The sequence below is a fragment of the Macaca mulatta genome, chromosome 1 (genome assembly GCF_049350105.2).
Source record: "Macaca mulatta isolate MMU2019108-1 chromosome 1, T2T-MMU8v2.0, whole genome shotgun sequence".
In the NCBI taxonomy this organism is placed as follows: domain Eukaryota; kingdom Metazoa; phylum Chordata; class Mammalia; order Primates; family Cercopithecidae; genus Macaca; species Macaca mulatta.
This window is the reverse complement of record NC_133406.1, coordinates 224,250,874-224,385,755: the sequence shown is the minus strand read 5'-3', so window position 1 is coordinate 224,385,755 and position 134,882 is coordinate 224,250,874. Positions and strand designations below refer to the sequence as shown.

Genomic DNA, 134,882 nt, shown 5'->3' with positions numbered 1-134,882 from the left:
TCCCCTGTGGCTGCAGGAGCCACAGCCTGAGCCCCACCTGAGCTCCAAGAAAATGTCGCGAGCCCTGGAATGTAGACCACAGAGGCCATTTGTTTCTTTTTCAGGAAGCAGGAAAAGCAAATGAAAATGAAGAACAAACACTACAAAGTAAGAACGTGGCCTGCGAGCAAAAAGAGCACCAGGTCAGTGTTGATGCTGATTGACTTTAGTGTCAGGAGAAGGGTCAGACATGAAACCCGTGAGGTTCTGCATGACACTGACCCTGGTCCAGGCTCTCTATTGGCTGTGATCAAACTTCCTAAAGACTGTTCTGTTCAGGAAATCTCACTGAGGTTTCTGTCCTGGGAGTGACTGGAGAAGACTCACCAGGCATCCCTGAGCTTCCTCAGGACTCTGATCCTGGTGCCCATGGTTGAGCACGCTTCCTCTATCTGCATTTTGTGCATATGAGATTATGAAAATGATTTTTAATAATATGCAGAAATGACATTAGTAAGCATAGAGGCTAAACTTAGAGAGGTTACCTAGAGAAATTGTCAGAAGAAGATGAAGTCCCACATCCTGACAGGAAATCAGCCTGGGTTCTGCACCTGTCTCCTGGGCTGACTCTGTTCAGTGGGTCCTGAGAGCCCCCTGCCGCTGATTTCCCCTGAGTGTTCCTGCAGGGAGGTTTGTGTCTGGGCTCACACTGCCTTCCTCTCACTGTGTCTCTTGCACAGTAATTCACAGCCATGTCCTCAGCTCTCAGGCTGTTCATTTGCACATACAGCATGGTCTCGGTATTGTCTCTGGAGATGGTGAATTGGCCCTTGATAGAATCTGGGTAGTCTGTGCTAACACCACTACTAATATGTGAGACACACTCCAGCCCCTTTCCTGGAGCCTGGAAGTCCCAGTTCATCCAGGAGCTACTGATGGTGAATCCAGATGCTGCACAGGAGAGTCTCAGGGACCCCCCAGGTTGCACCAAGCCTCCCCCAGACTCCACCCGCTGCACCTCACACCGGACACCTGCAAAAACAAACAAACAAACAAAACAAACAAACAAAAAACCTGGTCAGAGACTGCCACACATATCCACTGTTTATCTCACCCTTATCCACTCACACTCAATTTTTCTATTTCTCTGGGAATTACCTTTCAAAATAGCAACAAGGAAAACCCAGCTCAGCCACGACTCCATGGTGAGTCCTCTGTTCCGTCCTGATCACCAAATGAAAACACCTGAAAATCCCAGGGCTGGTGCTCCCCTCCCAGAGCTACAGGGATAGGGCTGGGCTGGTTTTCATCAGCAGAGGGAGGCCTCTATTTGCATGTCTCCTACTACACAGCAAGCTCTGGGGTGAGACGCCTGAGGAGAGAGTGGGGCTCAGAGCATGTGGCAGTGTCCTGGGGGAGATTTGTGATATTGATAGCATTTTGGAAATTGTGGTTTCTTATCGTAAGTTTGTTCTGTAGTAAACACTTAAAGCCTATAAAACTTATAATTTTATAATGCTTATTGAAAAGTTTTATTGAGGTACAATAGATCAACATAAACTGCAAATATTTAAAGTTAGCATCAAACATGTTTTATTTTTACAGATGCAGAGAAAGCAGGGTATGTAGTATCAATGTCATTTCCATGTTACAGATGAGATATTACCAGCAAAATCACAGACGGGTTGCACAATGTCCCCAGAGCTCACATTTGGTCAGAGTGAGCCTGGGTATCTGGGCCTGTGATTCTCACCCCTGGACCTGACTGCTCCCTGACCCGAGCCTGGCACACAGGTGGTTGCACCTAGTGAGGTTTGCAGAACTTTTTCTTGGTAATGAGAACATGGTGTGATGTGTATGCACTGTTGTGATTACCTAACAAATGTAAAGAAAAGCTTGTTTCCTACAGTTTCATTTTCTTAGGTGTCATACATTTCTCACGTTAGTGTCCATCTTTCCATTAACCTTTATAGAGCAAATTATCTATCCACTTATTTGCAACACCCTTTTTGAAGCATTATTGCTATGTATTAAATATTGCATAATTTAAGTGCGCAGTGTAATGCACACTGAAGCTGAGCATGATGCTGCGTACACGTAGTCCCAGCTACACGTGGCAGAGGGAGGAGGATTACTGGAGACCCAGGGTCTGAGGCTGCAGAGAGTTATGATCTCACCACTGAGCTCCAGCCTGGATGACAAAGCAAGACCACGTCTCTAGAGGAAAACACATGTAATTTCACATGTGCTCACCTGTGCATCCAATATAACAATCCAGATAACGATGAATTACGCTTAAAAGCTTCCCTGTCTTCCTGTGATTCCTGTGTCCCAGTCATTTTCCTCTCTCCATACTGAGTCAATCTCTCATCTTTGTTACCTCAGATCTATTTTTCAAGATTTTGTTGAAGTGAAATCTTACAGTTTCCATTTCATTTGTGTGGCTTCTCGGTCAGTATAATTACCTATGAGTCAGTAATTTGGTTGTGAACAAAGAATGTGTTGATTCTCATGAGGAACAGTATTCCAGTTAATGAGTGCCTCCCTACAATTTATTTATAAATCTCCTAGATATTTGTGTTCTTTGCAGTTTCTGAGTGTGAAAAATATAGCTTCTACTTGGCCTGGAGATGTAGGCATCCCATAAAAATTATATGATTTTTACAACAACTAACCTTACTGAGCTGCAAATCAGCACATTTTCTTCATTTTCTTTAATACATGAGTTTATTGATGTTATAGGACAAAAAGGAGACTTTACATCTTGAGAAAGTCAGTGACTTTCAGGGATAAACAGGAAGAGAATATGACCTTATCTGGGGCAGTGTCCAGCAAATTCAGATAAGTTAATGCAAGACTAAATAAGACATATTTACTCGATTGTTTACAATTGAGTATAATAAAGAAGCTGTTGTTTAAATGATCAGAAGACATACGACTGAGGGACTCCTACTGCTATTGAAACCTTTCTCCCAGGACTGAGGACACATCACAAAAATCTCCACGCTCTCCCTCCTGAGATGGTTCTGCCTGGGCAAGGGGAACAGGAGCTGTGGCCGAAATGCATCCAGACACACCTCCCCTGCCACCACTACATTACCAAAGAATTAACATGCAGGGGCAAAGCCACTAACATCTCTGTGTCACTGGCACTGGAGCAACTCATAGAAACTGTGTTAGCAGAAAGAAAAGCTCCAAAGCTCTGTCCATTCTCTCAGGAATGAGACTCATGTCCCACCTCCTCTCTTTATCCTCAGGAAAAACAGCCTCATCCTGCTGGGAAGGGCAGAAAAGAGGAAGCTGAAGACAGCAGTGGTAAGACATAGTGGCTGCTGGAAGAAGATCTGGGGAAAAACAAGGAGACACTCTACCTAGGAATGGGAGGAAGATGCGTGGATCAGCATCACACCTGCAGGAGGGGCAGGGATACTTGGAAGGACACACCCTGAGCCAGGACTGCGATGTCTGCCTGGAGTATGGCTCCCTCAGGAGGACAGAGAGTGCTTGTTTGCTGCAGTCCTTCCCGCCACATTGACAACTGTCAGGTCCTTGTGGCTCTGGCATGAACTGAGGGAGATGAAAGTCAGAGTCTCCCTGGATAGCACAATTTAAGGGCCAAAGCCAAGAGGGAAACAAAATTAAGGTGTCACTGGAGGAATCTGAGTGTCCGGTGACTGCAGGGGAGAGGCACTTCAATTCCGGCAGCCACCGCAGTCATGACTTTCAAATGTAGCCCTGAGGAGTTTCACATAATTTTCTACAATAAAGGCCTAGAAAAGATAGGGTGTGAGCATTTATGAAAAAATCCAAAAATTATAAAACAAATAATTAGCTGTCATCCGGAATCTGATAGGAGTATCTGTGGAACATAAATTTTGAAATAACTGCATAAATATTTGAAACATTTACACTGGATCCCATAGTTAGTCCACATATAACTTCATAAGAAATTGCCAACATGCGGTTATTTTAATAACTAATACTTTATGAATACCATGCTGATGAATGGAACAAAGACCACAGAGTAGGGTCTATTGGAACTATTGGTAAAAAGCCAACATTGTAAAATATTTAGAGAGATTTATTCTGAGTCAAATGTGAGGCCCGTGCCCTGTGACGCAGCCCCAGAAGATCTTGAGGACATGTGCCCAAGTGGTTTGATGGCAGCGTAAATTTAATAACATCAATCGATACATGTGAGATATATGTTGACTGGGTCCATAAAGACAAAACTGCTGTAAGTGAGGCAATGTGGGGAGGGGATCACAGTTTACAGGTGGATTCAAAGATTTTCTGGTTGACAATTGATTGAAAGACTTAAGTTTTTTATCTAAAGACCTGAAATCAGCATAACAAAGTGTCTGAGTTAAGATAATGGGTTTTGGAGAACAAGATTCAAACTACTGAAGAAGTCTCTTTTTGTTTTTTTTTTCTTTTGAGACTGAGTCTCGCTCTGTCGCCCAGGCTGGAGTGCAGTGGTGCGATCTCGGCTCACTGAAAACTCCGCCTCCTGTGTTCATGTCATTCTCCTGCCTCAGCCTCCCGAATAGCTGGGACTATAGGCGCCCGCCACCACACCCGACTAATTTTGTGTATTTTAGTAGAGACTGGGTTTCACCATGTTAGCCAGGATGGTCTGGATCTCCTGACCTCGTGATCGGCCTGCCTCGGCCTCCCAAAGTGCTAGGACTACAGGCGTGAACCACCGTGCCCGGCCCCTGAAGAAGTTGCTTATGTGGCCACCCTTAGAGAAAACAGATGGCAAATATTTTCTGTTAAGACCTTTAAAAGATGCTAGACTCTCAGCTAATCCCCTCAGTATAACAAAAGGCCTGGAAAGGGAAGGAGACTCTCTGCAAAATGTAAATTTCTCTCACAAAAGATAACTGTGCAGGGCAATTTGAAAATATGTCAAAGAAATATATTTTAGGGTAAAAGCCTTTGATTCATTTCAAGGCCGGCTCTCTGTCATGTGATGCTATTCTTGAGTCAGGTTGGAATTTGGTATCTTACTTCTACGAAGAATCTGTTTCCTGAGGCTTGAATTCTCTGTTTTCACGAAAATGCTGGCTAGTTGTGCTTGAATTCCAAAGGGAGGAGAGTATAATGAGGCATTTCTGATCCTCTATTTCTAACATGACCTGAGCTAGTTTTTCAAGTGTCTCTGGAGCCACTTAGTGAAGAGAAAGGGTCCATCCAGTCAGTTGGGGCGCTTAGAATTCTGCCTTCGCTTCGTAGGACATATACGAGACTTCTCCTAGCCAGGGGTATCAGAAAACTATTTACTGAGGCAATCACATTGAAGTTGAGACTTGAAAGATGGTCTCAGATTCCTCCCTGCAAACCTTTTATCCTGACAGGAGAAGAAGAAAACTTACCAGAAAAGCAAAGCAATGATCTCTCTGAAATTGCCCATCTGGGAAACACCAGGACACTGGCCTCTCCTTCCTTCTCCCATCCTGGGATTTAAGGAGTTACAGCCCCCCACCTCTGCCCAGGAAGCCAAGGCAGCAGCTTGGAGCTGGAGCCAGAGCCAGAGCCACCCATCCATGGGGAGCTGGGCCTCCTCTGCGCCCCCCGCCATGCTGAGTCAGGCTTTGAAACACGGTCATCATTGGGAAGTGGTTCTTGTTGTGGCCCCATCCCCCTGTGTTATTTTCCTACCTCGGCTCACTTATAATTTCAATCTGGCTCTGAGAGGAGACTCAGCATTTCCTTTATCCCCATTTACTGTGGATGCTCGGAAAGGAGTGGGAGAAGCTGGGCGCCGCAGTGTGTGTGCCTCACTGTTTCCTTACCCCTGAGGGAGGGGCTGGCCAGGAGAACCTGGGACCTCCTCCCCTGTTCCTGCACCTGCTCCTCCCTGGTCCCTCACTGATGAGCACCCCAGATGCAGAGGCTCCTTCTCTCCCTGACACTGCAGCCAGGTAGAGGCAGCTGCAGCCACAGCCCTGGAAGGGGTGGGAGACGCTGAGGCAGGTGCAGGGGCAGGGTCTGGCTCCCCTCAGTTCAGTGTGGCCTGCAGGAGCTGCCTGGAACTGTCTGGTTTGACATGGCTCCCCCCAAGGGAGCTGATGAGTGTGGGGGCCAGGAGCACTGCCTCATCAGGCATCCCCTCACCTGCACCAATGAGGAGGAGATCCTGGAGCTGGGGCATTAAGATCCACAGATTGTTTTCTCCATGTTGCGAAGGGCAGGGCTTGGATTTCACGAGGCAGGTGGCGAGCCAAGTCGGGTTCCACTGCGCTGTGTCCTCCATGGCAGAAAGGACCTGCCCCCCATCACCCCGACAGTGGCTTGCCTGCCCCGAGAGCAGCCAGCTCCCAGGACAGGCTTCCCGTGTTCCTTTGTTCATCCTCTTTAAGAATCACTCAGAGCCAAACACCGTGGCTCACACCTGTAATCCCAGCACTTTGGGAGGCCGAGGCGGATGGATCACCTGAGGTCAGGAGTTCGAGACCCGCCTGGCCAAGGCAGGGAAACCCCGTCTCTACTGAAAATACAAAAATTACCCAGGCATGATGGTGTGTGCCTGTAATCCCAGCTAGTTGGGAAGCTGAGGCAGGAGGATTGCTTGAACTCAGGTGGCATGGTGGAAGTTGAAATGAGCTGAGATTGCACCACTGCACTCCTACATGGAGACAGAGCAAGATTCCATCACAAAAAAAAAAAAAAAAAATCACTCCGGACACCAACATGGGCTGAGAAATGCTCCTGGTATCAACAGACCTGCAGCAGTTGATGAAAACAAAGCTGCAATCAGGGAAGTGGCTCGGAGGGAGTGAGACCCCTGAATCGCCGCCCCAGAGCTCTGTCCCAGGTCCCGGGGGTCTCAAGTTTGACCCCCTGTGCCACATGGAGAGGGGTCACCTGGGGGACTTGTTTCCGTGGGAATCTCAGGTCTTGGGCCTGAGTGGAGAGATGTCCGAAGCCTCTGGCCTGGGCCCACAGTGAGGCCGCAGAGCAGCCCTGCCATTCCTCTGGGAGCAGCCGCAGGGAAAGCTGTAAAGCAGGGAAATTGGGCACATCCAGGCCGGAAAGAGCAAAGCAAAAGTGTTCCTGGGTGCACTGCACCCCACAGTCCAACCCCTCTCCCCCAGGAGCTGCGGGCCACACTCTGAGCCTCTGTTTGAAGTGGGCCCTGACTGGACATCCTCATCTGGTGACATGAGCCAGGGTCATGCAGCACCACTATGCAGCTCTCCAAGTCCCCCTGGCCACCCCGTCCTCTGTAGGGGTGCTGGGCCTTGCTCTGCATCTATCCCTTGGAGTATTTGATTTCCAGAGCAGCAGGAGGCCGGCCTTGCATGGGGCGGGGCATCCACTCGTGCAGAGTGCAGCTTTTCCCCAGCAGCTCGCTGGGTACATGAGCGGGCAGCAGACCGTAAGCAGTCTCCCTAACAGGTTGAGTGGGTCCGGCGGTGTCCATGTGTGTGTGTCTGTGCACATGTGTGCGTGTGTGTGTTCATGTGTGCATATGTGTGTTCACGCACCTGCACACACATCTTCAGATGCACGTCCCCTGTCTAGACCCCATCAAATCCTCTTGCCAGGACTGGCCTGGAACACACTGTCCAGCCTGGTTCTGTTCTCTCCCTGGCTTCTCTTGATCAACTTCCTGTAATGGGAGGAGCTCTGACACACTTCACAAAAGGGTGTAAAATTAGTTTTAAAGGGAAAAAGAACTACAGCATGACCTGGAATTGACTTTCTGCCCCGCGGTTCCACTGTGAAGCCCACAGGCCTTCAAGGAGTTGCGCAGATGAGGCAGTGAGGCCCTGTGATTTCTATCAGGGAGCGTTCTCTAGTCCCAGGTGTTCCCTCTCTGTCTCTCTACGTCTTTGGCAGGTATTTCCCACACATTAGTCATTGGCTTTTCATCTCATGATTTGGGTCATCTGTGCTATTTCTTTTTCCTTTTCTTTTCTTTTCTTTCTTTCTTTCTTTTTTTTTTTTTTTTTTTTTTTTTGAAACAAGGTCTCACTCTGCCACCCAGGCTGGAGTGCAGTGGTGCAATTTCATCTCACTTCAACCTCCAACTCCCAGGCTCAGGCCATTCTCCTGCCTCAGCCTCCAGAGTAGCTGAGATTACAGGCACATGTCACCACACTCAGCTAAGACTCTGTCTGTACAAAAAAAATCTCAAAATTAGCCAGGGGTGGTGGCACACACATAAATTTCCAGCTACTTGGGAGGCTGAGGCAGACAGACCACTTGAGCCCACGAGTTCAAGACTGCAGTGAGCTGTCATCATGCCACCGCATTCCAGCCTGGGCAACAGAGCAAGTTCGTTTTTCCAAAAAAGATTAAATGAATTAAATAAAACTGGAAAAACGATTCTTAGCTCGAGGGCTGCACAAACACAGGTGACAGGCTGGTCCACCAGTTTGCCAACCCCTGTCCCAGAGCAAGGAGGGAAGCTGTCGTGCTGCACTCTGCTGGCCAGCCAGCGTGCAATGCTGCTCAGGTTCTGGGTGCCTCTGTCATTTTAGGAAGGATGTGGCAAACAGAAACACCATTCAAAGAGGGTGGCAGGGTGCTGATGTTCCAGAAAGAAACTGTGCCCAATGATGGTTAACTAAGCCTCTGGAGTGAGGCACTGGAGCACCGGACTTCCTGCTCTCCAAAGCCCAGCTTGGTGACCTCGACCTGAGCATCTTCCATGGTACAGCACTGCCCCAAGGCTGGCCTGTAAGGTTTGGCGAGGGTCTGATGTCACAGCCCATGTGCGGCACGTGTTGCACAGCGTCGGCCAAAATTACATTCATGGGCTTAAATCAGGAGCCTTGTGTGGAAGGAGGGAAAGAAGCAAGGATTGCTCTCAAGAACAAAGGGCCCACTTGTAGATGGGATGAGCTATGGCGGGTGTCCTCAGATGCTCCAGGGATTGTCCTAAACAGAGGGACTCACTTCATTGTCAATCTCCAGTGGGCAGAGCAGGCCCAGCAGGTGAAAGTGATGAGGAAGTTGGTTTCCAATCAACATGCAAAGGACCATGTTGTCATTTCAGTTGTCCCCAGTGGGACGATCTGCTTAGAGTTTCCCACAGATGGAGGCAGGGAGACCTACAATGTGGGGGTCTTGCGGAGGGGGTCCTGCATCCCCCGCAGCCCTGCACCTGGGGTCCCGTCTCTGCATGCTCGGACGTGTCACGATGTGTGAACCTAGTTATCTTTGGTAACGCTTGGGGGATGTGCCCCCTCCCCACAGTCCTGGTCCAGAGGAATGAAGTTGCATCAAAGCAGATTGATTCAGTAGTTGATCCTTATGTTGTAGAAATAACTAGAAGCTAGAAGGAGAACCACTGTGAGGTCCCCATTAGGCTGGAGGAGAGTTTTGGTGGTCCCCAGACAGGGCTGGCTCGGGATCTCGTTCTGTGGTTAGGATCACCTGCTGCAGTACAGCCTCCCACCTCAGCCTCTCAGACTGGATCTCCTGCCCCCGATCCGGCCTGAGATGCCCCCAGCACCACCCCTGCTCAAAACAGAAGCAGAACTGGATACTCAGCTTCTTCCATGACAAGAACGCACCAGGATTGCTGCCCTTTCCAAGCAGTACTTTCCCGAAGCCCCACCCTCCAGGACCCGGGTTACAGACCGCCACAGGCCACCCCAGCTGGAAGAAAATTCAGGAAAATAGGGGTCGTGGGTGATAGCTGGGCCAGCCAGCAACTGTATCTACCACATTTTAAAAATTTCTCTTTTTATTATTTATTTATTTTTGAGACGGAGTCTCGCTCTGTCACCCGGGCTGGAGTGCAATGGTGCGATCTCGGCTCACTGCAACCTCTGCCTCCTGGGTTCAAGTGATTCTCTTGCCTCAGCCTCCTGAGTAGCTGGGATTACAGGCTCCCAGCAACACGTCCGGCCAATTTTTGTGTAGAGATGGGGTTTCACCATGTTGACCAGGCTGGTCTCGAATTCCTGACCTCAGGTGATCTGCCTGCCTCAGCCTCCCAAAGTGTTGGGATTACAGGTGTGTAATCACACCTGTAAACCTGTAAGGCCACCACACCCAGCCTAAAATTTGTATTTGCATATATATTTTTTGAGGCAGGGTCTCGTTCTGTTACCCAGATGAAGTACAGTGGCACAGTCACAGCTCACTGCAGCCTTGACCTTCCAGGCTCAAGCCATCTTCCTGCCCCAGCCTCCCGAGTAGCCTGGACTACAGGTGCACACCACCATGCCCAGCTAATTGTTTTATTGTCTTTTGTGTAGAGACAGGGTTTCTCCATGTTGCCCAGGCTGGTCTTAAATTCCTGGGCTCAAGCAATCCACCCACCACGGGCTCCCAAAGTGCTGAGATTACAGGTGTGAGCCACCATGTGTCATGTTTATTGATCCAGCTTCAATATTTGGCTTAAACACATACACCCAAATGTGGAGCTGCTGTTGACTCCATGATACAGAAGTTTATTTTTCTTTTTTCCCAGTTTTTTTTTTACTGTGGTAAAAGTACATGTAAAATGTGCCATCTTACCCACTTTTAAGTGTACAGTTTAGTGGTATTAAGTATACAATTCAATGGTATTAAATGTATAGTTCAGTGGTATTGAGTATAGAGTTCAGTGGTAATGAGGGCAAAGTGCAGTAGTATTGAGTGTATGGTTCAGTGGTATTGAGTGTACAGTTCAGTGGTATTGAGTGTGTAGCTCAGTGGTATTGAGGGTATGGTTCAGTGGCATTGAGTATACAGTTCAGTGGTATTGAGTGTGTAGCTCGGTGGTATTGAGTGTGTAGTTCGGTGGTATTGAGTGTACATTTCAGTGATATTGAGTGTGTAGTTCGGTGGTATTGAGTGTACACTTCAGTGATATTGAGTGTGTAGTTCGGTGGTATTGAGTGTACACTTCAGTGGTATTGAGTGTGTAGTTCGGTGGTATTGAGTGTACTGTTCAGTGGTATTGAGTGTACACTTCAGTGGTATTGAGTGTGTAGTTCGGTGGTATTGAGTGTACAGTTCAGGGGTATTGAATATATAGTTCGGTGGTATTGAGTGTACAGTTCAGTGGTATTGAATGTATAGTTCGGTGGTATTGAGTGTACAGTTCAGTGGTATTGAATGTATAGTTCAGTGGTACTGAGTGTACAGTTCAGTGGTATTGAATGTATAGTTCAGTGGTATTGAGTGTACAGTTCAGTGGTATTGAATGTATAGTTCAGTGGTATTGAGTGGACAGTTCAGTGGTATTGAGTGTTTAGTTCAGTGGTATTGTGTGTACAGTTCAGTGGCATTGAGTGTACAGTTCAGTGGTATTGAGTGTATAGTTCAGTGGTATTAAGTACATTCATAATATATGTACTACCATCACCACCATCCATCTCCAGAACCTTTTTATTCTCCCAAACTGCAATCCTAAATAGTTGGGACCACTGGCATACACCACCGTGCCTAATTTTTTTTTTAAATGGTAAGTTTCACTCTTGTCGCACAGGCTGGAGTGCAATGACACAATCTAAGCTCACTGCAACCTCTGCCTCCTGGGTTCAAGTGATTCTCCTGCCTCAGCCTCTTGAGTAGTTGGGATTAAAGGTGCCCACCACCATGCCCAGCTAACTTTTGTATTTTTAGTAGAGACAGCGTTTCACCATGTTGGTCAGGCTGCTCTCAAACTCCTGACCTCAGGTGATCCACCCGCCTCGGTGTCCCAAAGTTCTGGGATTACAGGCATGAGACACCACGCCCAGCTGCCTGGCTAATTTTCAAATTTTATGTTAGAGATTGCGTCTCACTATGTTTCCCAGACTGGTCTCTAACTCCTGGCCTCAAGCAATCCTCTCACTTTGACCTCCCAACGTGCTGAGTTACAGGTGTGAGCCACTGCACCTAGTCAATAGTGTCTTTTAAATGAAGTGTCTTTAACTTTGCCACTCAGCATTTACCAGTCACCTGCCTTCCTGGTCCAAAGAAACTTTAAAAAAAAAAAAAAAAAAAAAAAAAAGGTTGACAAATATCTGAACATACAATTTGTTTTTAAGAGCCAGGAATGAAGCTGAGGTTTGAGGGCTGGTTCAGTGTGTCTGAAACTGCAAAGCAGCCAGTGAGGTTACTTCCGCAGCCTCCAGCTTTTACCTCTGCTTGTGAGGTTCAGCATCCGCAGCTGTGGTCTGTGAGAGTCGTGAATACAGCCTGTGTTTGGAGACCCACAGAGTCAGGGCAACCTCTCCGTGCTCAGGGCCAGGAGGATAATGGCTGTGCTCTGGCTCTGGGAGGCAGTAGAGGTCACCTGTCCAGAGCCAGAGGTCCATGGGGGGCTCCAGGGTGGGAGGTCAAGGTATGTGTGAGGAAAGAACCCCGATTTGGAGCTGGATACACCCAGGTTCTGGTTCCAGCTTTGCCACTAATTTCACCAAGCGACCTTGGATGTTATTTAACATTCTTGGACCTCGACTTCCCCATCTGTAAAAAGCATGTCACTGCCAGGGCTGGGGGCAAGGCCCAGAGCTGGCTCAACATGCGTGGCTGTCCCCCAGCTCTCCCTCATGGCGCCTCTCTCTTTCTTTTTCATTTTCCCATTTGTTTGCCTTCCTCCTTCTCCTTTCTCCCTCCTGTTTGTCTCTCGACACCTCTGCTTTCTTACTGAGCACCCAAACTATTTTATTTTCCCTTCTTTTTCTTCTTTCTACCTCCCCTAACCACAGTCTTTATCTTTATCCTGCCGGGAACACACAGCAGCACCCCTGGTGTAGGCTTCAGAGCTGTGTGCCCACGCCAGGAGAGGGGGTGCCAGCCTCCCTCCTGGAATCACACGGGGGTGGCCTGGGACCAGGGACTCAACACAGTGCAGGTGGCTGGCACCACGGGAGATGGAATGTTCCACCCAAGTCCTCCCTTTGCCTGGCACCCCGAAGAGCTTGGGCTGTCTCCAGAGTGAGTCACCAGAGAGCCTGGCCCCAGGCTCAGCAGCTGGCGTGAAAGGGAGGAGGGGCCTCCCCAAGAAGGAATAGCAGAGCAGGGAGAGACCACAGAGAGGGAGAAAACCCCCCCACAGACGGTGCTCTTACCTCTGGCCTGTCCTCCCCAGGGCCACCTGTCCCCTCAAGGCGGTTTCCCCCTCTGTGTCCTGGCAGACAGATGATGTGATGGGGTGGCAGAGCCTGCCCTGGGCTTCTCAGCAGTGCACAGCTCAGAGCGCACTTTGGAGTCAGCCAGCCCTGAATACAGGGCTCATGGACCCTCCGTGTTGTCACCTGTGGCATGGGAGGCAGCAGTACCCCTTCCCAGGGCGGCAGGGAAGATCAGATGAAGGAGCTCAGGTAAAAAGGTGGGCAGCCCACCTCTGCACACAGCGGATCCCGGCACCCAGCGGATCCCGGCACACAGCGGATCCCGGCACACAGCCAATCTCAGCACACAGCCGGCAGCAGTGAGGGGAACTCTTCAACATCACCAGAACCCCCTGCCCTGAGAAAGGGGCTCCTGGGCCGACAGGGAAGGTCTGCCTCCTACTCTGGAGGGGCCGCTTGGGGACAGGCCCGGACTGTCTCCTCACAGCCACCTGCTCCCTGTCCTCCCTGCGCCTTCCCTATCTGGCCGCTGCTCATCCAGGAAGGTCGGGGGTGTCGGGACCTCCCTCCTGGGTCACGCGCTAGGCCTGCCTCAGAGCAAAGGCCACGCACCGGCACCCCGCGGGGCCCTGGTCCCGGCGCACCAGGCTTCTCAGCCCTGCAGCAGCAGTGCCTGGCTCTGGCACACGCTGCACCAGCTTCCTATTGCGTGCTGTGGTCCCAAGGCGCGTGCTTTGCAGCAAATGTGTGACTTGGCGTTCCCCGGAGTGCTCGGAAAATGGCCTTGTCTCTGGTCGTTCCCGTTCAAGAGCAGGTACCCGGGGTGCTACAGGGATCACGTTTTCCAGGATCGGTTTTCTGACTGATGGGTGGGCAGCCCCCGCTCCCTGAGCAGGGTTAGGTGCCCCCCTAATGTCCAGTGTTAACTGTGCCAGCCTGAGTCCCTGAGCCCCTGAGCCCCGCGTGCCCCCTAGGGATTGGCCTCAGCCTGGGGTGAGCTGACCCCAAAGACACTCTGCCCAATGCAGCCCTGCCCTTCACTGCTTCCTGTTGCTGCTGCTGGGCAGAGTGGGCCTGGCACCCAGCAGAGATGTCTGACTGCCGCACATTCTCCACTGGCTTCTGCTTCCATCCCTGGGGTGATGTTGAGGGAGATGCCAAGAGATGGAGAGCCCTGTGGGGCCACCTCTGTTCCTCTGCAGGGGGCAGGGCTGGGAGCTCCTGGGGAGAGCCCTGTCCATCTTGTCTGCTCTCTTCAGGAAGCCCTGGCCTGGGGATTCCCATCTCTGAGTGGAAGGCACGAAGGCCCCTACCTTGAACATGGACGGCGTGGGTCCCCAGTCCCTCTTTCCCCTCATCCTTGGGGCTGAGCACAGGGCAGTCGTGGGCGATAAAGACCCCTCAGATCCCTTCCCCACCCTGCAACCCCTTGCACAACCCTGAGGTCACTGTCCCGGAGGGGAGGGCAAGGGGCTCCCTGGTGATGGCTTCTTGCATCCCCTCTCACTTGCCTCCTCCACTTCCCCTAGGCAGGATGTGGGTGCAGCGTGTGTTCATGGAGGGAGGAGGTCGTAAGCCTCCTGGGGGACAGATTAGTGTATGTATGTGTGTGTGCTTGTGTGTGTGTGTGCGCGCGCGTGCGTGCGTGGGCTCCTGCTGCCTCTGCAGGGGACAGGCCCAGCCAGCTACTGAGTGAGCAGCCGGTGGCAGCCCTGACTCCCTGGGGGGACCTCCAGGGTTCCAGAAGCAACATGCAAAATAACATCAGTTCAACAAGCAGGTGCTGGAGTCCTCGCCCTGAGGCTTTCCGGAAGACACCCAGGACGTCACACCCAGCCCAAAACAGCCCCACTCTCTTCATTCCTTCCACGATGTTCACTAGGCATTACCACGTGCTGGTGGCCGCTCTGGGTGCGGGAGCACATCCGTGAAGGAAAGAGATGAAGCTCCCTGCCGGGAGGATCTGACCTCTCAGCAGTCTTATGGGATATGGGTACAGAGGTGAATCTGGGGGAGAGTCCATTGTTGGTATTGCGCCACTGACGTCCAGGATGGCCTCCAGGGACCCCGCCTCCTGGTATCCACGGTCCCCAGCGTATTAGGGTTGGCCTTTTGAAAGCTGTGAGTCCTAGTCGCCTGCCAAATAGATAAGGAATACAAGGTGATCATTCTTAAGACCTCAGGGATCTGCAGACCAGCCTTCTAGAACCTTAGAGCTTCCAGGGTGATTCAGAACTTGGATGCAGCCACAGAAAGCCTAAGCGCCACAGGTCCTGCCGTGACACCCTGAGGCATGGGTTCACACTTGGGCGTGGCTAGTCACATCTCTAAAAGATAAGCCTTCATTTTGGGATGTCAAGGCGAGCGGATCATGAGGTCAGGAGATCAAGACTATCCTTGCCAACATGGTGAAACCCCGTCTCTACGAAAAATACAAAAAAATTGGCTGGGTGTGGCAGTGTGCACCTGTAGTCCCAGCTACTTGGGAGGCTGAGGCAGGAGAATTGCTTGAACCCAGGAGTCAGAGGCTGCAGTGAGCGAGATCACACCATTGCACTCCAGCCTGGGTGACTGAAGAGACTCCATCTCAAAAATAAAAGAAAAAGATGAGCCTTTTCTGGGAAAGTGGAAAAGACAGAGAAGCCTCCTGACAGCCAAGGAGACCAGCAGCCAGAAGAGCAGGTGTAGCAAGGCTGACCCTCAAACCCTGGTTTTCCTGGTAAGACCGCTGCCCGGGGCGCACCACACAAGAGCAGCTTCACCTGCCGTCATGCAGATGGCACAGATGTCCAGGAAGCAGCTGTGGTCAGTGACTCCCCAGGAGGCACGCCTGGACCTGGGGCCAGAGCCTGCCCTGCACCTGTGCCTCATGTGACACCAGGGTGGGGCAGAAGCTATTCTCAGCTCCTGCGGCCCCCGTGGCACACCCCTACCTGTTAGCACACTGAGTCCTCCCTCGTCATCATCCCATTTGACAGATGGAGAAACTAACACAGGGAAGACTGAGAGAATTGCCCTAGGCCATAGACCAGCACACGGCAGAGTTAGGATTCCCGCCAACGCCAAACCCAAAGCCCAGATCCGAACCACTGACTGGGCCTGACCTCCTTCCTAGGACCCAGAATGATCACCTCAGGTCACCCAAAGAGGAAGGAATAATGTCATCAACCAGCTCCCGAAGAAGATAGGAGCATGTGCAGTCGGCACTGGCAAAATTTAAGCTTAAAGAGAGATCCTCTCCAGCCTCAAAGAACTGACTTTGGATCAAGACTTCTCACTGAAGGCAGGTTCTGGCCAGCTCAAATGTTTTGTACTCCAGAATCTACAATAAAGAGACAGTTAATGCCTTTTGCAGGAACTGGAAGTAGGTTTCCAGGTACCTACTGGACTTATAATTCAGTGTTGATAAATACGACCCTGGAGATTAAATCAAGGCAGAACTTGCTCCCTGGAGCCCTGGGGTTAAGCGCTAGGGCGAATTCTGTATAATGATGCTGTTGGCGGCTACAGCGAGCATTTATTGATCACACACTCATGGGGCAGCTGGTTCCACATCACAGAGAAGCTGGGGTTGCCTGGTCTAGGTGGGGTGGCTCTTTCATATGTAGCAGGGTGGACTGGGGCATACGTGTCCCATGATGATGGCAGAGGCCCAGGGGCAAGTCTCCTGTGACTGAGGCCAAAGCAAGTCACATGGCTGCACAGGAGGGCAAGGCCAGGAGTTCACCCCTCTGACGTGTGTGTGCCTGTGTGTGTATGTGCGTCTGTATGTGTGTCTTTTTGAGTGTGTATATGTGTGTACGTATGTGTGTATATGTATGTGTGTCTATATGTGTGTGCGTATATAGGTATCTGTGTATGTGTATGTATGTCTGTGTGTACGTGTCTAGGTGTATGTGTGTGTGTGTGTGTGTGTGTGTGTGTAGGTATGTGTGTATGTGCGTATAGGTATGTGTGTATATATGTATGTGTATAGGTGTGTGTCTATGTGTGTATGCAAGTGTGTTTGTGTGTATGTGTGTATATGTATGTATGTGTATAGCTGTGTTTGCTTCTGTATGTGTGCATATATGTGTGGATGTGTGTAGGTGTGTATGTTTGTGTATGTGTGTATATGTGTGTAGGGGTGTGTGTTCATGTGTGTATATGTGTGTCTGTGTAGGCATGTGTGTGTAGGTATGTGTGTGTATGTATGTGTACGTGTGTGTATGTATGTGAATAGATATGTTTGTATGTGTGTGTAGGGGTGTGTGTGTGTGCGTGTGTGTGTGTTGGGAGAGGCAGCAAAGTCACACAGCAAAGGACATGGATGCTGGGAGAAGTGAGGCATTGGGGGTCAGTAACTCCACCTCCCATACCCTCATGCCCTCCCTATGCAAATGAGGTGCCAGCTCCATCAACCAGAACATGTGGGTAGCCATAACAGGTTGTCCCCACACCAGGTCAAATCAGAAAGTGTCTTCTATTATTTTTGTGTCTCTGTCCTTGACTCCTAGGCTCAGTCCTGACCTTCCCTAGCGGTTTCTTGGCTTAAGCCATTCATTTATTTCCTGCTCTCAGCTGGGTGCACTGACTTCTTCCCAGCTCATGCGAGCAGCGCAGGCAGCTCCGACAGGGTCCAGATTCCATCTTTGATGCTGAGGTTGAAGGAATCAGAGACAGTGTCCTCAAAGCTCCTACTCAGACCCCCCAGGGCACATTTGCCCCCAAAATAACAGTCATTTACCATTAGCTCCAGCAGAGAAATTTTGGTCCTGGGCCCCCCATTCAGCAGATGAGGAAACTGAGGCTCCAAGAGAGGCCCTCGCCTTGGTTGGCTGTGCCCCAGGGAGTTTTGCTCCATTTCTCCATTTACTCTGGGGCAGCTCTTCCTTGTGTGTCCTGGCCTAGAATCATGTATGGGTCCACCTTTTCGAAAATATGGCCAGCCCTGGCCGAGTTCAGTGGCTCAAGCCTGTAATCCCAACCCTGTGGGAGACTGAGGCAGGAGGATGGCTTCAGCCCAGGAGTTTGAGACCAGCCTGGGCTGCAGAGTAAGGCCTCATCTCTATAAAAAGAAAAAAAAATTAGCCAGGCTCGGTGGTGCACATCTGTGATCACGCCACTGCGCTCCAGCCTGGGGAACAAAGCAAGACCCTGTCTCAAAAAAGAAAGAAAGAAAGAGAGAGGGGCCTGGGGCAGCATGGGGAGGAAACTGCCGGCCCTAAATCTCATGACCCAGGCTTGCCCCAGGAGCCAGAGTCCCATAAAGGGGCGCTGTGGACCTTCTATCAGTCCCTGAAAGAGTCTCACCAGCGATGCCTTCCTGGGGCTGTGGCTTTGATGACAGTTCAAGACCCCCAGGATTCCTTCCTGTGTTTAAATAAACTCGGCTTCCTGACCTCTCACCAACTCTGCATTCAGAACCCAAACTGGCAACATATTTGGCCTTTCTAGAAAAACTGCAGTTGAGAAAAAACCTGCACTGGGGAGTCATAGGGGAACCGAGTATTCACACAGCCTTCAAGAACCCTCCCTGGGATTCTTGGTTAATCATGAAGAAAAGAAAGAGCAGAAGCCGGGTGCGCGGTGGCTCACGCCTGTAATCCCAGCACTTTGGGAGGCCGAGGCAGGCAGATCACGAGGTCAAGAGATCGAGACCATCCTGGCCAACATGGTGAAACCCCATCTCTACTAAAATTACAAGAATTAGCTGGGCATGGTGGCACACACCTTTAGTGCCAGCTACTTGGGAGGCGAGGCAGGAGAATCATTTGAACCCGGGAGGCAGAGGTGGCAGTGAGCTGAGATCATGCCACTGCAGTCCAGCCTGGTGACAGAGTGAGACTCTCAAAAAAAAAAAAAAAAAAAAAAAAAAAAAAAAAAAGGAAAAGGAAAAGGAAAGAGAAGAAAAGAAAGAAAGAGCTGTGCCCTGGCAGACACCACCTTAACCAAATGGCCAGACCTGGTCTTGCCCTTGATGGCCAAAGTTGCTTCTTTGGCCCTGCCTGGATGCATGGGAAGGACAAGACCTCCCCAATAAGGTTCAGCTAAATTGAATCCCAAAGCTACAGTCAGACAAATCCAAACCGAGGGACTGTCTGCAGGACAGATGACCTGAACTTTTCAAAAAAGGTCAGCGTCATAAAACACAAAAATGAAAAATATGAGGGGTTGCTTCTAGATTGAGACAGAGGAGAGAGAAATAACCAATGCCATTTGAGAGCCTTGAATGGATCCCAGATTTTTGTAAAGCTGTAGGAGTTATTTTGGAATGATTGGGAACACCGAATAGAGGATCCAGTGATACTGAGCTAAGTATCTTAGGTACAATGCTGGTGGTGCGGTTAAGACATAACTCTCAGGTAAGTGCTGAGGTATTGAGGGGTGGAGCTCAGGGGATTGCAACGCACTTTCAAACAGTTCAGGGAAAAGTGTGTGTGTGCATGTGGGTGTGTGCGCATGTGTGTGTGCCTGTGTGTGCATGTGCATGTGTGCCTATGTGTGCGCGTGTGTGCACTGCATGTGTGTCTGTACGTGTGCATGTGTGTGCATGTGGTGGTGTGTGCATGTGTGTGCCTGTGCGTATGTAGGTGTGTGCCTGTGCATGTATGCATGGCATGTGTGTGCGTGTGTGCATGGAGAGAGAGGAAAGAGGGAGGAGAGGAGCGGGAATGCATACGAGTGAGATAAGAGGGAAACAATTGGTGAGTGATTGGGATGAAGAGTATATGGGGATTTATTGCCATTCCAATTATTTCCATTTTTATGAGGTTTGAAAGTTTTCAAAGTAGTAAGTTGGTAGGAAGAAAGTAAATGCTCATAGAGGGAGCCTCCCGACCTTCCTGGGTCCCCTGTCCTTGTCAGCCAACCACGTCAAGGGGAAGAGCTAGGATTTAATGACCGGATTCCTTCCTGGGCTCCAAGCATTTTCACATCTCGCTTCTCTTTGCTCCGTGACAAGTTGGGCAGGCCTTTCTAAATGCCCCATGCTTCCGTTTCTCCAAATCTAAATCGGAAGATTTGCTCCAGGTCATTGGCAGACCAAGTGGAAGTGGAGCTGATGGGAGGGACCTAGCCTGTGGGCTCCCTGCTTGGACCCTGGGCCCTGCAACCCCTCAGCTGCTAGGCTCCCCTCTTGGGTCCGGTGGGTTGGCAAACGGTTTCTGAAGCCTGTTCTCCCCAGTCCCGGAGGTATCAGGGACCCCGGGGCCACCCAGCTTAGCCGTGCCTGCTTCCCTCTGCACTGAAGGAGCCACTGCGCCCATCCTGGAACTCACACTATCTCCCTAAGGATGTCGGCTCCACAGGGATTGGCTGCCTGGCAGATGCAGTCGCTCCTGATTGGACAGTGGCATCTGCAGCTCGAGAAGGTGGACTCCGGGCCAGTTGGCTCTGCCTGTGTGTCTTGCATCCTGAAATGCAAAGCAGGGGCTGTGGGGAAACCTCACCAACCCCTCCTCCCCTGGGAGGTGGCAAAGGTGGTGGGATGTGCTGCTGGGCCCCTGGGGAGGAAAGACACAGAGGCTGTGTTGGTGGCCCGCAGTTCCTTGTAAGGTGGTCAGCAAACGGTGTACACTTTCCGCCTGTGGCTGCAGGTTGGAGAGCTGGCGGCTAGCACAGACACAGCTTGACCTCAGGTCAACACTTCTCGGAGTCCAGAGGGGTGGGCAGTGGGACAGGTGGCCTCCCAGGGACGCCTCCCTGAGTGGCCAGCGGTGCCGCTTGCCCCTGCACCGGTAGCTGCCCTGAGCACCCCCACTGGACACAGCGGGGATTGCACCCTCCGGAGAAGGCTGCCTTGTTCCACATGCGAGCCGCATCCCCAGCGCCCTGGGCCGTGCTACCTGCAGTAAAGCAGACCACCAGCCCCGGCTGCCTCTCCAGTGCTCTCTCTCCTCCCGCCTTCAGCAGGCTGGGTCGCAGAGGCATCCACCCACTCATTCATTCACTCGACAAATACCTGTTCCGTGTCTACTAGGTGCCAGGCACAGCTGGGAACCAGCAGACAAATCTCCCTGCTTTCCCGGAGCCGGCATCTTGGTGGGCAGACAGCACAAGCCAGACGAGTAGGTGGAGGAGAAGGCATGTGAGCAGGTGACAGGCGCTGGGGAGAAACAGCCCAGGGGCGGGAACAGGGAGCGTGGGGGAGACAGGGATTGCGATGTAAGGGAGGTGTCCAGGGAAGATCTCCACAAGAAGGTGACCTTGGCATAAAAAGGCAAACATGGAAGGGGGCTCAGGCAGACCATGGTGGTCAGAAGTTGAATTCGGGCAGGCGGAGGGGAGTGCATGAAGCCCTGAGGTGGGAGTGACTCTGTTTGCTGGGTTCACAGACCCCCAGGGAGATAGTGTGGCAGGGGCCAGTGTGTGAGGGGATCAGCCGGGGGCTGTGGCTAGAAAGGTTGTGGACCCACTGTTAAGATCGGACTTTGGCTCTGAATGGAATGGAAGCCGTAGGAAGGTTTGGAGCAAAGCAATGACATAATGGAACTTATGTTCTGCGAGGATCACCCTGGCCACGTAGAGTCTGCCGGCAGGGTTCGAGGTGGGCACAGGGAACGCTGTGAGGAGCAGCACAAGAGCCTGGGCCCGGGAGGAGACAGGGACAGGCATGGGGCCCCTGGCCCAGTAATGGACTGGATGTGGGAGGCGGGACGTGGAGGAAGGGAGAAGTTGGGGTGACTCCTGGGAGTGGGACTGACACCTGTGAGGGTGGGGGGCCACTCTGGGAAGAGCTGGGCTGGGGTGAGGGCAGTCGGAAGCTCAGTGTCTGACCCAGGAATCTGAGGCACACGTTCCCCACCCTGGTAGCGGAGCTCCACAGGCAGGAAATAAACAGCTCTGGGGTTCAGGGGAGAGGTAGAGGGGGTGGGGCCTGCAGCATAGTGACGGGGTTCAGAGCCAGGAGATGGGCAGAAATCTGAGGGGTGTGGTGGGGAGGGAAAAGAAGAGGTTCAAGGCCTGAGCAAGGGCAGCCACTGGAAGACAGAGATGAGCAGGAAGAGCCCAGGAGACGGAAAAGGAGTGGCTGGAGGGATGGGAGGGGGCATGGAGTCCTGGCAGCTGGGGAAACCGCAGGCAGAGCCTCTGTCGCCCTGTTAAAACGGGCACCGCTGGACCTAGCAACAAAGAGGTGACCGCGACCTTGGCAAGTGCAGCCCCCATGGAGTGGTGAGGGCAGAGGCTCATTGGAGTCGGTTTATGAGCCGGAAGAAGGAGACGAATCGCAGACAAGTGAAGGAAAAATTTGAGGAATTTTCTTGTGAATGGAAGGTGAGAAACAGGGGAGAAGAAAGTGGGTCAAAGAAATTGTGCTTTTTAGGCCGAGTGAGGTGGCTCACACCTGTAATCCCAGCATTTAGGGGGGCCGAGGCGGGCGGGTCACTTGAGGTCAGGAGTTCTAGACCAGCCTGGCCAACATGGTGAAACCCTGTCTCTACTAAAAATAAAAAAATTAGCCAGGTGTGGTGGTACACTTCTGTAATCTCAGGTACTCAGGAGGCTGAGGCATGAGAATCACTTGAAGCCAGGAGGCGGAGGTTGCAGTGAGCTGAGATTGAGCCACTGTACTCCAGCCTAGGCGACAGAGTGAGACTCTGTCTCACACAAAAAAAGCAACTGTGCTTTTTGTTTTATTTGGAGATGAGAGAAATAATAACTCATTGGGTGCAGCTGGCAGTGCCTCCTGAAGAAGGAGGAATGGGCTTGGGATGCCCTTGAGTGGGCGTGGGGCTGGGAGCGGCCACGTGGCCACGGACACTGTGGGGCTGGTTCACTGGGTAGCCACAGGAAGGAAGGTGCCTTTGAACATAGATCGTGTCCCTGTGTGGGGAAGGTGACTTTTGGTTGCTTGTGTTTTCTCAGGGATCTGGGAAGCAGCAGTGGCAGCTGAGGGTGAGGTGGAAGGGAGGAGTGGCCAGGTGTCCCCTGAACCTGGGAGAGAGGATGGCGTAGAGCAGGTGCCCAGACTCTTTCTGTAAAGGACCAGATAGTAAATAATTTAGGCTTTGCCAGCCAGCCAGTCTCTGTTGCAGCTCCTCAGCCCTGGCCTTGGAGCTCAGAAGCAGCCTGAGAGGATTTGTAAACAAACGGGCATGGAGGTGTTCCAACAAAACTTGATTTACAAAAATAGGCAGCAGGCTGGCTCTGGCCTGCTTAGACTCCTGGCCCTCGACCTCGCCTCCAGGCCAGGGGTCTTCAAAGCATGGTCCCTGGGATTCCAGCATCAGCGTTACCTGGGACTTGTGAGAAATGCAGATTCTCGGACCCCACCCCAAGTTCATGGAACCAGTGACTGAGTCGCTGCAGTGTTTCCAACCCGAGTTGAGTTTGTGATTCTGGAATTCTGGAAGTTAGCTCAGCAGCTAGACCCAAGAGAGTGAGGTGTGGGGTGGGCTACACGCCCTGTTAAAGGCACAGGCATCCCAGCCCCCAGCCCCTTCTTCAAGCCTGTGTGAGGACATCCTGCCTGCCATGGGCCATGTTTGCTTATGCAGCCTCCATGGGGGGCTCCCTGGGGACAGGCTGTGGTGATGACTCTGCTCTCAGCAGAACCCTCCACTCTGCAGGCCTGGTTTCCTGTCCTCGTCCCTCAGCTACTCAGGGGAACCTGGGGGCAGGAGCTCCGTTTCTTGTAGGGGCAGCCTCCCACAGCAGGAGGGCTCAGCCAGGGTTCAGTGAATGAAGAAACGCACTGTCCTCTGATCGAAAGCACAGCATCTTTACTAGTTTAACGACAGTTTTTTGGTGACTTTAATGAGATGATTTGATTTCCTGCCTCTGAGTCATCTAAGAGCAAAATGCATGAGCTGCTAATGGGCTGAAAGAGAGGCTGCCCTTGAGGACGCTCCAGCCCCCCAGTGCTGCAGGGATTCGATCACCCCAAAGCCAGGTAACCAGCCTCGGCCTCTCAAAGCTCTGGGATTATAGGCGTGATCCACCGTGCCTGGACTGAATGAGGGTCTTTAAGAAAAAACTCCAGGGGATGGTCACCAACCCGTGCCGCCTCCTCTGAGGTTAGCATGGTGCTGGATCTTCTCTGCATCTTCTGTCCTTCTTTTTGGTTTTCATTTTGGTTTACTTGAAAGAGGATCTTGCTCCATCACCCAGGTCGGAGTGCAGTGGCACGATCATGGCTCACTGCAGCCTCGACCTCCCAGGCTCAACCAAGTCCAGCTAATTTTTTTTTTATTTTTTAATTTTTTTGTAGAGAATAGGTCTCTACAAAAAAAGTCTCTATGTTGCCCAGGCTGGTCTCAAATTCCTGTGCCCAAGCGATCCTCCTGCCTCGGCCTAACAAAGTGCTGGTATTCCAGGCTGGTCCCCTTTTGCCAGCAGGTCTGCTCATGTGCTCACATCGCTCACTCAGAGGAGACCTCCGTTATTAGGGGGACCTAGACCTAGGCTGCCTGGACCCCAGGGAGGGAGGTTGTTTGGGAATCCCCTCCCTTACTTTGCTTTTCTTCCCAGGAAGCCGGCTTCCTGGTGACGGAAGGTCACCAGGAAAAAGAAGAGTGAGAAAAAAAGCCAATCCGCCACTTGGCTGTCAGGTTTCCTACCAATTTCATGGGTTGGTGTGGACGGGCGGGGCTGCGTTTTGAGCCCAGACCATCACTTTGCCCATGGGTGCAGGACCACGTGACCTCGAGCAATGTTCAGGAGTTGTCTGTGTACAATTACTGCAGCTTCTTAAACAAATTTATTCCCAGGTGTATTATTCTTATAGATGCTAATATAAATGAAATCATTGTGTCAATTTTCTTCTCAGATTGTTCATTGCTAACACAATGGATTGTTTGCTGAATGTTTGCTAAATTCACTTATTAACTCTGTGTGTGTGTGTGTGTGTGTGTGTGTGTGTGTGTGGTGTCTGTGAGCATGTATGTGTGTTTGCCTTTGTAATTATTATTTGGGATTTTCTATCCATAGGATCACACCATCTGCAAATTGAGATCGTTTTGTTTTCTGTTCAAAAATATTTTATCTCATGTTTATATTTGAAAGATCATTTGACCAGGTGTAGAATTGTAGGCCACAGTTTCTCTAAGTGCTTTATTGCAAACTTCTTGTTTGTCAAGTTTCCTATGAGAAATCTTATGCCATCCTTCTAGGCAGTGCTCTGTATGGAACATGTTCTTTCACCTTTGATTACTTTTAGGATTTCCTTTTGATCACTGGTTTTGATGGATTTGATTCAGGTGTTCCTTGGTGAACTTTTCTTCATGTTTCTTGTTCTTAGAATATTTGTATTTCTGTAATATTGGAAGTTTATGCTTTCCATGGAGCTTCTAAATCTTCCATCCAATGTTTTAAATATCTTTGTCTCTCTTCTCCACTACACGCCCTTCAGGGATTCCATTTAGCCCTCTAGAGGGTGTTTAAAGTTTTTATACTGATGGTCTTTTTATGTTTTCAAGTCATTTGTGACTGTGTGTTTCATTTATGTTAGTTTCAACTTCTATTCCTTCTAGTTCAATAATCTTCCCTTCCGCAATGTTTAATCCAGTGCCTTCCTCCATTTCAGACTGTAAATCATAGTTTTTATCTAGAGAATTTGATATTTAAAAAATCTTCAACCTCTCCACTTAATTAAAATAAAATTATACTGTTTTTAATGTCCTTTTCTTCTATTTCCAACATGTGTCTCACTTTCAATTAGATCATTAGATTCTTCATTATGTGTCATGTTTTCCTGCTTCTTTGGCTGCTTGATATTCTTTTATTTTTATTTCTTTATTTTTTGGGGGATGGAGTTTTGCTCTCCTGCCCAGGCTGGAGTGCAATTGTGTGATCTCAGCTCATTGCAACCTCCGCCTCCCAGGTACACAAGCGATTCTCCTGTCTCAGCCTCCCCAGTAGCTCACATTACAGGCATGCGCCGCCATGCCCGGCTAATTTGTTTTGGATTTAGTAGAGACGGGGTTTCACCATGCTAGTCAGGCTGGTCGTGAACCCCTAACCTCAGGCGATCCACCCGGCTGCTTGATATTCTAAGATTTGATGCTGGAGCTTCGCTGTCAATGCTCAAAAGTGCCCAAAGACACCACTCAACCCCAGTGTCTATGCACACCCAAGCTTTTGCAACAGGAGAGGTGGAGAGAGCAGAGATGAGTGTGCTGCAACATGCTGGTAGAGGGTACCCCAGTTGTGCTTGGGGCTTTCCTATGCCTCATACAACAATGGGCCTTCCTTAATATTTCCCTTAAGAACCACCCGACTTCATGCCCTGTCTCTCTGTCCAAACACCAGGACAGTCCTCTCACCAGTCTCAACCAGCCAATGGATTGACAAACCTCCAGATATGATTCAGTGGAGAAGGCGCTCCCTTGTCAACAAATTTTGTAGAAACAACTGGACATGCATATCCCCAAAGGAAAAAAAATTCACCTGAACCTCAATACTCACTCAAAAACTAACTCAAGGCCGGGTGCGGTGGCTCAAGCCTGTAATCCCAGCACTTTGGGAGGCCGAGACGGGCGGATCACGAGGTCAGGAGATCGAGACGATCCTGGCTAACACGGTGAAACCCCGTCTCTACTAAAAAATACAAAAAACTAGCCGGGCGAGGTGGCGGGCGCCTGTAGTCCCAGCTACTCGGGAGGCTGAGGCAGGAGAATGGCGTGAACCCAGGAGGCGGAGCTTGCAGTGAGCCGAGATCGCGCCACTGCACTCCAGCCTGGGTGACAGAGCCAGACTCCGTCTCAAAAAAAAAAAAAAAAAAAAAAAAAAAAAAAACTAACTCAAAATGGATTATGCTACTAAATATAAACTATAATACTAGAAAAGCATAGCAGAAGTAGGAGGATAGGAGAGAGCAAGTCCACCTAGGATGATGACCGCTGAATTTCTCAACGGACACTTCAAAGCCCTAGGGGTTAGAGAGTCAAAACTCCCACCCGTAACCCTGGCCCTAAACACCTGGGCTAGGGAACACTGTGGCCCTCAGGAGATTGTCTTTAGCTGGGTCTGAGAGCCACACAACTGCACAGGGAGCAGGAGACACTATGCAAATCAAGGCCAGAACATCAGGGCGGGCCTGTTCATGACAGAACACAGGTAAAACTACCCTCAGAAAGAGCGTGTGGAGAAACAGATCATGCCTGAGACCTGGTGGATTAGAGCACTGGCTACTGGGGAATTGAAAGGAAGGGGCTTCACCGTGCAGAGGACCAGAGGTGCCAATCTTGGAAACGCAGAATTGCTGGGAGATGGGGAGGCAGGAACAGAGGAAGCATCCTCTGGAGACTCGTGGTGAAGAGAACACATGAACGAAGTAACTGGCAGAAATTAGAGGTCCTGGTAAAACAAAATTGAATCCCACAATGAGAACATACACCGTGTATGTCCCCCAGGGAAGACAGTATCTCCTAAAAACTCAGGAAAAATCATTTTGGGCGAGTACCTTATATCCGGTCATGCGATCCATGCAAGACCATGAGAAAAGATTATTAAACATGCTAAGCTCAGCGAGACCTCATTCCCTCAGGAGGACTCTGGTAAGGATGAGTACCACTCAGCAAGTGATGACTGTGACATTCACTGTTGAATAGCTCATGAGCATTAATATATTTAATTGTGGATCTAACCAAAAACCACGGTGGGGCCAAGATGACAATCACAGAATGTCACTGGTGTATGTTTAGGTTCAAATACTATTATGAGAAGTGGCAGGCCGGGCGCGGTGGCTCACACCTGTAATCCCAGCACTTTGGGTGGCTGAGTCGGGCGGATTACAACGTCAGGAGATCGAGACCATCCTGGCTAACACGGTGAAACCCTGTCTCTACTAAAAAATACAAAGAAAAAAAAAAGAGAAGTGGCAGGTAAGGGAGGTAGAAAAAAGATAATGCATATGTAATTTGCTGTTTTATGGAAATCTTTGACGTTGAAAGTCATAATTTAAAACATATAAAACAAATATTAGAAGTGTGTCTAGTTCAAAGGGGGGAAAAACTATCAAAAACATTTTTAGTGCAATATTAAACAGGAGCTATGCAACCCTTCCTAAATGTCAAAGGCACACACAGACACACAGACACACACACACACACTCACTCACAAAGAATAAAATAATTAGAATCAAGAAATGTAGTAAATATATTCTGCTACATATGATAAACATAGTCTACAGTGTGGAAGAGATTAGAAAATAAACAGGGAAATGAAAATCTTTTTATTAATTTGTATCAGTACCCACCAAAACCAATCAGCATAATAAAAGATTCTAACACTGAATGTAAAAAATAATCCAACAGTCCAGAGTGATAGGCAAAAGTTTTTAATTGTATAGATTAAAATAACTTTGGACAAAAATTAAAACTCAGGCAGAGAATGTTTTTTTTTTCAACAGCAGACACTAGCCAAAACAGAGGCAGAGTAAAAATTGAGACAGAAAATTTCCAGTGTAGAGATATGAATATAATAATAGACACAGGCAGGGATGATCAATAAATGATAATGTGTTTAGAGGATGATGATTGGAATACATGACGTTCATACCTTTACAAACCACTTTCCCAAATACTTCATTATAAGTAAGGTGTCTCTAAAAGCAACAGATCTCCTAGACCCCTCCTTAACCAAGTAACCAGTCCTGATATCATGATAATGGTGATGGACAAACTAGACCTTCTATGCCCGCAGATAGATAGGCTGAGGTTGGAAAGTCACAGTATTGACTCTGCAATGTTCCTGGCAAAACGTTTAGGCTGAATTGAATCATGAAGACATTTTCAGACAACTTCAGAATGTAGATCATTGAGCCAGACAGCTGACCTGTCCTCTACAAACGAGTCCATGTCACCACAATCAATGACAACAACAAAAAGATGAGGAAATATTTGGGGTTCAAAATAAAGAAATGTAGCTACAGTACCTTTTTACTTTCTTTGAACCCAAAATATCTCTTCTCCTTTTTGTTGTGTGATTCATGGTGACATGGACTGTGTGAAGGAGACAGGCCAGTCGTCCTGCTCAGTGTTCTACATTCTGCAGTTGTCCGGTGATTACCTCCTATGAAACTCAGGCTAAGCGTTTTCTGCAAGAACTTGGCATTGTTCATATTCTGCACTGGCAGAGTCCCGGGTGACATGCTGTCTCCTGCCAGCGGCTCCTGGCTCCTGTTCTTTACAGAATGGAATTGAGAGGAGCAGGGCTAAGGGCTCTCCACGCTGTTTGTCCATCTAGCTGTGGTCTTCCTAAGTATTGATAGCAATTGGAGGCTGAAGGACTGTGGCTTCTCTAACCAAAGGAGCCTAGTGGGTTAACAATTGTCAAGAGCGGTCAGTGGTTCTGAAATACAATCCTCAGCCAAGGATCCCTCCTGTGTTACAGATGGATCAGCTAAAACAAACCAACACTGAAGATACAAAGAATGGGGGGAGGTTCATTGAAACCAGGGTAACACCTTTGGATGACTTAAACACAAAGATGACACTGACCTTGAGCAGGCATAGAAGCTCAGAGACATGCCCGTAAAATGAAATCCCTGAGGAACTTTGTAGCTACCCAGAGATACCTGGTTCAAATCAGAATATCTCTCAGATCACTCCCGGCATGTGCTGCAGAGTTATGTGAACGTGTCACACCTAACTTGGGTCCAGTGTCTTCAGACTGAGCACAGGTTGCCAATGCATGGTCTGAGAATGGAATAGAGTTCTGCCCACTTTCCTATCCTATATCTGGGATTCCAAATGGAACTACAGTTTCATTCAAACCTACATGTGCCTCTAAGTCCTGCCTGAGGCAATGACATCTCTCAGCTTAGGAAGGGCTGCTTAGTGTGGGAATAGGACTCCCATCTGGAAGCCCAGGTGGAACCTTATCATCGTCAAAGTAAAAAACCCATTGTCCACGTCAAGGGCCAAGCTGACGTGCTGTTCCTCAAGTGAGTAAAAGCCACTTGTGTAGTGCTGGAATGAGTCAGGTAGTTGAAAGTAACTTGAAGGAGTCCAATAACATCCATTCGGTGAGTCCTGCAAGACTTCAGGCTCTCCTGCTTCCATCAGCACCCCGTTGAGCCTGGAAAAGGAGACGAAACTAAAGAAGCAGCCAGGGGAAATCAGACACCACACAGCCCCAACTAGATTTCAAGGGTAACATAGGGAAGTAGTTAAAAAAGGAAAAGGATAGATCCTTTTAATGAGGTAAACCATTGTTGTCTTTATGTTGGGATAGAACAGGGCCAGGTAGAAAACAATGAAAGAGAAAGACAGAGAGAGAGACAGAGAGAGAGAGCACGTACTGAGTGAATTGGCCAGATGACATACTGATAAGGGAGTTAAAGGACACTCTGAGTTAGTGCCCGGATGACACACAGCAAACAGTGATTATGAAGAGTGAGTTTAATAGTTTTCCATAAAATGTGATTAAAATTCGATGCAGTCACCATGAGAGTACAGCTTATGGGGTATGGTCAACCTATGGTACGTTAGTCAATGATAAGGGGAGGAAGAAATGGAAACCTAAACCTCTACTGCAATGAAAACCAACAGCAATGTCAGTAGGAGTAATTCAGCTTTCGTTGAAAACATGAAACCAAACACACTGCTTTCCCCTGGATCTGTCGTCTCCAGGTATTAAGAAAGAATTAAGCGTCCACAATTGCTGAAAGTTACCTGGGGCATGGTGGGTTTTGATCTTCCTCCCCTTCTTGGTACTTTTCAATTTCTGCAATAAATTCAGACACATGAAGCTGATTCTCCTACGCACATAACAATCCACTGTCTAATCCTTACACAGGGACCTAAGGCTCCTCAGCATAAGAATAAGACACTGTGGAGATATATTTCAGAAGGCCTGAAGGCTGGACATGATAGAGAGTCCTTGGTTTTTGTCCCAGAAACTAAGGGTAAAATGTCCCTTTTCTGGTAGATCGTTATCCCAATATCATTTGTCCCAAGTTTGTGCAAATTGTTATGCCATATTTTTCCAATCAATTTGAAGCAAATGCCCTCAAGTGATTTCTAGGAGAGAAACTGCAATATTCAAACCTGTCTCATCAAATACTCAGATTGTTCATGGTTGTGAGGAATTTACACACTGAAATTAGAGTGAGAAAGGAAATCTGGAAACCCTTGAGTCAAAATCATAGTTCCTTGAATTTGCCACATCTGCCCAGGTCCAGTGTCTTGAGAGTAGAATCAGAGTGCCACAGGCATGGCCTGAGACTAGGGAGAGAGCCATGCTCACTGACCCATCCCATGTCTGGGCTTCCAGGTGGAACTAGAGTTTCATTGAACCTACATGTGCCTATAAGTCCTCACTGCAGCAGTGACATCTCTCAGCTCAGTAACGGCCACTTGGAACAGGAATATGATCTCTATATGGAAGACTCAGTGGATCCTTATCAGCTTCAGAGAAAGGTACTCACCATCCACGCCAAGAGAAAAGCCAACGTGTTGTTCCTCCAATGAGTAAAAGGAGCTTCCCTGGGAATGGCATGAATCGGGAAGCTCAAGATAACTGTAAGGAGTCGAATAATATCTATCCAGTGAGTCCTGCAAGATTTCAGGCTCTACTACCTCCAGCAGCTCTCTGCTGAGCCTGGAAAAGTAGAAAAAGTAAAGAATAAGTCAGGAGACATCAGACACAACAGAGCCCCAACTAGATTTCATGGGTAGCACAAGGAAGTGGTCAAGAAAGAAAAATGATAGATCCATGAATGAGGTAACAAATTATTGCCTTCATGTTGGGACAGAACAGGGCCAAATGGAAAAGGATGAAAGAGAAAGACAGACAGAGAACAGAGGCAGAGAGAGAGACAGAAACAGAGAGTGCTTGGTGAATTGTCCAGGTGACACACTGATGAGGGAGTAACAGGACACTCTGAGTTAGTGCCCTCAGGACACACAGCATACAGTGATCATGAAAAGGCTGTCATCAATAATTTTCCATCAAATGTGCTCAAGTTTCCATGTAGTCACCATGAGAATAGAGCTTTTGAAGTATGGTCCACCTACAGTAGGTTAGTAAATGATAAGGGGAGGAAGAAATGGGAACCTAAATATGTAATGCAATGAAAACCAACAGCAATGTTAGTAGGAATAATTCAGGCTTGGTTGAAAAGATGTAATCAATAATGTCGGCCCGCTCTGTTTTCCCCGAACCAGGAGTCTCCAGGTGTCAACACAGAATTAGCTGTTGTCAATTGCTCAGAGTTACCTGGGGCACGGTGGGCCTTGGTCTTCTTCCTCTTCTTCCTTTGTAATTCCTGCAATAAAATCAGACAGGGACAGGCAAAATAAGCCAATTCACCTACACCCATAACAGTCCACTGTCTAATCCCCACACAGGGACCACAGGCTCCTCAGCATGAGAACAGGATAATGTGAGACATACACTGCAGGAGGCCTCAAAGCCGGTCATGATAGAGATTCTGTGATTTACATCTCAGAACCAAGGGTCAAATGTCCCTATTCTGGTAGACAGTTATCCCAAAATCATTTATCCCAAGTTTGTGCAAACAGTTATGCCTTATTGTTCCCATCAATTCAAAGAAAATGCCCCAGATTATTTCTAGGAGGAAAACTGTTGTATTCAGCCCTGTCTCATCAAATTCCCAACTCGTTCATGGTCGCAAGACACTGAAATTAGAATAAAGGAGGAAATCTACAAATGTTGAGTCCAAATCATAGTTCTGTGAATTTTTTACATCTGCCTCGGACCAATGTGCTGAGAGTGGGTTCAGGTTGCCACAGGCATGACTGGAGACTAGGAATAGAGCCATGCTCACTGACCCATTTCATATCTGGGCTTCCAACTGAAACTACAGTTGCATTACAACCTATATGTGTCCATAGGTCCTGCCAGCAGCAATGACATCTCTCGGGTCAGGAAGGGCCAGTTGGAACAGGAATATCACCCCTATCGGGAAGACCAGGTGGAGCCTTATCACCTTCATAGTAAGGAACTCACTGTCCATGTCAAGAGCCAAGCCAAAGTGCTCTTCTTCCAACGAACAGAAGGCATTTCTGTAGGGCTGGCATAAGTCAGGCAGTTCAAGATACCCGCAAGGGGTTGAATAAAATCTATCCAGTGAGTCCTGCAAGGCTTCAGGCTCTTTCTCATCCAGCAGTTCCCTGTTGAGCCTGGAAAAGTAGGAAAAGTAAAGAATAAGCCAGGGGGAATCAGAAACCACACAGCCCCAGCTAGATTTCATAGGTAACATAAGCAAGTGTTTGGAAAGAAAAAGGACAGCTCTATTAATGAGGTAACAGATTATTGCCTTAATGTTGGCACAATCAGGACCAGGTAGAAAAGGATGAAAGAGAAAGAAACACACACACACACACACACACAAGAGACAGAGATAGACAGAGTAAGAGCTCAGTGAATCGGCCAGGTGACACACTGATGAGGCAGTGAAAGGACACTTTGTATTTGTGCCCTCAGGACGAACAGCGAACAGTGATCATGAAAACAGTGGGCTCAATAATTTTGCATAAAATGTGCTCAAGTTTCCCTGCAGTCACCATGAGAATACAGCTTTTGAGGTATGGTTAACCTTCAGTAGGTTAGTAAATGATAAGGGTAGGAAGAAATGGAAACCTAAATATTTACTGTAATGAAAACCAAAAGCAATATTAGTGGGCGTAATTCAGACTTGTCTGATAAGGCAAAATCACTCTTTTCAGCATGTACTGTTTTCCTTGCACTTGGCGTCTCTAGGTGTCAACAGCAAATGAACTGTCCACAATTTCTCAGACTCACCTGGGACCTGTGGCCTCTTGGTCCTCCTTTTTCACTTCATCACACCAATGTCCTGCAAATAAATTCAGATGGGGCCTCTTACATGAAGCAGTTCTTCCTTGCACACAGAAACATTCCTCTGTCCAATCCTAACACAGGGACATCAGTCTTCTCAGTGTGGGAACAGAAGACTTTGAGAGAAACATAACCAGAGGCATGAGGTCAAGTCTTGAGAGAACTGACTTGGTTCCTTTCATGAGCCTTGGGCAAAATTCCCCTCTTTTGGAATGTTATCTTCCCAATGTGATCTGTCCTAGGTTTGTGTACACAAATGAGCAATGACTTTCCCAATAGATTTTAGGCAAATACTTCTAACACCTCGTAGGAGAGAGACTGCAATATTCAGGTTTCTCACATCAAATACCCAGGATTTGATAGTTTATGAGATTGTGGACACTGAGATTTCATGTAGGGGTGTAATATTCCAGCTCTTGTTACAACGAGACTTGGTTCTACACAGAAGCATCAGCTATTATGGCTTTTGTGGGTGAAAAGTCAGTCATTTATCTAGAAAACATACCAGCAAGACGATGGACAGATGAGCTAAAACAAGCCAACTGAGAAGACACAGAAAATGGGGATAAATTCAGTGAAACCTGGGTCACATCTCCGATTCAGAGGTAGACAAGGGTGACACTGGCCTCGGGCAGGTAAAGAACCGCACAGACATGCTTTGGGAACAAAACTCATGAGGAACTTTGTAGCTGGCAAGACACATTTAATTCACATGAACTGATCTGACAGACAACACCTGGGCATGTGCTGCATGGCTTGGTGTGAGTTTGCCACACCTGCCTTGAGTTCAATGTCCTGACAGTCAGTCTAGGGTGGCACTGGCATGGCGTGAGACTAGGAAGATATTAAAGCTCACTGAACCACGCCACGTCTGTGCTTCAGACTCAACTCCAGAGTGATTGAAATCTACATTGATATATAGGTTAAACCCACAGTGATGGCAACTCTCAGCCCAACCAGGGGCGGAAAGCCCCAAGATTACGGGGTCTACTTGGGACATGAACTGGAGCTTTATCACCTTCACAATGGAGTACTCACTGCCCACGTCAAGAGCCAAGTCCACTTGTTGTTCCTCTAATGAGTGAAAGGTGCTGCTGTAAGACGGGTATGAGGCAGACATGTCAGGAGGAATTGAGGAAGTCGAATAACCTTCATCCCAGGATTCCTGGAGAGCTTCCTCCTCTTCAGACTCCTGCAGATTCCTGATGACACAGGCAGGACAGGGATGACAGAAGATTTAACCGACAGAGATTAGACAGCAAAACCTCCCAGATGATCTGATGGGAGGCAGAATGGAGAGGTCGCAGAAACCAAAGCCAGTTTTCCTTCAACAGAAATAAAAGTATCCTTCTAAATGCAGGGCAGAGGGTGACTGCCCTGGGGAATGACAAAAAAGTGGGCAGCACGTGCTCAGTACACTTGCCACAGATGAGCCAATGTAGGGCACCCCGACTCTCCCTGTAAACTACCCTCATGACTTGCAGCACAGAGACTAACACAAGATTTCAACTACTTTGCATAAATTGCGTTGAATTTTCCATGCAGCATTCAAGTGAACAGAGCTCTTGCGGCAGTGCAGACACAGATCTTCTGTGCTAAGGGCCCCATTTTCCCAATATTTTAATATAATATGTTTATTTATTCAGTTTCTTTTCTTGCACAAATACTGGAAAACATACTAACAAACAATAAGCAGAAAGCACATGTACATTCTCTCCCAGGATTTAAACGCAGGGGAGAGAACAGGCGACACCAAGAAATCCCTGTTTGAGGGTCTGGAGTGGACCTCCAGCAAACTCCACCAGACCTGCAGCTGAGGGACCTCACTGTTAACAAGAAAACTAACAAACAGAAAGGAATAGCATCCACTTCAACAAAAAGGACATCCACTCCAAAACCCCATCTCTAGGTCACCAGCATCAAAGACCAAAGGGAGAGAAAACCACAAAGAGGTGGAGAAACCAGAGCAGAAAAGCTGAAACTTTTAAAAACCACAGCGCCCCTTCTCCTCCCAAGGATCAGAGATCCTCGCCAGCAATGGAACAAAAAAGGGCAGAGAATGACTTTGACGAGATGACTGAAGTAGGCTTCAGAAAGTTGGTAATAACAAACTTCTCCGAGTTAAAGGAGGATGTGCGAAAACATCGCAAGGAAGCTACAAACCTTGAAAAAAGATTAGACGAATGGATAACTACAATAAACAGTGTAGAGAAGACCTTAAATGACCTGATGGAGCTGAAAACCATGGCATGAGAACTACATGACACATGCACAAGCTTCAGTAGCTGATTCGATCAAGTGGAAGAAAGGGTATCAGTGATTGAAGATCAAATTAACGAAATGAAGTGAGAAGAAAAGTTTAGAGAAAAAAGAGTAAAAAGAAACAAACAAAGCTGCCAAGAAATATGGGACTATGTGAAAAGAACAAATCTACATTTCATTGGTGTACCTGAAAGTGATGGGGAGAATGGAACCAAGCTGGAAAACACTCTTCAGGATATTACCTGGGAGAACTTCCCCAACCTAGCAAGGCAGGCCAACATTCAAATTCAGGAAATACAGAGAACACCATAAAGATACTCCTCCAGAAGAGTAACCCCAAGACACATAATTGTCAGATTTACCAAGGTGGAAATGTAGGAAAAAATGGTAAGGGCAGCCAGAGAGAAAGGTCGGGTTACCCACAAAGGGGAGCCCATCAGATTAACAGCACATCTGTCTGCACAAACTCTACAAGCCAGAAGACAGTGGGGGCCAATACTTAACATTCTTAAAGAAAAGAATTTTCAACCTGGAATCTCATATCCACCCAACCTAAGCTTCATAAGTGAAAGAGAAATCAAATCCTTCACACACAATCAAATGCTGAGAGATTTTGTCACCACCAGGCCTACCTCACAAGAGCTCCTTAAGGAAGCACTAAACATGGAAAGGAATAACCAGTACCAGCCACTGCAAAAACATGTCAAATTGTAAAGACCATCGATGCTAGGAAGAAACTGCATCAACTAACAGGCAAAATAACCAGCTAACATCTTAATGACAGGATCAAATTCACACATGACAATATTCACCTTCAATGTCAATGGGCTAAATGCCCCAATTAAAAGACACAGACTGGAAAATTGGATAAACAGTCAAGACCCATCAGTGTGCTGTGTTCAGGAGATGCATCTCACGTGCAGAGACACACATAGGCTCAAAATGAAGGGATGGAGGAACACCTACCAAGCAAATGGAAAGCAAAAAAGCAGGGGTTGCAATCCTAGTCTCTGACAAAACAGACTTTAAACCATCAAAGATCCAAAGAGACAAAGAAGACCATTATATAATGGTAAAGGGATCGATTTGACAAGAAGAGCTAACTATCCTAAAGATATATGCACCCAATACAGGAGCACCTAGATTCATAAAGCAACTCCTGAAAGACCTAAAAAGACACTTAGACTCCCAGACAACAATAATGGGACACTTTAACACCCCACTGTCAATATTACACACATCAATGAGACAGAATGCTAACAGGGATATCCAGAACGCAAACTCAGCTCTGCACCAAGCAGACCTAACAGACATCTACAGAACTCTCCACCCAAAATCAACGGAATATATATTCTTCTCAGCATCGCATCACACTTATTCCAAAATTGACCACATAGTTGGAAGTCAAGCACTCCTCAGCAAATGTAAAACAACAGAAATCACAACAAACTGTCTCTCAGAACACAGTGCAATCAAATTAGAGCTCAGGATTAAGAAACCCACTCAAAACTGAACAACTGCATGGAAACTGAACAGCCTGCTCCTGAATGACTACTGGGTAAATAATGAAATGAAGGCAGAAATAAAGATGTTCTTTGAAACCATTGAGATCAACGACACAACATACCAGAATCTCTGGGACACATTTAAAGCAGTATGGAGAGGGAAATTTCTAGCACTAAATGCCCACAAGAGAAAGGAAAGATCTAAAATCAACACCCTAAAATCACAATTAAAACAACTAGAGAAGCAAGAGCAAACAAATTCAAAAGCTAGCACAAGGCAAGAAATAACTAAGATCAGAGCAGAACTGAAGGAGACAGACACAAAAAATCCTTCAAAACAATCAATGGGCCAGGCATGGTGGCTCAAGCCTGGAATCCCAGCACTTTGGGAGGCCGAGACGGGCAGATCATGAGGTCAGGAGATCGAGACCATCCTGGCTAACACGGTGAAACTCGGTCTCTACTAAAAAACATAAAGAACTAGCTGGGAGAGGTGGCGGGCGCCTGTAGTTCCAGCTACTCGGGAGGCTGAGGCAGGAGAATGGTGTAAACCCAGGAGGCAGAGCTTGCAGTGAGCTGAGATCCGGCCACTGCACTCCAGCCTGGGTGACAGAGCGAGACTCCGTCTCAAAAAAAAAAAAAAAAAAAAAAAAACACTCAATGAATCCAGGAGCTGGTTTTTTGAAAAGATGAACAAGATATCCCTGTTTGGCTAGTTCACCTGGCTCAACTGATTGCAAGTACTTATCTTCAGAGGACTATGAAATTAAAACCAATACAAGTGCCACAAATCATGCACAACATTGTTAATAAGGACAATTTGTAGCTGAGTGAATGAAAGAAATCGTTCTATTCATCGCTTCCTCATTTTCCCTAAATCTACAATCTCCAGGTGTCACTACTGAATTCACAGCTCACAATTCCACAGCATTACCTGGGAGACACTGGCCCTTTTTCTTCCTCTTCTTCATGATCACTTTCATTTTCTGTAAATACATTCAGAGAAGCAGGTCACATTAAGCAATTCACACTTCACATAGGACCAAATCACTGTCCAGTCATAGCACAAGGACCCAACTATTCTCAGGGCAAGAACATGGGTTCTGACATGAATATTCTAGGGTGGTCTAGATTAAGTCTGGTGAGAAGTAGATGACCCTGCTTTCCAGTCCCACAGGCCAAAATTTCCCTCTGTGGGTAGACTATAATGCCATATTCCCTGCCTGAGTCTATGCAAAGAAAATAAAATTTTCCCCCCAAAATCTCCAAAAATTAGTCGAACAATTTTCTAGGAGTGTTGCTGCAATACTGATTTATATCATCAGGTACCATGGACATTAAATGTTCAACTGATAGACGCATTCTAACAACTCTTGCTTTAAAAAGAATCTGGGATTCGGGAGGCCAAGGCAGGTGAATCATTTGAGGTCATGAGTTCAAGATGAACCTGGCCAATATGGGGAAACCCCATCTCTACGAAAAATACAAAAATTAGCCAGATGTGGTTGTGTGTACCTGTGGTACCAGCTACTCAAGATGCTGAGGCAGGAGAATCACTTGAATCTGGGAGGCGGAGGTTGCATCAAGCCAAGATGGTGCCACTGCACTCCACCCTGGGTGAGCAAGACTCTATCACCAAAAAAAAAACCACCACCGCCACCAACAACAACAATCTATGATGCTACAAAGAAACATCGGATCAGCTATTGCATTGATGGGGTGGAGAACCAGGGTCCAGCCTTGCTTTATGGAACTGTATCAGCAAACTAAACAAGAAAAGTTTCCGTCCACATTTCAATGGGACTGTGCAGCTAACCAAGCTGACTTAAAAGAGATCAAGATTAAAGCTGAGAGTAGTGAAGCCTGGGGAGCAATATATCCAAATACAAAGGCAAGGCTGCCAGTCTCCTTCAAAAGGCATAGAAACTCCATGGACATTGTTCAGGGACACATGACTTAATCACAGGTGACAAGAGATACTGAATCGAAGCTAGGAAGCCTCACAGTTACCTCCCATGCACCTCCTGCACTCAGGTGACTATGAGGTTGTCACACTTGCCTGGGGTCCAGTAACTTCACACTGGGGACCGGGAGACAAAGGCATGACATGAGCTGAGAAGGACAGAAAACCTCCCTGATATCTGGGTTTAGAATCCCATCGCAGATTTTTATGTAAACCAATTTGTGTGTATAGAGTCTGTCTTCGGGGTTATACTTCCTCAGCACAGAAAGAGGAATGAGACACAAGGAAAATAGAGGCTACCTGGGATAATGGATACAGCATCCTCCCATTCATCATGAGAGGATGAGTCAATGAGACGTGAGTTGACTTGGTCTTCCTCAAATGTGATTTTGGTGTCGCTGTGAGGCTGGTGGGACTCACAAGGACCGTGGCTATTTGAACAAGCGATGGAATATTCCTCCAGTGAGTCCGCAGGTTCTTCCTTCTCTTCAGCCTTCTGCACCTCCCTGATGAGCCAGGTGGGAGAGAGATGTCAGAAGATTAAACACAGAGGGATCGGACCCCAGGGAGCCCTAGCTGGTTTTGACAGAAGGCATTAAGACTGTGGTCACAGAAAGCAAACAGGAGGTTCCCTTTAAGAGGGAACAGGCAATCGTCTTCTCTCTGCAACAGAGCATGGCAGCCATGGCAGACAGAGAGAAAAAGACCAACCGGTGTTCATTTCACTGGAGAGACAGGAGCTGAGAAAGATGAAGACTCAGCTATCCCTGTTCAGTACAGATATGACACTCACCACACACAGAGAAACACAACAGCTGCCACACCCTGTGTCTAAGCTGGGTTGAATTTCACATACTGTGGCCAAAGGAATGCAGGCTTTGGACCCATCCTAGATGCCAGACAGGGTGTGCCTCCTACATCTTTTTCCTATGTTAAAACCCATTACTTGCTCCTGATTATTCAGTGTTACCTGGGGGTACGTGATTCCTGTACTTTTTCAGTTTCCTCAACGTTCACATCTTCATCCTCATCTTCACCGTTTTCTGTAAATACAGAAGTGTTCGTTCAGATATTTCCCACTTCACATTCTGCAGGCACAGTCAGCCCAATATGCACACAGACATGGACATCTAGGCATGGGTCACCGTTCAAATGAAAGCTCTCATGTTTTATCTTTAACAAAATGCCCTGGCATGGTTTCCTGATCCATCAGGCAATGCATTTCTGATCTGGAGGACCACCATCAAGATGTGGCCAAATATTGAAAAGACCCTTTATCCCCATATCACTGGGCACGTGTGCAGCCTCTCTCGGGACTTTGGCAGCTGTCTCCATCATCCCACCACAAATCTGATTCCCAGGCACAGGCTTGGTGTCCTGTCACAGTTCACATTTCAAACCTAATTATTTCTCTTAAGAGAGGACAAACTGGCCCCACAGTCGTCTATGTATCAGGAGACTTCACAGGCCTTCCATGTGGCTTCTGCTGTGTTATTCAGGGACATGCTCTCCATGGGGAGTGCTCCAGTCTGAAGCATTTCCTACCACCAAATGCCCCCACATCAAGTGCCTTCTCCAACACCACATGGCAAGGGGCTTTATCTCATTTTCAAAAGCAGTCCTAAACTGTTCCCACATTTAGATGCTTCAGAGCCTTGCAAGAGACAATATGTCTGCCTTTTCTGATGGAGAGAGAGAAACGCAAGAAAGATATATCACTCACTCACCGACAGTTACTAAGAACATTGCCAAAGAGACAGCCTGGGAACCTTCATTCTAAGTCCACAGCTCTTTTCACTCTTAACAAGAACCCTCCTGTCACAGCCTCCTTCCTCTCCTCTACAACTAGAGAGATGCTGCCTCTGGCTCCAAAGACCATCTCCACCAAGGAAGGAGGGACATTTGCAATACTGTGACCTCCAACTCCAAGGGTTTCCCATCTCTGATCTCACCCAGGAAGTCCTGGAAGGGCCACATATGTTTAGTGGAAAAAAACACCACCGATACAACTGTCATTGTCAAACTATGGAGGTCGGGAGTCTCTCCTAAGCCTGGGGTTTTCTGTCATCAGATCCTATGGAAACCTTACCTGGGGTGAGCTTTCGGACGAGGTGCTGTGCCAGCCTACAGCCCTCGGCCAGCTGTTCTCGGAGGTCCCGCCCCTGGGAGGTGGCCGGCTCATCCGGAGTGAGGAGGGCCTGGAGATGCTGATTCAATGCGCGGGAGGCATCTCTCCCTTCCCGCAACTTCTCCTTTAATTGGCTCAGTTCTCGTTCCTGAGACTGAACCAGGACTTTATATTGCCTAAGGTGAGATAGTAGAGAAAATTTAACAGTGGAAAGGGGTGAGTGATCAGATCGAATATTGCGACAGAGATTTCTGAGACAATGTTCTCAAGGAGACCTCCAAGGAGAAGGTCAGCACATGTTTAAAGAAATGTCTGTGGCCAAGAGTAAGAATGAAAAATGGTTTACAGGCTTCCTCTATACCAGACAGTGCTCCTGTAAGATCCTCGACAATGTTCAATTTATCTTTCCCTTCTGTAAACAAAAGTAGGTTTCCTTATTCACTTTCAAAAAGACATTCATTCTTTCAGTTCCTCACTCTGGCCATGGACATTTCCATGTGAAAATACACATAGTGCATCTTGCAGTCACTAGATGCAAAGCCATGGACAGAAATGAGGCCACGTGCAGACGGGGCCAGTTGAAAAGATGAAAGAAGGAAAGAATGACAGGCTCCAGAAGGCAACACTGATTGACCGAAAGGATGAGAAGCCGCAGTCAGTCAGGAGGTGATTCTGACTAAGGGTAAGTGGGGTGGTGATGGCGCACCATTTTGAGTACACTCAATGCTGCTGGGTGGTTCCCACTCCTTCAGTTAATTTTGTGTTATGCAAATCTCACCTCAACAATTACTTCTTTCAAAAAGAGAAATCAAGGCTCTGAGAAACAACTGCAACCCATAACTTATTATTATCCTTGTTCTCTGTTTCATAAATCTTTGTGTGTTGTAAGCCTGCCATGGCAACTCCTGCCCTTCCCCAGACCCAGCTTAGCTCTTACTTCACCCAGACGAGCGGCTGTACATCAGAGATTTACACACCTGCCCATCTGCCTGCATAGGGCCCCCTCACCTGAGCTCTTCAGCTTGCCCGAGCTGCTCTGCAAGCTTCTCCTCCTTTAACTGAAGCTCATCCCGCAGCATAGATTTTAGGAGGTCTTTGCACTCTTCATAGTCTGAGAAAAGACAGACACACCGGCCTCAGTGAACAGCTGGACACACAGTGGTGGTCACTGCCTACAGGGCAGGAGCCAGGTCCATCCGAAGGATATAACTGACCCCAGTACAAGGCTCTAGGCAAGGATTTCCACGACTTTACTCTTCAGTCTCCCGACTTTATTGCATCTCAACCTCCAAAATTTAGAGACGAAGAAAGAGAAACTGAGGGACAGACAGGACAAGCAACTTGGATGGAGCCCAGGTGACAGGCCCAGGGTTCCTGCTCTGCACACTGCACTGCTACTTCCACACATTCTTGGGTGCGATCTTTCTTCCTCTGTAGGAACAAAAGCCTATTGCCCAGGAAGTAGCACTTCCCTCACACCAGGGTACTCTCTGCCTTTGTGTTTATTCTTTGAGGAGTCTTCTCCTGTCGCCCAGGCTGGAGTGCAATGGTGTGATCTGGGCTCACTGCAACCTCTGCCTCCCGGGTTCAAAGGATTCTCCTGCCTCAGCCTCCCGAGTACCTGGGATTACAGGTGCCCACCACCACACCCCGCTAATTTTTGTAATTTTAGTAGAGATGGGGTTTCTCCATGTTGCCCAGGCTGGTCTCAAACTCCTGACCTCATGATCCAGCTGCCTCAGCCTCTCAAAGTGCTGGGATTACAGGACTGAGCCACCTTGCACGGCCCCTACTCCCTGCTCTTGATGCTGTCGGTTATAGATACCACAGGTTCTATTAGGAGCAGACTCCTCTTGACGCCCCTCACAGCGGGTACTGTGTACTATCACCAAATTTCCCTCAGGATCCCTAGAACAGAGCTTGGCCTATTGGGCCTCAACAGAAGCTTGAACCGAATAAAAGTTCACTAGCCCGAGACATTTAGTACAACAGACTAGATGTTATTTGTCTGCCGGATCTTATATGGTACAGAGAGCATTCTTGAAAACATGATTTAGCCTCTTGGAGAAAACAGGTCATACTGTGCCTCTGTCTGAAACCATACTGAGATTTTAAGTCTAGGCCCATCCCCACCTGACTGCAAACATGGAAAGTTTTGAAATGCTTTGGTACCTCTCTCTTCCAACTTTAACAAAAGGTGAAAATACCCATTTGTATTTTCCTAGAACTACAGGAAGGATTAAATTACTTCTGATGGAGAGAGAATTCCGTTTCTCAGAGAGAACACAGGACATCATTCATCACTTTTGTGATGGTGAGCTTAGGGAACTTACTGTAACTGTTCTGCCCCTTGGCCAGAAAGTAGGCCACTTGAGTTACAAGATATTTCTCCTTGGTGTTTATGAATTGACGTTTGTTCTCTGCCCGCTGGGGGCGCAGTTTCTCGTTGATTTCTAGAGTATTCATCTCTGACTTCTCACTGGGCCAAGGGCCCGCAGATACCACCATGCTGATGTTTGTGGTAGAAGAGGTGGAGCCAGGGACTGGGGAGAAAAAATCCAAACACATGATGGGTTAATAACTGGTGAAATCAAATAGGTTGAATCAGGATTGAGGGATGTCACTGACAGCCCTGTCCACTGATTTGAAGATGCTGTTTCCCTGGTTTCACTCTTCTCATCTCCACTCTTGATCTCCTTTAAGTCAACGTGTCTGAGCTACGCAGTCACCTTGAAACCAGGACACAAACACTTCCACATTTTTCTTGCTTAGAAGTTTCTATAAAGCAAGGCTGGGCTCTGAGCTTTTTACCTCATGAGTGGCCAATGATTCTGTGTAGCTCAAGAGATTGTTTTTTGTTTCGTTAATTTTTTTGTTTGACTGGTTGGTTGGTTTTGGTTTTTTATGTTTTGTTTGAGAGGGAATCTCACTGTGTCGCCCAGGCTGGTGGCACGATCTCAGCTCACTGTAACCTCTGCCTCCTGGGTTCAAGCGATTCTCATGCGTCAGCCTCCCAAGTAGCTGGGATTACAGGCACCAACCACTATGCCAGCTATTTTTTGTATTTCTAGTAGAGATGCAATTTCGCCATGTTGGCCAGGCTGCTTTCGAACTCCTGACCTCAGGTGATCCACCCGCCTTTTCCTCCCAAAGTGCTGGGAATACAGATGGGAGCCCAGCGACCCTGGCCAGAGACTTCTTATTAACAGCTAAGACAAGCCAATGAAAAGGAGAGAGAGTCTAGCCTGAGAAAAGTGAATGAGGGTGGGAGGATCATCTGAGCCAATCCTCGCACCTAAGCCTCCTGAGCAGATGGGACTCTAAGGGCAAAGTTTTGTATTCATTGTAAAGATGGGTTTCACCATATTCTCCAGCCTGCTCTTGAACTCCTGAATTCAAATGATCCTCCCACTTGGGCCTCCCAAAGTGCTACGAATATATGTGTGAGTCACCGCACCTAGCTCCATCCTAGTTGCTAAGTAAACCAATATGTACCTATATAGCCTGTCCTCACAATGGATCTTCCGTAGTCTAGACAGAGGTATGAGACACAAGGAAAATAGAGGCTACCTGCGACAAGCTTTAGAGCATCCTGCCGTACATCAGGAGACGATTCACGGTCTATAAGCAGAGTCAAGTCCATTTGGTCTTCCTTAAATGTGACTTTGGAGTTCTTGTGAGGCTGATTGGACTCAGAAGGGCCATAGCTATTTGAACAAGTGATGACACATTCTTCCACTGAGTCCTCAGGGACTTCCTTTTCTTCTGCCTTCCGCACCTCCCTGATGAGGTGAGATAGAGATGCCAGAAGATTAAATACAGAGGGATTGGACCCCAGGGAGACCTAGCAGGTTTTGACGGGAGGCATTAAGACAGTGGTCACAGAAAGCAAACAGGAGGTTCCCTTTAGGAGGGAATAGGCAATCCTCTTCTCTCAGCAACAGAGCACGGCGGCCATGGGAGACATAGAGGAAGAGACCAACCGGTGTTCATTTCACTGGAGAGACAGGAGCTGAGAAAGATGAAGACTCAGCTATCCCTGTTCAGTACAGATATGACACTCACCACACACAGAGAAACACAACAGCTGCCACACCCGGTGTCTAAGCTGGGTTGAATTTCTCATACTGTGGCCAAAGGAATGCAGACTTGCGGCCCATTGTAGATGCCAGAGACAGGGTGTGTGTCCTAGACCTTTTTCATATATTAAAACCCATTACTTGCACCTGATTATTCAGTGTTACCTGGGGCACATGATTCCTGTACTTACTCAGTGTCATCAACTTTAACATCTTCATCCTCACCTTCATCATTTTCTGTAAATACAGAAGTGTTCATTCAGATATTTCCCACTTCATACTCTGCAGGCACAGTCAGTCCAACGTGCACAGAGACATGGACATCTAGGCATGGGACACCGTTAAACTGAAAGCTCTCATGTTTTATCTTTAATAAAATGCCCTGGCATGCTTTCCTGATCCATCAGGCAATGCATTTCTGATCTGGAGGGCCACCATCAAGATGTCACCAAATATTGAAAAGACCCTTTGCTCCGCATATCACTGGGGACTTGTGCAGCCTCTCTCTGGACTTTGGCAGCTGTCTCCCGCATCCCGCCACAGATCTGAATCCCAGGCACAGACTTGGTGTTGTGTCACAGTTCGCATTTGGAACCTAATTCTTTCCCTTTGGAGCGGACAAACTTGCCCGACAGTCCTCTATGCCTCAGGAGACTTCACAGGCCCTCCATGTGGCTTCTGCTGTGTTATTCAGGGACATGCTCTCCATGGGGAGTGCACCAGTCTGAAGCACTTCCTACAACCAAATACCCCCATGTCAAGTGCCTTCTCCAACACCACATGGCGAGGGGCTTTATCTCATTTTCAAAAGCAATCGTGTTCCCACATTTAGATGCTTCAGACCCTTGCAAGAGACAATTTGCCTGCCTTTTCCGATGGACACAGAGAAACTCAAGAAGGATAAATTACTCACTCACCGACACTTACTAAGAACATTGCCAAAGAGACAGCCTGGGAACCTTCATTCTAAGTCCACAGCTCTTTTCACTCTAACAAGAACCCTCCTGTCACAGCCTCCTTCCTCTCCTCTACAACTAGAGAGATGCTGCCTCTGGCTCCAAAGACCATCTCCACCAAGGAAGGAGGGACATCTGCAATACTGTGACCTCCAAACCCATGGGTTTCCCATCTCTGATATCACGCAGGAAGTCCTGGAAGGGCCACATATGTTTAGTGGGAAAAAACACCACCGATACAACTGTCATTGTGAAAGTATGGAGGTCAGGAGTCTCTCATAAGCCTGGCGTTTTGGGTCTCCAGGTCCTATGGAAACCTTACCTGTGGTGAGCTTTCGGACGAGGTGCTGTGCCAGCCTACAGCCCTCGGCCAGCTGTTCTCGGAGATCCCGCCTCGGGGAGTTGGGCGGCTCATCCAGAGTGAGGAGGGCCTGGAGATGCTGATTCAATGTGCGGGAAGCATCTCTCCCTTCCCGCAACTTCTCCCTTAACTGACTCAGCTCTCCTTCCTGAGAGTGGACCAGGACTTTATATTGCCTAAGGTGAGATAGTAGAGAAAATTGAACAGTGGAAAGGGGTGAGTGATCAGTTCGAATATTGCGACAGAGATTTCTAAGACAATGTCCTCAAGGAGACCTCCAAGGAGAAGGTCAGCACACGTTTAAAGAAATGTCTGTGGCCAAGAGAAAGAAGGAAAAATGCTTTACAGGCTTCCTCTATATCAGAGAGGGCTCCTGTAAGATCCCTGACGATGTTCCATTCATCTTTCCCTTCTCTAAACAAAATTAGGTGTCTTCCTTATTCAGTTTCAAAAAGACATCCTTTCAGCTCCTCACTCTGGCAATGGACATTTCCATGTGAAAATACACATAGTCTATCTTCCAGTGACTAGATACAAAACCATATACAGAAATGCGGCCAAGTGCAGACGGGACCAATTGAAAAGATTAAACAAGAAAAGAATGACAGGCTCCAGAAGGCAACAATGATTGGGTCAAAGATGAGATGCCGCAGTCAGTCAGGAGGTGATTCCGACTATGGGTAAGTGGGGTGGTGATGGCACACCATTTTGAGTACACTGAATGCTGCTGGATGGTTCCCACTCCTTTGGTTAATCATGTCTTATGCAAATTTCACCTCAACAATTACTTGTTTCAAAAAGAGAAAATGGGGCTCTGAGAAACAACTGCAACCCATAACTTATTACTGTCCTTGTTCTCTGTTTCACAAACCTCTGTGTATTGTGAGCATGCCATAGCAATTCCTGCCCTTCCCCTGGCCCAGCTTGGCTCTTACTTCTACCCTCCGAGCTGCTATACATCAGAGATTTACACACCTGCCCACCTGCCTGCATAGGGCCCCCTCACCTGAGCTCCTCAGCTTGCCCCAGCTGCTCTGCAAGCTTCTCCTCCTTCAACTGAAGCTCATCCCGCAGCATAGATTTTAGGAGTTCTTTGCACTCTTCATAGTCTGAGAAAAGACAGACACACTGGCCTCAGTGAAAGACTGGACATGCTGCTGAGGTCACTGCCTACAGGGCAGGAGACAGGTCCATCCCAAGGACATAACTGTCCCCAATACCAGGCTCTAGGCAGGGATTTCCACCTCTTTACTCCTCAGTCTCCCGACTTTCTGGCATCTCATCCTCCAAAATTTAGAGACAAACCAAAACTCAAGGGCACATCAAGGAAGTTGACAAGATGATTCAACCACAATGAAGTGGAGTCAGAATTCACAGCCCCTGAGGTCTGACTCTGAATGCGGGGCCACTTTCCCAAGCCTTGCAGCCTCTCCTCCAAAACACTGCACTGGGGCATGAAGTAGAGATTTCTTGGACAGTCGGGAAGGCCACTAGGACTAGGGGACTCATGGTTTCCCTTTGACTGGGAATTTCAAGGACAAATATGTCAAAGATCTTAAAAATCTTTGATTTTTAAATCGTAACTGCAGATATGATTTTAAGAATCCTAACAGAAACATAAAGTATGAGACATAAGACCACAAGACTATGAAGGAAATATGCCCAAATACTAACAAAGTTTGTGTTAATTTAGAAACAGTAGAATGAAGAACTAATAGATAGTGTTTACTCTGTGCCCATAAATGTTCTAGGAGATTGATAAGAAATAGCTCATGTAACTCACTGCAGCAATTTACAGAGGTAGGTATTACTGTAGCACCCTATGAACAGATGAGGAAACTGAGGGACAGACAGGACAAGCAACTTGGATGGAGCCCAGGAGACAGGCCCAGGGTTCCTGCTCTGCACACTGCACTGCTACTTCCACACATTCTTGGGTACATCTTTCTTCCTCTTTAGGAACAAAAGACTGTGCCCCAAGAAACAGGACTTCCCTCCCACCAGGCTACTCTCTGCCTTTTTTGTTTGTTTCTTTTTTGATGAGTCTTGCCCTGTCGCCCAGGCTGAAGTGCAATGGCATGATCTTGGCTCACTGCAACCTCTGTCTCCTGGGTTCAAAGGATTCTCTGGACTCAGCCTCCCGAGGAGCTGGGATTACAGGCGCCCGCCACCACACCCAGCTAATTTTTCTAATTTTAGTAGAGACGGGGTCTCTCCACGTTGCCCAGGATGGAATCAAACTCCTGACCTCGTGATCCAGCTGCCTCAGCCTCCCAAGGTGCTGGGATTACAGGACTGAGCCACCTTGCACAGCCCCTACTCCCTGCTCTTGATGCTGTCGGTTATAGATACCACAGGTTCTATTAGGAGCAGACGCCTCTTGACGCCCCTCACAGCGGGTACTGTGTACTGTCACCAAATTTCCCTCAGGGTCCCTAGAACAGAGATTTGCCTATTGGGCCTCACCAGAAGCTTGAACTGAATAAAATTCACTAGCTCGAGACATTTAGAACAACAGACTAGATGTTATTTTTCTGCCAGATCTTACATGGTACAGAGAGCATTCTTGAAAACATGATTTAGCCTCTTGGAGAAAACAGGTCATTCTGTGCCTCTGTCTGAAACCATCACTGAGATTTTAACTCTAGGCCCATCTCCAATTGACTGCAAACATGGAGGTTTCGAAATACTTTGGTACTTCTCTCTTCCAACTTTAACAAAAGGTGAAAATACCCATTTGTATTTTCCTAGAACTACAGGAAGGATTAAATTACTTCTGATGGAGAGAGAATTCCGTTTCTCAGAGAGAACACAGGACATCATTCATCACTTTTGTGATGGTGAGCTTAGGGAACTTACTGTAACTGTTCTGCCCCTTGGCCAGAAAGTAGGCCACTTGAGTTACAAGATATTTCTCCTTGGTGTTTATGAACTGACGTTTGTTCTCTGCCCGCTGGGGGCGCAGTTTCTCGTTGATTTCTAGAGTGTTCATCTCTGACTTCTCACTGGGCCAAGGGCCCGCAGATACCACCATGCTGACGTTTGTGGTAGAAGAGGTGGAGCCAGGGACTGGGGAGAAAAAATCCAAACACATGATGGGTTAATAACTGGTGAAATCAAATAGGTTGAATCAGGACTGAGGGATGTCACTGACAGCCTCGTCCACTGATTTGAAGATGCCGTTTCCCTGGTTTCACTCTTCTCATCTCCACTCTTGATCTCCTTTAAGTCAACGTGTCTGAGCTACGCAGTCACCTTGAAACCAGGACACAAACACTTCCACATTTTTCTTGCTTAGAAGTTTCTATAAAGCAAGGCTGGGCTCTGAGCTTTTTACCCCATGAGAGGCCAATGTTTCTGTGTAGCTCAAGAGATTGTTTTTTGTTTCGTTAATTTTTTTGTTTGACTGGTTGGTTGGTTTTGGTTTTTTATGTTTTGTTTGAGAGGGAGTCTCACTCTGTCGCCCAGGCTGGAGTGCAGTGGCACGATCTCAGCTCACTGCAACCTCTACCTCCTGGGTTCAAGTGATTTTCATGCCTCAGCTTCCCAAGTAGCTGGGATTACAGGCAATAACCACTATGCCAGCTATTTTTTGTATTATTAGTAGAGATGGAATTTCGCCATGTTGGCCAGGCTGCTTTCGAACTCCTGATCTCAGGTGATCTGCCCACCTCACCCTCCCAAAGTGCTGGGATTACAGATGTGAGCCAGCGTCCCTGGCCAGAGACTTCTTATTAACAGCTAAGACAAGCCAATGAAAAGGAGAGAGAGTCTAGCCTGAGAAAAGTGAATGAGGGTGGGAGGATCATCTGAGCCAATCCTCGCACCTAAGCCTCCTGAGCAGTTGGGACTATAGGGCAAAGGAACATGCCTGGCTACTGTTTTGTATTCTTTGTAAAGATGGGTTTCACCATATTGTCCAGCCTGGTCTTGAACTCCTGAATTCAAATGATCCTCCCACTTGGGCCTCCCAAAGTGCTGCGAATATATGTGTCAGTCACTCCACCTAGCTTCATCCTAGTTTCTGAGTAAACCAATATGTACGTGTACAGCCTGTACTCAGAATGGATCTTCTGTAGTCTAGACAGAGGTATGAGATGCAAGGAAAATAGAGGCTACCTGGGACAAGGTTTAGAGCATCCTGCCATCCATCAGGAGATGATTCACGGTCTATAAGCAGAGTCGAGTCCACTTGGTCTTCCCCAAATGTGATTTTGGAGTTCTTGTGAGGCTGGTTGGACTCAGAAGGGCCATAGATATTTGAACAAGTGACGGCACATTCCTCCACTGAGTCCTCAGGGACTTCCTTTTCTTCAGACTTCCGCACCTCCCTGATGAGGTGAGATAGAGATGCCAGAAGATTAAACACAGAGGGATTGGACGCCAGGGAGTCCTAGCCGGTTTTGACAGGAGGCATTAGGAGAGTGGTCACAGAAAGCAAACAGGAGGCTCCCTTTAGGAGGGAACAGGCAATCCTCTTCTCTCTGCAACACAGCACGGCAGCCACGGGAGACAGAGAGGAAGAGGGCAACTGGTGTTCATTTCACTGGAGAGATAGGAGCTGAGAAAGAAGAAGACTCAGCTCTCCCTGTACAGTACAGACATCACACTCGCCACACACAGAGAAACACAACAGCTGCCACACCCTGTGTCTAAGTTGGGTTGAATTTCACATACTGTGGCCAAGGGAATGCAGACTTTTGGCTCATCATAGATGCCAGAGAGGGTGTGCCTCTTAGACCTTTTACATATGTCAAAATCCATTACTTACTCCTGATTATTCAGGGTTACCTGGGGGCACACGACTCCTGTACTTTCTCAGCCTCCTCAACTTTAACATCTTCATCGTTATCTTCATCATTTTCTGTAAATACAGAAGTGTTCATTCAGATATTTCCCACTTCACACTCTAGAAGCACAGTCAGCCCAATGTGCACAGAGACATGAACATCTAGGCATGGGTCACCATTCAACTGAAAGCCCTCAGGTTTTACTTTAACAAAATGCCCTGGCATGGTTTCCTGTTCCATCAGGCAATGCATTTCTGCTCTGGAGGGCCACCATCAAGATGTGGCCAAATATTGAAAAGACCCTTAGTTGCCTATATCACTGGGGACTTGCGCAGCCTCTCTCAGCACCTTGGCAGCTGTCTCCATCAAGCCACCACAAATCTGATTCCCAGGCACAGGCTTGGTGTCCTGTCATAGTTCACATTTCGAACCTAATTCTTTCTCTTAGGAGCGGACAAACTGGCCCCACAGTCCTCTATGTATCAGGAGACTTCACAGGCCCTCCATGTGGCTTCTCCTGTGTTATTCAGGGACATGCTCTCCATGGGGAGTGCTCCAGTCTGAAGCACCTCCTACAACCAAATGCTCCCACGTCAAGTGCCTTCCCCAACACCACACGGCGAAGGGCTTTATCTCATTTTCAAAAGCAGTCGTAAGTGTTGCCACATTTGGATGCTTCAGAACCTTGCAAGAGACAATGTGCCTGCCTTTGCAGATGGAGAGAGAGAATCTCACGTGGGAAAAATCACTCACTCACCAACACTTACTAATAACATTGCCAAAGAGACAGCCTGGGAACCTTCATTCTTAGTCCAGAGCTCTTTTCACTCTAACAAGCACCCACCTGTCACAGCCTCCTTCCTCTCCTTTACAACTAGAGACATGTTGCTTCTGGCTCCAAAGACCATCTTCCATCAAGGAAGGAGGGACATTCCCAATACTGTGACCTCCAACCCCATGGGTTGCAGGGTTTCCCATCTCTGATCTCACCCAGGAAGTCCTGGTCATGTCATGGCCACATATGTTTAGTGGAAAAAAACACCACCGATACAACTGTCATTGTGAAAGTACGGAGGTCTGGAGTCTCTCATAAGCCTGGGGTTCTGGGTCATCAGATCCTATGGAAACCTTACCTGGGGTGAGCTTTTGGACGAGGTGCTGTGCCAGCCTACAGCCCTCGGCCAGCTGTTCTTGGAGGTCCCTCCCCCGGGAGTTGGGCGGCTCATCCGGAGTGAGGAGGGCCTGGAGATGCTGATTCAATGCGCGGGAGGCATCTCTCCCTTTCCGCAACTTCTCCCTTAACTGGCTCAGCTCTCGTTCCTGAGACTGAACCAGGACTTTATATTGCCTAAGGTGAGATAGTAGAGAAAATTTAACAGTGGAAAGGGGTGAGTGATCAGTTCCAATATTGCGACAGAGATTTCTGAGACAATGTCCTCAACGAGACCTCCAAGGAGAAGGTCAGCAAATATTTCAAATGTCTGTGGCCAAGAGAAAGAACAAAACATGGTTTACAGGCTTCCTCTATATCAGAGAGGGCTCCTGTAAGATCCTTGACAATGTTCCATTCATCTTTCCCTTCTCTAAACAAAAGTAGGTATCTTCCTTATTCACGTTCAAAAAGACATTCATCCTTTCAGTTCCTCACTCTGGCCATGGACATTTCCATGTGAAAATACACATAGTGCATCTCGCAGTCTCTAGATGCAAAGCCATGGACAGAAATGAGGCCCCCTGCAGAGGGGACCAGTCAAAAAGATGAAAGAAGAAAAGAATGACAGGCTCCAGAAGGCAACACTGATTGACCGAAAGGATGAGAAGCCGCAGTCAGTCAGGAGGTGATTCCGAATATGGGTAAGTGGGGTGGTGATGGCGTACCATTTTGAGTACACTGAATGCTGTTGACTGGTTCCCACTCCTTTAGTTAATTTTGTGTTATGCAAATCTCACCTCAACAATTACTTATTTCAAAACGAGAAATCATGCCTCTGAGAAACAACTGCAACCCATAACTTATTATTATCCTTGTTCTCTGTTTCATAAATCTTTGTGTGTTGTGAGCCTGCCATGGCAATTCCTGCCCTTGCCCAGACCCAGCTTAGCTCTTACTTCATCCCGCCGAGCGGCTGTACTTCAGAGATTTACACACCTGCCCACCTGCCTGCATAGGGCCCCCTCACCTGAGCTCTTCAGCTTGCCCGAGCTGCTCTGCAAGCTTCTCCTCCTTCAACTGAAGCTCATCCCGCAGCATAGATTTTAGGAGGTCTTTGCACTCTTCATAGTCTGAGAAAAGACAGACACACCGGCCTCAGTGAAAAGCTGGACACACAGCGGTGGTCACTGCCTACAGGGCAGGAGCCAGGTCCGTCCCAAGGACATAACTGACCCCAGTACCAGGCTCTAGGCAGGGATTTCCACCCCTTTACTCTTCAGTCTCCTGACTTTCTGGCATCTCATCCTCCAAAATTTAGAGACAAACAAACCGAAACTCAAGGGCACATCAAGGAAGTTGACAAGATGATTCAATCACAATAAAGTGGAGTCAGAATTCACAGCCCCTGAGGTGTGACTCTGCATGCGGGGCCACTTCCCCAAGCCTTGCAGCCTCTCCTCCAAAACACTGCACTGGGGCATGAAGTAGAGATTTCTTGGACAGTTGGGAAGGCCCCTAGGACTATGGGACTGATGGTTTCCATTTGGGAATTACAAGGACAAATATGTCAAAGATCTTAAAAATCTTTGATTTTTAAATCATATCTGCAGATAAGATTTTAAGAATCATAACAGAAACATAAAGTATGAGACATAAGACCACAAGACTATGAAGGAAATATGCCCTAATACTAACAAAGTTGCTGTTAATTTATAAACAGTAGAATGAAGAACTAATAGATAGTGTTTACTCTGTGCCAATAAATGTTCCAGGAGATTGACAAGAAATAACTCATGTAACTCATTGCAGCAATTTACAGAGGTAGGTATTACTGTAGCACCCTATGAACAGATGAGGAAACTGAGGGACAGACAGGACAAGCAAGCTGCATGCAGCCCAGGAGACAGACTCAGGGTTCCTGCTCTGCACACTGCACTACTACTTCCACACATCCTGGGGTGCGATCTTTCTTCTTCTTTAGGAACAAAAGCCTGTGCCCGAGGAAGCAGGACTTCCCTCTCACCAGGGTACTCTCTGCTTTTTCTTTTAATTTTTTTTTTTTTTTTTTTTTTTTGACGAGTCTTGCCCTGTCACCCAGGCTGGAGTGCAATGCTGTGATCTTGGCTCACTGCAACCTCTGTCTCCTGGGTTCAAAGGATTCTCCTGCCTCAGCCTCCCGAGTAGCTAGAATTACAGGTGCCCACCACCATTTCCCACGTAATTTTTGTAATTTTAGTAGAGACGGGGTTTCTGCATGTTGCCCAGGCTGATCTCAAACTCCTGACCTCGTGATCCACCCGCCTCAGCCTCCCAAAGTGCTGGGATTACAGGACTGGGCCACCTTGCACGGCCCCTACTCCCTGCTCTTGATGCTGACAGTTATAGATACCACAGGTTCTATTAGAAGCAGACTCCTCTTGAGGCCCCACATAGCGGGTACTGTGTACTATCACCAAATTTCCCTCAAGGTCCCTAGAACAGAGATTTGCCTATTGGGCCTCAACAGAAGCTTGAACTGAATAAAAGTTCACTAGTCCCAGACATTTAGAACAACAGACTAGATGTCATTTGTCTGCCAGATCTTATATGGTACAGAGAGGATTCTTGAAAACATGATTTAGCCTCTTAGAGAAAACAGGTGGTTCCGTGCCTGTGTCCAAAATCAATAACTGCTATTCTACCTCTAGGTCCATCCCCACCTGACAGCAAACAGGGAAAGTTTCAAAATACTTTGGTACCTCTGTCTTCCAACATTAACAAAATATGAAAATACCCATTTCTATTTTCCTAGAAGTAAGAGAAGGATTAAATTATTTTTGATGGAGAGAGAATTCAGTCTCTCAGAGAGAAGACAGGACATCATTCATCACTTTTGTGATGGTGAGCCTATGGAACTTACTGTAACTGTTCTGCCCCTTGGCCAGAAAGTAGGCCACTTGAGTTACAAGAAATTTCTCTTTGTTGTTTATGAAGTGATGTTTGTTCTCTGTCCGCTGGGGGCGCAATTTCTCATGGATTTCTAGAGTGTTCATCTCTGCCTTCTTACTGGACCAAGGGCCCGCAAATACCACCATGCTGACGTGTGTGGCAGAAGACGTGGAGTCAGGAACTGGGGAGAAGAAACCCAAACACATGATGGGTTACAAACCGGTGAAATCAAATAGGTTGAATCAGGACTGAGGGATGTCAGTAACCGAAATTCTTAACTTACTGTTGAGAAAAACGAGATCAGTCCCCACAGCACTTTAGGATCCTTAACCACAAAGACAAGGTTCGAGGTGTCTGAGTTCAGAGCTAAGGCACTGCCAGTGGCTCAGAGTCTCACAAGAGTGAGGAAGATTGTGGCCAGCGTGCCAGGTAACGGTCTGCAGTTGCAATAACAGAATTAGAAGGTGGGGGTGTCATGGAATCTTAGGAGCCTGCGTTCCAATTGCCCCGGCTTGGCTGAAACACAGGCACCCTGGTCTCACCTGAGGGTCACCACCAGTGGGCTCATTCCTTCAGCATTCACTCTCAATATTCATGTACCTTTGTGACAATGCCACAGACCCATCTCTTTCCCAATACTTCTAAGCACATTCCTCACTGTTTATCTCTTGTCTGTACAACATCATCAAGGCAGAAACCGTTTCCCAACAGGTTATATTTTCTTAATGGCAGCCATGAAGTCACCCCACCTGCTCCCAGTTAAAACAGATCTTAAGCCTTTTCTGCAAGCGTAAGATATGAAGCTTTTAGCCTGCACTGATATCCTCTGCATCTTCTGCAGTTTTTTCTGTATCCACTAGAAAGTGAATGAATAATTCATTTTTTAAAAATGTTTTCTTTCCTGTCTCAGTATTATTCTTGCTGCATCTCATTGTTATGTTGATTTCTTTTTTCTTACTGGGGCACCAGTAAGAAAAGCATCTTGGCTTTCACTACACTCTAGACCAGTTTGACATCCCTATGTCCAAAGCTCTTCCTCTATGTGGGTTGATTTGTATTTTCACGGCACTGAGCACCACATTTCATACTTGTCAATTGTGGATGTCATTCTAGTGCCTCAAGAGCTCTTTTCAAGGGATCAAGTGATCAAACTCATGTATATAGAGATCTCCTGAAAACATGTATGACCGTCTATCTTAGGAAGTTTCATAAACCTGATGCTATTTGGTTGTTTCCCTTTTGTTTTCCCATATACTGGAAAGAACAGGGCCATGAGAGGCTCTTATGGAATATGTTTTGATATATATTTTGTTGAGATGGACTAACATCATTCATTTTTGGTTTCATTTCACTAACAGAACATGGCAAGGTCAAGGTTATGGTCAGGGTTGGCTGGTGATCCTCAGTGGTGCAGCAGAAGGTGAGTGTGAGATGAGAGGAATGAGTAGGAAAGAGCAATCCCCTGAGCCACCTCCTCACTTTCTCAGCTTCCATCCCCACCGAGGTTTTGTGAGCCTGGAACTTGGGAGACTGTTCTGTAGCCCAGGTCTCCTAGGATTGGCTGCTGGACTTGCCTGAGTTGTGGGTGCACTGGGTGTGATCCTGGGCCGCTCAGCATTCATGTGGAAGTGAAGGAACGAGGACTGGATCAATCCCATTTGAAGGCGTGCCTCACTGCAGCCCGCACTGTCCTCCAATGACACTGGAAGGATACTGCTTTGAGATGTATCAACAGCTTTAAGTAAATGTATTTTCCAGGGTCTGGGAGACCTGACGTTCTGTGTCATGATGAAAATCTGTCAAGTTTCTTCATTTTAAAAATGATAAAACTGCAGGTTCACAAAGTTACATGGCTTACTTGAGGTCACACAGGGATGAGTTTTCAGCACTGCCAATAAAAGCAATCACAGTCATTATTCAGTCATTATTCCTAGGATCCACATAATTCAGTAAATATTCACATAATTATTTAGTAGATATTCACTGACCAATTCATACAAGGCATTTTGCTCAAAACTGTGCTCATATTTGGACGTCGTATCTTCACCATAATCCTTAAGGTAATGCTATTATCCATATGTAACAGGTAAGAAACCTGAAGAAGAGGGATAGCAAAGCATGTATGTGGACATATTTCCATTTGTTGGTTTATGTGATGCTGGAAGAATGACCAGAATGAGTCACAGGAAGAATATACATACCTGGATTATTTTCCAGGACAGAGGTGTGCCCTCCTAGAGTACTGGGACCAAAATTCTCAAGTGTCTGAAACCTTGCTTTAACATTATGGGAAATAACCTCTATCACCTGGAATTTCCCTGAAACTTTGGAATATACAAGAGAAGTATGAGACTTGGGTCCTCCCTTGGCTGTGTTTAATTCACTCTTCTATGGAATACCAATGATTCTCACTAAGACTTTTGCCTTTTTATAACCACAGTGTATGTTTTATGGAGACGATTTTACACTTTGTTCTATTTAGAAAGAATAAATATGAGCAATGGTTTAGGTGTTATGCCTTGGACTTAATATTTTTCTGATTCCTGTTTTGAGATTAAATTCTCATGGAAATAGAAAAATACTTATGATTTCTCATAAGGCCAAGTTTGTTATTAGTTTGAGTTTTTGAAGTTGAAGCACAAACCTTAGATTTGTGCACTCAATTTGGGGACCCACTGATAGCACTGACCTTACAGTTGATGGGATGATTCTTTCTGTTTTGCTGATGAAGAAACTGAGGCACAGAGAGTCTGTAACTTGTCCAAGTTCCCCTTGCTGTAAGTCCTGGAGCCAGATCTCGGGTGGAGCAGCCTCTTCCCCACCCCCTTCTCACATTTTCCAATCCAGCTGGGTCAGTTCCTTCCAGTACATGTTTTGCTCCCTCATACCTCATTTCTGAAAAAAGAAAACTTCTGGAATTTAACTTCTTTCATCTAATACATTTCCTCACAACATGCTGCCAGCATCACATTCTGGTCACTTACTATTAAAGTGAGATCCTTTTTTTTTTTTTTTTCTTTCCTTTTTGAGACAGGGTCTTGCTCTATCACCCAGGCTGGAGTGCACCGGTGATTATAGATCACTGCAACCTCGAAATCCTGGGCTCAAGCGATCTTTCTACCTCAGCTTTCCAAGTAGTTGGAACTCTAGGCGCACATCACCGTTTCTGGCTAATTTTTTATTTTTCATAGAGACAAGGTCTTGCTATGTTGCTCAGGCTGGTTTTGAACTTCTGGCCTCAAGCGATCCTCCCACCTAGGCCTCCAAAAGTGCTGGGATTACAGGAGTGAGCCACTGAGCCTGGCCTGAAATGTTTTTTTTTTCCTTTTTTTTTTTTAAATGAAAATACAGGACATGGAGATGTGGAAAGACACTTTGCTTTATTACTGTTATCATTATTTCTATAGTATAATTCATATATCACAAAATTCACCATTTTAACCACACATTTCAGTCTTTTACCATATTCCAAAAGTTTCACAACCATCACCACTACCTCATTCCAGAATATTTTCATAATGCCAAAAACCATGCCTGTACCTACGGGCAGTCCTCTTCAATTCCCCCCTTCTTGCTGTCTCTGACAACCACTAATCTACTTTCTCTAGATAGAGATGTACTTGTTCTGGGCACTTCCTCTGTATGGAATAACAAACTGTGGCATTTTCCATCTGTTTCTTAGCATACTGTTCTCAAGTTTCATCCTTCGTAACCTGCATCAGTACATGAACTTTTATGGCCCAATAATATGCCACTATATGGTTGCACCACATTTTGTTTATTCATCAACTGATGGTGGTTTAAGATGTTTCCACTTTTTAACTATTAAGAATAATGCTGCTATGAACAGCTTTGTACAAGTTTTTGAGTGAACACCTGTTTTTCATTTTCTTGGTTATAAGCCTAGGAGTGCAACTGCTGCATCATATGTCACCTTATGTTTAACTTTTTTGTTGTTGTTGTTAAACTTTTTGAGGAACTCACACACTGTTCACCAAATTCAGTAGCTATGCCATTTTACATTCCCAACAGTAACATATGAGAATTCCATATTCTCCATAACTTTCCAAACATATATTGTCTATTTTTTTCTTAAGTCATAGTACTGGGTATGAAGTGGTATCTCATTTTGGTTTAAATTTACATTTTCCTAATGATGAAAAACATTGAACATCTTAGCATGTGCTTCTTGGCCATTTGTGTGTTTCCTTAGAGAAACCTCTACTCACAGCTTTCTTCCCATTGTTAAATTTGGTTGGTTGTCGTTTTTTGCTCAGTTATATGAATTCCTTATATACTCTAGGTACTAGACCTATGTCAAATATATAATTTGGAAATAGTTCTCCCATTATGTGGATTATCTTTTCACTTCCTTGACACTGTCCTTGGAAGCATATAAGTTTTTATTTTAATGAAGTCCATTTCTCCATCTATTTTTGGATTGTTTGTGCCTACTTAAAAAATGTCTAATCCAAAGTCACAAAGATTTGTACTTGTTTTCTTCAAGACATCGTTTTTTGAAGGAGAACTTTCCTGGGTTGTAGAGGAGGGTGGACATGGTTTATTTATGCCTCCTGTCCATTACCGATGTTTCTCCTGATTGTTATTCATAGGCTCACCACCCCTCCATGCAGCATCCATGGCCTGTAACAGAGCTCTGGGGACTGATATCCTTCCACTGACTTTGGCGCTGGTAAGAGCCCTGGTCTGTGGTTCAGCTTGGCCTTAACCCGACCCACTTGCACATATTCCTCAGGCCCTTTAGAGTTGAAGCTGAGAGCCTCTCTGAGAATGCTTGCCAGCCCATGCTGTTCTAAGGCTGGAGCAAACTTCCTCTGTCTATTCCAGACAGAGGAGATTGCAGGGGTTGGACTCAGTCAAGACATCTCTGGTGTTAGAAAGTAGACCTGTTTCAGGGTTTTGGGAAGATTGTTCAATATGAACTAGGTCCTCTCTAATTATTTTTACTGTATGTGTGACTTCTTTCCAGAAACAAAGGAATAATATTTATCTTAGAACATTCTGTCTATTCTTTGTCAATTGTTGTTTGTCTACAATTTTCACATGGATAAAGGAGAGTTCAGTGTAAATATATTCTTAACAATTAATTATGGTTCATGTCCGCTGCCATGCAATCATATTTAAATCTATGAACTAGCCTGTCACTTAGGTATTATCCTGTTCCTGATGAAAAAACAAACTCAGAAAGATTGGAAAATTTCCCTAGGTCACAAAAGTAGTGAGGAGAGGAATAAGAATTAGAAACCAGTTCCTTTTGGCCTTCAAAGCTAATCTTGTGCCATTAGATCAAACTGATTTACATACCTTTGCTGGAATTCGTCTCAGAGTTTATGGTTCTCACTTGATTTTCCCAAGGAAAGAGTGTGCCACTTTAATATCATTTCAAACTTTGAAATTTAAAACTCTTTTGTATTATACTTCTTTTAATCTTTGTTCTATTCCATTGCTTTTGGTTTCTTCTCAATGGATCCCTCTTATTTCTAGGCTAAATATTTGTTATCTATTTTTTGTCAATTTTCAATTTTTGAGTGTTTCTATCTCTCTCTTTGTTGTATGCTAACAGTTCTTCACTGAGGTATAATTTGCATAGAGTATCCTGCAAAAAACCTAAAAGTACAGCTTAACACATTTTAATATAATTATACATTGTATAATAACACCCAGTTAAAGACAGAGAACATTTTCCTCCATGCCACAAAGTTCTGATGTGGTCCTTGCCAGTCAATGCTCATCCCCCAAATGAAGAAGATATTCTGAATGTTGTCACTGCCTTAGTCTCTGTGTCCTGCTAGAAAGGAAGACCAGAGGCTGGGTAATTTATAAAGAAAAGAGGTGCATTTTGTTCATAGTTCTGCAGGCTGCACAAGAAGCATGGCACCCGCATCTGCTCCTCATGAGGGCCTGAGGCTGCTTCCACTTGCAGCAGCAGGTGAAAAGCAACCAGAGTGTGCAGAGATCATATGGTGAGAGAGGAAGCAAAAGACAGCAAGTAAAGGTGAGAGGCACTTTTTAATAACCGGCTCCTACAGGAGCTAAGAGAGAATTCACTCACTACCTTCTCCCAGGGCGGGGATTAATCTATCATGACGGATCCGCTCCCATGACCCAAACACCTACCATTAACCCCCACCTCCAACACTGGGGACCACATTTAAACATGTGATTTGGAGGGGACTGATATTTAAACTAGAGCAGCCACCACAGATTAATTTTGCTTGATCATGTGCTTCATAAAAATGGAATCATTTTGGCTGGGCCTGGTGCCTCATGCCTGTAATCCCAAGACTGCAAGGCTGAGATGGGCAGATCACCTGAGGTCAGGAGTTCAAGACCAGCCTGGCCAACACAGCAAAACCCTGTCTCTACTGAAAATACAAAAATTAGCCAGACGCGCTGGCAGGTGCCTGTAATCACAGCTACTTGGGAGGCTGAGGCAGGGAACATTTCTTGAACCCGGGAGTCAGAGGCCGAGATCGTGCCACTGTACTCCAGCCTGGGGGACAGAGTGAGACTCCATCTCAAAAAAATAAACAAATGCAATCATTTACTATGTTCTCTTGTTTTCACTTCTCCTACTCAGGTGGTTATATATCACACTAATTTCTTCGTGTTTTTCCCTTGTTTCACTTTGTTTTGGCCAAGTTATATCCTATTGATTGCATGATTATCACACAATTTGAGATCCATTTTTCTGATGGGTGACAGGTTTAGTTGTTGGCTACTGTGTATAAATAACTATGAATATTCTCATACAATTATTTCTGTGAAGATACGTACTTATTTTCCTGGGTATCTATAGCTGGGGATGGAGTTGCTTGGTGAATGGGAAGAAAATAGACCCAGACTATTGCAAAGTAATTGTATTACTTTACATTGCTATGAAAGATGTAGGCCATTTCCAGTTGCTCTACATTCCCACACACTTAATATTTTTGGTCTTTTAAATTATAGCCATTCTACCAGGTGTGTAGTGATCTCCTATGTTGGTTTTCTCACGCTTAATGTTCAGTTAGACATCTTCTTACGGGAAATATCTTCTCAGATTTTTATGTTCATTTATTACTGGGGTGTTTGTCATTTTCTTTGTAATCTATAGGAGTTCTTTATATATTTTGAATGCGTCCATTCAAATATATATATTTTTTGCTATATTAAAATTATTTGCTATTTCTGAAGCAGAAGGTTTTTAAAAATGAAGTGCAATTCACTTGATTTCTTATTGTGGTGAGTGCTACAGTATCTAGTCTAAGAAATATTTTCCTTTGTCAAGTTCATGAAACTATTTCTCATTTTCCTTTACAAGGTTTCTAATTTGAATTTTCACATGTTAAGTTAATTTCAAAGTATGGTGGAGAGTGGTTGTTAATATTAACTTTTTAAAACAACAAATATTATTTCACTCAAAATCGTTTTACTTAAAAGTCTTTCATTTCCCCAATGAAGGGCATTGGCGACTTTGTTTTTAAAACATTTAGAAGTGGCGGTGCGACCACATTCTCACTCACGGGTGGGAACTGAACAATAAGAACACCTGGACACAGCACGGGGAACATCACACACCAGGGCCTGTCCTGGGGTGGGGGGCTGGGGGAGGGATAGCATTAGGAGAAATACCTAATGTAAATGACGAGTTAATGGGTGCAGCAAACCAACATGGCACATGTACACCTATGTAACAAACCTGCACATTGTGCACATGTACCCTAGAACTTAAAGTATAGTATTATATATATATTATATATATAGGGCGGTGTGAGGGCCGCTGCACAGCTAGCAGAGCCATGGTGAAGAGGGCAGCGCCTGCCCCGAGCTCTCCGCCTCCCCTGCCCGCCAGCCCAGGCAGCCCCAGCAGCAGCGACCAGAGGAGCCCCCCTCCAGCAGCACAACGGCCAGGCGGATGCCTCTATCCACAGCCTCGTGGCGGACCGGACCTGTTAGGACACGGCCATCGTGGGCAACAAGGACTCGCCCTCCATCTGGGCCACCATCCCAGGGAAAACCTTTATGAACATCACGTCAGCTGACCTTGGTGTCCTGGTTGGCAAAGACCGGTCAAGCTTTTTTGTGAATGGGCTGACACTGGGGCCTAGAAATGTACTGTGGTCCCGGACTCACTGCTGCAGGATGGGGAATTGACCGTGGATCTTCAAACGAAGAGCATCGATGGAGCCTCCACCTTCAATGTCACCGGCACCATGACTGCCAAGACGCTAGGCCTGCTGATGGGCAAAGAAGGTGTCCATGGCAGTTTCACCAACAATAAATGTTATGAAATGTCCTCCCTCCTTCAGCCTTCCCAGTACTGACCTCCTTTGTTCCTTCCCCTCCACTGCTCCCCACAGTTTGCCCCCCTTTCCTTCTCATACACACATATACCATTTTAATTTCGGGAGCCCTTACCCTACACCCCTCATTGCTGCCAAAACCACATGGGCTGGGGGCCAGGGATAGATGGACAGACACCTTCCCCTACTCATACTCCTCCTGTGTGTGGTTGGAAAACTTTTTTGTTTTGAGGGATGTTTTTATGAATAAAAAAGATTCTACTAATTAAATAACTTCATATGTGGGCATATTGTTTGAGTCTGTATTCTTTTACTTTGATATATTTATGAATACTTACACCAGTACTACCGTTTTAAAATTACTGTAGCTTTAATATCAGGTTTGAAATCTAGCAGAGTAAGTCCTCCAACTTATTGCTTCTTCAAGACCAACTTGCCTATTTTAGGTTCCTTGATTTTCAAATACATTTTGAAATTAGCTTTTAAATTTCCCTAAAATCTCCTACTAGAAATATTAATCAGAACTGTGTTGATGTAATATGCTAACAACATGGAATCTTCCAATCAATGAAAATGACATATATTTCTCTATTTAGCCTTCTTTCATTTTTCTCACCAATTGCTTTTAGGGGCCTTGTACCTGCTTCACTGCATATATTCTTAAGCATATAATGATTCCGGCTATTAATCTCTATTATGTTTTATTGCATTTCATTTTCTAGCTGCTAATTGCTAGTATGGAGAAATTAAGATGATGAAATCAATGTTAAGTTATAATTTAGGTACAACAGATTGCATCACTTTAAAATGTGTAATTCAATGCATGTTTACAAATGCATACACTAATGGAACTACTGCCACAACCAAGATAGAGGAATTTCCCTACACACCAAAGTTTCTTGGACCCCTTTGCAGTTCATCAGTCTTTCAACCCTCGGCCCCAAGGAGCCGCTGCCACTTCAGGTCCATTTCCTTTTTAACCATTTTCCATAAATGAAATTATACCTGTGTTCTTTTGTGTCTGCCTTCTTTCAGGCATCAATGTAATTTTAAAATCCATCCATATGAGTATTTGCATCAAGAGTTCATGCCTTGTAATTGCTAAGTAGTATTCCTTTGTGTGGCTATACCATATCTGTTTATCCTTTCACCTGTTATTGGACATTTCTATCCTCCACATTTGGGCTAGTATGAAGAAACTACCATGAGCATCCACACATGGCAGGCCAGGTCTCACTACCACAGGCCTCCTGACAACTGTTTCAGTACCAACTGAGTGGTCCAATCAAATATTAAGAGGAAACAAACAAACAAACAAAAAGCCAGTGTCCTTATACAAAGGCTGGAATGTAACAAAAGCCCACCAAGAGTTTTGCCTAGGATTTTCCTGAGCCTTAAAGCATGACAAAATTACAAAGGCACTTTTAAAGGAGTCATTTAGCATTAAACAAGTTTTATTGCGGGTCTGAAGAAACTCCCCAGGCCTCCACTAACAAGTTTATTGGAGGTCTGACGGAACTCCCCAAACCTCTGTGATTTAGCAGAAGACAAGATAAGGGTCCCCAGCACCTAGACCCATTTAGATTAAGTGAACTGACTGAGGCTCCAGAGGAAGGTCTTCAGGACTCAGAACTTAGTTCTAGATTAAAAGAAGTTAATCACTTATGTATTTAGATGAATGCAACTTCCATACACATATAGCTTAGAAGGCACATAAGCTCAGGAGAACTTTGTAATTCTGAGTTGGTGTGGTGATAATTTCCAGGCCTTTTCCCTGTAACCAGTTGCAGAAGTAAAAACTCTCTTCCTCCCCAGTTCATCTGCATCTCCTTGCTGGGCCACCAGACATAGCAGCCCACCCCTCAGTTTAGTCTGGAAACACACACAGATCGTTGTGCAGACATAGTATGTAAATTCCTAGGAATCGAAGGACTGTCCATCTGATTTGTATATGTCTAACCTCTAAGAAACTGTTAGACTTTCAAAGGAGTCATACCATTTTTCACTCCTACAAGTATAACACTTCCAAGTGCTTTATATCCTCACCAACATGTGCTACTTTCAGCCTGTTAAATTTTAGCCATTCTCATGGATATGTACTGGTATCTCATTGTTGTATTGATTGATCTCCCTGATGACTAAACAGTAGAGCATCTTTTCCTATGCTAATTGACCATTCATGTATCTTCTTTTCTGAAGTATCTATTCAAGTCTTTAGAGAAACTGTTTCATTATGCTTTAATCAGAGTGCTATATACATACACACACACACACACACACATACACACACACTAAAAAACCCTTTGTTGGAGATAAATATGATATCTCCTATATTGTAGTTTCCTTTTATGTTCTCTTAATGTTCCCTATTTGGAGATAATGATACATAATATTCAAAAAGGTGTCTGTGTGTGTGTCTATACACACACACGTTTGTATACATATATATGTCCTAAGAATCATTAATTAGACATATATATGAGTATCTATTTCTGGATACTCTCTTCCCTTCCACTGATATATATTCTATTTTTTTTTCCAACAAAACACATGATTTTCATAGCTGCAGAGTAATTCTGGAAATAGGTAGTGAATTCATTCACCATTATTCTATTATAATATTGCTCCTTTATTATTCTTGATCATCGACATTACCATATAAATAGTAGAATCAACTTGTAATTTTCTACCACAATGTTGCTTGGAATTTTTATTAGAATTGCATTGGATCTGGAAATCAACTGATGAAAAGCTGACTTTTTAAACATAACTCTTCTGATCCATGACAAGGTTTATCTCCCCACTATTAAGTTCTTTCATAATTTCTTAAAGCAATTTTTGTAATTTTTGGTGTACTTGCCGTACATAAATTTTGTTGAGTTTTCTTTGATTTGTTGATTTTCTTTCTTCTCTCCCTCCCTCCTTACCTCCCTCTCTCTTTCTTTCTTTCTTTTTTTTTTTTTTGAGACAGAATCTTGCTCTGTTACCCAGGTTGGAGTGGAGTGATGCGATCTCGGCTCTCTGCAACCTCTGCCTCCCAGGTTCAAGTGATCCTCCTGTCTCAGCCTCCCGAGTAGCTGGGACTACAGATACATGCCACCACACCCAGCTAATTGTTTGCATTTTTAGTAGAGACTGGGTTTCACCATGTTACGCATGATGGTCTCAATCTCTTGACCTCATGATCTGCCCACCTCAGCCTCCCAAAGTGCTAAGATTATAGGTGTGAGCCACTGCACCCAGCCTGTTGAATTTATCTATAAGAAAACACGTATTTAGATGTTACTTTAAATGACACTGCTTTTTACTTCCTTTTCCAAATGCTCGTTGCTAATATACAGAAATACACAAGACTACTTATATTGAGCTTATATTCTGTAACATTATCAAACTCACTAATTACTTTTGGTAGATTTTTGTAGATTTCTAGGATTATTAACATACACAGCCATTATCTGTGAATAAAGACAATTTCAATTCTTTTTTTTCAATCTTTTCAATACTTTTATTTATTTGTCTTACCTTAGTGCATTTAGATCTCTAGTATCATGCTGAATTGAAAGTGTACCAACAGATATTCTACTTTTTTCTCTGATTTAATAGAAAAGCATTCAATTTTATGCCATTTAATATAATGTTACCTGTGAGATTTTTTCAAATCTATCCTTAATGGGGTTGGAAGTGTTGCCTTCTGTTTTTATCATGCTGAGAGTTTTCTGGGGTTTGTTTTTATAAAAATCATGAAAAAAGTTTTCAATTTTGCCAAATGCTTTTACTGTGTATGATAACGTTATCATACGGTTTTTCTCTTTTGCCCTGATAATATATAAAATTATATTTTTTAAATATAAAAAAGATTTCTTGAATCAAGCCAGGACACTTTTTTTAATTATAAAATTTAACAAATATATCGAAATATAAATTACATGCAATTGAGATTTATTAAAGTATAATAAAGTATATATTAAAGTGTATAATTTTAAGAGCTTGAGCACAGTATACACAAGTCAAAGAGACATAACAGAAAATACTAAGGATTCCTCAGCATATGTGATTTATCTTGGTGAATGTTCTATGTGAGTTTGAGAAGAGTTATTTGTTAGCTGTTCTTAGATGTATTTTGCTTAAATGTCGACTTGACTAGCTTGTGCCATTGATTGTGTGAATTAATTTTGTTCTAGTGGGCAGGAAAATTACTGTTTGATCACTTTGGACTTATGTGGACTTGGTTTATGTTTTATTAAAATGAATGCATGGAAAACCCACAGCATTTCCCAAGACTCTCTAATTTGGCAATCACCAATCCACCGCTTTGTGGATTTTGTCAGGGTTTGGTTTTAGGCTTTACTAGGGTTGGTCTAGAATAGGCTTTACTGTAAAGTGTGACACTTATTCCTAAAGCACAGTCATTCTAGTGTCTCAGTTGGATACCCGGGTGCTAATGAGGTGTGTGTGAGTTCTTCCCACCCTGGATGGCAGAAACTTCATCATCCATTCCCCAACCCTCCTCCACCTCAAGTACCTCTGGTCTAAACTCAATTTGACAGCAGCCACCCCTCTGTTAAATCTGTTTGTCTTTTCCTTGTGCAGGTACAGTCCCGTCCTTGATAAGTGTGCACATGGAACCCCTCATGGACTTCGACAGCTGCCCCTCTGAACAGCTGTCTCCTCATTGCTGCCCTGCCCCACAGACTGCAGTTGCTTCAGTGGACTTCAACTCTGATCTCTGCCTTCTCACCTCAGTGGGGCTGTCCTGCTCTGAGTGGACTACAGCCCACGATGCAGCTGCTGAAAAATTCTCCCTAAAGAACTAGGAAATCACGGGGCTCCCCCCTTAAGTTTCCTATTGTACTGCCTGTTGTCCACTGTCTGAAAACAATTTTATGGTTGTTTATGGAGGCAGGATTAGTCCGATATGATTTATTCTAACAGAAACAAGCAGAAATCTGTTATACTCTTTTAATTACTGTGTCTTTATAATATTATGGTCGAATCCTAAGATGACCCCCAGTGATCTTTGTTCTCATATAATCACTTCTTCCTGAGCGTAGAGAAAAGCCAGTGATATCACTCCTGTGATTGTGTTACAATTTATGGCAAAAACACATTAGCAGATGTAATCGAGATCTCAGATCAGTCAAATTTAATATAGAGAGATGATCTTATGAGCTTGACCTAATGAAGGTGAGTTCCTTGGAGGGACTGAGGTCTTCCTGGAGAGATGTGAAGTGCAGGAGGGTTTCCATGCAGGACGAGTCTCCTCTTCTGGCTGGAGGAAGCATGTATTGGGAACATGGGAGGCCTCCAGGAGCAGCGAGAGGCCCCTGGCTGACAGTCAGCAAGAAAACAGAGATCTCAGTTCTACAGTCACAAGGAACTGAACTCAGCTGACAACCTGAGGAAACTAGACAGCAAGTTCTTCCCCAGAAACTCCAGAAAGAAACCCAGCCTAATTTCAGCCTGGGAGGCCCTAAGAAGAAGACCCAGCTAATCCAGGCCTCAACTTCTCATCTGTGGATACTGCCAGAAAATAAATCAGTCTTATTTTAAGCCTCTAAAAGCTAGCAGTAATTTAGCATGCAGCAATAGAAAATTAATACAAACAAAATGGAGAAGACGTTGGAGTGGGGACAAAAATGAAACGGTGGGAGAGGGATGCCTGTATGCTGATATGGTTGGTGCCTGTACGGTTGAATTGGGTCTACCATTCCTCATCTAATTAGCTTTGGTCTATTAAGCTGCATAGCTACACACAAATATTGGTACTAGGTTGAATCCAGAGGAGTAAGATATTGCATTCTTCAGAGTAGACAAGAACACTCTGAATTTGGGGTCACTGGATCATAAGTCATATAGCAGGTCCCTCTGGGAAGGCCTAGAGGAAGATTTACAGGATACACTTGAAACAACATTGAAGGCTTCTTTGTTCCCCAGAGGGACCCGATCTCCTCTCAGTCAAGAAGATCCAAGCCTCTGAACTGGATGCCAAGTTATAAATTCCCACTATACTGACTCCATCAAGCTTCTGTCCTCAGAACTAGAGTTTATCAATAAAAGCTGAACTCATGGGAGTCTAGGCATTTATTCTCCTATTTTATATAAATCACTTAATGTACATGAACAAAACAGACTTTGAAGAAAGAAAGTCACAGTTGCCACAGGAAAACAGCTTCGACATCCTCATCAGTCATCAGGGGTGTTCTGTTGGGAGGACTTGATATGAGGCTTTCCTCATCATGGGCTAGTACAGACTCGGGGGAAATGTCATCAAGTCCTCAATTCGGAGTGTAGCAGCCGGCGCTATTGATACGTTAGGCCTCCTGCTGCTGGAGATGCAAGTAGTGCATTTTCATGGCCACCACAGGTGCCCTTAGGTTAGCATTCTTCAGAGCCAGAATCTAACAAGACACAGAAGCTCTGAGTATCTCCCTTTCCTCAGTCACCCACATAAAGGACTTCAGGTCCTTCAGGGGGAGGCCTGAAGGAAGATTGACAGCACACACTTGCGGCAACATTGAAGGCTTCACTCTTCCTCAAGGGTTCCATCTCCCATCAGTCAAGAAGCTCCAGGCAACTCAACTGGATGCCAGGTCATAAATTCCCACTATGGTGACTGCATCAGGTCTCTGTCCTCAGAACTACAGCTTTTCTAATTATTACAAAAGTTCATTCCTTACTAGATTTCCCATCCATTACATTCCCAGACACCTCACAATGATCAGTAACCACCACATATCCCTACCTCTCAAGGAAATCCCTCCCGCCTTGTCTCTACATGGCCAAGTCCCACAGCCTGTCCTCTACTCTTCCAGAACCCTGTTCTTCTCACTGACAGCAGCCAGGGCAAATCCATGCAGCATCTCACACCATGACCTCCAGTTTGCAGACGGTAGGTACCACAGGAACTTGACAGTCACGCCACTGTTCCCCTCACCCGTGCATTTCTTAATGCCTTGGTGAAGAGAATGTCTCTGGATCTTCCTTGATGGGAGCTAAAGGAACAAAGGTAAACAATGCTATGGGACCCACTGAGAATTGGGGCTATGGAAGAGTGACCACTGAAGTAACAGACAGATGCAGATATTGCTAGATACTCAGTGCCAGAGCAGGGAGGGAGAGGGAAGAAATACAGACCTCACCTTCCTCTCACGTCCAGGCTCCATCAGGTGCCCCCCATTGCTAAACCTAACTAGAAGTGTGTACGCAGGGGAGCCAAAGATGCATTCTAGAAGGGACAAGCACCAAGTGACATAAGACAGGATGGAAATGAGTGGAGAGTGGATCTGTGGGAAGCAGGAGGGGATGTTATGGGGAAACAAAAGGAGAATACTAGCTAATAACGCTAGGTGACACTAACATTCCAAAGTCTGTGCTCATATTCAGAAAAGAAAGTTCAGCATAAAGTACTAAACCAGGAGTCAAGATACTGTATTCTCAACTGCTGTTCCAACAGCTGTATTATAAAGGACCAGTTTATGTCATGCCTTTCTAATTTGACCTAAAGTGCCAGGTGGCACTGGGGCTGGCACAGCCGTGCTCAATTATGTGTTGGAGAGTACACAGAGACTGCCAGGCTGAGGGAAGACACAAGAGAATAGAAGAGATGCTCTCAGGGAACGAGAGACCACACGGCCCCAGAGTCAGGGCAGCATCAGCCACTGTCGGCTGCTCATTTTCCCAGACACAGCCCACAAGCCTCAGCCATGCTGTGCTTTGCAAGACACTTCTTCACCTTTTCAATAAACCTGCCTGAATTGAAGCTGACGGGAGTTTATTTCTCCTTCATCATCAATGAAATTCTTCACCGCAACAATCTCCAATGAATTTTGGGCACAGCAGGCAGGCCCATCCCTGCTTCTGTTCCACTGTGTCCCCTGTAGCTTGAAAAGGAGGACGTACTGAACTACCACCAAATGTTCCTCTGGCTCTGATATTCTGTTATTCTGGTTTCTTTTTGGCTACTTTGTTTTTGGAAGCATGCATCCTAAGGCATCCAGTTGAACAAACTTTCTCTACTGTGTCCAGGCATTCCTGGTGGGATTTCAGATAAGACACTCTTGGGTTGCTACACTCACAACCACTGAACCAATTCTATGACCATCTGTTTCATGGCCACATGTTTGTTCATTTTACAGGAACATAAAGGGAGGGGACAGACAGAAAACTTCCATGTTATAAATTGCATCATCTTAAAAAGGAAACAAGGCAACACTTTGCAATAAAACCATAAGATGCTTTAAATTTAAGCTTAATGCAATAGAGAATGCCCATAAAATTCCTGTCTAAAGAATGTTTAGAAAATTGCTGAACAGGGACATCATCATTTAAAGTGATATGAAGAAACCTTCTCAGCTAAGCATATGGGCTAGGTTAGAGAGAAAGATAGAGGACCCATCTCTGCCCTGGAAAAACCACTGGTAACATCTTTCAAAAAGCTCTCTGTGTTTGAGTACGCACCTTGATCCACAGGCTCACACTGGATCCCAACTGGCCGCTGCTTCTTTGCATTAACATTGGATTCCCTACTAGTAAATCTTACCAAGATCTGACTTTCTGCAGATATGATATTATTTTGTTTGGCCATCCTTATCTTCAAGGGTAACCAAGAAGGAACAAGGAATTTATTTACCTCCCCAAGGGTAAAGGTTTTACCAATGAGACGCTTTTTTACTATAACACCAGGGCCCCCTATGCCCTGTTCACTTCAGTGCCCTTTGTGCCCTGACAGAAGCTCATGCTGGTCCCAGGATTCCGTATACGATTCACCTCCTTCCTGAATCCCAACTTCATGCTGGTGGTCATGACAGGTGTCCTGCACCCCATGCTCATGTTCCTGAAGTCATCAGCCTGTCTCCAGTTAGAAAAAATTACATGTCTATAGACAGGCCTCTTTGCAAGTAGCAAAAGCTTTCTCACCTTCATACAGTAAGGCTTGGAATGTACAATAGTATAAACACTTTGGGGAAAAATGTCTGGCATCTTCTTACAGAACTAAACAACTACCTACTCTATGACTCAGTAATTCCTAAGCATTTATCCAAGAGAAATTAAAACATATGTCCAGAAAATGATTTATACAAGAACGTTCATAGCACTTTTATTCATAAGAGGAAAAACTGGAAACATTCAAGCATCTGTCAATACAACAATGGATCAATAAACTGTGATACATTCATTCCATGGAAAGCCTAAAGGAACAAACTGTTGACACACAAAACAACACGGATGAATCTCAAAAACATTTTCAGTGCAATAGGAGCCATACACAAAAGAGTGTGAGAAAAGAGATGAACAATCATGGTCTCAAGAAATGCAGAGCAGAGAGCCCAGAGGCAAAGACAGGACAGCGGGTCGGTCCCAGGCTGTGGATCCTAATTAAGAAACTCCTGCTGGATTTTGCCCAGCTCCATTTCCAAACTACTGTGGGTCAGTGACTTCTTTATCCCTTCCTTGTTCCCTCATTTTGAACTAGAATCACTGTAGTTGTTATTCCACGTCTGTCCCGTCATTTCACATTAGGGGCAGATAAGCTGTTCATTCAGTTTCACAGGTCGACAGAGGAAAGGGAATTATGTCAAGGATCTGTACTTCATGGACACCCTAGAAGCCTCATCCACACCTGGTGTGGATGTTTTAAATGGGATTTTAAACTTTTCATCTGATGTTGTCTACATGACATTTTTCATGTTGAACTAATGCTTTAATGACATGAAATTCGGAAACCTTAAGGGAGAGGGTGAATGCATTTCGCAGTTGGGGGAATGTGAATCTGCGGTAGATGGAATTTCTGAAATGGTCCCCAAACATGCCACACCCTTGTCTCTAAAGCCCGTTAAGGTGATGAGACACCATTCCTGTGATTATGTTGTTATATGCCAGTTATATGACTTTAAGCTGGTGAGGTTACCTGCATGCACTGGATCTAATCACATCGCTCCATACATGACAACTTTCTGGGGCTGGTTGGAAAAGATGAAGTCTTCTCTTTCAATATCTGTATTGAACTTTGAAAAACAGCTTGAGCTCTAGAAGAAAACACAGCCAGCCCATTCCTGGATTTTAGCCTCACATGACTCTGATCAGAGAACCCAGCCACTTCATTCCAGACTTCTGTGGTTTCAAACCACTGTTTTGTGGTAATGTGATAATTGGTAGCAAGAGAAAACTAGTACAGGTGTCTGTCTCTCCTCTTGAATTTCAATTTCAGATACATGGATGCTAACCCCTCTAACAGAAAAAAAATCAACCAACCAATCAATCAATGAAAAAAAATATTGCCCTCACCTTTATGTGGCTGTTCCAGAGCCCTTGCCACCTGAAGAAGACAATGAGGGATATTTCAGGCACATGAGGAGTGCGGCTTTACTGTTATCAATCACATTTCTGAAAGAATAAAAATGGCTGAGGTCAGGCCGTGGCCCATGTCTGTAATCGTAGCTCTTTGGGAGGCCAAGGCAGGTGGATCACTTGAAGTCAAGAGTTAGAGACCAACCTGGCCAACATGGAGAAAGCTTGCCTCTACTAAACACACAAAAATTAGCCAGACATGGCGAGTACCTGTTATCCCAGCTACTCCGGAGACTGAGGCAGGAGAATCACTTGAACCCAGGAGGTGGAGGTTGCAGTGAGCTGAGATCACACCATTGCATTCCAGCCCGAGGAATAGAGCAAAAACTCCATCTCAAAAATAAATTAATTAATTAATAAAGATGGTTCATTACTTAACTCTACATATTATTATGTGAAAATGTATCATCTCGATTTTAATAGATTTTTTAAAACTGCTTTTCTTTTGCTCACCAGACAAGGTCTGGTAGCAAATACCGGTCACCAACACAGATGAACCAATTCAAGGAGAGCCATAAACAGGACTACTATTATGTTCCCCAAAAATCCATCCCTAGAATGCAATCTCTTCTCTACTTGTCACAAAATGAACACAATAGTCCACTATATAAAGTCCCAAACACATGAAAATGTAAATACCATGAAGTCTGCTTTCCAAATATTCATTCTATTCAGACCCAGTCATGGGGACCAGGGATTAGGAAATGACTACAAAGAGGTTCAAGGGAATTTGGGGAAGCGACAAAATGTGCTGAAGTAGAAACTCTGCTGATGGCTGCACAATTCCATAAATCAGCTGAAATCATTGAGTCGTATGTTGACAATGGGTGACTTTTATAACAAGTCATTCTTTAAACGAACTTTTGGGTTTCTAGTCCAACATGGAAAGAGCTAGGCAGTCATCACTCGTCCTCACAGCTAGCAAAAGGCTGAAGGAACTGAAAGTCAACCCTTCTAGGGTGGACCAGAGAATTGAAGTCACAGGGAAAACTGCCACCCTAAAAATGAGACAGACAGGCAAACACACAAGGAGTCAGAGCTCACAGGAAGAGAAGCTACTGGGGACAGCAAGTGGGAGAAGAACTTAAATGGTATTGACAGATCACTAGAAGCTGAGGGTGGCCTGGTTAGTGCATTAAAAACTCCTTGAGAACCAGACTAAGGGGGAATCTCACATATTTCCAAGTTTTACTACAATGATCTCAACCAGGTTCTCAAGATGAAGTTCTGAAAACCCCCCTGAGGTTTGGCACTACCAACTTCAGGACTTACATTAAGCTACAGTAACCTAAATAGTGTGAAGTTGGTGAAAAGAGAAAACACACACACAAATAGATCCATGGAAAAGAATACAGAGCCCAGAAACAGGCCTACCTACAGTCCATTGATCTTCCATGAAGGTTTAGAGACAACTTAAAGCAGGGAACTTACCCTTTCCAACTAGTGGTGCTACAACAGCTGGATAACCACATGCAAAAAATATATAAATAAATCCCGGTATGCATGTTATACCCTTTATAAAATAAATCTTACATGTAAATGTAAGGTGCAAAACCATAAGAATCCTAGGAGATAACATCGGAGAAAGTCTCGGGGATCTTGGGTTCGATGATGGCTTCTTAGATACAAAACCAAAAGCACAATCTACTAATGAAAAAAAATTAAGTGGAACCTCGTTCAAATTAAAAACTTCTGCTCTGTGAAAGACACTGTTAAGAGAATGGAAAAAGCAAGTCACAGACTGGCAGAAAATATTTACAAAATAATCTGATGGAAAAACTGCTGTCCAAAATATATGAAGAATTCTGAGAACTAAACAACACAAAGCAAAAAAAAAAAAAAAAAAAAAAGAAAGAAAGAAAAAAGAAAGAAAAAGAAAAAAAAATAGGTGAAAGATCTGAACACCTCACTAATAAGATATACAGATGGCAAATAAGTATATGAAAAAGATGCTCAAAATCATTTGGCGTTAGGGAATTGCACACTAAAACAACAATGAGATATCAGTGGAAACCTATTAGAATGGCTAAAATGCAAAAAGGTGAACACACCAAATGCTCTCAAAGATGAGGAGCAACCAGAACTCTCCATAGCTAGTAGAAATCAAAAGGGTACAGTCACTCTGGAAAACTTAAGTTCACTCAGAATCCTGCACATAAGTAGTTACAGCAATTTTATTCATAATTGCCAAAACTTGGAAGTACCCAAGATGTCTTTCACCAAGTGAATGGATAAGCAAACTGTGTTGTAGCCCCACAACGAAATCTGATTCAGTGATTCTAAAAAGCAAGCTATCAAGTCATAAAAAGACATGCAGGAACTTAAAATACATAATGCTAGAAAGAAGTTAGTCTGGAAACCTACATACTGTACGATTCCAACTCTAGGACATTCTTGGAAAGTCAAAAAGAGAGAAGTAGTAAAATGATGAGTGGTTGTCAGGACTGGAAGAGAGGAGGACGCACGAAATGGTGAAGCACAGGGAATTTTCAGCAGTGAAACTATTTTGCATGACGCTGTATTGGGGATTTAGGACAATATGTAATTGCCAAAATCCATAATCTGTGAAACTCAAAGAATGAACTCTAATGTAAACTATAGACTTTAGTTGATAACGATGTATCAATAGTGCTTCATCAATTGTAACGAATGAACCACACTAATACAACATACTTATAGGGGAAATTGTGTGCTGGAGGACAGGGGAGCCTAGGATAACTCTCTGTACTACCCACTCAATTTTTCTGTGAACCTATAACTATTCTAAAAACTAATATCGGCCGGGCGCGGTGGCTCACGCCTGTAATCCCAGCACTTTGGGAGGCCGAGGCGGGTGGATCACAAGGTCAGGAGATCGAGACCACGGTGAAACCCCGTCTCTACTAAAAATACAAAAAAATTAGCCGGGCGCGGTTGTGGGCGCCTGTAGTCCCAGCTACTCGGGAGACGGAGGCAGGAGAATGGCATGAACCCGGGAGGCGGAGCTTGCAGTGAGCCGAGATCGCGCCACTGCACTCCAGCCTGGGCGACAGAGCAAGACTCCGTCTCAAAAAAAAAAAAAACTAATATCTATTGGCCAGGTGCGGTGGCTCAAGCCTGTAATTCCAGCACTTTGGGAGGCCGAGGTGGGCGGATCACGAGGTCAGGAGATCGAGACCATCCTGGCTAACACAGTGAAACTCCATCTCTACTAAAAAATACAAAAAAACGAGCCAGGTGAGGTGGCGGACGCCTATAGTCCCAGCTACTTGGGACGCTGAGGCAGGAGAATGGCGAAAACCCGTGAGGCAGAGCTTGCAGTGAGCCGAGATCCGGCTACCGCACTTCAGCCTGGGCGACAGAGCAAGATTCCGTCTCAAAAATAATAATAATAATAATAATAATGTCTATTAATTTCTTTTAATTAGGTTGCAGCAGCCCCATATCAAGGTTTTGGTGGCATCCTGTTATTGTGTGGTTAGTACTTGGCATTGAAGTGCACCAACCTGGAGTCAGAGCAGTTGGAGATTTCCAGGCCTGTGCCATTTACCTCGAATCCTGGGGTGCCCCGGAAAACAGCAGGTCAGTTAGGGAGAAGCAGCCTCAGCAATCTAGATAGTGCAGGTTTGCGGTAAGGACAGGTACAAACCATCTAGGTGGGCAGACCTTGGTGAAGACTAGAAACCACTGAGACTCAGCAGTTGCCCCAGTGGAACCCACAAATCCTAGGAGGCGCTGGGAGGAGCTAAGGGCTACTGGATGAGCTCCCTGACTGCAACACAGAAGCAGCTCCAGAGATTCTGGTAAATAATGTGGGTTTCAATACAGTGTGATCGACTCAAAAAAGTAGAGAGAACGAAAAGGAAAGAAAAAGAGAGAACATGAGAGAGAAAGAAAAAGAAAAGAAATGAAGAAAGGAAAGAAGTGAGGGAGGGAAGGAGGAAGGAAGGGACGAAGGGAGGGAGCGCAGGAGGGAAAGAATAAAGAGAGAGAAAGTTGGAAGGAAGTAGGGAAGGAAGTTAGGAAGGAAGGAAGGAAGGAAGGAAGGAAGGGAGGGAGGGAGGGAGGGAGGGAGGGAGGAAGAAAGGGAGAGAGGAAAGGAACAAATTTACATGAAGATGAGAACATTGGGGAACTTACACCACCAATATTTTCCATTAACAGGAATACGCTAACTAGTGATTAGAGAAAGACGCACTACTGTAAAACCATATACTGTTTCCATGGGGTACAACCCCTTCCTCCTCCTCTGAAACACATTCTGTCTCTCGCCCACTGTTGCCAGAGACTCCAGAATCTACCTGGCTGTATGTGGGGGCCTCAGTCCCTGGGTCTGATGTCATCCATTTGCCTTTCTCACTGGACTTCTCTCCTTGCACTGGCTCCCACTCCCCCAGGATCTGGTGGGCGACCACGTGAGAAGGACACAAACAGGCCATGCCCCTTTGTTTCTCCCCTTCTCAATGCCTGCAGTGGTGGGTTCTGTGGGGTAGTGACCTGAGATTTATTCATTATGGGACCTCTAGCCCAGAGCAGGGCCTGCTACCTAATACTCACCCCATGAAAGCTCAGGGAAAGAAGGCATCCACCACAAGGTCCTGGGGAACCAAGAATTCCACTGTGGCCCATAAATTCTAAGTCCTACAGGATTCTGGAATGGGAGATGGGACAGGCCTTCAAAAGTGGCCACTCTTTTAACCCATTATACTGTCAACTGAGCCATGTTTCCCCATCCTGGACACATCTAGAGGGCACCGCCTAAAACCAGGCACATCTCCCCATCCAGGAGAGAGTAGGGGCCTGAGCCTGGGGGATGCAGGGGGACAGGGAGGGGATGAGCCAAGAAAGCTGAAGAGGAGAAAGCAGGTGAAAGGGGACAGCAGGGTGGAAACAGAGAGAAAAGGGGGCAGACAATGGGGGGTGAGAGGGGAAGAGTGAGGAGGGGGATGCAGATCTAGCTACTGAGGAAAAGTCCTGGAGAGAACACTGTCCTCTCCTGAAGTAAAATCACTTCCACCTGACCACGGCACTGCAGGTCGTGGGCAGCACACGCTGGGAATATTTGTTCATTCATTTAACAAATACTTATTTCATATCTGTTTCATGCCAGGCAAGGCCCTGCAATCTTTAGGGACCTTGGCATCTTCCCTTCACATCTGAGTCATAATAGAAAGAGGACTCTCTGACCCCATTGAGCCGGCAATGTCTCGAGATTTTCACCTGTTAGATCTGGCAGCTCTTCATGTCGGCCCACACCGTGTGAGGCTGCTCTTGGTGCACCGAATGGGGAAGTTTCTGCATCAGTGCCTCGGAGAGTCCACCGGAAGCCCTGGACAGTGGGAGTCGGTGGCACCCCAGCGTGGAGGCCAAGAGCACACAACACTGAAGCTCCAGACACCCTCAGGAGGACAGGAAGGGACAATCGGCTGGTGAGAGCCTGGGTCACCAGGAACCTTCGCCTGGGTCTAAACAGGATTTGCCTTCAGATTGCCTGTGAGATAAAAGAGAGAAATCAAGGTTAACATTGAGATTTGGGGCTTCGGCAACTTGAAGGATGGAGCTGCCATTTACGGAGACAGGGAAGACCCAGAGAAGAGCAGCTTGAAAGGTGGTGGGGAACTAGAGTTGGTTGGGTTTCTGTCATATGTAATCAACAGTCCTGACCAGACTGGGCAACATAGTAAGACCCCATCTCTGAAAACGAAAACTGAAAAATTACACGAGCATGGTGGTGCACACTTGCAGTCTCAGCTACTCGGGAGGCTGAGGCAGGAAGATTCCTTGAGCCTTCACTTAGAGGTTAGTGAGCTATGATGGCACCACTGCACTCCAGCCTGGGGGGAAAAAAATAAAGAGTCCTGACTAAATACTTGAGTAGCCAGGGAAGTTTTCACAAAGTAAGTAATATTTGAGGCACATCTTAGTGAACGAGAATTCGATTATTTCTGTTAGGGAATTAAAAGAGTGTGGGTGTAGTTAGTTAATGCTTACTGAACCATCTTTGGAATCTCATCTACTGATCTGTACACATATATTCTATATGCTGCCTCACTGAGCTTTCGCTAGGTTACGCTACAGTAACAAAAGCCCCAAAATCTTAGCGGCTCCACATACAAAGGTTTATTTTTCATTGACATTTCCTTTTATGGCAGGTTGACTGTGACTCTGCTCTATACAAGCTATTTTATTTGTTAGATGGTGAAAACTGTGATACTTGGAGATTGCTGATTATGGTATTAGTATGTTCATTCATTTATTCATTTAACAAATATTGATTCAATATCTCTTTCATGCCAGGCAAGGTCAAGTATTGAGAATACAGTGGTGAATAAAAGAGACAAAATCTCTAATTTCCAGGAGCTAATATTGAAAATAAGATTAAACACAATCATCATAATAACAACAATGAATATTCATAAATAACAGCTGTAAGACATTTTAGTAAATCTTTTAAATTAGAAAAATATAAAAATTATTAAAACTAAAAAGGCCAGGTGTGATGGCTCATGCCTGTAATCCCAACACTTTGAGATGCCAAGGTGGGAGGACCATTTGACCCCAGGAATAGGAAACCAGTCTGGGCGCTACAGGAAAACCCTGTCTACAAAGAAATAGAAAATTAGCCGGGCATAGTGGTGCCTTCCTGTAGACCCAGCTACTAAGGAGGCTGAGGTGGAAGGACTGCCTGAGCCTGAGAGGTCAAGGCTGTAGACAGCCAGGATCATACCACTGCACTCCAGCCCGGGTGACAGAGCGAGACACGGTCTCAAGAAAAAAAAAAAACATATATATATATATGTATATATAGTCGATGTGTCCTTAAACTATTATGTAGAATACTATTATTTACATCACATCACGTGAGCCCTTTCAATGGCTGAACACTTATTTCAGTGCGATCCATACAGCGTTCTGGGAACTAAGTACACCTAAGAACAATTCAGTATGAAAGAGTTACTGCCTTGACAGGAAGATGCAAAAATTTTTAAAGAGAGTGAAAACTGTAGCTCTGTGAGACTCAAATAACATCTCATTCAAGTCACAATGAACATCTAGCAATCATTCTGAACACCACATAATTCACTTAACACATTTTGCCTGAACGCCCAACACATCTGAATGACCAACACCTGTATGTAGCCAAGAAACTGACAATCATTTTTAAATTATCACCTATGACTCCATCGGCTCTACACACTTACTTTTTAAATGTTATTCATGTATTTATTATTTTTATTTTTTGTAGAGACGGGATCTCACTATGTTACCCAGGTTGGTCCAGAAACAGAAACAGACCCACACTAATTTCAGAAATCAGATGACCATATAGTCATTAGATTTATGAAAAAAAGTGCCACACGATGCAGGAGGAAAAGGATGGTCTTTTCAATAAATGGTGCTGGATCAAGCAGACACACCCATGTTGTAAATAGTGAATCATAGCCAAGTGGGGTGGCTCACGCCTGTAATCCCAGCACTCTGGGAGGCTGAAGGCGGGCAGATTACTTGAGCCCAAGAGTTCGAGATCAACCGGGGAAACATGCTGAATCTCCATCTCTACAAATACGAAAATCAGCCAGGCATGGTGGCGCACGCCTACACTCACAGCTACTCAGGTGGCTGAGGTGGGAGGATCACTTGAGCCAGGAGGTGGAGGTTGCAGTGAGCTGAGATCCTGCCTGGGCAATAGAGTGAGGTCCTATCTGGGGAAAAAAAAAAAAAATGCAAAAACTAAAATAAAATTGCTGTAAGGTTAACACAGAAAAATGTGTTCATACTCTTAGGTTAGGCATTGATTCCTTAACCAGGACACAGAAACCAGTAACCATAAAGGAAAAGATTGATAAAGTATAATTTCATTAAAATTAAGACGCTCAGGCCGGGTACAGTGGCTCATGCCTATAATCCCAACACTTTGGGAGGCCGAGGCAGGTGTATCACTTGAACCTAGGAATTCCAGACCAGCCTAGGCAATGTGGCAAAACCCTATCTCTACTAAAAATACAGAAAAGAGCTGAGTGTGGAGGTGCTCCCCTGTACGTCCCAGCTACTTGGGGGCTGAGGCAGGAACATCACCTAAGCCTTGGGAGGTCAAGGTTGCAGTGAACTGTGATTGTGCCACTGTACTCCAGCCTGGGTAACAGAGTGAGAGCCTGTCTCAAAAACAAACAAACAAACAAAAAGAGTATCTCCATCATGAAAAAACACCATTAAAATGGCAAGCTACAGATTGGAAAAAGGGAAATGCAATACATATATATCCTAGAAAGGATGCATATCCAGAATAAAGTATTACAAATCAACAGAAAAACAAGCTTATCAATGAAAACGGGATAAAAAGATTTAACAGGCCCTTCACAAAACAGGACATATAAATGGCAATAAAAGACACTCAATCTCAATGAAACCACACTGATACATTACTGCACCCCTACTAGAATGGCAAAATAATTTTTAACTGACAGGCATCAGCAAGGACGTGGGGAAACCAGAATATCCCTGTTAAATGGTACAACCATTTTGGGAAAATGTTCAACAATATGTAATACTAAAGTTTATCATTCATATACCTCTAAAACCAACAATGCCACTCCTACAAATAGACCCCAGTCTAGTAATGTTCTATTTCTTGATCTGCGGTGGTTTACTTGATAAAAATTCATTACCTTTTGGTTTTTTGTTTTGTTTTTGTTTTTGAGACAGGATCTCACTCTGCCATGCAGGTTGGAGTGCAATGCCATGATCATGGCTCACTGCAATCTCAGCCTCCCGGGCTCTGGTGATCCTCCCACCTCAGCCTACTGGGTTGGGATCCCACCACACACAGCTAACTTTTGTATTTTTAGTAGAGATAGGGTTTTTCCACATTGCCCAGGCTGGTTTGGGAATCCTGGGCTCAAGTGATCTACCCATCTTGGTGTCCCAAAGTGCTGGGATTACAGGTGTGCTCTACTGCGCCTGGACCACCTGCACATTTAAAATTGTGAACTTCTTCTGTATACTTCAGTACCTTTTCAAAGATTTCTTTGACACAAAGTTCTCAGAAATCTTAAAGCTAGCATTTCAGAATAGAAAAAAACAGCTCCTGGTTCACTGCTGAAATTTTACTAATAAAATTTAAAAACAAAAAGAAAGCTACTAACGCATATCAGCCCCGAACAAAGATTAAACACTACCAGCAGATCTTTCTTTAATTTTGTGACGCACTGGGATTCATTCTTTCGGCAAAGAAAGGATGAACACTGTAACCCAAAGAAAAGAAAAGACTTCTTTTCGAAAGTGGCTCTAGCAGCAAAAGACAAGAGGAAAGCAAGGAAACCATGCCAAGCGTCTTGGTTAACTCTTCGGTGAAAGGACGCCAAATGACAGACAGACAGACAGACAGACAGACACAGGGAAATCACAGCAACTCTTTGCAGTGCAAACACCAACCCCACAATCCATCCTTCCGGAAATCCTGCGGTTAATTTGAGGCTTGCCCCGCTAGTCATGAGGTGATTCGGTGATAGCCACGAACGCTCCTCATGTGCATCCTGGACCTGGCACACCTGGCTTGCCCATCGCCAGCCTGGAGACACCGCCAGGAGCAGAATCCCGGAGGCCAATAAAGACTCCAACTTTGCAAGCAGAGGGAACTGATTTCTGGACTCCAAGGTGGGGTCCGGGGTCAGTGTCCTCTACATGACATAGGACGACGTGCCCCCGAAGCTGCTCCGTCCCTCCACCGCCTGCGATGCCACAGAACACCCGCCAGCGACTTTCTTCCCCAGCGCGCACCAGAGGTGGGCTGCGGGCGGCAACAGCAGGGGAAGAATCGAGCTCAGGGAACTCAGGCCCCGGCCGTGCACCCCCCACACCCACCACCCCTCGCCCAACAAAACTTGCCAGTCCGCGCCTCAACCCAGCTGTGCGCCCGCGGGTCCCGGATTCACCGCCCGCCCAGCCTGGCGGGGCGTCCTCACCTCGGAAACGCTGGGTGGACTTCGCCATAACTTCCCATCCAGAGGGCAGCCGGCAGCCGCGCCGCCCCGCTTCGGCCCAGCTCCTGGCGCAGCAGGTCGCCCGTCCCGCGTTCCAAAAGCGCCATGCTCACTCAGCTTAGGCAGCCTCGCGACCCTCACCTACCCCTCCCAGTACCGCCGCGGTCTCAACCGCCACCCAGCCCCTCGCCGCCGCGCCTGCGCCCCACTGGCTCCTCAGGATCAGGCTTGGCCGCGTCAGGAGAACCCAAGGCGCAGGCGCGGAGGAGCCTTAAAGGGACCCGGCCGCCTCTACTGCATAAAGGTTCGAGCAGGTTAGGGGCTGCGCGGTCCGAGAGAAGGAGTAACCGAGGGAATGGTCCGAGTGCCGCGGGGACAGGGTAATCCCTCTCTCCCCTCGCCTCTCTGTCAAAAGCACCAGCCCACGACTCTGCAAGTCGCTGATTTCCCCAGCCGCTATGGAAAACAGTCAAGATGACAGCATCATCACTCATGAGACTGTTGTGACCACACAGGCAGAGCACTTGGCAGGGGACCTGGCGTGCAGAGCGTCTTCAACACATTATACTCACTGCACGTGTGAGTCTCTGGGAGGGGCACGTGGCTCTGCCATCCCGCGGCTTGCAGCTGGTTAAGGAGGCGGTGCTTCCAGGGAGAGGCCATCTGAAGACCGAACCTTGCAATGCGCCCCATTAGTGCCACAGGATGGCAAGGGAGATTGAGCATGGGCTGGGGGTTGGAGGGCTCTGGAGGGAGCTTGAAGCACGGACAGGACTTGGGGTGGTGTTATCCGGGGGAGGGGGCCAGAGAAGTCCAGCGGTGGAGACAGTATGTGTGGGGCATCCACGCAGTGGCTGGAGCATCCAGCGGCAGGACGGGGGACATTCCACCCTCTCTCCCTTCCCTCGTTCCTGCTCCACAAGGCCATGTTGTCCTCAGAGCTGAGGGAGAGCAAGTCCTGAGAGTCGGGGAGACCTAGGGAGGGCACAAACCCTGGCCTGACTGTGGCTACCCTGGACTTGATCATCTGTGCTGGGCAACAACCAAAAGAGCATAAGCAGAGTGGGGCATGAACGCTTCGCTCTGCGGATTACCCGGCTTTCCCCTACTCCTAGGGCCTCAGGCCAGGCTGCGACGGGGAATGTGAGAGAAAAAGGAGCAAACTGCTTTCTGAGGCCAAGCACTGAATTCTCAGAGCCCAGGACAGGGTCTCTAACCAGGCATGACAGGGCCTCCCTGCAGTCTGTCAGCGTCCGGGGTGTCAGGGCTACCAGGAAAAAGCCCAGCAGAGGCAGCTGCAGGAGCAAGGGGCAGGGGAACACGGAGACTGCTGGGGGTTTCTGAGCCTGCCCATGGCTGCCTGCTGGCCTCCTTGCCTGCAACAAGGCTGTGGGTGAGCAGAAAAGTGAGATTGACTGCCACTGGGTAGCTGCCCACCACAGGTCCGGCCCAAAGCCTCTCACACCCTAGGCAGCATTGGTGCAGCATCCTCAGCCTCGTCACTATTGATATCTTGGGTGGGACAAATCTCTTTCATGTCAGGTGGCGGGGGTGGGCCACCCGTGCATGGTAGAATGTTTAACAACATCTCTCACCTCTAACCCCGAAGCCTACCCCTTGTAACAACCAAAATGTCTCCAAGTATTGCCAGATGTCCCCTGGGGTGATGGGGCAAAATATGCAGACAAGGAGGCCGGCGCGCAGCCATGGCCAGGCTCAGGAGCCCCCAGCAGACATTCTCCGTGTTCCACTGCTCCTTGCTCCCGCAGCTGCCTCTGCTGGGCTTTCTCCTGGTAGCCCTGACACCCCAGATGCTGACAGTGCTTAAGAGCCACTGGATTCAGGAAAGGAGAGGTAAAGTCTTCTTTTCAAAGTAGAAAATAATTCATGGTCTTTCATTCCTTCCACAAATATTAGGCAATTGTGTTTTGCTAGGCACTGAGGACATAGTGTTCACAGTCTGGTGTTCATCTACAGCAGACCAGGCACCCAAATGTACCTAGATGTTTATTTCCTTTCATTCTTGCTCCAAATCTATTCATTATCCTCCTAAATGGGAAATGTGACCCTTAGGAAGCAGCATGCGTCTCCTCCTGGAAGTCTTCCCAACCCCAGGGTGGGGCCAAATGCCTCTCTGTGTAGCCCAGAAGCTGTGTCTAGCTCCACTCTCTTTGCGAGACCCTGAATCTTCATTCTAATTCCCCCCCCCCAAAATGTGTCTTCCTGCAGAGCACCGAAACCTATTCTAACTCTCCCCACTCTCTCCTTAACTTTGCTGCCTGGATAAGCCTTTAGCCTCATATGGAAATGTAACTTCTAAGAACTCAACTGCGTAGGCTCGGGGCTGCAGGGTGGGGAAAATAAGAGCCATCTCTGTATTAGCTTCCCTCACAGCTGTGACTCCTGTCCAAACTAGACGTTGGCCTCCACTGTCCTTCTGCAGGGAAGCCACAGCTGGAATACAAAGAGGAATGAAAGAGGAAATCCCCAGGCCCTGCACTTCCAAGGGCCCACATCGACATCTCGCAGCAAGTTCAGAGTGATTTTTAGTATGCAATTTTTTTTTTAACCTATGTAGACCTTAGAAGCTAAACCCACCCACATCTTGCCACAAGGCTCTTCAGATCTCAGGCACTCAGCAAGGTGCCCAGCACATCATAGGTGCTCTGCAAAGGTTCATGGAATGAAATGAGCTGAAGCTGATACTATCACTTTGTTACTTCTATGATCATTCTAATTTCATAGAGAAAGCGCAGTGCACCATGATCCACACTGAATGGCTCCCTGCCTAAGGGAAGCTATTGTTTGCAAAATGTCCTCAGCCAGGAAGCACAGCTCAGGTGGTAGCAGCTTCCCAAACTGCAAGTGCAGCACAGAAGGCTGACAAAAACGCTCCTGGCATGGCCGGCTTGCAACCCCAGCCCCTAAGGACAAGGACCCGATCACACAAACTCTGACGAGGTCAAGTGTCTCTCCGAGCCCCCACCGGGCAGCAGCGCCTGCAAAGCAACCCCTGTCACCCTCCAGAGGAGGCTCATGGGAGCCCATCAGCCCTGTCGGGACCTTGGGACCCTCCACTCAAACACCTGTTCTAAGAGCTTCCCCCAAGACGGGATGAGAGAGGGTACTACATGCAAGGCCAACATGCCAATGAAGTACCCTGTGCTGTTCATTAAAACCTGAAAATGGAGGTTGGGAATTTAACAATCCAAGTGCAAAGAAGAGAGGTTTTGGGGACATTTTTAATACATCTATAATCTTTCATTAACAGCTAGAAATTTAGATTGCTGTACATAAGCGATAGACAATGAAACAGAAAAGGTATTTCTGCAAGCCTCTCAGCTGTCAGCTCTGTGAGCAGCTGGGAGGGTCACTCTGTAGTCATCTGTCACACCTCCCTGGAGAAGGCCTGTTGAGCCAGGGGCACCTTAGGAGGCCAGGGTGCAGCACCAGAAGCACGGGCCTTGGCTCACCAGGGCTAGAGCAGCAGCCAGCCCCAAACAGGCAGGAGGGTTTACAAAAGGACAAGAAATTGATGGAATCGCCCAAGTCTGCAAAGCCCTGCTCCTCCCTCCAGCTTCCCCATCCCCACTCCTGGATGGGCAAGGGCGGGGGGCAGGGACTAGAGGGGCTAATGGAGCAGGTAATGGAGTGACCTTCTGGGGTGAACACCACTATTGTGTCCCCTCCTAAAGACAAGGGAACAAGCTCAGCAGGGCTGAGTCACTTGCTCCTGAGACCCAGTCCCCTGGGTCGCTGGTGGTTCTGCTCATCTTGGATATAGCCATTTATAGTGTTTGCTCCAGACTATCTTTCCAAGAATGTTTGAATAGTGAACAACTTGGAAGATAGAGGCTGTCTCCCTCCAGGCCAGAGGCAGGCTTGTTTGGACTCCAGTGTAATAAAGATAATGTCCCCCTCAAGGGCAAAGGCCAGGCAGGTGTGCTTGTAGTCCACTCGGCAAGACAGGGTTCCTCAGATGGGGTCCTTGGCTGGGACACAGACCCCCTACATATGCAGCATCCACCTGGGCCTCTCAGTATCACAGCCATGGGGTTTAGAGGCAGAGGGGACCCATGAGGACCATGAAGCTTGGGCTGCCTGCTGGGTGGCAAGTAACAACAACAGCTGTCTCTGCTCCGGGAATTTCATGTCTTCTGCCAGCATCCAGGGAAGGGTAGCAGGCTCACCTCTTAGCTTCAAAATATGGTGAAATCACAGACAGTCCATAATTATTGGTGCTTGCCCAAGCCCACACAGTCACAGTGGCAGGCTAGGATTCGATCTCAACAGACTCCAGCACCACATGTTTCCCGGGCTGTGATCTGGGGACCATGCATCAGAGAGAACTACTGGGCTCCTCCACTGACCCACAGAATCACATCTCCAGAGAGAGATATGAGGTCTACGCTCCCTCAAGTCCCCATATCAGCCCACAAGCATCCCCAAGTCTGAAAGGCTCGCCCTCCACGGCGACGCCCCATTCTCTAGTGCGCACAAGTCACGGACATCTGGGCTTGTAGAGCTCCTGGTCAGCCTGGGGGGTTGGTGAATTATGGAGGACAGACAAAGAGAGCCAAGAAAAGACGGCAGGTCAGCACAGGCCCACACTGCTTAAAGTGTGGCGTTCCCTGGGCCCAGACTCTAGAACTGCTACGTGAGGCCCTGGGCCACCCAATCCTGGGCCCCTCCTGGTAGCAGGGACAGTGGGGACTTGTCTGTTTTGTTTGCTGCTAGGCCACCCCTCCCCTCTCCCAGTGCCTAGAATAGCACCTGGCACATAGGAGGGACTCAAAAGTTACTGAAGAAAGGGACAGGAGGAGAAGGGAAAGATGGAGGCAGGGAGAGAGGGGGCAAGGAGAAGAAAGGGGGTCAAGACAAGGTGCCCTTGAGGGCTGAAACTGGGATGCTGCATCCAGGTCCCAGAGTCCAGAAAGCTCAGCAAGTGCAGCCTGCCAGCCGGAGACTCACTCAGAAGCCCCATTGCCAGATCAGGCCTATACCATGCACCTACCCAGCAAAAACATGCTGAATGAATGAGTGAGTGAGTGAGTGAGTGACACCTCGCAGTGACATCCCGTACCTGGACTTGCAGGTGCGGGTACCAGATGGTGCAGAGGCTGTAGGCGGCTGCTGTCCCCAAGGCTGTGGTTGTCACTGTGCAGAAAGGACACGCATATAAAAAGTGTGTAGCTCTTAACTGCACCCAATGAGTGAGGAAACAGGCTCAGGACCCCAAGGAATCTCACCCCAGAGCAAACTGCTGGAAAGTGGGGGAGGCAGGAAGCTGCCAGGAGCTCTCCAGACTCCAAATCCAGTGCTCTTTTCCCTGAGGCTGATGGCAAGGGCACAACCCACCCCAGAGTGCCCCTCAAAGAGCCAGGGCCCCCAGATGCCTCCAATCTATGACATCTCAGTGGCCCACCCCAACCAGAAGAGGGTCCAGACGGTTGGCCTGCCTGCTGCCGAACAAATGGGGTCGCCAGCAGCCACCTCGAGGTGCACCATTAAGCTGCAGAGGCTGCAGCTCAGGCCGAATGTCACTTTATGAAGCTTTCCCGCTGGCATTAAAGGTTTGCCATGTCCAATCTCACTCATGCCACCGGCACTCTGCTCAGCATGCGTGCTGAATCATTAAAGGGAGAACAATGTTTCTGAGAAGAACCGCTGTGGCCTTCTCCAGGAAAATAGCCTCTCGGAAGCCAGGGCCAGGGGCAAAGCCTCTGACAGAGAGGCCAATGGGACCCAAGGGTCCAGGTCCCCGCCTCTCCTTGCCCAGTGGCCTTTTCTAAGCAGCCTGGGGCTGGCTGTCAGTGTTGAAGCCAACTAGCTCTGTGTCTTCCCGGCTGGCATCTGCTCTGCTGAAAATATAGCTGTTTGTCTAGGGATTGTGTTTTCCTTGGAAAGTTTTTTTGATGTTTGCTTTGGGGTTTTGGAAAGAGAAAGACTGGGTTTTTGTTTGGATTCAGGGGATACCCATGCAGGTTTTTTACATGAGTATATTGCGTGATGCTGAGGTTTGGCCTTCTAACGATCCCACCACCCAGGTGGTGAACATAGAACCTGATAGGTAGTTTTTCAGCCCTTGCCCCCTTCCCTCCCCTGTCTAGTAACCCCCCAGTGTCTGTGTATACCCACTGTTTAGCTCCCCATCATGGGTGGGCACATGTGTTTGGTTTTCTGTTTCTGCATTAATTAGCTTAGGATAATGGATTCCAAATGCATTCATGTTGCTGCAAAGGCCACAATTTCACTTTTTATGGCTGTGTAGTATTCCATGGTGTATATGTACCCCATATTCTTTATCCAATACACTGCTGATGGGCACTTGGATTGATTCCATGTCTTTGCTATTGTGAATAGTGGTTCAGTAAACATTTGAGTGCAGGTGTCTTTTTGGTAGGACATTTATTTTCTTTTGGGTATATACCCAGTGATGGGATTGCTGGGTCCAGTGATAATTCTGTTTTTTGTTCTTTGAGAAATCTCCAAACTGCTTTCCACAGGGGACTATCTCATTTGCATTCCCACTAACAATGGATAAGCATTTTCTTTTCTCCAAAGCCTCAACAACATCTGTCATTTTTTTACTGTTTAATAATTGCCATTCTGACTGGCTTGAGATGCTGTCTCATTGTGGTTTTGATTTGCACGTCTCTAATGATTAGTGATGTTGAGCATTTTCTCATGCGTTTGTTGGCCAACTTTATGTCTTCTTTTGAGAAGTGTCTGTTCATGTCCTTTGCCCACTTTTCAATGGGATTATTTGGTTTTTTTGCTTGCTGAATTGTTTAAGTTCCTAATAGATTCTGGAAATCAGACCTTTGTCAGACGCAGTTTGCAAATATTTTCTCCCCTTCTGCAGGCTGTCTGTTTACTCTGTTCATGTTTTAATAGTTTCTTTCACTGTGCAGAAGTCCCATTTGTCTATTTTTTATTTTGTCACATTTGCTTTTGGGTTCTTCATCACAAATTCTGAAAGACATTCTTTTGAAAACAAATTCTCAGGCATGCCAGTGGCAACTGTGCCCCTGAAGGGGTGGTGGCCCATGCACAGCTTCTGTCTCCCATCAGTCCATGCACAGCTTCTGTCTCCCATCGTCCGTGCACAGCTTCTGTCTCCCATCAGTCTGGTCCTCTAGTAGCGGTGAGAGTCTCCTCAGTTCTTGTCTGTTCCATCAGGCCAGCCCACCATCTGGGCCCCAAACTCTAGTTTGCAGCCCTGGTTGGGATGTCCGTGCTCTGGGCTGAAGACCACAGTGGACCTCTGCACAGACGTGCCTCCCCCACCAGCAGTGTGCCTGCTGCTCTGTAGCCCCTGAGATTCACAGGAAAGCCAGGTGTAAGGTTTGGTAAAAATGAATTCCAGCACCCTCGCTCGTGCCTGTGGGGTGACCTGTGCCTTCCCCATGATTTCTGCAAGCCCTGGGGCCTCTGCCATCCTACTCTCATCTGCTCCGGGTCTGGCATCTGCTGAGCTCTCTTGACTCACTGTCTCTCACTCAGCTGTCTCTTCTCTTGTCTCTGCGATGAAGCTTCTACCATTCTCAGCCCCCACTCCCAACACCTCCCTACATACTCTGCCTGCATCAGACCTGACGAAGGTTTCTTCCGGGGAATTTTATAGTCAGAATGACAGAGTAGAGGAAGGCAGGTGGGAATATTGGCAGGCCTTTGGCCACCCAACCACTTCTCAAAGGCGGTGCTTTCTGGAAGGTTCTCCAATTAGAAGCACCCACCAATCAGAAAAGTTAAATCAAGGAAGTTCCTGAAACAAAGAAGGATTCAGTGCTTTAGTTCTGGATGCCCAAGTAGCAGGCACCAGTAGAAGGACCTTCACACCAGCTCCTGAGCCTGCATTCCTGTGTCAGCAAAACACCATCCTAGTGTCAGCATCAAATCCTGTAACCGACTGTGAGTCTCTGGGCCGGGCTTTGTGCACACAGGACCCCTGAGACGTCACTCCACCTTTGGATGTGAAATGCCCAGGGTTCAGCCCTCTGCAAACTGGAGAATGCCAGGAAGACCATGGGAGGTAAGATGCTTGCCTCAAAACTCCCTGAGCTGAACGAGGACCCCTAACCCTCCGGTCTGTTCTGGGCCTCTAGGAAACACCCCAGAAAGGTCAGCTCACACAAGGGACCCCCAGGGACATCAGAGTACATGACAGACCAGGTGCTACCTGGAACTGAGGAAGCCAATGAAGGCAGGCAGGTGTCCTTCCATCACCCACGCTTTCCCTCCCCTCACTCAGCGAACTGCCTTGGAGGGTATTTCCATGGACACTCAGTGGGCAGGAGCCTCGGGTGCCTCTGGTGGGGTAGCCACAGCCCTTACGGGCAAGGCCCTGCCGTAGCTGACCCCTCCATCCCCAGGCACCCACCCCGCCTTCTCTAATGAGTCCATGGCCCCCTATCTCCTGCACCTTAAGGGACCTGGAACCTTAACGGGCCCCACACAGCCTCCCCTGTCTCTGCAAACCTGCCACTGAAGACCTCTGCCAGGGCTGCTTCCTCCCACAGGCCAGAGCAATTTACCTGAATCATTTACGGTGGCATAAAGGTGGTGGAACGTTTGCAATCCTGAGCAGCCCCCTTGGGAACCACTGCCACCCTGCAGCATTCCCAGGGAGCCCCCAGCCCTTACCCAGGCTCAGGGGGTGGGGGGAACCATCTCCCTGCAGCCAAATCCCACTTCCCATGGCTCTCCAATTAATATAATTATAGATTCAAGTGCAGTTGTAAGAAATAATATAGAGAGATCCATGGACCCTTTACGCTGGGCCTCCCGCCGGGCCTGCTCCAGCTCCTGCTCCCGCCCGCCCAGCTGCCGGGAGAGCTGGCCCTCACCCAGAGACTGAGCAGCACTCCCAGCATCCCCCAGCTTGTTCATCATGCAGCACCCCAACTTCGGGCCTAACCCAGTCCTGGCAGAAGGCCTGGGTTTGAGCCCAGGGTCTGCCCTCATGTGCTATATGTACTTGGGCAAGTCATGACCTTCTCTAGATCTGCAGTGCACGTGTGTACAAAAACGAGGGCCCGGCCCGGCACGGTGGCACACGCCTATAATCCCAGCACTTTGGCAGGTGGATCATTTGAGGTCAGGAGTTCAAGACCAGCCTGGCCAATGTGGTGAAACCCTGTCTCTGCTAAAAATGCAAAAATTAGCCAGACATGGTGGTGCACGCCTGTAGTCCCCATTACTTGGGACACTGAGGCAGGAGAACAGCTTAAACCATGGAGGCAGAGGTTGTAGTGAGCCCAGATCGTGCCACTGCACTCCAGCCTGGGCAACAGAGCAAGACTCTGTCTCAAAAACAAACACACACACACACACACACACACACACACACACACACACACACACACTGCAGGGCGGCTTTGTCTTCCTCCAGCTGTGGGCCGGGTACGAATGGGGCCTCATAAGCAGGGCATTCCTCCCAGGACCAGGAGGCCTCATCCACCCACCCACTAGCCACAATATCCCAGGGGAGGCTCCCAGGGAATGAGGGGCAGTGCCCTTGGGTGTGTGGGACACTGGGGAGGGGGAGATGAGGGCCCATGGAGCTTCCGTGCTCTGACACCGAGAGAGGATAGACAGACAGACGGAGACAGACAGAGAACCAGAGACAGAAAGGGAGGCACAGGTCAAGACAGGTACAGGGCTGGGCCCAGGGTGCCTCACTGACACTGGGCAAGGCAGGTGGGCCCACAGGTGCACACTGTACCTGGGCTACAAGGTGGTTCAGATCCAGCTTGTCCTGAGCAAGGCTCTCGTTGAGGGCGCTCAGCTTGGACAGGGAGTCCTGCAGGGAGGCCTCCTCTGCCCTCAGCTTGGTCATGGAGAGCTCGAGCTCCACGCGGCCAGCCTCAGCCTGCAGAGTCAGGCCCTCAGAGATGACGAAAGGCAGAAAGGTCGGGAAGAGGTGAGGAGAGACAAGAAGAGACCCAGAGAGACGGACCCTCGGAGACAGGGGAGGGGAGACAAGGAGGGGACATAGCGTGAGATGGAAAAAAAAAAATCACCGCAGAAAGCCTGCTGCTGATGGAGCCATTTAAAAGCCACGCACCACAGAGCTGTGCAAAAATAGCTCAAGCTGCAGGGCAGGACCAGAGTTCAGAGGATCCCCTGAGTACGGTCTAGGGATAGCACTGCTCAGAGCCCAGGCTGCAGTGGACAAGGCCAGCCCCCTGCCAAGGACTCTCTGGGCTGTGGCCCCAACTCTCAGGCCCCAGGAGCTGAGTCTCAGGCACTGGATGACCCTGAGCTTTAGGCACTGCCCCCAGGAGCATCTACAAGAGCAGGGATATGGCCATAAAGAGAGGTCAGTCCACTTATGGCTGGGACCAGAGGTCCAGAGGTCTGTGGCCTGCAACAAAGATCAGCCTGTATCCAGAAGGAAGGGGTCAGTCTGTGACCAGGCTCAGAGGTCTGCCTGACACTGGGACCAGTCCATGCCAGAGCGAGACGTCTTGGGGCTGGGGGTCAGAGGTAGGTTTTGTGGTTGTGCAGCAAACAGGGACCCACCTTGGTCAGCGCCTCGGCCACCTCGGCCTTCTCGGCCTGCAGCATGTCCCGCTGCAGCGTGGCGCGGCTCAGCGCCTCCCTCACCTCCACCAGCTCCTTGGCCAGGACTGAGCGCTTCCCTCCCAGCTGCTCTAGTTGTCTATGGCTGCGGGACAGAGGGCGGGCGGGTGGCCCATGTCACTTTCCTGCCCTGAACCTCCTGTAGCCAGCGAGATGCTGAGCCAGGGACCAGGCCTGAGGCAGGAGTTTGGAGAGAAACAGCCTGACCCACAGGGCAACCAAGCCCACTACACTTAGCTGCATGACCCTGGGCCTCTGTTTTCACATCTGCAAAACGAGGTAACACTTGCCTCGTGACATTGTTTTCTTGAGACAGAGTCTTGCTCTGTCACCCAGGCTGGAGTACAGTGGTGCAATCTCGGCTCACTGCAACCTCTGCCTCCCAGGCTCAAGCAATTCTCCTGCCTCAGCCTCCTGAGTAGCTGGGATTATAGGTGCCCGCCACCATGCCTGGCTAATTTTGTAGTTTTAGTAGAGATGGGGTTTCCCCATGTTGGTCGGGCTGGTCTCGAACTCCTGACCTCAGGCGATTCCCCTGCCTTGGCCTCCCAAAGTGCCAGGATTACAGATGTGAGCCACCATGCCCGACCTGTTTTAAGGATACAGACTTCACACATGCTTAAAATGGTGCCTGATACATCTCCCCAAGGGCCTTCAGAAACAAGAATAACATGCACCACCACAGTCTACTAAACATCATCATCGATCACGTCCCAGAGAGGTAAGCAGCACAGTGAGGAAGAGGTTAACTCTGAAGGCAGAATGCCTGGGTTCAAATCCTGGCTCTTCTGCTAATTAGCTGTGTGACCTGGGGCAAGGAACATGGCTTCTCTGTGCCTCAGTTTACCATCCACAAAATGGAGATAACAGCTTCTACGACACAGAGTTATCATAGAGTTGAATGAGAACTGAATTGCTTAAAACAGTATCTGGCACTTAGTGAAATTAGTAAGGATATTGTTATGATCATAACTAAATTTTAAAAACACTATTGTTAATATTACTACTGTTATTTTAATTATTGTTGTTATTATCATCCAAGTTCTACCTTTTAACTAGTTCTCTGACCCCAGGTAAGTGACGACACCTCCCTGAGCCTCAATTTCCTGAAATGGGTCTGGTTAGAAAACCCGACATCAGAGGGGTCCAGATGGTAGGAGGTCCAGGACCCAGTGGGTGCTCCCTAACCCCCCGGGGGCACTGTCAGGGGATCTGAGGCACATCTGAAGGGCCCTGGCAGGCAGGCGAGATGCTGCTCACCTGCGCTCAAGCTCCCGGCGCACCCGCGCGCCATCCTGCACCGCGTCCTCCTGCTCTTCCTCCAGCCGGTCCCGCTGGCGCCGCAGCTCCTCCTGGGCAGCCTGCAGCTTCTCCCGCTCCTGCCGTAGCTCCTCGGCCTGCTGCTGGGCCACCTGCAGGCTGTGGGCCAGGTTGCTCTTCTCCCTTCAGGACAAGGGGAGGAGAGGGGAGCAGAGGGGATGCTGGGGCTGCGCTCTCCAGGGAAGGTGGCTGGCTGCTCCTCTAGCCATGAGCTACATCCTCCCATCTTCCAAGGCACTTGCCTCCAGGAAGACTTCCCTGACCACCCTGCCCATGGCTGACTCATTTCACTGACACCCTCCAGCAGAAGAACCTGGCTTTCCTTCTCCCCAGCCTGCCCACTTCGAGTGGATGGAGGTGCTGGCATTATCTCCAAGCACCCTACCAGGTAGGCAAGGCTAGGCTCCTGGGACACACAGACAATTGTGCCACCAGCTCTGCTAGGCCATGTGACCAGGAAATGCCCCCTATAACACGCCATGCCCCTCAATTCTGGGAAGCCTGATAGAGCTGAGTCTGCACATCCCACAGCTTCCTGCTACATAGGCACATGGTGGCCACAGCAGGGGAGGGAAGAGAAGGCAGCAACTGAGACCCCAAAGACTTGCTGTGAGCTGCCACTTTCCTCACTGGCAGTAGGTGCGAAAAAACTTCACGACATGATTTTTTTTTTTTTTCCTGAGACGCAGTCTCACTCTGTCACCCAGGCTAGAGTGCAGTGGCGTGATCTCCCCTCATTGCAAGCTCCACCTCCCAGGTTCACGCCATTCTCCTGCCTCAGTCTCCTGAGTAGCTGGGACTACAGTCACCTGCCACCACACCCAGCTAATTTTTTGTATTTTTGGTAGAGACGGGGTTTCACCGTGTTAGCCAGCATGGTCTCGATCTGACCTTGTGATCCGCCTGCCTCCCAAAGTGCTGGGATTACAGGTGCAAGGCACCGCGTCCAGCAATTTTTTTTTTTTTTAAACAGAGTCTCACTCAGTTGCCCAGGCTGGAGTGCAGTGACACGATCTCAGCTTGCTGCAACGTCCACCTCCAGACTTCAAGCGATTCTCCTGCCTCAGCCTCCCAAGTAGCTGGGATTATAGGCGCCTATCACCACGCCCAGCTAATTTTTGTATTTTTACTTAGAAGCGGGGTTTCACCATGTTGACCAGGCTGGTCTCAAAGTCCTGACCTGAGGTGATCTGCCCGCCTCAGCCTCTCAAAGTGCTGGGAAGACAGGCATGAGTCACCACACCCAGCCCTAATTTTTTTATTTATTTTTTTTTTTACTTTTATTTTTATTTATATATTTTTTTGACACAGACTTTCACTCTTGTTGCCCAGGCTGGAGTGCAATGGCGTGATCTCAGTTCACCACAAACTCTGCCTCCCGGGTTCAAGCGATTCTCCTGACTCAGCCTCCCAAGTAGCTGGGATTACAGGCATGTGCCACCACTGATGGCTAATTTTGTATTTTTAGTAGACACAGGGTTTCTCCATGTTGGTCAGGCTGGTCTCAAACGCCTGATCTCAGGTGGTCTTCCCGCCTTGGCCTCCCAAAGTGCTGAGATTACAGGCGTGAGCCATTATGCCTGGCCAATTTTTTTTATTTTTAATAGAGATGGGGTTTCGCTCTGTTGGCCAGGCTGGTCTCAAACTCTTGACCTCCAGTGATCCATTCGCCTTGGCCCCCCAAAATGCTGGGATTACAGGTGTGAGCCACCATGCCCAGTCAACAATGTGCTGTTAAGTAAAACACACCCAGCCTGAATTTTCCCTTTTTAAAACTTTTAATTAAAATTTAATACAGCCAGGGACAGTGGCTTATGCCTGTAATCCCAGTAATTTGGGAGGCTGAGGTGGGAGGAATGTTTGGAACTAGGAGTTCAAGACCAGCATGGGCAACACAGTGAGACCCCCATCTCTACATTTCACAGAATGTGAAATGGGATGCTTGCTGTGAACACAACTACTTAAAAAGACCTTCTCCTTTCCAGGCATGGAAAGCCTCAGTTTACTCTCACATGGACCTGAATTCCAGTTCCCACCCTGCCACCCCCAGCCAGACACACTGTACGAGTCTGAGCGAGTCTCTCAAGCTTACAACAGAGTTCCGAATTGCATGAGTTTGACAGGAAGACTAAATGACAGAGTACATAAAAAACACTCAGCCAAGAGCCTGGCACACAGTAGGTGTGGAGGAAACGTTTGCTATCTCACTGCCAGGAAACACGATGGGAAGGAAAACCAGTGCCCTGAGTTAGGATGGGCAGATGAGGCTGTGAGAAGGCGCTGTCTTTTTATTTCTATTTTTCAAACTTTTCATTAGATCGTTACATTTATGAAGAGAAAAACCAAACAACAAAATATCAAAAACAACCTGGCAGCTAAATGGATAATTTATTGTCTTAAAAATCTTCAAGGTGCCAAGAACGGTGGCTCATGCCTGTAATCCAGCACTATTGGGAGGCCGAAGTGGGCAAATCACCCGAGGTCAGGAGTTCAACACCAGCCTAGCCAACATGGTGGAATCCCATCTCTACTAAAAATATAAAAATTAGCCAGGCATGGTGGCAGGCACCTGTAATCCCAGCTACCAGGGAGGCTGAGGCAAGAGAATCACTTGAACCCAGGAGGTGGAGGTTGCAGTGAGCCAATATCATGCCGTGGGCAACAAGAGTTGGGGGGAAAAAAAAAAGGAGTGAATAATTCCTTGTCTTAAACATCTTCGGCTGGGCACGGTGGCTCATGCCTGTAATCACAGCATGTAATCACAGCACTTTGGAAGGCAGAGGTGGGCGGATCACGAGGTGAGGAGATCGAGACCAACCCGGCTGACACGGTGAAACCCCATCTCTATTAAAAATACAAAAAAAAGTAGCAGGGTGTTCCGGTGGGCGCCTGTAGTCCTAGCTACTCAGGGGGCTGAGTCAGGAGAATGGGGTGAACCCGGGAGGTGGAGCTTGCAGTGAGCCGAGATCGTACCACTGCATGGCAGCCTGGGCAACAGAGCAAGACTCCGTCTCAAAAAAAAAACTTCAAGGTGCCTGGTTGATGGCTCCCACCTATAATCCCAGTACTTTGGGAGGCTGAGATGGGTGGATCATTTGAGCTCAGGAATTAGAGATCAGCCTTGGCAACATGGTGAAACCCCATCTCTACAAGAAACAGAAAAATTAGCCAGGTGTGGTGGTGTGTACCTGTAGTCCAAGCTACTCAGGAGGCTGAGGTGGGATGATCACTTAAGCCTAGGAGGTGGAGGTTGCAGTGAACTGAGATCACACCACTGTACTCCAGCCTGGGTGACAGAACAAGACTCTGTCTCAAATTAAAAGAAAAAAAAAAAAATCTTCAAGGCTAGGCATGGTGGCTTATGCCTGTAATCTCAGCATTTTGGGAGGCCGAGGCAGGGGAATTGCTTGAGGCCAGGAGTTTGAGACCATCCTGAGCAACACAGCAAGACCCCATCTCTAAAAAAAAAAAAAAAAAAAAGAAATACAGTCCAGAATAGTGCTGTCAATAGAACTCTCTGAGATGACAGAATGTTCTGTGGCCATGTATGGTTGATGAGTGCTTGAAATGTGAAACCTGCAGGCTGTGAGCCAGGTTGCTCTTCTCCTTTCAGGACACGGGGAAGGGGAGCAGAGGGGATGCTGAGGATGCTCTCTCCAGGGAAGGTGGCTGGCTGCTCCCCTAGCCATGAGCTACATCTTCCCATCTTCCAAGGCACCTGCCTCCAGGAAGACTTCCCTGACCATGCCCATTGTTGACTCATTTCACTCACACCCTCCAGCAGAAGAACCTGGCTTTCCTTCTCCCCAGCGCACCCACTTGGAGTGGATGGAGGTGCTGACATTATCTCCAAGCACCCTGCCAGGTAGAAGAGGCCAGGCTAGGCTGCTGGGACACACAGGCAATTGTACCACCAGCTCTGCTAGGCCATGTGACCAGGAAATGCCTCTTATAACACCCCATGCCCCTCCATTCTGGGAAGCCCAATAGAGCTGAGTCTGCACATCCCACAGCTTCCTGCTACATAGGCACATGGTGGCCACAGCAGGGGCGGGAGGAGAAGGCAGCAACTGGGACCCCAAAGACTTGCTGTGAGCTGCTGCTTTCCTCACTGGCAGTAGGTGCAAAAAAACTTCACGATGTGATTTTTTTTTTTTTTTTTTCCTGAGACGCAGTCTCACTCTGTCACCCAGGCTAGAGTGCAGTGGCACGATCTCGGCTCACTGCAAGCTCCGCCTCCCAGGTTCACACCATTCTCCTGCCTCAGCCTGCCCAGTAGCTGGGACTATAGGCACCTGCCACCACGCCTGGCTAATTTTTTGTATTATTAGTAGAGATGGGGTTTCACCGTGTCAGCCAGCATGATCTTGATCTCCTGACGTCGTGATCTGCCCGCCTCGGCTTCCCAAAGTGCTGGGGTTACAAGTGTGAGCTACCACATCCAGCAATTTTTTTTTTTTTTTAGATAGAGTCTCACTCTGTCCCCCAGGCTGGAGTGCAGTGACACAATCTCGGCTTGCTGCAACCTCCACCTCCAGACTTCAAGCGATTCTCCTGCCTCAGCCTCCCAAGTAGCTGGGATTATAGGCGCCTATCACCACACCCAACTAATTTTTGCATTTTAATTAGAAGCGGGGTTTCACCATGTTGGCCAGGCTGGTTTCAAACTCCTGATCTCAAGTGATCTGCATGCCTCAGCCTCCCAAATTGCTGGGAATACAGGCGTGAGCCACCACGCCCAGCCCTAATCTTTTTATTTTTTTATATTTTACTTTTATTTTTATTTATTTATTTTTTTGACACAGACTTTCACTCTTGTTGCCCGGGCTGGAGTGCAATGGCGTGATCTCGGTTCACCACAAACTCTGCCTCCCGGGTTCAAGCAATTCTCCTGCCTCAGCCTCCCAAGTAGCTGGGATTATAGGCATGTGCCACCACGGATGGCTAATTTTTTATTTTTAGTAACCACAGGGTTTCTCCATGTTGGTCAGGCTGGTCTTGAACTCCCAACCTCAGTTGGTCCTCCCACCTCGGTCTCTCAAAGTTCTGGGATTACAGGCATAAGCCACTGTGCCCGGCCAATTTTTTTTATTTTTAGTAGAGATGGGGTTTTGCCATGTTGGCCAGGTTGCTCTCAAACTCCTGACAAGTGACCCACCTGCCTTGGCCTCCCAAAGTGTTGGGTTTACAGGCGTGAGTCACCATGCCCAGGTGACAATGTGCTTTTAAGTAAAAATAGCAGAATGCGAAACGGGATGTATGCTGTGAACACAACTACTTAAAAAGACCTTCTCCTTTCCAGGCATGGAAAGCCTCAGTTTACTCTCACATGGACCTGAATTCCAATTCCCACCCTGCCACCCCCAGCCACACACGCTGTACGAGTCTGAGCGAGTCTCTCAAGCTTACAACAGAGTTCCGAATTGCATGAGTTTGACAGGCAGACTAAATGACAGAGTACATAAAAAACACTCGGCCAAGAGCCCGGCACACAGTAGGTGTGGAGGAAACATTTGCTATCTCACTGCCAGGAAACACGATGGGAAGGAAAACCAGTGTCCTAAATGAGTTAAGATGGGCAGATGAGGCTGTGAGAAGGCACTATCTTTTTATTTCTATTTTTCAAACTTTTCATAAGATCGTTACATTTATGAAGAGAAAAACCAAACAACAAAATATCAAAAACAACCTGGCAGCTAAGTGGATAATTTATTGTCTTAAAAATCTTCAAGGTACCAAGAACAGTGGCTCATGCCTGTAATCCAGCACTTTGGGATACCAAGGTGGGTGAATCACCTGAGGTCAGGAGTTCGACACCAGCCTAGCCAACATGGTGGAACCCCATCTCTATTAAAAATATAAAAATTAGCCTGGCATGGTGGCAGGCACCTGTAATCCCAGCTACCAGGGAGGCTGAGGCAAGAGAATCACTTGAACCCAGGAGGTGGAGGTTGCAGTGAGCCAAGATCATGAGATGGGCAATAAGAATGGGGGGAAAAAAAAGAAGTGGATAATTTCTTGTCTTAAAAATCTTCAAGGTGCCTGGCGTGATGGCTCACACCTATAATCCCAGTATTTTGGGAGGCTGATATGCGTGGATCATTTGAGCTCAAGAGTTAGAGATCAGCCTGGGCAACATGTCAAAACCCCATCTCTACAAAAAACAGAAAAATTAGCCAGGCATGGTGGTGTGTGCCTGTAGTCCCAGCTACTCAGGAGGCTGAGGTGGGAGGATCACTTAAGCCTAGGAGGTGGAGGTTGCAGTGAAGTGAGATTGCACCACTGCACTCCAGCCTGGGTGACAGAACAGGACCCTGTCTCAAATTAAAAGAAAAAAAAAATCTTCAAGGCTAGGCATGGTGGCTTTTGCCTGTAATATCAGCATTTGGGGAGGCTGAGGCAGTGTAATTGCTTGAGGCCAGAAGTTTGAGACCATCCTGAGCAACACAGCAAGACCCCACCTCTAAAATAAAAACAATAAAAAATAAAAATAAAATAAAATTTTAAAACTCCAAGAAATGCAGTCCAGAATAGTGCTGTCAATAGAACTCTCCGAGATGACAGAATGTTCTATGGCCACGTATGGTTGATGAGTGCTTGAAATGTGGCTAGGGCAACTAAAAAACTGAATTTTCTTCTTCTTTTTTCTTTTTCTTTTTTTTTTTTTCAGATGGAGTCTCAATCTGTCACCCAGGCTGGAGTACAGTGGTGTGATCTCAGCTCACTGCAAGCTTTGCCTCCCAGGTTCACACCATTGTCCCATCTCAGCCTCCCAGTAGCTGGGACTACAGGTGCCCGCCACCATGCCCAGCTTATTTTGTTTTTGTATTTTTGGTAGAGACGGGATTTCACCATGTTAGCCAGGATGGTCTCGATCTCCTGATCTCGTGATCCGCCCACCTCGGCCTCCCCAAGTGCTGGGATTAAAGGTGTGAGCCACCGCAACCAGCCTTTTTTTTTTTTTTTTGAGACGGAGTCTTCCTCATCTCCCAACCTGAAGTGCAGTGACACGATCCTGGCTCATTGCAACTTCCGCCTCTAGGGTTCAACTGATTCTCCCACCTCAGCTTCCCAAGTAGCTGGGATTACAGGAGCATGCCACCATGCCTGGTTAATTTTTGTATTTTTAGTAGAAACAGGTTTCACCATGTTGGTCAGTCAGCTGGGTGTGAGCCACCACACCCAGTCTGAATTTTCATTTTAAAATTTTTAATTAAATTTTAAAAGAGCCAGACACAGTGGCTTACGCCTGTAATCCCAGCAATTTGGGAGGCTGAGGAGGAAGGAGTGTTTGAAGCCAAGAGTTCAAGACCAGCATGGGAACATAGTGAGACCCCCATCTCTACAAAAAATTTAGAAATGTTGGGGGCTTGTCTAGCATCCTCGGGGCTGAGATCAGAGTTGCCCAGGACCCGGGGAGGTGAGGGCTCAGAGGGTGATGAGGGCACAGAGGAAGGGAGTGGAAACCTAACTCTCATGCATGGGTCCCATATCCTTCCCCAGGCCAGGCCCAGGCCCTGGCCCCCAACTAGGGACAGTTGGGAGGTAGAGGTGGGAGGATCACTTGAGTCTGGGAGTTCCAGGCAACAGTGAGCTGTGATGGAGCCACTGTGCCCCAGCCTGGGAAGCAGAGCACAAGCGTGACTCAAAACAAAGCAAAACAAAACAAAACAAAACTGAATAATAAAAACTAAATGTTGGCCAGGCGCGGTGGCTCATGCCTGTAATCCCAGCACTTTGGGAGACAGAGGCGGGTGGATCACGAGGTCAGGAGTTCAAGATCAGCCTGGCCAAGATGGTGAAACCCCATCTCTACTAAATATACAAAAGAAAAATAGCTGGGCGTGGTGATGGGCACCTGTAATCCCAGCTCCTCGGGAGGCTGAGGTGAGAACTGCTTAAACAAGGGAGGCAGAGAATGCAATGAGTCGGTATCATGCCACTGCACTCCAGCCTGGGCGACAGAGTGAAACTCCGTCTCAAAAAAAAAAATTAGCAGGGCGTGCTGGCGGGAGCCTGTAGTCCCAGCTACTCGGGAGGCTAAGGCAGGGTAATAGGTGAACCCGGGAGGCGGAGCTTACAGTGAGCCAAGATCGCACCACTGCACTCCAGTCTGGGCGACAGAACGAGACTCCATCTCATAAGTAAATAATAAAATAATAAATAAAATGTTAATAGGCACATGCAGCTCAGGGCGACCATATTAGTGCAGACCACATGCATAAGGCTCAACTGCTCTTATGCCCAGACGCTGATTTATTCTTCAGCACCCCCCAGCTCAGACCTCCCGGGCACCTGCTCAGGAGCTCGTTGGCACTCCGCAGCCGCTGCACCTCGCGCTGGGCGTCCTCATGGGCCTGCAGGACGCAGTTGGTCTTTTCCCGCAAGCGCTGCAGTTGTTCCTCTAGGGCCCGCCGCTCACTCTCGCTGTCGCTAAGCTGCTTCCGCAGGGTGCCCAGACCTGGCTTGCCTCATAGCGCCCACCCATGTTCCGGGGCGTGGGCATCACAGAGTCTACGGGGGTCCTGGGAGGCCTCTTCTGGTTCCAGGGATACACACTAGCCTACGCTAGGTGGGGTCCAGGGCCTGGACCTGGCCTGGGACAGGATAGGAGCCTAGGCCTGAGAGCCAAGCTTCCACTCCCCTACTATGTGCCCTCACCACCCTTTGAGCCCTCACCTCCGTGGGGTCCCGGACAATTCCTGTCAAACTCCCCCGGATGCGAGACAAACCCCCAGGCACCTTCGTCTCCTGGATTCTGACCCCACCCCCAGGGCTCCCAGGCCCCTCCCCTTTGCATCCTGGTTCCACTCTCAGACCCCTCCCTACCCTGGCTCTGCCCCTAGTTCCCGAGCTCCTCTCATCCTAGGCTCTGATTCCCCTTGCTAGAACTTTTCCCAGAATCCTGGCTCTGTATAACCAGGGACATGTCTCCCTCTCTACCATGACCCTAACACTGCAGCAGTCTCCTCCCTCCACCAGCTGCCCAAGCACCCCCACTTCTGGGCTCGGCTTCACCGCAGAGCTCTCGGCCACCTCCTTCGGGGTCATGACACCCTCAGACACTTTCTCAGGGCTCTGGCTGCACCCTGCGGCGCTCAGACTCCTCCCCCTGACCCTGGCCCCTGACCCGCCCCCACCCCCGCTCCCGCCCCAACCCGGAGGGCGCGAGCCCCGCCCCCCTCCCGCCCCCGGGCCTCTGGCTGCGCCCAGAACCCTCAAGCCCCTTCCTACCTGGACCTGCGGCTGGCACTTGTGCAGGGCGGAGTGGATCAGGGCGAGCTTGGAGGAGTCTGAGCAGGCCGGGGAGAGGGGCCTCGGCGGGGCGAACGACCTCGGCCTGGCTAGGAGCGCCGCGGTGGGGACGGGGTCCACTGGCCCGAGAGCCTCCCCCGCAGGCTCTCGGCTTGGAGACACTTGGAGACGCTCAGCTGGACGCCGCTCTCAACATAGCACAGGATGGCCTGAGGGTAGGGAAGGGAGGCAGAAGGAGGCCACAGAGTTAGGAACCGCGGGGTTAGCTGGTAAAGCTGCCCAGGCGAGGCTGGGGGCTGCCTCATTCCAAATGCTCCCTCCTACAACAAGCCTTCCTGATTTCACCTCCTCCACTAGCTCAGTCCTCAGCTCGCCGCTGAGGCCTCCGATTTATTGCGAAGACATCATTTGGCGTTGCTCACAGGTGGGCTCCGGAAGGGCCGTGCCTCCCCTCTGACACTGGGGGTTCCCCAGGGCAGGGGCCGGGTGAGCTAGCAGGGGTGCTGAGCAGCTACAGCCTGGGCTCCAGGCCCCCACCCATTTGCAGTTCAGTCCCAGGCCACCAAAAGGCGTGGCGGGGGAGCCCAGGACTGCCTGGCAGGGCCCTATCTTACCTGCTCTCTGGGCTCACACCTGTGCCAGGTCCCTTAGGGTCTGCTGTAGCCCCTCTCCGTCCTCTGTCTCCAGGGCCGCCTGCTCCTGTAGCCGCAGGGATTCCTGGAGTGCGGTTAGGGAGACAAAGGTGGTCCAGGTTCTGTCTTATCTGAAACCTCCCTTTCCCTTCCCTCCCTGGCTCACCACTGACCAGGTGGCCTCTGAAGCCATGTCCATAGGCCAGCCACCTGGCCCGAGGGGCAGCAGGCCCGAGGCCCTCACTGAACAGACCAAGCCCAGAGAAGAGCTGTGTCCTGCCCCATGTCACACAGACAATTGGAGGAGAGCCGAACCTAGAACCCAGGCCAGGCCCCACACAGAGGGGTGACCAAACCAGGCTGTACCCTGGGGTAGTGAGTGTCCCACTGGTGGGGGAGGGGGAGCAGCTGGGTTGCCAGAGGCAGCATCTGGACCTGGAGAGCGCAAATGGGAGTTCAAGTCCCGACTCTCCTGCTTACTGGCTCTGAGACTGGACAAGCATTTCCCCTCTTGGGCCTCAGTTTCCCCATCTGTGTCATGAGGATTATGCTACAGGGCTGCTGGGGGGAAGAAATGGGATGGAGGAGGTGAGTGTGCTTACCACGAAGACTGCACACCTGTGAGACCTGAACCTGAGTGTGAGTGGGACGCTGGGGGTGGCCCAGGCGGCCCAGGCAGCCCAGCCCTAAGCCTGTGTCCATGGATCTGGCCGGTACCCCATCCCACCCTGCCACATCTCAGGGGCAGCTACAGCTCACCAGGGCCTCAAGCTTCTCGGTGAGGTCCTTGTTGACCTGATCCTTCTCCAGATTCTGCTTCTGAAGACACTCCACTGCCAGGCCCAGCTCTGTCACTCTGGAGTTGGGGGAGCAACAGAGGTGAATAGGGGACCACCACTGCCTCTCAAATCCACTAGCTCTGTGTCCACCATGCTTCTTCAAACCCGAGGCAGGGACCCTAACATCCACCTCCCTGGCTGTGTGACCTTAGGCAAGTCCCGGCTCCTCTCCAGACCTCACGCTTCTCATCTGTGAAACGGGAATGAGGTTCCCACCAGCTTTATCTCATGGGAAAGCACTTGAGGACGTGTCCAGGTGGCAGAAGTAAGGGGCACAAGTTTTTTTGTTTTATTTTTTTCAGAAGGAGTTTTGCTCTGTCATCCAGGCTGGAATACAGTGATGTGATCTTCACTCACTGCAACCTCCACATCCTGGGTTCAAGTGATTCTCCTGTCTCAGCCTCCCTCATAGCTGGGATTATAGGCACGCGCCACCATGCCCGGCTAGTTTTTGTATTTTAGTAGAGACAGGGTTTCGCCTGTTGGGCAGGCTGGTCTTGAGCTCCTGACCTCAGGTAATCCCCCTACCTTGGCCTCCCAAAGTGCTGGAATTACAGGTGTGAGCCACCACACCCGGCCACAGGTTCTGTCATCAGAGGCTAAGCTGTTTATGATACACACCGGGCAAGTGCCTTCGGAACCTCAGTGGGGTGCCTGGGAAGACTGGCTGAGCTCGCAGAGGAAGGCCCTGTGCCTAGTGAACAGATGCTCCCTTCTCCCCAACCCTCCAGTTTCACCTTCTGCAGGGACGCCTGCCTTATGCAGCACCCACCAGGTACCCACGTGGCACTGAGGTCAGCCTCATCCAGGTCGCTTTGCATCTGCTGCTGGGCCAGGTCCTTCTCATGGAGCATCTTGTCCTGCAGCTGCTCCTCTAGCTGGGCCTGCTTCTCCAGGGCTGCCTCGGTCCGGCTCTCTGCCAGCCGCAGGTCCGTGATCAGTCCCAGGCCTGCCTCCTGGACAGCTCATGATGTCTGGGCCAGCTCCCCTCCCAGCTGCAGCAGGTCCCTTGGGGAGAGAGCACAGGCTGGCGATGGGATGGGGCTCACTCCCAAATACAAATTAAAACTATGCTGGGGCCAGGCGTGGTGGCTCACACCTGTAATCTCAGCACTTTAGGAGGCTGAGGCAGGCAGATCATCTGATGTCAGGAGTTCAAGACCAGCCTGGCCATCATGGTGAAACCTCGTCTCTACTAAAAATACAAAAAATTAGCCAGGCATGGTGGCACACTCCTGTAGTCCCAGCTACTTGGGAGGCTGAGGCAGGAGAATTGCTTGAACCCAGGTCATGGAGACTGCAGTAAGCCGAGATCATGACGCTGCATTCCAGCCTGGGCGACACAGCGAGACTGCGTCTCAAAAAATAAATAAATAAAATAAAAATAAAAATAAAACTATACTAGGCTGGGTGCAGTGGCATGCACCTGCAGTTTCAGCTATGTGGGAAGCTGAGGCAGGATTGCTTGAGCCCAGGAGTTTGAGGCCAGCATGGGAAACATAGTGAGACTCCATCTCAAAAACAAAAGAGAAAGAAAAAAAAAAAACACACACACACACACAAACTCTACACTGGGATGCCATTTGTCCACTATCAGACTAGGGGGAAAAACAAGGGTCACATAATACACAGGGAGGGGCTTTGGGGTAACAGGCGCTCCCCTACACAGCTGGTGGGAAGGTGAGTACAACCACAATGGAGAGCACTGGGGGAAAGCTCCGAGAACTATGCATGCATAGGACCTTCCCACCAGCTCCTCCTCTAAGAACGTATCCAAAGATATACTCCAGCACAGAGAAGATGGCTTGTGCACAAGGGGGTTCACTGCAGCATTGCTCGTGTAAAAAATCCTGGTGACAACCTGAATGTCTATCAAAAGGGGACTAAGTACGTGATGGTACATCTATTCAGTGGAACACTCTGTGGTTAAGAAAACCAGTGGAGAAGTTCTTACTGGTCTGACACAGAGTCACCTCCCAATTATAACTAATATGTGAGGAAAGCATCTTCGAGAACTGTGAAGATGAAATTTTACCAGGCATATATACAAAAAAGTGTGCATGTGTCTGTGTGTGTGTGTGTGTGATCTGCTTTATTTGATTATGTAAGATAACCCTGGAAGGTCACTTAAGAAACTGATAGGCCAGGAGCGGTGGCTCACGCCTGTAATCCCAGCACTTTGGGAGGCCAAGGCGGGAGGATCACCTGAGGTCAGGAGTTCGAGACCAGCCTGGCCAACATGACGAAACCCCGCCTCTACTAAAAATACAAAAATTAGCTGGGTGTGGTAGCTCATGCCTGTAATCCCAGCTACTTGGGAGGTGGAGGTGGTAGAACTGCCTGAACCGGGGAGGCAGAGGGTTGCAGTGAGCCAAGATCATGCCACTGCACTCCAGCCTGGGAGACAGAGGGAGACGGCATTTTGAAAAAAAAAGAAGAAACTGATAATGCTTCTCATAGTAACTTGGTGGCCGAAAAAAGAAAAAAAATTGTACATATAAAAAGAAAAAGAAGCTGATAATGCTGCTTGCCTACAAGGAGGGAAGGGGAATATCTAGGGTCAGAGGTGAAAGGGAGCCGTTTTACTGTGTACCCTTTTGAAATGTGAACCTTGTGAACATGTGACTTAATCAAAAGTAAAATACAAAAATTTTCAAGGCTACTTAAAAATTTTGTTTTTGTTTTTTTGAGACGGAGTCTCACTCTGTTGCCCAGGCTGGAGTACAGTGCTACAATCTCGGCTCACTGCAACCTCCACCTCCCTGGTTCAAGCGATTCTCCTGCCTCAGCCTCCCGAGTACCTGGAATTACAGACGTACGTCACCACACCCAGCTAATTTTTGTATTTTTTAGTAGAGACGGGGTTTCACCATGTTGGCCAAGTTGGTCTTGAACTCCTGACCTCCGATGATCTACCTGCCTCAGCCTCCCAAAGGCTGGAATTACAGGCATGAGCCACCGAGCCTGGCCTTAAAAATGTATTTTTGCAGGCCCATTTCTGTAATTCCAGCACTTTAGGAGGCCAAGGCAGGTGGATTGCTTGAGTCCAGGAGTTTGAGACCAGCCTGGGCAACACAGCAAGACCCTGTCTCTAAAAAAAAAAAAAAAATTAACTGGACATAGTGGTGCACACTTATAGTCCCAGCTACTTGGGAGGCTGAAGTGGGAGGATCACTTCACCCTGGGAGGTCAAGCCTAACGTGAGTTGTGATTGTGCCACTGCACTTCAGCCTGGGCAACAGAGAGACACTGTCTCAAAAAAAAAAAAAATGTATTTTAAGTCCATAATACAGGTTAAATCCTTTCCTTTCCTGAATGAACTGTACCCCTGGTTATCCAATACTAAGGAGGGACACTGCCTCATTCCAGAATTCTAATTAATATAAAAGGAGTGACTAAATGAGAAGCTCACAGTTTTGCAGCCTCTGATGAGTGGGTTGGATCTTGAAAAGAGAGACAACAGGCATAGGGACATCCCGATGGAAGAATACATTCTACTTATGGAGTCTTGATTAATTAATTAATTAATATAAAATAAAAGCAAGCAGAAGAACCTGAATCTGACCTAGCTTTAGATCCAACAACAAATTTATAGGAAATACATGGGATAAAGAAACATGTTAATTGACACCATAAGGATGCAACCAACAAAATCCAGGCCATGAGAATCTCCAAGGACAATTGGCCCAGTTTCCTGAACAAATAAGTTAAAAGGAACTTAAAACACAAAGCAGGTGCCGGGCACAGTGGTTCGGGCCTGTAATCCCAGCTCTTTGGCAGACCAAGATAGGTGTATCATCTGAGGTCAAGACAAGCCTGGCCAACATGGTGAAGTCCCCATCTCTACTGAAAATACAAAAGTTGGCCGGGCGCGGTGGCTCAAGCCTGTAATCCCAGCACTTTGGGAGGCCAAGATGGGCGGATCATGAGGTCACGAGATCGAGACCATCCTGGCTAACCTGGTGAAACCCCGTCTCTACTAAAAAATACAAAAAACTAGCAGGGCGAGGTGGCGGGCGCCTGTAGTCCCAGCTACTCGGGAGGCTGAGGCAGGAGAACGGTGTAAACCCAGGAGGTGGAGCTTGCAGTGAGCTGAGATCCGGCCACTGCACTCCAGCCTGGGCAACAGAGTGAGACTCAGTCTCAAAAAAAAAAAAAAAAAAGACAAAGCCACCAGTCACATTTTGTGAATGTCTATGGATCTGGATTCAAACAAATTGTAAAGAAAAAACTAAAGTAAGACTATCTGTGACTTTTTTTTTCCTGTTCTTGAGACAGTTTCACTCTGTCACCCAGGCTGGAGTGCAGTGGTGTGATCTCGGCTCACTGAAGCCTCTGCCTCCTGGGTTCAAGCGAGTCTGGTGCCTCAGCCTCCTCAGTAGCTGGGATTACAGGCGTGTGTCACCACACCTGGATAATTTTTGTATTTTTAGTAGAGGTGTGGGTTCACCATGTTGGCCAGGCTGGTCTCTAACTCCTGACCTCAGGTGATCCGCCCGCCTCGGCCTCCCAAACTACTGGGATTACAGGCCTGAGCCACTGCACCTGGCCTATCTGTGACATTTATGAGACATATGGAAAATCTAGACACTGGCTATTTGATGATATTAAGAAAAGATTATTAAACCAGGTGTGGTTGCTCACGCCTATAATCCCAGCACTTTGGAAGGCCAAGGAAAGAGGATCACTTAGGCTCAGGAGTTCAAGACCAGCCTGGGCAACAAAGTGACACCTCGACTCTACAAGAAATAAAAAAATCAGCAAGCCTGGTGGCATGCACCTGTGTTCCGAATCGCACAGGACCTGAGGTAGGAGGACTGCTTGAGACCAGGAGGCCGAGGCTGTAGTGAGCCATAAAGAAAAGAAAAAATAAAGAAAAGATTACTAACTAAAAGGTTTTTAATGCACTAAATGAAACAGCTTGGCCCCCTGCCTTCGGGCTGTCTCTACAGCCTCCTGACACTGCTGTTGAGCTGACTGCTCACACCGATCAGACGCCCCTGTTCAAAGATCAGGCAGGCCAAAGCTCCCCCGCTGAGGCAGGCTCTCCTTTCCCTGTACCAGCCCTTCGTTCAACCCCCCTGGCTGCCATGGGCTCGCACCTCCCCGCCTTTGCTCGTGCCTTGCTTCTGCTTGGAGTGCCTGCTGCTCTGCTTCAACCCTACCCATTCCTTGAGGCTCTGAGCAAATTCCACCTCCACAAAGCGGTTTTTCTGACCTCCCCATCCCTCCCATCCTTCTGAGCCTCCAGGACATTCCCTCTGTCCCATGTACATATCACTGACCACTCGCTTCCTTAGTCTAGAATTTTGGGGATCTACGTCTCTTCATCACTAGAGGCTGTGAGGTCCTTGGTAGCAAAGCTGAATATTCTAGTGGATTAAAATCAGGAATTTTGGCCTGGTGCAGTGGCTCATGCCTATAATCCCAGCACTTTGGGAGGCTGAGGCTGGCAGATTGCCTGAGCTCAGGATTGCCTGAGCCCCTGAGTCTGGAGGAACACAGTCCAAGGGTGTTCAGGAGAGTTGGAAGTAGGGGGTTTCTCCTGGACTGCCGCTGCAGGCCTGCCAAGTGTCTGCGCCAAGCCCACTGAGGTCATTGGTGAGCGGTGTCCGCATCTGTGTGTGGTGGCGCTGGCCTGGGGCAGCCACACATGCTGTGCACTGATGTTGCTGGCCCTCACTAGGTGCGAACAGGGTGTTATTTTGTCATTTGTCTCCAGGCAGGACCCTGTGTGCGTTTGTGTGTGAGTGCTGAGTTCATGTCGACGGTTTGGTGCCTCTGAGCCTTCCCGTGAACGGGTAAGGTGGCATCTGGCTGAAGGTCTATGTTGTGGTGCAGGTGTTGGGTCTGGCTGTGTGTATCAGGGCATATGTCTGTGTTGTCGGCGAGGCAAGTGTACAACCGCACGTGCGTGGGTCTGGGGAGTGTGCCTGGGCTCCCTTGTATGTGTGATACACACTTTGTGCATCTGGGTATGCCTTTGTGGGCTGATTGGTGGCTATGTTGAACTGTATGCTTTCTCTGTCCGTGTGCAACCATGAGGTGGGAGACAGCGTGCTGTGTCATCTGCATGTGGGTGTTATGGGTCCGCGGTGGTGGGGTGACTGTTCTGTGCCTGTGTGGGGTTGTGCAGCATCTGGCTGTGGCTGTGGGTTACGATGTGCATATTCTGTGAATTGGAGTGTTTCTGTCCCTAAGAAGCAAGTGTAGGCGCAGCCCGGTTTTAGGGTCTCACTATGTTGTTTGTGGCATGTTTTGTGCATCTGTGTGTCTCTGTGTGGGGCCCAGTGTGGCCTGTGTCGTGTCCACACTGCATATCTGTGTGAAGCAAGTGCTGTTTGCCTCTGGGACACAGAGGGGTTCAGGCTGTTGCCGGGTTCTCCTCCCGCCAAAGCCAGGACCCTGTCGGCCACACCTCACCCCTTTCCACAAACTTCACCCCGCACAAAACAGCCTTTCAATTTTACTTGTAATTCAAAAGGGAAGGAGGCTGCCACTAGGCCAGAGATGAAAGAAGTTGACTGTCTCCCCTAGCAACCGCTGCCCTCGGACCACCGTTCAATTTAGTCTTTCCAGGTTGCTATGGACACAAGGGAGCCCAGGGGGTCTGTCCTCTGGAGCCAAGGGAGGCGTGGCCACTCCCTCCTTTCCATTCCCAGCTGCGCCTACACCTGCTTCTCAGGGACAGCAAGAAGGAGGGACCCCCATGGGGGCCCTGAGATCCTCTCTCTTGGCTGGGAGGTGGCCTCTGGGAGTGCCTCAGTTTCCCTGCAGGACATGCAGTCAACAGGATAAAGACCTGACCCTCCCTCCACTCCCCATGCCGGGGGTGCTGCAGGGTTGGAAAGATCAGAAAAATCTCGCTGACTGCCCCCCAACCCAGCCCACCCTGCCAGTGAGGGCCGCAGGGGCAGGCACTTGCCACCTGTGGCCATGGAGACAAGGGGATGGCAGGGAAAGAGAAAGTTGCCCAACTGCAGAGCCCTGGACCAAGGGTCTCATCCCAGCACCACCACTGACCTTGGGCCTATCATGCTCCCTCTCCAGGACTTACTTTCCCTATCTGTGATAAGGTGATCTCCAGGCTCTGAAGTTCTCTGGGACCCACCCTCCAGGAAAGGCCTTTGCAGTCATTCCTATTCCAGGAATAGTCATTCCTATTCCACCTCTGCCTCCAGGTGGGGCCTCATTCAAACCATGGTGGATAGAGGACAACTGAAGCAGCGGGCGCCCTCTGCGTGCCATTTGGGGCCCCCCTAGCCACAGGAGGGAGCCTTCCACACTAACCCAGTCCCCCTGTGCTGCAGTCCCAGCCCCAGCTGCTGTGTCCCAGCAGAGGAGGAACCTGTCACCTCCCACCTCTTCCCTTCCCTGCCAACTGGGGGCAGGGCCAGCTTCAGAAGGTGGCATTTAAGAGGCAGGCCCTGGGGGTGTGGCACTGTGCCATGCATGGGCCAAAAGAAAAGGGAGGGCTGGCTCAGGGCCCCATCACCACTGACAATGCAAGACTGGGGCCAGCATGCCCTACACACCCGCTGCAGACCCTGGGAAAACTAGCTCTCCACTGTCCTGATGCTAGGGGCCACTGCGGGCTGCCTACCCACCTCCCTCACAAGTCCCAACTCGTCGGGGGTTTGTCCCGCCAGGCAAATCCCAGGACACGGACACGCCCCACAGTCACACACAGGAACACACACCCTCCTCCCAGTGCGGGCTCCAGCCTGGACAAGCCCAGCTCAGGGGTCCCACACCAACCCCAGCTCTGCCACTACCACACAGGAGACCCTGGGCCAGCCGCTGCCTCTCTGGGTCCCTTCCAACTTTGCGGGGGCCAGCTGTGCCCTGAAATCCTTAGCCCAGAGTCTCTTCCCGTACGTAGGAAACAAAACTTCAGAACTTTGGTTCTAGACTGGGTTAGTCTAGAAACCAAACAGAGCCCCAGGGCTGCGAGCTGGAAGACCTGGTGTCTAGCCTTAACTGTCTGTGTGCCCCCAGCATGGTGCTTCCCCTCCCTGAGCTTCTGTTTTCTCCTTTGTTAAATGGGCATCATAATGGTCCCGAACTTGGTGTATTAAATGTGAAACACTCAGCACGTGCCTGGCACATACTAGGCACTCAATAAACAGTAGCTGCTATTAATATGTTATTGCCACCTGCATGCCTCCCATCTGCACACATACACTCGGTCCTATTTGTAACTCCCTTACCAATCTTCAGCCACCACCAACTTTCCAGGGTCACCTCCCGGCCACCTGGAGGCCCAAAGCAGACAGTGCATCAACAGCATCACGCACCCCTGGCACCGGCTCACACCCAGCTCCTGCCCCAGGCCGTGGGACCCCCACAAGCCTACAGCACAGGTGATGTGAATCCTGCCTGGACATGAAGACAGGCCTGCTTCTCCTTCCTTCCCTGCCTGGAACCCATTCCAATAGGCAGTGGCGGCAGGTCTTGTGGCTGCCCCAGATGTCCTGCAGAACACCACGGGTGGCCACACCAGCCTCCAGCCAGCATCCAGCCACCACCTCAGCCCCAAGGCCCGTGGCAACGGTAGCACAGGGAGATGCCCAGAAACTCAAGGGGCAGGAATCTCTAGGGATCTCGTTCTCTGTGTCCCGAACCCCTAACAGGCCTGGGACAGATGGGAACAAAATGCCCCTATGCCAGGCACTTTATTCTATTATTTCCTATTTTTCAAACAACTCCACGTCCCATTACAATCCCCACTACAGAAAACAGGCTTGAAGAATGTAGCGATTTGTTCAATGCCACTCAACGTGGCAGAGCCTCAATCCAAGCTCAGGCCACCCTGACACCAGGTCCCATCTTTTGCCCCATGTGTGGACCTGGTCTAGATGCCTCCATGCCCTCAAACCGGGGGAGCCCTGGCCTAGCCCACCACCTGGGCAGCACCCACCCTCTCGCTGACCGCGTTGTACTTAATGGCAAGTTCATCGCGCTCGGCACGGCTCTGGGCCAGCAGGTCCTCCACACGGGACAGCTCCTGCTGCAGCAGCTGGTTCTCCTCCTGCAGTGACAGCAGCGATGCCATCTCCATCGCCGGCAGCGGGACTGGCAAGGGACAGTGGGTACATCATTGGCTTCTGGGTCCAGTGGGACATCCTCCCCCCACGGGGAGGGCAAGAAAACCATCCAGGCCCCTGAGATGAGCCCAGGTGGGAATGGCTGCAGGATTAGGCATGCAAACAAAGCTGAGAACAGGGAGGAAGGCAAGGAGGGGATACAAAGCTGGACATAAAGTGAACACAGCTCCAGCTAAAGTGTGTCCCAGCAGGTTTTGGAGGTACAGGAGAGAGGCTCAGTCTAGGAGCCAGGAGACCCCTGAGTTCTTGCTCCCTCCTTTTCCAATTACAGTTCTTCCCCGGGGCCTCAGTTTTACTTATCTGTAAAATGGGTGGGGCGGGCACGCACTCACACCTGTAATCTCAGCACTTTGGGAGGCAAGATGGGAAGATCACCTGAAGTCAGGAATTTGAGAGTAGCCTGGCCAACATCGCGAAGCCCTGTCTCTACTAAAAATACAAAAATTAGCCGGGCATGGTGGTATATGCCTGTAGTCCCAGCTACTTGGGAGGCTGAGACAGGAGAATCACTTGAACCCGGAAGGTAGAGGTTGCAGTGAGCTGAGATTGTGCCACTGCACTCCAGCCTGGGCAACACAGAGAGATTCTGCCTCAAAAAAAAAAAACAAAAAAAAACAAAAAAACAAAAAAACAAAACAAACAAGCAAACAAAACATAGAATAGTAACCAGATCCTCCCAGAAAAGCATCAAAGCCTCATTCAGGGGAAGGATTTCAAGGAAGTTTAAATGTTAGGGCTCAGGATAGCGTGGGTCAGGTTGTGAGGAGGAGGAGAAAGAGAGAAGAGGGAAAGAAAGGCCAGCGGGAGAAGCGGGGTTGTCCACCTCCTATGGGTTTCCCTTCTACCCTGGGAGAACTGGACATAGGACCAGGTGCTAGGGTGAAGGCACTCCCTGTCTGGAGCTCCAGGGCGCCAACAACCCTGGTGCTCCCAAGGCGGGGGCCCGTCTGTAGCTTGTCAGTTGAACAGAGACAATGGTTAGAACACCAAAACTCCATCACGGAGGGCTGCCAGCACACCAGCTACAACTGACTGTGCCCTTCCCAGACCCTCAAGCCACATAACGATACAGTGTGTGCCACCGGCTGAGAGGAGCAGGGACCATCCACATTCCTGCCCACGTGGGAAATGCACGGACAGTGCCATCCACTCAGACTTCTGCAAAACCCTGATCTGAGCTGAGCTGCCCTTTCCCTATATCTTGGGTTCAGCCAGCTCCACACCTTCCCCAGGTGGGAATATGGGATTTGGGGTTCACATCTTTGCAGCAGGCTACAGGCAAGCACGGAGGGGATGCTCAGCCCTTCCTTCTAGTTGCACCACATGCGGAATAAGTCTGGGCAAATTCATCCCTGAGCCTCCGTTTCCTCATCTGTAAAATGGCTTCTTCTGTCATAAGGTTGTGCCTGCCCCACAGCGAGTTACAGTCATGATCATCATGGTGACTGCTCAGGAAAGGGACATGCGAAGAGGTAAAATGTGGGTGGTGTCTGTGGAGGGGAGTGGATGGGGGTGGCACCTGGGCTGTCAGGCCGGGAGAGGTTGCGGGTGACAATCTCCCTGATGCGGGCAGGCAGGCTGGTGGTCTGAGCGTCCTGGGCCAGGTCCCGCGTGCCCAAGCCCTTCTCCTGGCACAGGACACTGCTCTCCAGTGTCTGTGGGAAAAGCAAGAGGGTCTTCAGGGGGACCTGGGACCCGGGGCTCCCTGGCCTTGGGGGGAGAGCCGCAAAGTCCTACTGCCCAAGATATGGGTCCCCAGGAGCCCACTCAAGATGGAGTGAAGCCTGGGAATTAGAATCCAAAAAATCCCCGTGGGAGGAGCCTCTTGTGCGCTCCCCGCCCCTGGAAGAAGGCCACCCAGGGCCAGAGATGCGAACCAAACCCCACGAGCAACTCCCAAACCCCACTGAGGCAGTCCAGTGTTGGGGGCTCCAATCCGGCTCCGACCCTAGATGGATGAGGATCTGGCTATGCCAGAGGTCCTCCGAATACTAAAATCTGGAAGTAGGGACCCCCTTCTCCCAATGCAGGGCACTGGGATGAGGGAGTGACAGCAGGTGCACCCTGTGTGTACCTCTGCCCCCCTTCTTGCCAGGAACTGCAAGTGCGGGCCCTTTATACCTCACCACCACCACACCCCTCCCACCCCTTGACCCCCAAGACATACACACCTCTCACCACTCCTGCTAAGTCCACACTACCCCGCCCCAGACAGGGTGGGCACAGCCCCCAAGACCCACCTGGATAACCGTCTCTAGTGTCAGCTCGACGTCCTGTGCCCCCGCCAGCCCCAAGCTCATGGGGGGGAGGCTGTGGGCACTCCTCCAGCCCCCTTCCCCAGGACCCCAAGACTAGCTCAGTCAGCACGCGCCACAGCCAGGCTGCTGTGCTGAGCACCAGGCAGATTAAGCTTAAATCCCGGGGCGCCCCCATGTGACCACCGGGGTGGGAGGAGCGGGATGGGGGCTGAGGGGGGAGGGGATGGGAAAGGACAGGAGAGGAGGGAAGCAGAGGCGGGGAGCCGAAGGAAGAGGAAGGATAAAGAGAGGGGAGAAGAAGGGAGAGAAAGGAAGGGAGGAGAGACAAGAGGGAATGGGGGGAGGAAAAGAGGGGAGGCACCTGGAGGTCAGGACCTCACACACTCTCCACCCTCCACAGGTTGCTGGGTACTAGAGCCCTCCAAGTCCAGGGGGTGGAGTCAGTAGTCATGCGGTGGGAAAGGCCAGAGCCCTAAGTCTTCCGGATGATCTTTGCTGGCCCAGAACTGGGGTCATATGGTTAGCTAAGAATGCAAGGATTTACAGCATGCTGGGAGCACGCTTTCCCACAACAGGTGTAGGGCAAAGAATGCAGGCTATGAGGTCACCCAGAGCAGGCTAGGCACTTAGCTGGGCATGAGCGGTCCAGCCTGGACTGATGAGCATTTATGCAACACCTGCGGCATTCCTAGGTCTGACCTAGACACAGTGGCACAGCCCCCACCTACAAATGCCCCAGCCTTGCCCTGCGGGCACTTATTGGGAAGCTTCTGGCCCCTCCACATCCACCCCAGCCCCCACTAGCTGGGTGCACCAGGAACAGTGACTTTGCCTCTCTGAGCCTCAGTGTCCTCTTACGTAAGATGTGATAATATCGGCACTCACCACATGGAGCCGTCCGGGGATGAAACAGAATATCATGTGTGCATAACCAGCACATGACACGGTGCCGGGGGGTCACATGGCCAACACCCAAGAAATCCTCATTTCATTCATTTGAAAATCCAAAAGGCACAGTACCGGGCAGGCATGGGCGCTCAGGCCTGTAATCTCAACATTTTGGAAGGCCAAGGTGGGCGGATCACCTAAGGTCAGGAGTTTGAGACCAGCCTTACCAATATGGTGAAACCCCATCTCTACCAAAAATATAAAAATTAGCCGGGCGTGGTGGCGCATGCCTGTAATCCCAGCTATTTGGGAGGCTGAGGCAGGAGAATCAATTGAACCCGGGAGGCGTAGGTTACAGTGACCCGAGATAGTGCCATTGCACTCCAGCCGGGGCAACAAGAGTGAAATTTGTCTCAGAAAAAAAAGAAAAGCACAGTCCCTATATCCCAGGGCCCTGAAACACAGAGGTCACCCACCACCTCCCATTGTTCTTTCCCTGGGGCAAGGAGGCTCTGTGGTATAGTGGTTAGGCACATAGCTCTGGAGTCAGTATCAGGTCTGAGGTTGCATGTGAGACACAGCTCAGTCACTTGCAAGTATGGTGTTCAAGACAGTATGACCTTGAACAGGTTACCTCCCTGAGCCTCAGTTTTCTCATCTCTAAAAGGAGACTAGACCAGGCCGGGCGTGGTGGCTGAAGCCTGTAATTCCAGCACTTTGGGAGGCTGAGGCGGGCAGATGATCACTTGAGGTCAGGAGTTCGAGACTAGCCCGGCCAACATAGTGAAACCCCATCTCTACTAAAAATACAAAAATTAGCCTGCAATGTCAGCACTTTGGGAGGCCAAGGTGGGCAGATCACGAGGTCAAGAGATTGAGACTATCCTGGCCAACATGGTGAAACCTTGTCTCTAATAAAAATATAAAAATTAGCTGGGCATGGTGGTGCATGCCTGTAGTCCCAGCTACTTGGGAGGCTGAGTCAGGAGAATCACTTGAACCTGGAAGGCGGAGGTTGCAGTGAGCCGAGATCACGCCACTGCACTTCAGCCTGGCGACACAGTAAGACTGTCTCAAAAAAAATAAATAGATAAAAATTTAAAAATTGGCCAGGCGCAGTGGCTCACACCTGTAATCCCAGCACTTTGGGAGGCCAAGGCGAGTGGATCATGAGGTCAGGAAATCAAGACCATCCTGGCTAACACGGCAAAACCCCGTCTCTATTTAAAAAATACAAAAAAAATTAGCCAGGTGTGGCGGCGGGCGCCTGTAGTCCCAGCTACTCGGGAAGCTGAGGCAGGAGAATGGCATGAACCTGGGAGGCTGAGCTTGCAGTGAGCCGAGATCGCACCACTGCACTCCAGCCTGGGCGACAGAACAAGATTCCATCTAAAAAAAAAAAATTAGCTTGGGCTTGGTGGCATGTGCATGTAATCCCAGCTAGTCAGGAGGCTGAGGCAGGGGAATCATTTGAACCCCGGAGGAGGAGGTGACAGTGAGCCAAGATTGTGCCACAGCACTCCAGCCTGGGTGACAGAGCAAGACTCTGCCTTGAAAAAATTAAATAAATAAATAAATAAATAAAATAAAATAAAATAAAATGAGACTAGACTGGGCATGGTGGTTCAGATCTGTAATCCCAGCACTTTGGGAGGCCAAGATGGGAGACGCGCTTGAGCCCAGGAGTTTGAGACCAGCCTGGGCAACATAGCGAGACTCTGTCCTACCAAAAACAACAAAAAAATGAGACTAATAGTAAGTACCTGCCACACCTGGCAGGTGGTGAGCTATTAGCCAGTGGTGGCCGCTGTTCCTTTCGTCATTAGCATCATGTGTCTGGGCTCCTGTCCTTAGAGTTGTAAGCCCTGAAGAAGGACAGGAATTGCTCACTTGAGGAGCTCCGCTTTTAAGACACAAGTCTGCCGAAGTTCCCAGCCGAATAAAGCTCCTTCCTTCTTTAACCCGGTGTCTGAGGAGTTTTGCCTGTGGCTCGTCCTGCTTCACTGCTATGCCTCAGCCCTCGGCCTCTGGGTGCCCTCTGCTCCATGCTGTGCCCCAAAGGGGGCATATTCACATTATCTCATTAAATCCTTACTTCAACCCATTTCCAGATGAGAAAACTGAGGCTCAGAGAGATTGGGCTCTCACCTATTCAAGGTGACATGCTTCAGGGAAGTGGTGAGCCCACAGCTCATTCCACTTTCACCAGCAGCCTCCCAATAAGTGACTGAAGGGCAAGGCTGAAGCATTTGCACTTTGAGGCTCTACTACTGTATCGACGTCAGACCCAGAATGCCACGGTGCTGTACAAATGCTCATCAGTCCAGGCTGGACCGCTCATGCCCAACTAAGATGGAAAAACCAAGAAACAGGGCAGAAAAGATAAATGTTGCCAAGTTGCAATGGCAAGCAAGCCAGATTTGGGCAAAACTAAACCAGCCACTGGCTGGGTGCGGTGGCTCACGCCTGTAATCCCAACACTTTGGGAGGCCGAGGCAGGTGGATTGCTTGAGATCAGGAATTCTAGACCAGCCTGGCCAACGTGGTGAAACCCCATCTGTACTAAAAATACAGAAATTAGCTGGGCGTGGTGGTGGGTGCCTGCAGTACCAGCTACTCGGGAGGCTGAGGCACAAGAATCACTTGAAACCGGGAGGCAGAGGTTGCAATGAGCTGAGATAGCACCATTGAACTCCTGGGTGACAGAGAGACTCTGTCTCAAAAAAAAAAAAAAAAAACTAAACTAAACCGGCCAGCAGCAGAGAGCTGCCACTACAAACCACAGGGATGCCCACTCTTCTCCCTCTAGGCAGCCTCCAAAAATCCCCACTACAGGCTGCACACCTGCCTATCAGAGCAGGGGGAAGCCACAAATACAAATACCCCTGGGCCAGCATGTCCAGCCCTGCACGCCCAGCTCAGCAGAGGGGGTCCCAGATGTCCTTGGGGGACTGAACTGAATTATTCTGTGCCCTATCCTGACCACGGCCCTAACAGTTGGGGGAAGGGGACAGGATATCAGCTCCTGGCACCAGGTGACACCTACCCTTGGCTCACCATCCCCAAAGTTCTCCCCCATAGTCCTGCTGGGTTCTGTGGGTTCCAGGAGGTCATATCTGAACCCCATGTATGTGTCCACTGCTTCCACCCAATTCTCCAAAAAAAAAAAAAATGACTGAATTCCTCTTAGAAATCTGGATGCTGGCCGGGCGCGGTGGCTCAAGCCTGTAATCCCAGCACTTTGGGAGGCCGAGACGGGCGGATCACGAGGTCAGGAGATCTAGACCATCCTGGCTAACCCGGTGAAACCCCGTCTCTACCAAAAAATACAAAAAACTAGCCGGGCAACGTGGCGGGCACCTGTAGTCCCAGCTACTCGGGAGGCTGAGGCAGGAGAATGGCGTAAACCCGGGAGGTGGAGATTGCAGTGAGCCGAGATCCGGCCACTGCACTCCAGCCTGGGCGACAGAGCAAGACTCCGTCTCAAAAAATAAAAAAAAATAAAAAAATAAAAAAAAAAGAAATCTGGATGCTAACAGCTTCAGCATCTGGCCACCTGGACTCCAATCTTGGCTCACAGACCCTGCGCCAGAGTCTTCACTTCCCTGAGCCTCAGTTTCCTCATCTGCAAAATGGGATAATAATGGTGCCTGTCTCTAGCATGAGCATTAAATAAAATACCCCGTGCTAAGCTATATGCCTGGACATGGTGTGGCAGAAGCTGCAATGTGCTCACCACAAAGCATTTCCGATTCTCTTAGGAATATGGCTAAAAGCCATTTCCCAGACTCCCGTGCAGTCAGGTATGGCCTTGTGGTCAAGTTCTGGTCCATAGAATTAAGACAGAAAGAAAGCATGCTACTTTAGGCTTGGCCCATAAAATTATTTCTCTCCTTCCTGCTCCATCAGCTAGAAGGAAATAGCTCCAAGGTCCTAGGGGATGCTGGAACCACAAGACAGAAGGGATCTGGGTCTCTGGGTCACCACATAGAAAGCCACCGGCGAAACACCCAGCAGGACTTTTCATGAATGAGAAATAAACTTCCATTGTGCTAAGCCTCTGAGGATTCAGGGTTTCACTATCACATTAGCTAGTGTTACCTTAATTACTACCAGCAGTTAAACAGCGGGTAAGCGTTGGTTATTACTACTGTTATCATTACTGTCATGAGTATTATTGGCTCTTTCTAGTACCGAAGCTAGAACCCTGTGCCTTGTTCTAGATGCTGAGCCATTATTTGGTGACCAAACACAGAAGAGACACCCTTTGTACCTTCCCTCCCCACTACCACCCTCCAAACCTGCCTTTTGCCAGGGTTAGCGGCAGGAACTAGCCAAAAAGCTCCTCAGAGATTACTCATTTCAAACATAGCAGTACCTCTTATCCGCTTACCCCTTCTTTATCCTCCTGCTGCTGACTGGAAATTATGACAAAAATATTGAACCAACCACGAGCCATTCCCTGTGCCCAAAACATTACATCTGTCCCTTACCTGCTTTAACATTCCCGGCACCACTCTACTCACTTTACAGATGACAGCATGAAGTCTCAGCGAAGTTACATAATTGGCTCCAGTGCACCCAGCCACAAAGAGCTCAAGTCACAGCCGCGACCTAAGTGTGCCTGATTCCAAAGGGTTTTTGGTTTTTTTGTTTGTTTTGCTTTGTTTTGGAGATGGAGTCTCGCTCTGTCACCCAGTCTGGAGTGCAGTGGCACGATCTCGGCTCACTGCAACCTCTGCCTCCTGGGCTCAAGCAATTCTCCTGCCTCAGCCTCCTGAGTAGCTGGGATTACAGGTATGCGCCACCGCACCCAGCTAATTTTTTTATTTTTAGTAGAGACAGGGTTTCACTATGTTTGCCAGGCTGGTCTCAAACTCCTGACCTCAAGTGATCTACCTGCCTCGGCCTCCCAAAGTGCTGGGATTGCAGGCATGAGCCACCACACCCAGTCCAGAGTTTTAAATAATAACAGCAACCTGGGTGATCCCAACACTTTGGGAGGCCGAGGTAGGATGACTGCTTGAGCCCAGGAGTTTGAGACCAGCCCTGGCAACATAGTGAGACTCCATCTCTACCAAAAAATACAAAAAAAACTGGCCTGGCATGGTGGCATATTTCTCCTGTAGTCCCAGTTCCTTGAGAGGCTGAGGCAGGAGGATTGCTTGAGCCTGGAAGGTTGAGGCTGCAATGAGCTACGGTTGTGTCACTGCACTCTAGCCCGGGTGAAAGAGCAAGACCCTGTCTCAAATAGACAAAAACAGTAACAGCAATGACTGCCATCCTGCAGCGCCTGCTGTGTGCCTGGCACCACCCCAGGACTCCGATGTGTATTACATAAGCCACTGCCTGGACTGCTCAGATGGCTCCCCAAGGGTCTCTCTGCTTCGCTGCTCATCCCCTCACCCCACTCAATTTCACACAGTAGAGGTCATACCCCTCCCCTGCCCAAAGCCCTCTACTAGCTCTTACCACACCTAAAATGAAGTTCAAAGTCCTTCCATGGCTCACAGGGCCCACCAGATCTGACCCCACCCCACTTCTCCCACCTCATCTCCTTCTCTCTAGCCCTCGTTCATGGCCCTTTTTGTTTTGTTTTGTTTTTTGTTTTTTGTTTTGAGGCAGAGTCTTAATCTGTTGCCCAGACTGAGTGCAGTGGTGCACGATCACGGCTCACTGCAACCTCCGCCTCCTGGGTTCAAGCGATTCTTCTACCTCAGCCTCCTGAGTAGCTGGGATTACATGCATGCACCACCACGCCCAGCTAATTTTTGTATTTTTAGTAGAGATGAGGTTTCACCATATTGGCCAGGCTGGTCTTAAATTCCTGACCTCAAGTGACCCACCCACCATGGCCTCCCAAAGCACTGTGATTACAGGCATGAGCCACCACACCCGGCTGCTCATGGCCTTTTTGATTCCTCAAACACCAGGCATGCTCCCACCGCAGGGCCTTTGCACTGCCATTTTCTCTGCCTGGGACGCTCTCCCCCCTTCCTTTGCACAACTCACTGCTGCTTGTCAGCCGGATTTTGGCTCAAAAATATCACCTTCTGAGGGAGCTACCCCTGACTCCCAGCTAAAGACGTCCCTCCAGTGGCTGTTCCGTGTTCTCCAACATGTGTGTTGTCTGTCTCCTTTTTTTTTTTTTTCCTTTGAGACAGGGTCTTGCTCTGTTGTCCAGGCTGGAGTGCAGTGGCAAAATTATGGCTCACTGCAGCCTCCTGCACTTAAGGGATCCTCCCACCTCAGCCTCCTGAGTAGCTGGGACCACAGGTGCGTGCCACCACGCCTGGCTAATTTTTTTTTTTTTTTTTTTTTTTGAGACGGAGTCTTGCTCTGTCGCCCAGGCTGGAGTGCAGTGGCCAGATCTCAGCTCACTGCAAGCTCCGCCTCCTGGGTTCACGCCATTCTCCTGCCTCAGCCTCCCGAGTAGCTGGGACTACAGGCGCCCGCCACCTCGCCCGGCTAGTTTTTTGTATTATTTTTTTTAGTAGAGACGGGGTTTCACCGTGTTAGCCAGGATGGTCTCGATCTCCTGACCTCGTGATCCGCCCGTCTCGGCCTCCCAAAGTGCTGGGATTACAGGCTTGAGCCACCGCGCCCGGCCACCTGGCTAATTTTTTACTTGTTGCAGAGATGAGATGTTGCCCAGGCTAGTCTCCAACTCCTGGGCTCAAGCGGTCCTCCCACCTCAGCCTCCCAAAGTGCCAGGTTGGCTTAGTTCACTGCCACTTCCACAGTGCATGGGCTAAGGCCAAAGCTCCACGAGGAGCTGCTGAATGAATTAATGAATGCGAAGAGCCAAGTAATAATATAGGATGTTAAATGGAAAAAGAAATTATTCCCCTTGGCTCTGGCTGGGGTCATGTTGGGCCAAAGATGGTGTCAGCCACAGACAGGGATCACAGAAGGACACAAGCGAACACATCCTGCATCTGTCGCATCCCAGAAGTTCAGGGTGAAAACCAGGCAGTGACCCCCACAGGGGCCACCTGGGTGGAAAGGGGGCCTCCCCTCCAAGGGCTGAGAGAAAGACTGGGGAGGGGAAAGTTAAGTCAGGGAAATGTGCGCGGGTGGGGAGCCTCCCAGATCCAGGGGTTGACTCCTGCAGTCCTGCCTGAATCCCGCTGGCCTCAGCTCCCGCCACAATATCTGTTTATTAAGCACCTGCTGTGAGCCCAGCTAAAGAAAACAGAAATCTCTCTTTTCTGGCGTAAACAGACAGATGGAACCGTGAAGGCCCCCTCCCCAGGGTCCCCATTCCCCATTCAATCGTCTTCCCGAGGAAGCTGTGAGCTGGTCACCAGAGGGGCAGACATCCGCCCCAGCACGGTCTTCAGACTTAGGTTTGTGTGAAAATCAGGAGGGCGCTCGTTCAAAATGCCCACTCCAGAGGCGCTGCCGGGCCCAGGGGCCTGAGGCCGCATGATGAGAGGCGCAAGGGCTGCAGGGACCCATCCCCGCACAGCATCTGGCGGCCCTGCCTTCGTGGCCAGCCCAACTGCGCACTCTGGGCCTCAGTTTCCCCATCTGCACAATGGAGATGCTTCCGACTCGGCAGGCCTGCAGTGAAGACGAAACCGGGTCCCACACGAGGAGAGCAGTACAGAGCGGGACCCGCACGCAGGAGCTGCAGAGGGCATATGCGGGGGACAGCTGCCGTCGCAAGCGCCAATCACCGCACAGAAAGCCAATCACCGAGATGATTCTTGCCAAGGAAGGTGCTTTAATAGGGTGCTGCAGTGAGGGAGATGAGAACTCAGTCTCAAATCCATCTCCCTGGCCAACCAAAACCAGAGGTTTAGATGGCAGGGAAGAAATGTAACAATGTGTAAGAAAACAGGAACTAGGGAGGAGCAAGGAAGCAATCATGATGAAGGAGGGGTCCCAGCATCTTATTGTCTGGATGAATTTCAGTTCTTTGATAGCTTTCTTGAGAGGCTGTTTCCTGAGGAAGGAACTCAGATAAAACAAATATTAAGTTTCAAGCTTTAAAACCAGAAAGATCCATTCCTAGGTTTATCCAAAAAAGCTACATATGGGACTATTGGGTGGTTTTCAGACCAAGAAAGAAAAAGATTATGCAGACCAAAGTCTGAAGTTAACCAAAGAAAAAACATAATTTTCTGACCAATAGGATGTATGGGGCCAGAGAATGACCATGCTATAAAAGAACTGTTTTTTGTCCTGAGCATAGGGGAATGATGAAGTTGCATCAATTAAGATGGAATTAAGCTACAGATGGGGAAAAATCTGGATTTTGGTTCAGAGTCCTGAGGTCTTCCTCAAAAGTCTCTTTCCTTGAAAGAGGAACCCTGTCTTGGTTTCTGCATCTCTTTGAGTCCTTTCGGAGGTTGGGGATGTCAAGGTCTTGGTGCTTGGCCCCCTCTAACCCTGAGTACCCCCCTCCTGCAGGGCAACCTGGCCCAGTACCCAGGCCCCAGCTCCGGCGACCATTTCCCCCTACTTTGCTCCTAGCAAAGGCCATTTCTAGGTCAGTTGTGAGGTACAGGCAGGACGGGGCAACTTGTTCTGAGATTTTTGGCCCTGGAAGGCTTGGGGCCCTGTGTTCCTGCAGAACCGCTGTCTCCCTCTTTTGGAGAAAGCAGGGAGGAAATGACCTGTGTGGAGGGAATCGAGGGCTGCACCTGCATGGAGGAGCTGAGGCAAGCAGGGCAGTTCCGGTCTGTCAATATAAAGGACATTTGTCATCCAAGAGGTTGGGCTGTTGTTATTAATTTTTAATTTTGTCAATACAAACTGAAGGGAAATGTTCTGCTTACTTGTAGGAACCTCACAAGACCTCCCATCTTATATTCCAGGGAGAATTGCTGTGTATTACAGGAACACATAGGTGAGACTGCTGTTCTGACCTGCAGGCCTCGATGCCCTGCACAGGGGCACCAGAGCACCGGCAAAGCCCTTCCCATACAAAGAGCAAGTGTGTTATGTCTACAACCCAAGGGCACCAGTTCCAAGTACAATTTCTACTTGGCTCTATGAGCTGAGTACACGTTCACCCCAGCACAGAAATTCTATAAACTCCCATGAATGCTATAGTGAAAAGCAGGGGCTGGCCAGGTGTGATGGATAACACCTGTAATCCCAGCACTTTAGAAGGCCGAGGCAGGGCAGATCATTCGAGTTCAGGAGTTGGAGACCAACCTGGGCAACATGGTGAAACTTCAACTCTTAAAAAAACAAAACCACCACCACAACAACAGAAACAAGAACAGAAATGAGCTGGCTGTGGTGACTCGTGCCTCTGCTACTCCAGAGACTGAGGTGGGAGGATCGCTTGAAGGAAGATGCCACCAGATACAGTGAGACTCTGTCTCAGGGAAAAAGACAAACAAACAAAAAGAGGCTGTGTAAGAGGTGACTCTGGGGACAGTGGAAAAACACTAAGGTTTTCAAGTGGTGTTAAAAGCCAGTAGGCCTTGGGGACCATTGAGCAATCCACACAACAGGGAAGCCTAGATCCCTGAGCTCCGCCTGCCCACAGCACTGCAGCTAACCTGACAGCGAAATGCATTTCAATTTAGATCAGGGAAGTCCTTTATAATACTCTTAATTCACGTTTCGGTGAAGCGATATGCACAACGGTAGGCTCCCCTCTTCCTGTGGGTTTGGGTTTTACCTCAAAAGGGGCTGTCAGAACAGAAGTTTCAGAGAAGGGGCCAGAGCCCTGGGGACTTTCCTCAGGTGATGGTGATGGAAGAAGAGGCACGGCACGACAGGAAGGCTCAGGTAAGAAAGACTATGCAGGTGCAGGGGCAGGAGGAAAGGAGCAGTTGGAGGCGAAAGAGACAAAGCCTCCTCAGTAATTCTCAACTCAGAAAACGTGTCAGTTTACCTCCTTCAGCTTGCTTCCTCAATGGAGACAATTTTCTCAGTTCTTTTAGAAATTTTAGAAATTTAGAAATTTCTAGGTCTCATTGGAAGGAAGTCTCCCATTTAATTTGTCTAGTTCTAAAACCAAATTTATCTCTCTTTTTTTGAGACAGGGTCTCACTATGTCACCCAGACTGGAGTGCATGGTGTGATCTCGGCTCACTGCACTCACCGCTTGCTGCATGACAGCCAGTAAGTCAAGGGATGAGGTGTAGGGGCAGGGAAGGTGACTTTATTCCAGAGAGCCACCAAACTGAACAGATGGTGAACTAATATCCTAAGAAACCATCTTAAATTAATACGATTTTCAGGCTCCTTATACGTTAGCAAAGGGAGGAAGAAGGAGGTGGTTGACGTGAAGAGGTCTGACAGTGACAGACTTATGGGCTGCAGTGAGAGCCCAAGGGGATGGTAAAAATTCTTTGTCTTTTGTCAGGTCACACTGCTCTTATAAATCTTCAACATAACACTGTTACTTGTGTATACCACCTCTCTGCCTTCTCAGGAGTTAGTCTGGGGAAGGGATTATTACCATCTGTGCTTTAAAGTTAAACTGTAAGCTAAATCCCTCCCACAGATAGCTTGGCCTATGTGCAGAAATAAGAAAAAGCTGTTAGCCTGAAAGATATCACCACAGGGTAGGAAGGATTAGGAGCAAAATGCAGTTATTCATGCTAGGCCTCCTTTTCATTGTTATATATTTAATTTATTTGAATTCATAATTTTAATTTTTCATACTTTTTTTTTTTTTTTGAGACAGTCTTACTCTGTCACCTCCCAGGATGGAGTGCAGTGGCACGATCTTGGCTCACTACAACCTCTGCCTTCCAGGTTCAAGCGATTCTGCCTCAGCCTTCTGAGTAGCTGGGATTACAGGAGCCCACCACCATGCCAGGCTAATTTTTGTATTTTTAGTAAAGACAGGGTTTCACCATGTTTTCCAGGCTGATCTCAAACTCCTGACCTCGGGCTCCCAAGTTCTGAGATTACAGGCATAAGTCACCATGCCCAGCCTAACCAAGATTATTAAACCATTCGAATTTGTCAAAAGAGTCACACTGATTTTTAAAAAATAATGTAATGGGCTGGGTGCGGTGGCTCACACCTGTAAACCCAGCACTTTGGGAAGCCATACCGTGCAGATCACGAGGTCAGGAGTTGGAGACCAGCCTGACCAACATGGTGAAACCCCATGTCTATTAAAAATACAAAAATTATCCGGGTGTGGTGGTGTGCACCTGTAAACCCAGCTACTCAGGAAGCTGAGGCAGGAGAATCGCTTTAACTCGGGAGGCAGAGGTTGCAGTAAGCCGACACCGCACACTGCACTCGTCTAGGTGAGAGAGTGAGACTCCAACTCAATAAATGACACTCCAACTCAATAAATAAATAAATTAAATAATAACATAATGAACTTGTTCATCTCTTTATACATTAAATATTTACATTATTTAAATTGTTCAAAAGCATCAAAAATTCCTCTCTGCTATCAACTTCATTTCGTTTATTTTATTGTACCAAACTATGAAGACCATTAATTTAATCTACAGCTAAATCTATTATTTTTTCATGTTAGAAATTCAACAAGAAAATTTTTCCCTATTGAAACTTCACATTTCACGCATAAGTAGGCTGGGCGAGGTGGCTCACACCTGTAATCCCAGCACTTTGGGAGACCGCGACAGGTGCATCACTTGAGGTCACGAGTTTGAGAACAGCCTGGCTAACATGGTGAAAACCCATCTCTACTAAAAATATAAAAATTAGCTGGGCGTGGTGGCATGCACCTGTAATGCCAGCTACTCTGGAGGCTGAGGCAGGCAAATAGCTTCAACATGTGAGGCGGAGCTTGCAGTGAGCTGAGATCGCACCACTGCACTCCAGCCTGGGCTACAGAGCAAGACGCTATCTCAAAAATAAATAAATAGGCCGGGCGCGGTGGCTCAAGCCTGTAATCCCAGCCCTTTGGGAGGCCGAGGCGGGCGGAACACGAGGTCAGGAGATCAAGACCATCCTGGCTAACATGGTGAAACCCCATCTCTACTAAAAGTACAAAAAATTAACCCGGCGTGGTGGCGGGCGCCTGTAGTCCCAGCTACTCAGGAGGCTGAGGCAGGAGAATGGCGTGAACCGGGAGGCGGAGCTTGCAGTGAGCCGAGATGGCGCCACTGCACTCCAGCCTGGGCGACAGAGCGAGACTCCGTCTCAAAAAAAAAAAAAAAAATTGGTAGAGACGGGGGTTTCACTATGTTGCCCAGGCTGGTCTCCAACTCCTAACCTAAATTGATCCTCCCTCCTCAGCCTCCTAAAATGCTGGGATTGCAGATATGAGCCACCATACCTGGTTTCATTTACTTATTTTAATTTTATTTAAGTCATTATTATTATTATTGTTCCTAAGATAATTGGGGCAGTGACTCCTTTAACATTTTGGAGACCTAATTTTTCTATTCACTTCACTGAAAGAGTATGGCAATTTGTTTCATGAGAAAATATCCTGTATTTATAAAGCAGGAAAATTCCTTCCACCAAACTAGGGGGCATTCTCAAGAAACCAATTGTGCTAAGTAACATCACTTCAGGTGAAAAGAGAGGCAATGGTATCTATCAACAATGTTTATCACTGAAGGAAATAAACTGAAAAATATGAACATCATTAGATCCTTGGAGGGCCTTCATTGCTGAAAATCTGAGTAATATTGTGATACCCTTTTGAGTCGGGCAGGACATTCTCTTTCTAGGGCATGTAACAGTGGGTGAATAGTTTCATTCATTTTCATTAAGGGCTGAACTTCCTTAATGTTCCGGAGATTATTAAATTTGATTTGTATGATTGTGAAAAGTGCTTATATTGCTGATTCCATTGCTTTTATGTGATCATATAAATCTTTTCTCTCCTTTCTGTAGTGTGGTTTTTTTTTTTTTTTTTTTTTTTTTTTTTTTTTTGGGACGGAGTCTCACGCTGTTGCCCAGGCTGGAGTGCAGTGGCGCGATCTCGGCTCACTGCAAGCTCCGCCTCCTGGGTTTACGCCATTCTCCTGCCTCAGCCTCCTGAGTAGCTAGGACTACAGGCGCCCGCCACCGCGCCCAGCTAATTTTTTGTATTTTTAGTAGAGACGGGGTTTCACTGTGGTCTCGATCTCCTGACCTTGTGATCTGCCCGCCTCGGCCTCCCAAAGTGCTGGGATTACAGGCTTGAGCCACCACGCCCGGCCTGTAGTGTGGTTTAAACTTAATCCTTAAAGGACATGTATTTGAATTTTTTAGCTGGTTAGAAACCTAAATATACCAATCAAAGAAAACTGCTCCTTACATGCTACAGATTTAGTTTTCTTCCTGTACTAAGATGTCTTTTAGATATAGTAAATTTATTCAAGCCAAGAGCTCCTTTGGAACAAAGTTGGGTGGGAGGGGGGGACATTGAGTAGTAACATCACTCTTGTAATAGAGATACCACTCTTGCAGATATTGACAACCATTAGGCCCATAAAATTTTTACCAAATATTGGAAAGACAAGATCTGAACAACGTATCATTGCTGCAGTCTCAAGTATCAGGAAATGCCATTATTCTCAGGACAATAACAGACCAGATTAGCTGTCATGTATCACCAAACAGGGACTAGATCCTTGTCAACACGACCCAACAGAGACTGTCCCCAGAAATTCACTTCATAACCTCAAAACCAAAAACCCACATTGATGGCAAAAAATAATGAGGCAACAATGAGAGAGAGAGAGAAACGTGTTCTATAGCCATACTTGGTAAAAGTCAAAGAGCTCAATTTCTGCTCATGATACTTAATAGAACATGGGGAACCCGAGCCAATAGCTCAGTGGGTTCAGATCTGCACCAAGTGCCTTTTTTTTTTAGACAGACTCTCACTCTGTTGCCCAGGCTGGGGTGCAGTGGCACGATCACTGCAACCTCCGCGTCCCGGGTTCAAGCGATTCTCCTGCCTCAGCCTCCCGAGTAGTTGCGATTACAGACACACACTATCACAAAACCAATTAGATACTTGTGGGAGTTAAAATGAGATGAATTTACAGTGTCATTTGAGAAGGGGTATTAAGGAATCTGCCAGGGTACTGACCCGTGTCAGGTGTAAACCGCAGGTTGAGCGAGAGCTAAGTATTTTATGTCCATGAAGGTGATAAGCGAGGGCCTGAAGAGAGACGGACAGGGGAGGACACTGGCACCAGAAATAGGAAAGGGCTGCTTGGAGGTGGGAAGGATGGGTCGGGGTGCTATCCAGAAAGTTGCCTGGCAATGGATGTAGGATGTGTAAGCGAGACCTCAAACAAGAAGCTGTCGCTTAAATAAAGTCTGAAGAAAGACAAGATATGCAAACGGCAGGAGATAGTAGGAAACTGGACCCGGCTCCACATAAAACTTCCCGCCTTATACTTCAGGGAGGATCGCAGCGCATTTAGGTGAAGACAGGTGAGACTGCGGTTCTGACCTGCGGTCCTGGATGAATATGCGCTAGGGCACCTGGGCGCCGGCAGAGCCGTTCCCCTACGCAAAGTAAGCGTGTTATGTCTACAACCCAACGGGGACAGTAGAGCCCCAAAGGCCCTAATTTCTTTCCAAAGAACAGCGCCCCTCTGCGTAGTTTCTAACTGGCTCTAGGAGGTGAGAACACATTCCCCGCTAGCACAGAAATCCTACAAACTCCTGTGAGGGCTGCGGTTACAAGCAGAGGCTGTGTAAAAGGTGACTGGGGGAAAATTTTCACAGAGCATGATAACCCAAGAGACTGGAGACCTTGGACCAATCTCTGCAAAAAGCAGGCCCTCGTAAAAAGGGAAGAGCTCTGCGGCCTTCGCGATAGTTAACTTGTGTTATAAAGGATGATGCTTTTTCGCCTCCGGCAAAAAGATGACAAGTTACTTCCTATTCCAAGACTTCCACCATAAAAATCAAACAACAAAAGACGCCACCGGCAGTACTAACGAGGACAACGAAATACAAGCCCTTATTACACAACCCATTTTTTTTTTTTTTTTTTTTTTTTTGAGACGGAGTCTGGCTCTGTCGCCCGGGCTGGAGTGCAGTGGCCGGATCTCAGCTCACTGCAAGCTCCGCCCCCCGGGTTTACGCCATTCTCCTGCCTCAGCCTCCCGAGTAGCTGGGACTACAGGCGCCGCCACCACGCCCGGCTAATTTTTTTTTTTTTGTATTTTTTAGTAGAGACAGGGTTTCACCGTGTTCGCCAGGATGGTCTCGATCTCCTGACCTAGTGATCCGCCCGTCTCGGCCTCCCAAAGTGCTAGGATTACAGAATTGAGCCACCGCGCCCGGCTTACACAACCTATTTTTAAGACCACCAAATATCAGGGGAAAGCGCGAACGCAGTCCCCCACTACCACAAATTATGCAGTCGAGTTTCCCACATTTGGGGAAATCGCAGGGGTCAGCACATCCGGAGTGCAATGGATAAGCCTCGCCCTGGGAAAACCACCTTCGTGATCATGGTATCTCCCCTGCCAGGTAAGTATGAGTTCCTACACCTCTGCCCCGCCACAGCCTCATACGCCTCACCCTTTACACTCACGGTCACTTGCCACGCGCACTCCCGAGCCCTTCTAGCCCTGACACACAGCTGGGATTCTCAGGTCCGACCAG

General features: G+C 48.2%; 3 protein-coding genes, 1 long non-coding RNA gene, 1 other non-coding gene and 1 pseudogene across 15 annotated transcripts in view; 1 reads left to right on the top strand and 5 right to left on the bottom strand.

Annotated features, from left to right (window-relative positions):
* Nucleotides 1–28,232: 28,232 nt before the first annotated feature.
* On the bottom strand, nt 28,233–79,850 carry LOC712609 (NBPF family member NBPF3). Of its 8 annotated transcripts, none has more exons than XM_077972778.1 (27): nt 79,712–79,850; nt 74,450–74,548; nt 57,434–57,747; nt 56,143–56,296; nt 55,831–56,040; nt 53,959–54,061; nt 52,912–53,126; nt 51,780–51,852; nt 51,108–51,319; nt 49,848–50,057; nt 47,995–48,097; nt 46,950–47,164; nt 45,863–45,908; nt 45,163–45,374; nt 43,926–44,135; nt 42,601–42,703; nt 41,554–41,768; nt 40,435–40,507; nt 39,765–39,970; nt 38,436–38,487; nt 34,773–34,936; nt 33,681–33,732; nt 32,886–33,058; nt 32,133–32,181; nt 31,342–31,514; nt 30,587–30,638; nt 28,233–29,990 (listed from the first exon to the last, which is right to left on the bottom strand). In XM_077972778.1, exons 5-27 carry the CDS (start codon nt 56,003–56,005, stop codon nt 29,747–29,749), a joined length of 3,330 nt encoding a protein of 1,109 aa, XP_077828904.1. In that variant the 5' UTR covers nt 56,006–56,040; nt 56,143–56,296; nt 57,434–57,747; nt 74,450–74,548; nt 79,712–79,850; the 3' UTR covers nt 28,233–29,746. The 8 variants fall into 8 exon arrangements, with proteins under 8 accessions (XP_077828904.1, XP_077828909.1, XP_077828903.1 ...); XM_077972783.1 differs by lacking the exons at nt 56,143–56,296; nt 79,712–79,850 and adding exons at nt 58,549–58,754; nt 74,723–74,859; XM_077972777.1 differs by lacking the exons at nt 74,450–74,548; nt 79,712–79,850 and adding exons at nt 57,848–57,954; nt 58,549–58,754.
* On the top strand, nt 61,752–64,186 carry LOC100427650 (profilin-1 pseudogene; annotated as a pseudogene).
* Nucleotides 79,851–87,699: 7,849 nt separating the features above from the next.
* Nucleotides 87,700–107,925, bottom strand: LOC100426310 (rootletin-like). Its single transcript, XM_077983375.1, has 9 exons — nt 107,888–107,925; nt 107,025–107,121; nt 106,267–106,350; nt 105,613–105,819; nt 104,674–104,735; nt 96,319–96,501; nt 94,999–95,143; nt 94,199–94,345; nt 87,700–91,789 (listed from the first exon to the last, which is right to left on the bottom strand). Exons 1-9 carry the CDS (start codon nt 107,923–107,925, stop codon nt 91,631–91,633), a joined length of 1,122 nt encoding a protein of 373 aa, XP_077839501.1. The 3' UTR covers nt 87,700–91,630.
* On the bottom strand, nt 105,613–122,625 carry LOC114669793 (rootletin-like). Its single transcript, XM_077972682.1, has 7 exons — nt 118,452–122,625; nt 117,731–117,866; nt 116,025–116,179; nt 107,888–108,112; nt 107,025–107,121; nt 106,248–106,350; nt 105,613–105,842 (listed from the first exon to the last, which is right to left on the bottom strand). Exons 1-4 carry the CDS (start codon nt 118,509–118,511, stop codon nt 107,948–107,950), a joined length of 516 nt encoding a protein of 171 aa, XP_077828808.1. The 5' UTR covers nt 118,512–122,625; the 3' UTR covers nt 105,613–105,842; nt 106,248–106,350; nt 107,025–107,121; nt 107,888–107,947.
* Nucleotides 122,626–134,591: 11,966 nt separating this feature from the next.
* LOC114674657 (U1 spliceosomal RNA) lies at nt 134,592–134,755 on the bottom strand. Its single transcript, XR_003725781.1, has one exon. It is a non-coding gene; the product is annotated as a U1 spliceosomal RNA (small nuclear RNA).
* Nucleotides 134,592–134,882, bottom strand: part of LOC114674007 (uncharacterized) — an 8,907-nt gene continuing 8,616 nt past the window's right edge. For all 4 annotated transcript variants that reach the window (XR_013407205.1, XR_013407213.1, XR_013407212.1 and 1 more), the window contains exon 2: nt 134,592–134,882. This exon is cut by the window's right edge. This is a non-coding gene — a long non-coding RNA (uncharacterized LOC114674007).

What these genes read in the sequence shown, in the direction of transcription:
- LOC114669793 (XM_077972682.1), bottom strand. Translation starts at nt 118,511, where the DNA reads ATGAGCTTGGGGCTGGCGGGGGCACAGGACGTCGAGCTGACACTAGAG. An exon ending in CACTAGAGACGGTTATCCAG is followed by an intron (nt 117,867 to 118,451) that starts GTGGGTCTTGGG and finishes CTTTTCCCACAG; the next exon opens with ACACTGGAGAGCAGTGTCCT. An exon ending in ACAACGCGGTCAGCGAGAGG is followed by an intron (nt 108,113 to 116,024) that starts GTGGGTGCTGCC and finishes TCTCTCCCCAAG; the next exon opens with GGACCTGCTGCAGCTGGGAG.
- LOC100426310 (XM_077983375.1), bottom strand. Translation starts at nt 107,925, where the DNA reads ATGCAAAGCGACCTGGATGAGGCTGACCTCAGTGCCAC. An exon ending in CCCTAAGGGACCTGGCACAG is followed by an intron (nt 105,820 to 106,266) that starts GTGTGAGCCCAG and finishes CTATGTTGAGAG; the next exon opens with CGGCGTCCAGCTGAGCGTCT. An exon ending in TGGCCGAGGCGCTGACCAAG is followed by an intron (nt 94,346 to 94,998) that starts GTGGGTCCCTGT and finishes CTGACTCTGCAG; the next exon opens with GCTGAGGCTGGCCGCGTGGA.
- LOC712609 (XM_077972778.1), bottom strand. Translation starts at nt 56,005, where the DNA reads ATGGTGGTATTTGCGGGCCCTTGGTCCAGTAAGAAGGCAGAGATGAAC. An exon ending in CGTCCGAAAGCTCACCACAG is followed by an intron (nt 45,909 to 46,949) that starts GTAAGGTTTCCA and finishes CTGTATTTACAG; the next exon opens with AAAATGATGAAGGTGAGGAT. An exon ending in CTTGGCTCTTGACATGGACA is followed by an intron (nt 32,182 to 32,885) that starts GTGAGTTCCTTA and finishes ATTTTATTGCAG; the next exon opens with GAATTACAAAGGAAGAAGAG.